The 144179-nt window shown below is 42.8% G+C and overlaps 5 protein-coding genes and 1 long non-coding RNA gene across 11 annotated transcripts; 4 read left to right on the plus strand and 2 right to left on the minus strand.

Annotated features, from left to right (window-relative positions):
- The first annotated feature begins 14714 nt into the window (after positions 1-14714).
- Positions 14715-32096, plus strand: LOC129853185 (unconventional myosin-Ih-like). Its single transcript, XM_055918940.1, has 31 exons — positions 14715-14876; positions 15096-15211; positions 15527-15725; positions 17276-17356; positions 17623-17802; positions 17890-17988; positions 18197-18310; positions 18420-18491; positions 18677-18796; positions 18896-18963; positions 20931-21036; positions 21260-21340; positions 21494-21585; positions 22799-22893; positions 23044-23090; positions 23321-23401; positions 23735-23840; positions 24032-24149; positions 24431-24544; positions 24626-24702; positions 24784-24852; positions 27463-27547; positions 27762-27924; positions 28036-28119; positions 28993-29086; positions 29193-29248; positions 29407-29542; positions 29784-29854; positions 30054-30151; positions 30335-30434; positions 31427-32096. Exons 1-31 carry the CDS (start codon positions 14751-14753, stop codon positions 31451-31453), a joined length of 3075 nt encoding a protein of 1024 aa, XP_055774915.1. The 5' UTR covers positions 14715-14750; the 3' UTR covers positions 31454-32096.
- On the minus strand, positions 32092-38830 carry kctd10 (potassium channel tetramerization domain containing 10). Its single transcript, XM_055918939.1, has 7 exons — positions 38743-38830; positions 36763-36976; positions 34737-34906; positions 34263-34349; positions 34095-34147; positions 33590-33785; positions 32092-33298 (listed from the first exon to the last, which is right to left on the minus strand). Exons 1-7 carry the CDS (start codon positions 38743-38745, stop codon positions 33086-33088), a joined length of 936 nt encoding a protein of 311 aa, XP_055774914.1. The 5' UTR covers positions 38746-38830; the 3' UTR covers positions 32092-33085.
- Positions 38814-56416, plus strand: LOC129853182 (ubiquitin-protein ligase E3B-like). Of its 3 annotated transcripts, none has more exons than XM_055918937.1 (28): positions 38814-38837; positions 42724-42881; positions 43116-43285; positions 43380-43491; positions 43757-43816; positions 43908-44012; positions 44122-44218; positions 44342-44427; positions 44731-44813; positions 45104-45209; positions 45394-45514; positions 45915-46092; positions 46312-46475; positions 46707-46874; positions 46954-47125; positions 47487-47605; positions 47765-47879; positions 48217-48316; positions 48444-48563; positions 48748-48924; positions 49050-49160; positions 49375-49512; positions 49856-49921; positions 50002-50060; positions 51821-52003; positions 52280-52391; positions 52528-52620; positions 53090-56416. In XM_055918937.1, exons 3-28 carry the CDS (start codon positions 43125-43127, stop codon positions 53279-53281), a joined length of 3198 nt encoding a protein of 1065 aa, XP_055774912.1. In that variant the 5' UTR covers positions 38814-38837; positions 42724-42881; positions 43116-43124; the 3' UTR covers positions 53282-56416. The 3 variants fall into 3 exon arrangements, with proteins under 3 accessions (XP_055774912.1, XP_055774910.1, XP_055774911.1); XM_055918935.1 differs by lacking the exon at positions 38814-38837 and adding an exon at positions 41948-42284; XM_055918936.1 differs by lacking the exon at positions 38814-38837 and adding an exon at positions 41948-42238.
- A 91-nt stretch (positions 56417-56507) lies between these two features.
- aldh3b2 (aldehyde dehydrogenase 3 family, member B2) lies at positions 56508-68200 on the plus strand. Its single transcript, XM_055918938.1, has 10 exons — positions 56508-56840; positions 60185-60380; positions 64594-64704; positions 65184-65304; positions 65438-65523; positions 65622-65703; positions 65821-66213; positions 66466-66632; positions 66719-66818; positions 67300-68200. The coding sequence occupies exons 1-10, from the start codon at positions 56767-56769 to the stop codon at positions 67497-67499; spliced, it is 1530 nt and encodes a 509-aa protein (XP_055774913.1). The 5' UTR covers positions 56508-56766; the 3' UTR covers positions 67500-68200.
- On the minus strand, positions 61534-74485 carry LOC129853186 (uncharacterized). Of its 4 annotated transcripts, none has more exons than XR_008759094.1 (5): positions 74190-74485; positions 74021-74107; positions 73755-73823; positions 71556-73649; positions 61534-68312 (listed from the first exon to the last, which is right to left on the minus strand). It is a non-coding gene; the product is annotated as an uncharacterized LOC129853186 (long non-coding RNA). The 4 variants fall into 4 exon arrangements; XR_008759096.1 differs by having other exon boundaries at positions 71556-71615; positions 73553-73823; XR_008759095.1 differs by having other exon boundaries at positions 71556-73823; positions 74344-74485.
- Positions 74486-74637: 152 nt separating this feature from the next.
- Positions 74638-89896, plus strand: LOC129853188 (mevalonate kinase-like). Its single transcript, XM_055918941.1, has 11 exons — positions 74638-74781; positions 74885-74981; positions 77175-77322; positions 79131-79278; positions 80409-80564; positions 81217-81320; positions 81638-81683; positions 82130-82220; positions 82724-82843; positions 83302-83455; positions 84906-89896. Exons 2-11 carry the CDS (start codon positions 74904-74906, stop codon positions 85055-85057), a joined length of 1197 nt encoding a protein of 398 aa, XP_055774916.1. The 5' UTR covers positions 74638-74781; positions 74885-74903; the 3' UTR covers positions 85058-89896.
- The last annotated feature ends 54283 nt before the right edge of the window (positions 89897-144179 follow it).

Below are 144179 nucleotides of genomic sequence, written 5' to 3' on the forward strand. Positions count from 1 at the left end.
ATTACATGCATGAACGTAACTGACAAAATAAGACCTTCCCCAAAGATCCAGAAAATATAAGTCCTAGAGCCCGTGGGGTTACACTGTATTATTCACATGGCTCTACTTAGATAATTTGCCGAGGGACCACAACTCCCTTCACTGCGCCATAAATATTTAGTAAAAGAAGGTCTGACCATCCTATTGTCTTCCCATGGCTCTTGCATAAATATGAAACAAGGTTAACGGCTTATTATGTTAACTGCATATTACTACGTTCAGAGAGAGGAAAAAATATGTGGAGGGAAATAATTGAGAAAATGGGGGGAAAAGTACTCAAATGTACTGTAGTGTCACAGTGGTAAATGTACAAAACATTTAGAGTTCTGATTGTGTGTTTACAGGCTGATGTCATTTTGACTGACAGGGCTCTCTCAACAGATTTCAGAAGTGGTTACATTAGTTACATTATACTGATAAATGATTGGAGTGTGTGACATAAAGTACAGCCAAGGCAATCAACCTCCTTCCAGTTCTCTGCTGCCAATGACTGGAACAAACTGCAAAAATCAGACTCATACTTCCCTCACTAGCTTTAAGCACCAGCTGTCAGAGCAGCTCACAGATCACTGCACCTGTACATAGCCATCTGTAAATAGCCCATCCAATCTACCTCATCCCCATACTGTATTTATTTATCTTGCTCCTTTGCACCCCAGTATCTCTACTTGCACATTAATCTTCTGCACATTCTACCATTCCAGTGTTTAATTGCTATATTGTAATTACTTCACCACCCTGGCCTATTTATTGCCTTACCTCTCTTATCCTACCTCATTTGCACATGGTGTATATAGATTTTTCTACTCTATTATTGATTGTATGTTTGTTTATTCCATGTGTAACTCTGTGTTGTTGTATGTGTCAAACTGCTTTGCTTTATCTTGGCCAGGTCGCAGTTGCAAATGAGAACTTGTTCTCAACTAGCCTACCTGGTTAAATAAAGGTGAAATAAATAAAATAAAAACCAGGGCCCATATTCATAAAGTGTCTCAGAGCAGGAGTGCATAGACTGGGGGGACTTTATCCTAGATCAGCACTCCTAGTCTGAGATGCTTTAATAATATGGATCCAGATCACTAGTTCCCCCTACACATGTAAAGTCACCACTGTCTGCATCAGAAAAGGATGTCCCAGTAAACAACTCCCTGTTCAGAGAACACAGTGATGACATTCCCTCTCGTGCCTTTGTCCAGGAATAATGGGGAAACAGTGGGATTTGACCATTGAACCACGGTTCCATCAACACATATTGATGTTTACACATTTGTTGTAATGGAAATGTTTGTGGAGTATCTACAAATCCTGGACTCTCCAGTAGGTAGACATCAGTGTCTGCTCTGACCATTGAAGATGAAAAAAAAGGTGAGTGACCAGACATCTCTAGACTATCAGTACACCCAATTAGACATTACAAGATGCTATCATGACATTATACTCATATTCATTCTCAATTATGAAAAAGACAAAAACACCAAAAAGAGTTATCATAAGTGACAGCCACTAGTCCATCCATTCTACTGTTCTACAATGGTCCAGAGAGAACAAAGATGGATTACTTCAGGACTGGCAATGAAGTTGTAACGGTTTATGGTAAGGAGGACACGAAACAAGCACTATTATGTATTGACTTTGAACCAGTCTGCTCTCAAGATGCTCCAACACAGGCAGCTAGCTGTTTAGCATCAGACAGAGAGGGAGCAGTGAAGAGGTTGAACTGCAGGGGCGACTCAGACAGGCTTGATCTAAATTCTCTCCTGCCGATTCAATCCCTCTTCTATTTGACATGGCAGATGATGACGATTCTCTGAGAGGCTGCTGCATGGACCTAACATCTGAAAGTTGCTTCAGTTCCTCTGTCACAGTGCTATTGTATTGGGAGATCACACACCCTCCATCTTTCAGGTTTAGAGAAATCAATGGGGTTGATCTTTGTGTGACCCGGGTCAAGACCAATTGGGTGTGTTCTTTGGGGAGGATGGCTCTTTTCATAGGCTCAGAGCAGTGTTTCTTCCTCCTGGTCCTGGGGACCCAAAGGGTTGCACATTGTAGTTTTTGCCATGATTTGTATTAGGTGTGTAGTGCTCGGGCAAAAACATACATGTGCACTCTTTTGGGTCCCCAGAACCTGGATTAACAAACACTGGTTTAGCAGTGTTTCTTAAACCTCAGGGACCCCAAGACGTTTCACAATTTTGTTGTAGCCATGAACTAGCTCACCTGATTGACCTCGTCAAAGGCTTGATGATTAGTTGACAAGTTGAATCAGGTGTGCTTGCTCTGGAATACATGGAACAGTTGGGGTCCCTGAGGAGAGGTTTGAAAACAACTGGCTTAGAGGGTAAATGGATAAAAAGTCTCCATCTCATTCACCGGTGATGCCAGAGTTGTGGGTTCGATTCCCACTGGGTCCAGTACGAAAATGTATGCACTCACGACTGTCAGTCGCTCTTTAAAAGAGCATCTGCTAAATAGCCTCCAGAGTGGCGCAGCGGTTTAAGGCATTGCAGTGCTAGCTGTGTCACTACAGATCCTGGTTCGATTCCAGGCTGTGTCGCAGGCTAGTAGAAAATAGGAGCATTGTACTGTGATTGGCTCAGCATTGCACCGTGATTGGCTAAGTGTTCTGTCACTGCCTTTAGAAGGGTAACATCAAGAATGTGAGCTCTTTGGGTCCTGCCATAGACTTACATCAGAAGTGCCCTTCCAAGAAGGCTCAAGGTCATTGGCCACAGATAAAATGACGTCGAATCACGTTATATCTACAGCAGCTTTGATTGGATTTATCATGTCAACATCATACTTTCACAATCTTAGCTAGCAGTCATCATCAATAAAGTCGACAATCTACTGGCAAATCCTTTTTAATCCTTGTCATATAAAGATAAATAATGAAGATAAATTATAGACAAAATGTATCGTTGCTCATCGGCCATTGGACATACACATTACACAACAAGTTGTAAATTTCAAATTCAACAATGAGTTGTTTGGAAAGAATCAGTGACAGTGGCTAACTGCAAGCATTGCAATGTCGGAATAAACGCGCTCAGACTGGGAAAATACGTTTTGAGCGGTCATCCAATTCAGAACTGTAAATCTTTCTCTTTCTTTGATGGCAAAATTTGCCAACGAAGGGCCGCCGCGCACAACTAGGTGAGTCTAAAAATGTCTTCTATTCTGCTGCATAAATGATGGAATATGCCAGGGAGATATGGTCAGCCATATCAGCTATGTTTTAAAAAAAGATAGTAAACGAGCCTGAATGAATTGTTTTGCTGCCAGACAAGGCTCCGCTGATAGCCAGGTGTAGCAGTGGTAAGGATTCACTCCATTGTGCTGGAAAGAAAGCTCTGCTGTTGGGACAGCTTTATGTAGGCCCTAACAGTTTGTGGGCACCACTCATTGGAGTGGAATAAATATATTGTTTAGTGTTGTGTTGTGTAGTGGCTTTGCTGCTGGCATGCATCTAAAAAAAAATGGCTGTCTTTGCCCCACCAAGTTGTACATGCTAAAATCACCACTGATTGTGTCAAAGAAGCAGTGCGGCTTGGTGGGGTCATGTTTCGGAGGACACATGGCTCTTGACCTTCGCCTCTCCAGAGTCCGTACAGGTGTTGCAGCGATGGGGCAAGAATGTAACTACCAAATGCATATCACAAAAATTGGGGAGAAAAAGGGGTTACATTTTTTTTTTTTTTTAAATACACAAAATGAAAAAAGAGCATCTGCTAAATTACTGAAATGTATTTTTGACCAGGGCCCATAGGGCATAAGGGCATAGTGCAATGGCTATAATGCAAGGTTGACCAAGTTGGAGATAACTTTTGGTCTGTTTTTCACTCTTATTCTTGTGCATTCCTGTTTCTCTGCACTGTGGATCTTTAAGTGGTGTAAAGGATATCGTCACAGCTGAGCTGAATTCAGTGCTGTATAGTCAGGTTGTTCATACTAGCAACTCGCATGCCCCTGTATTTTTCAGCCATCTATCTCCTGTGCTTGATGGGTGAAAAATCCACTTGTCAATTGGTGTGTATTCATAGATGCCAAGGAAAGCCAGACCCCCCCCCCCCAAAATGATTTTTTTACATAAAATAATGTATCTTTCATCTGTCTGTGTTTTATAATTTTCCTTTAACTAGCTAACGTTGCCCATGAATGGAAGTTAGGCTAGCGAGCAAGCATTTTAGCCAGGTAGCCTAGGACAACAAAAAATAAGTGTGTACTGTTTGACAGAGTGATTGACCATTTTATCAACATGAAAGAGAGGTGGATGGCGTTGGCGTTTCTCTACAAGTAGGGTGAGTCAACATGTTTTTCTACTTGCATGCACACACACCCACACACACAGAAATCCGAACATTGGACAGCCACATCATATTTAGCTTACGTTTGTTGGACCACATTTTTTTTGTTATCTTTTAGTTGTCACTGTATTAGACTAAGCAGAAGTGATTTGATGATGTTGAAGTTGAAATGGTGCTGGAATAGTTGAGGCAGCTCCTGTTTTCTTTGCGACTTGCGGTAACTATGGTTCTAAATCAACTTCACTGGACAGAGGTTGCTATTCGGTTTTGTGATTAAAAACAAAGGTGTGGTTGAATTTATTCTGCTACTGTGTCTTCTTATTGTCTCTGCCTTTAGGCCTATATATCATGGTGGCACTCGCAAGGCATATGCATTAACAGGTTGTAGAGGGGGCGGGGAGGCTTGGCTTCCCCAGGGATTTTACCCACGCATCACTACTGCTTGTCACTTAAATCTCACTGGATTGATTTTCATTTTACTCCTGCGACTCTTTCATACCCTTGCTTCTGCCAGTCTTTTTCCCCCCATGAACGTCATGCCCGCGGAAGTGTATGTAAGGTCCTATCAAACACACCCCAGTAATGGCGGAAATGGGCTCATGGAATGCATTATTTTCGTTGCATAAGAACAGTAAAGCTTCGTCTGGGATTTAAGACATCTCGACCCTTACATCACAAGAAAGAGAAGAATAAGACCGTTATTTTGATGGGTGTTTATTTTCTGTGGAATTGAAGAAAGTTCTAATTTAATACAGCTGTGTTTACAAATTAGACTGTCTGAAATGAAAGCAACCTCTGAAAATTAACACTCGGATTGTAGTGATATTATGTCTGATCTTGTAAACTGTGTAAAGTATATATATACAGTTGAAGTCGGAAGTTTACATACACCTTAGCCAAATACATTTAAACTCAGTTTGTCACAATTTCTGACATTTAATCCTCGTAAAAATCCCTGTCTTAGGTCAGTTAGGATCACCACTTTATTTTAAGAATGTTGAATGTCAGAATAATAGTAGAGAGAGATTTATTTCAGCTTTTATTTATTTTATCACATTCCCAGTGAGTCAGAAGTTTACATACACTCAATTAGTATTTGGTAGCATTGCCTTTAAATTGTTTAACTTGGGTCAAATGTTTCGGGTAGCCTTCCACAAGCTTCCCACAATAAGTTGGGTGAATTTTGGCCCATTCCTCCTGACAGAGCTGGTGTAACTGAGTCAGGTTTGTAGGGTTCCTTGCTTGCACACGCTTTTTCAGTTCTGCCCACAAATTGTCTAGAGGATTGAGGTCAGGGCTTTGTGATGGCCACTCCAATACCTTGACTTTGTTGTCCTTAAGCCATTTTGCCACAACTTTGGAAGTATGTTTGGGGTCATTGTCCGTTTGGAAGTATGTTTGGGGTCATTGTCCGTTTGGAAGACCCATTTGCGACCAAGTTTTAACTTCCTGATTGATGTCTTGAGATGTTGCTTCAATATATCCACATAATTTTCCTCCTCGTGATGCCATCTATTTTGTGAAGTGCACCAGTCCCTCCTGCAGCAAAGCACCCCCACAACATGATGCTGCCACCCCCGTGCTTCACAGTTGGGATGGTGTTCTTTGGCTTGCAAGCCTCCCCATTTTTCCTCCAAACATAACGATGGTCATTATGGCCAAACAGTTCTATTTTTGTTTCATCAGACATTTCTCCAAAAAGTATGATCTTTGTCCCCATGTGCAGTTGCAAACCGTAGTCTGGCTTTTTAATGGCGGTTTTGGAGCAGTGGCTTCTTCCTTGCTGAGCGGCCTTTCAGGTTATGTCGATATAGGACTCGTTTACTGTAAATATAGATACTTTTATACCTGTTTCCTCCAGGATCTTCACAAGGTCCTTTGCTGTTGTTCTGGGATTGATTTGCACTTTTCGCACCAAAGTACGTTCATCTCTAGGAGACAGAATGCGTCTCCTTCCTGAGCGTTATGACGGCTGTGTGATCCCATGGTGTTTATACTTGCGTACTATTGTTTGTATAGATGAACGTGTATAGATGAACGTCCACAAGTCTGGATGAACCAGACTTGTGGAGGTCTTCAATTGTTTTTCTGAGGTCTTGGCTGATTTCTTTTCATTTTCCCATGATGTCAAGCAGAGAGGCACTGAGTTTGAAGGTGGGCCTTGAAATACATCCACAGGTACACCTTCAATTGACTTAAATAATGTCAATTAGACTATCAGAAGCTTCTAAAGCCATGACATAATTTTCTGGAATTTTCCAAGCTGTTTAAAGGCACAGTCAACTTAGTGTATGTAAAATTCTGACCCACTGGAATTGTGATACAGTGAATTATAAGTGAAATAATCTGTCTGTAAACAATTGTTGGAAAAATTACTTGTGTCATGCACAAAGTAGATGTCCTAACCGACTTGCCAAAACTATAGTTTGTTAACAAAAAATTTGTGGAGTGGTTGAAAAACGAGTTTTAATGACTCCAGCATAAGTGTATGTAAACTTCCGACTTCAACTGTAGATAGATGTAATCTACAGCAAAGCATGTTGATGTTTTATCCGAGGGTGTCCTGCTGTTGGCACACTTGTTGAATTATACACCAGAACGTGACAACAACAGTAATTCATGAGGCAGTCTCTAGACAGTGCAGGTGAGTGCAAGTAGTCCCAGCCAAGACAGAACAAGTTTTTGGTGATTGCAGCCATGTTCCACCCATTTATTTTAATCTATTCATATATGTATCACGTTTCAGGTAAGACCCAGATGCAGACAGCGTCGAATTAACAGTTTATTAATCCAACAGGGGCAGGCAAAAGACAGGTCAAGGGCATGCAGGGGTCAGTAATCCAGATAGGTGGGGCAAAGGTACAGGATGGCAGGCAGGCAGGCTCAGGGTCAGAGCAGGCAGAAAAGGTCAAAACCGGGAAAACTAGAAAACAGGAACAGAGGGAAAACTGCTGGTAAGCTTGACGAAACAAACAAACTGGCAACAGACAAAGATCACAGGTATAAATACACATGGGATAATGGGGAAGATGGGTGACACTTGGAGGGGGGTGTAGACAATCACAAAGACAAGTGAAACAGATCAGGATGTGACAATATGAAAATACACCCAGTGTATTTATGCAAATGAGGCACATACAATTTTCTTAATTTTAACACAAAATATTTTTTAAATACCTGATACCATTAGAAAATATGCTTTTCAGAAAGTATTCACACCTCTTTACTTTTCCAGATGTTGATGTGTTACAGCCTGAATTTAAAATGGATCAAATTTAGGTTTTTTTTTTTTCACTGGCCTAAGCACAATATCCCGATATGTCAAAGTGGAATTACGTTTTTCAAAGTTTTTACTAATTAATAAAAAAAGAAAAACTGAAATTTCTTGAGTCAATAAGTATTAAACCCCTTGTTATGGCAAGCCTAATTAACTTCAGGAGTAAAAATATGCTTAACAAGTCACATAATAAATTGTATGGACTCACTCTGTGTGCAATAATAGTGTTAATAATAGTGTTTAACATGACTGCCTCATCTTTGTACCCCACACCTACAATTAAGGTCCCTCAGTAGAGCAGGTCATTTCAAACACAGATTCAATCACAAAGAAGGGCACCTATTGGTAGATGGGAGAGAACAAATATAGCAGACACTGAATATCCCTTTGAGCATGGTAAAGTTATTAATTACACTTTGGATGGTGTACCAGTCACTACAAAGATACAGGCGTCCTTCCTAACTAGTTTGCCAGAGAGGATGGTATGGTAGCCAATGGTGACTTTAAAACAGTTACAGAGTTTAATGGCTGTTATAGGAGAAAACAGACAATGGACCAACAACATTGGAGTTATTCCACAATACTAACTTAATTGAGATTGAAAGTAAGGAAGCCTGCACAGAATAAAAATATTACAAAACATGCATCCTGTTTGCAACAAGGCACTAAAGTAATAATGCAAAAAAATGTGGCAAAACAATTCACTTTTTGTCCTTAAGTGTTATGTGTGGGGCAAATACAATCCAATACAGTACCACTCTCCATATTTTCAAGCATAGTGGTGGCTGCAACATGTTATGGGTATGGTTGTAATCATTAAGGACTGGGGAGTTTTTCAGGATAAAAAAGTAATGGAATAGAGTTAAGCACAGGCAAAATCCAAGGGGAAAACCTGGTTCAGCTTGCATTCCACCATACACTGGGAGATGAAGTCACCTTTCAGCAGGACAATAACCTAAAACACAAGGCCAAATCTGCACTGTTGTTGCTTACCAAGAACAGTGGCTGAGTTTCAGTTTTGACTTAAATCTGCTTGAAAATCTATGGCAAGACCTGAAAAGGGTTGTCTAACAATGATTAGTTCCTCTCTAGGTTTCTTCCTAGGTTTTGGCCTTTCTAGGGAGTTTTTCCTAGCCACCGTGCTTCTACACCTGCATTGCTTGCTGTTTGGGGTTTTAGGCTGGGTTTCTGTACAGCACTTTGAGATATCAGCTGATGTACAAAGGGCTATATAAATGAATTTGATTTGAAAATACATTTGATTTGATTAACAACAGATTTGACAGAGCTTGAAGAATTTTTTAAATAATAATGGGCAAATGTTGCACAATCCATGTGTGGAAAGCTCATAGTGACTTACCCAGAAAGACTCACAGCTGTAATCGCTGCCAAAGGTGCTTCTACAAGTATTGACTCGGGGGTCTGAATGCTTATTTAAATGAAATATTTCAATTTTCAATACATTTTGTTATTATGGGGTATTGCATGAAGATGGGAGAGAGAAAAAATGTGTCATCCATTTTGAATTCAGGCTGTAACAATAAAATGTGGGCTTTGAATACTTTCTGAAGACACTGTATACGTGTGCATTCTATGGAAAAAAAAGTTACATTTGACAATAAATGGAATACCTGAACTCATTATTTGTCAGTGCCAGTGAAAGGTTTTATGTGCTATAATTCAGTCAATATCTGATGGATTTAAAAAAATCCATTGTCCAACTGATGCATTTATTAGAATCGTTTTTAAAACCGTTTAACTATTTTGATGACCTGTTGCTATTCATACAGAATAGGGAAAAATGCTGTTCACATACATATGAAATCATACTGTAAATTGAAAGAGATACATACAGGTGGTTCTTATGTCACATACTGTAGCTTCAGAGAAAGACACGAAATGTTGTGAAAGTAAAGAACTGCCTTCAATGTATACAGGGAGTAATTAACCTTGCTGACCGTGTACTCCACGGCTGGAACATGAACTGAAGAAGGGAGCTCGGCCCTCGTTCCGCTGCTCTGAAAAAATTACTTTGATGGACTATGAAAGAAAGAAAAAGAGAGAAAAAGGAAGAGAGAGAGGGATAGAGGAAAAGGGGGAATGGTGGAGAGAGAGAGATAGAGGGGGGAGGGACTTGGCTGTAATGTTCTGATGATGTGAGTGTTATCATCCAGCCTTCATTCTCAGCATGGAATCTCTAATGGGAAAATCAACCTCTTTGACTCCTGTGTAATTGGATTTAACCGGGTCTCGTGCTGAATCAGAGCCCAGTGGGTAGCGCAAAGCTTGTTAAGATTGGACAAGCATTGCTGGGCTGCCAGATTGGGGAGAGAGAGGCGGGGTGCTCGGGCAGAAGTACCCCCCTGACAACTTTTTGGAGTGGAGGGTGGATAATTGAAATGGGCAACATCTGAACATCCATTATGTCTAACTTTACTCCAATGGTGGGAAGCAGCTTGAACTGCCACAAATAGAGAGACATTTGATATTTTCTCTCGTTTAGGTCATCGGGCCAGTGGAAACGGACACCTGTGCTTCTCCTTCCCCCTGTCTGTGTGTGTGTGTGCATGCGTACTTGCGTTGCATTCATGCATGCGTGTTTGCTGCTACAGGTTACCATGTTACTGAGGTAACCAGGTTAATGCTCCCTTGTGGTCTTTCCCTGTGAATACCCAATGCAAGGGAACACCACAAACAATCTTATCCTGATTCGACCCAACAGTCTCTTGCTGAAATTTTTATTTTATATGTTGTCTCTTCTTTTTTCTTACAACTGTGTGTTTATAGTGTAAAGATGTAAATATACTGATTATTATAAACTGAGTGGTTTGAGCACTGAATGCTGATTGGCTGACAGCCGTGGTATCAGACCTTATACCATGGGCATGACAAAACATTTATTTTTACTGCGTATGTAACCAGTTTATAATAGCAATAAGGCACCTCAGGGTTTTGTGGTATATGGCCGAGGGCTGTATCCATGCACTCTTCGTTGCGTTGTGCATAAGAACAGCCCTTAGCCGAGGTATATTGGCCATATACCACACCCCCTTGTGCCTTATTGCTTAAATATTTGATGGGAGAGTATAAAGGGTCATTTTGTTCGTATTCCCAGGCCTTTTGGAGGTTATCTCGTAAACCTTGGGACATTTCTTGTCAAGTGTGTGTAGTTTTCTATGGTGCAAAGCAAAGTTCCTTGAATCCACAATCAATGACATCTGATCAGAGAGCTCTAAGATTTAATATCAGGGTCGTACTCATTAGTCACTAAACGGACTGAGACAGAGTGATTACCTAAACTTGTCCAATAAGAAACACTTGTTATTGTATTCTGTTGCAAAATGTTTTGCTACATTTTTCTATGGTGTGCAAGAATTAATATGACCCAGCTTGGCATTATGAGAACAGCATTATGTCGAGCAGGGCACTTGTAGCAGCAGTCAGAGACCCTTCTGAAATAGCGGTGGCCCAGTGGAACTATACTCTGAGTAGTTTGTAATTAGCCTGCGATGTAATCAAAGATCAGTAACCAGTCCTATGCTATGCCAGCGGGGGCTGCTGTGCTGCTGGTTCGATCTCACACACACACACACACACACACACACACACACACACACACACACACACACACACACACACACACACACACACACACACACACACACACACACACACACACACACACACACACACACGACGAGACTCGGAGGAAGATTGGATTGTGTTTCTGCATCTTTGTGTTACACCCCGTCGAGCTGGTAGACACTCAAGTAAGCACTGAATAAGATCTCCCTGTCCCTCCACCTCCATCCCCCATGGCATGAATGATAGATTAAGCAGCCGGGCCGCAGTGCCCTGAGCCTGGGTCAGTATGACCAAGGTGTGGAGGCGCAGAGCACACAGGTAGATAGGACCACCAACCCCTGTGGTAGATCCTCAGTGATGGGTCTGTAGTGGCTGCAGAGGAGAAAGGACTGTACTGTAAATACAGGATTTCTTCAGAATTAGATTTTTGCCAACTAATTGTCAGTGATTCATCCACAGTGACTGACTAGGGCATGGGAGGACATGGAGAAGCAGCACACGTGTGATATAGCTCCGGTCCAGCGAGGGTGAATGAAGAATTTGGAGCCAACCTGAATGTCCGCATCCCATTCCTGAGTTTGGCTGAGAACTGACCAATACAGATTTGGAGAATGCAGGTATGATTGAATGTTCCAATGTACTGTTGGTGTGCCATTTTGTATTTTTAAAGGTAGGATGTTAGCGTTAACTAGTTAAAAATCTTTACAAGTAAAAAATATAAAATAACCAATATCATCCCATTGGGGGCTCACTGTCTGACAGTGTTTTTCAGAAGGGGGGCATAGAGGCCCAGCCATTTCAGTGTAGATAGAGTGCTTAAGAAAGGGATGGAGGCCCACTCTGTTAGTGGGGTGTAACAAGATCTTGCTGATCAAGTGAAGAGATTGGCCGCCATGCTGCGGGGCAGAATAGAAGAATGGATGGAGGCAGACTCATTCCATCCTTAGGAGACAGGTTTTCTTGTTTCCTGGCTGAGGAGCGGACTGCCACGGAGTTGAGTGTCTCGTGATGGTCCTGTTTATTAGAGCACGCAATGGAATCAAAACTAAAAAATGTTTTGCAACAGAAAACCAACATGCATGTTTCTTATAGGTAGTCCATCCCTGTTTCAGTCCATTTTCTTCCTTTTGGTGCCTAATGAATGTGACCCATGTTTCACTGGGTCTTCCTAGTTAGTTTCCCCCTTCCACATCCATCTCTCACAGGGATGAGATGAAGTCACCACTGTTTCAGGGGATGCTGGTTGACACTCTAGACCAAGATGAAGGGGCATCTCTTAAGACAATTGGTCATTTGATCTGACAATGAATGGCTGATTGGGTTCCCTACGTAACCATTGTTTCCACTGTTCTTCATGGGCTTTGTATCTCTGAGTGTTTTAGGTACACAATATTTCAGTCACTTTTATCTGTTATTCAATATAGCCTAGATGGATAAAAGGCTTTTGTCCATGGAATTCTGCCGTGTTCAGTAATATGAGCATGTCACCAGTCCACACAGCTCTTGTACACAGTTATTGCTTTACTGTGGCCATTCTCCGAGTACAGAAATTCTGCCTCATCAGGTACAGTAGCTGTATTAACAGTTATATTAATTACTTAATACATATGATCTGTTATGGAGCTGTACAGTATCCCGTCCCGTTCGTCCCCGTCCGTCCGTCCCTGAGCTTTGCACATCGTCTGCTTGCACGGCCTTGAGAGATGTTTGTTCCCATGAAGGAGGGCAGTGTAAAAAAAATACACCACTACCATCAAGTTGCCAGATTGATTTTGACGTCTCAAATGGTGTGCCTTCAATGATATTGTTCACCTGTCTCAATGGCTTAAAGTGGGGGAAGACTGCGGGGAGGTGGTCGGTGAGGGTTATTGGTGGGGACACGGAGTGAGGGGTATTGTTAAGGAGAGGGGGTGAGATTTGGGGGGTGGGGGTAGAGGGGGGGTTGGCTGACAGGTGGAAAAAAAACTCTCATCTGACCAGCCCCCCCTCTTTCCATCCATGGTGCCCGGTGTGAGAAGAGTAATGAAGTCCAAATTACAGCACAGGATTGCTTGGAACAAGCCCCTATTGTTCACTCCCAGGGCACACTAAATGAGTGTCATAGCAAACAGCGGGACATAGACCGTTACTGCACTATTTAGTCTGCCCCGTTGTCTCAAGACGGCCCCGTTTCAGAGGGTTCTCAGATCAGACAAATACTGCCCCCTCCCTCCTTCCCTCCCTCATTCCCTCCCTCCTTTGCCCTCACCCTTCCTCTGTCCAACCACCCCCCGCCCCCCTCCCCTTCTCACCCCAAAATAGGGCAAATCTCCTCTATTGTGTTTCAACTGGCCAGTGTGAAATTGACTGTGACGTTAAATGTTTTCTAATGAATAATTACTGAATGGATATGCTGGGGGAATATATGTAATGGATTGTAGACTGCATTTTAAAAACCTCCTTTTTGTCTCTGCTCCGTGGTATTTACAGGACAAAAACACTTGGCCTTTCTCAGAAGTAACAAGGGCTATGGAATGGGAGGGGAGTGTGTGTGTGTGTGTGTGTGTGTGTGTGTGTGTGTGTGTGTGTGGGGGGGGGGGGTACTAAGGGCTTTGTGTCAATTAGATCCAATGGATTATCTTTTTGAAATGTTTTTTTTACAGACAGAGTTGAGAATCAAAGGAGTTCTGCCTTCTAAAGAAGGAGAAAAAAAGAAAACCTACAAAAGCTGTGAAGAAACCTTTGGTCCAAGTGTTGGTGTTGAGAATGCAAAACAGATTACTGAACATTTTCCCACTCTGCTTTTCTCAAATGTGCCGTTGTTTTCGGGTTACCCTGTTCCATTTGCACAGGGTGAGGTTGGTGTGTTTGGTTGGTGTGAGCTGTGGTGGCCTATGGGCTGCTGGCCAACACCTCCGTACTATGTGCTCTGTAGCCAACATTAGCTTCTGTCTGTAGACTACCTCGACACAATCAGAGGGCTCTGCTCCAAAGCCCCATGAGAGCCACCCAGCCCTTGTTTCAGTAGAACTAACAGGGACTCCGCTTGTGCTTTTTTTCTGTTCAACCAAAGAGCCTTTTGTAACTTGACTTATACACGATGGAGGAGTTGCTAGTTGTTTACGTCAAATGTTGGCTTGAATGTTGGCTGTATGGTTCATATACAAATGGCATACATATGATATAATATTAATACATTTCTTATCTCATGAAACTACACAAATCCTTAGTTTTAGGCAAACAACCAAAACAAAATTCTCATGAGGTGGAGTGGTGTGCTCAGGTCCAATGAATGTCTAGTTAGTGGACCCCCAAAGCCAAAAGTTCTGTGCCTCTTTAAGTCCTCTTATTTATCCATATACTTTTGTTTGGATGCATGTCTGTAAATCTGGAACTATATAAGGACTTCGTAAAACATTCATAAGCAGCTCATAATACCTTTATGAAATGCTCATTTTCTTCTTCAAGCCCTTATGTACAGTAGGTATCCTTCATATCAAGCATTTCTGCTGTGTGATTGGCTGTAGGGGCATAAGGCACAGGGTGCCCAGGGTCAGCTGGACATGGAGGGGGCTCTGACCGCCCGAGACCGCGTGGGGATCCAGGACTTTGTCCTGTTGGACACCCATACCAGCGAGAATGCTTTCCTAGGCAACCTGAAAAAACGCTTCAGTGAGGACCTAATTTATGTGAGTTTGGAAGTGGCTAACTTAGTACCATCATTATGATATACAGTATGTAGTATCATGTATAATGACGCCATCATTTTAGACTCACTTGCAGACCCTTTTTTGGTGCAATAGTTGAAGGAAAAATATATTATGAGCAACTTTCTGGGATTTTTAGCGAATGTTTTAGAACTATCAACTTACAGATATACTGTAAACCTGTTGTTTCTTCCTGTGCAGACCTATATAGGCACTCTGCTAGTGTCTGTGAACCCCTACAAGGAGTTGGATATCTACAGTAAAAAACAGATGGATATATACATGGGCGTCAACTTTTTTGAGCTTCCACCACATATGTGAGTGTGTTACATCATTTTTTGTGCATGTCTATCTGCATGTTGAAATTGTATTGTTTGTCACTCATGAGATCAGATGCCAATCCACAGTATAAGCCCACACACGGTACAACGTTTATACAATGTTTATACAACATCGCTGTCTGACGTCTGTCTGGGTGCAGGAATAAAGCACAGGAGCAGCATTTACCATATATATGATTTTCTTTCATTATTCTCATTCCTTATTGGCCCAGCATCTGTGTAGAAATGATTCATTGTGGAATGCAAAATGTGCATATCACTTGACACAATCCGTTTTTTTGATTTTTGAAGTTATGCCCTGGCGGACAACGCCTACCACACCATGATGACTGAGGCCAACAACCACTTCATCCTCATCTCTGGGGAGAGTGGTGCCGGCAAGACCGAGGCTTCCAAGAAGATCCTACAGTACTATGCTGTGAGCTGCCCCAGTACCACCCTACTGGACAGCGTCAGGGACCGGATGCTGGTGTCCAACCCTGTGCTAGAGGTCTGATCAGACTGTTCTTAGCGCTCACTATTATCACACATCTGTTCAGATCTGCTCTCTCACTATTTGTGCTGTGCTATGTTTATTGTCATCATAGCTGTTTAGTACAAATAGATCTGGGACCAGGCTATCACACATCCTGGATCACATAGTAGGGTTGTTCCACGAAATGAGTCATTTTGATATTTTAAGTAGGAATTGTGCCCCAATATTGGATTTTAAAATCCTGTTATATTAAATGAAGTGCACTTTAAATAGACCACATGGAAAATGAATTATAAAAAATATCCTATATATGAATAAAGACTTGCTAAAGTACCAAAATTCAGTATTCTCTGTGACTTACAACCAACATTTCTCCAAGTTTTCACCATCACTGTAAAGCCGTAGTTATTTTGTTGCTTTTACAAAGTAATTTCTGAGGATAATTATGTATTTAATGTGATTATTGATACATTTTAAGGTAAAACAAAACCTTTCCCTCATTTTAAGGTCAACCCTGTTATGTTAAGTGAACTCTCGTTTTAATATGGTGAAACTGTTCCTTTTAAAAAACTTTTTTCCAAAAGACACATTGAACACGTAATAGTTAAATCATAGTGTAGAAGCAGGCGAGCTGGTTCTACTCTTTACGTAAAAGCAGGCGAGCTGGTTCTACTCTTTACATAAAAGCAGGCGAGCTGGTTCTACTCTTTACGTAAAAGCAGGCGAGCTGGTTCTACTCTTTACGTAAAAGCAGGCGAGCTGGTTCTACTCTTTACGTAAAAGCAGGCGAGCTAGTTCTACTCTATGTTAAAGCAGGTGAGCTGGTTCTACTCTTTACGTAAAAGCAGGTGAGCTGGTTCTACTCTTTATGTAAAAGCAGGTGAGCTGGTTCTACTCTTTACGTAAAAGCAGGCGAGCTGGTTCTACTCTTTATGTAAAAGCAGGTGAGCTGGTTCTACTCTTTACGTAAAAGCAGGCGAGCTGGTTCTACTCTTTATGTAAAAGCAGGTGAGCTGGTTCTACTCTTTATGTAAAAGCAGGTGAGCTGGTTCTACTCTTTATGTTAAAGCAGGTGAGCTGGTTCTACTCTTTACGTAAAAGCAGGTGAGCTGGTTCTACTCTTTATGTTAAAGCAGGTGAGCTGGTTCTACTCTTTTTGGACATATTGGGGTGTGGGCCTAGCATAACACGTTAACCGTGTTACCTATACATAGACAGGCTAGAATGTTATTTTAAAAATTATAATTTTTAGAAGCTTGCATTCAATTGCCCCTCCGTGTTGCATACAACAAGCTTCCATTCCCCCTGTCACGAGGGGATTTATGACTGATTTAAGATGAAATCATCAACCCTGTTACTTTATTTGGCACTTAATAGGTACTTACTATAGTCTTTTTTTATAACCTCTTGAGATAATAAAATATAAAAAACTTAAGTTGAACATCAATGTTAGATGAAATGAAAAGTGTTTTTTCAACAAGTTACACTACCCAAAAGGGACTCATTTCTTGGAACAACCCAGTAGTAAATATCTCAGTGATTGATGCCTCAGTGTTTCCCAACAGGCTTTCGGCAACGCCAAAACACTGAAGAATGACAACTCTAGTCGCTTTGGAAAGTACATGGATATCCAGTTTGACATCCAGGTAAGGAATGATGGAGACTATGGGCTTATGTTCTTATAGTGAGCAGACGACATGAGTATTGGTTTTTCCTTGAAACACTTTTGCTCCACTTGATTTTAATGGAACAAAGCAATTCTATTTAACCCAGGACCCATATTCACAAAGCTTGTCAGTGTAGGAGTTTCCCAGGTCACCACTCCTACTCTGAGACGATTTGTCAATTCAGGTCCAGGTCTGGTAAGCAGTTCATTGAGGCTAATTGATAATTGATCACGTTTACCCTCCAGGGGGATGCCGTGGGGGGCCATATCCTGAGCTACCTGCTGGAGAAGTCCCGAGTGGTCCACCAGAACCACGGAGAGAGGAACTTCCACATCTTCTACCAGCTGGTGGAGGGAGGGGAGGAAGACCTGCTGCATCAACTAGGCCTCGAGAGCAACTGCCAGTACTACAGTTACTTGGTGCAAGTATGGGCAACCACTGTGGTCCATTGATTGGCTAGCTAGGGCTAGGCTAACTGCCACTATATAATGGCAACTCCTTCTCTCAAACAGGACGAGTGTGCCAATGTGACCTCAATCAATGACAAGAACGACTGGAAGACGGTGAGAAACGCCCTGTCCGTCATCGACTTTGACGAGAGTGATATACAAGTAAGTTGCTGTCACACTGTTTGTGGAAACAGCTTTTGTGATGACATTCATTCAAATGAGCTGTATATCTTATTGAAATATACTGTGCAGTACTAGGCTGCACATACTTTTGCTTTGTGTATATGTGTGTGTGAGGGGAGCTGCTTACACACAGCCGGCCACCATCCTAACCCTATTCCTAACCCTCACATGTCTGCATTCTCTGCAGCACCTATTTGGGATCATAGCAAGCGTCCTTCACTTAGGGAATGTGCAGTTTGAAGCTGACAGCAAAGGCTACGCCACGTTGAACAAGAACACAGAACTCCGCTGGGTGTCAACAGTAAGCCTTGTTATTCCTTGGACACTCCGCAACGACACCATGCCAAAGCCCTGGAGACCACAGTCTACCTACACTTTGCTGACTTTGTGTTGCGTGTGATCATCTGTAGTTGCTGGGGATTAATGTTCAAGTACTACAGGAGGGGCTGACATACAGGAAGATTGAGGCCAAAACAGATGAGGTGAGAGAGTGAGGAGGGGTAATGACTAACTGAATTAACTAATTATTAATGAACTGCACTTACTAGTGGTAAACCCAGTACTCTTTCTCATTCATGATTTCAGCTGTTTCAATCAGATGTGAATTTGCATGCTCTTGTCAGGTTTGGAATTATGTAATGTTTTCCTTTTTTAAATCACCATCCAGGTGCTCAGCCCGTTCACAGTGGACCATGCCATCTATGCCAGAAATGCCCTGGCCAAAGCCATCTATGGACGCACCTTTACCTGGCTGGTCAATAAGATCAATGATTCCATGGAGAATAAGGTTAGCAGATACTGTAAGTGATAAGCTCATGTCAAGATGGAACAGGAGCCCTGGTGATCTGTGTGACTGACCACTGTTTCCTAAAACCTTTTTCGACAGGAACCGTCAAGGAAGACAGTCATTGGTCTCCTTGACATATATGGCTTTGAGGTTTTCTATGTCAACAGGTAGGTGGAACCAGAGCCATATATTTAGAGTTAGGACATTGATGTTTCCACATTTTTATGCATTTACATGACACAGTACAATCAAATAATTCCATATGGCAGCCATGTTAGCTCCCCATGGGCAATAGCAGTTTATGGAATTTTCTTAATTTTGAACAAAGCTATGTAACTGAACCTCTAGAATTAAAAGTAGAATCCAAATACTTGTCATGAATGGATCAATTGAAAGCTCAATGGCATCAACATTCCGTCCGTTTTAAAAGTTGTCCGAACTCTATATATACAGTGCATTCGGTAAGTATTCAGACCGCTTGACTTTTTCCACATTTTGTTACTTTACAGCCTTATTCTAAAATTAATTATATATTTTTTTAATTACATTTTAAAAATTAATATTTTTTTTCCCTCATCAATCTACACACAATGCCCTGTAATGACAAAGCAAAAACAGGTTTTTAGACAATTTTGCAATTAATTAAAAATGAAAAAATGAAATATCACATTTACATAAGTATTCAGACCCTTTACTCAGTACTTTGTTGAAGAACCTTTGGCAGCGATTACAGCCTTGACTCTTCTTGGGTATGACGCTATAAGCTTGGCACACCTGTATTTGGGGAGTTTCTCCCACTCTTCTCTGCAGATACTCTCAAGCTCTGTCAGGTTGGATGGGGAGTGTCACTGCACAGCTATTTTCAGGTCTCTCCAGAGATGTTCGGTCGGGTTCAAGTCCCAGCTCTGGCTGGGCCACTCAAGGACCTTACGAAACTTGTCCCGAAGCCACTCCTGCATTGTCTTGGCTGTGTGCTTAGGGTCGTTGAACCGTCGCCCCAGTCTGAGGTCCTGAGCGCTCTGGAGCAGGTTTTTATCAAGGATCTCTCTGTACTTTGCTCTGTTCATCTTTCCCTAGATCCTGACTAGTCTCCCAGTCCCTACCGCTGAAAAACATCCCCACAGCGTGATTCTGCCACCACCATGCTTCACCGTAGGATGGTGCCAGGTTTCCTCCAGACGTGACGCTTGGCATTCAGGCCAAAGAGTTCAATCTTGGTTTCATTAGACAAGACAATCTTGTTTCTCATGTCATATGCCTTTTACTGAGAAGTGGCTTCGGTCTGGCAACTCTACCATAAAGGCCTGATTGGTGGAGTGCTGCAGAGATGGTTGTCTTTCTGGAAGGTTCTCCCATCTCCACAGAGGAAATCTAGAGCTCTATCAGAGTGACCATCGGGTTCTTGGTCACCTCCCTGACCAAGGCCCTTCTCCCCGGATTGCTTAGTTTGGCCGGGCGGCCAGCTCTAGGAAGAGTCTTGGTGGTTCCAAACTTCTTCCATTTAAGAATGATGAAGGCCACTGTGTTCTTGGGGACCTTCAATGATGCAGAAATGTTTTGGTACTCTTCCACAGATCTGTGCCTCGACACAATCCTGTCTCGGAGCTCTACGGACAATTCCTTCGACCTCACTGCTTGGTTTTTGCTCTGATATGCACTGTCAACTGTGAGATCTTATATAGACAGGTGTGTGCCTTTCCAAATCATGTCCAATCAATTGAATTTACCACATGTGGACTCCAATCAAGTTGTAGAAACATCTCAAGGATGATCAATGGAAACAGGATGCACCTGAGCTCAATTTTGAGTCTCTTATCAAAGCGTCTGAATAATTAAGTTAATAAGGTATTTAAAAAAAAAAAATATTATACATTTGCAAAAATCTCTAAAAACCTGGTTTTGCTTTGTCATTATGGGGTATTTTGTGTAGATTGATGAGAACATTTTGTTCTTTAATCCATTTTTGAATAAGTCTGTTACATAACAAAATGTGGAAAAAGGGAATGGGTCTGAACACTTCCCGGATGCACTGTGTAGCTCTGGGTGGAACTAGGCTGTGCAGTAAATTGTAGAAAACTGGTGGGCTACATTTTAAGGTACACATCAATTGTTATTTGTTGTATGTCCATTCCAGTTTTGAGCAGTTCTGTATAAACTACTGCAACGAGAAACTGCAGCAGCTTTTTATCCAGCTGACCTTGAAGTCGGAGCAGGAGGAATACGAGGCAGAGGGCATTGGGGTACACGTAATCTTTCCACACACGGATATTTATCTATCCTATTCTATCCGGTTCTATTTAGTCAACATGTGTAATATGGCATTTGTACCTTGTCATTGTATTACTTTGTTGTTATAGTTACTGTTGCATCCTGCAATGCCTTGTGTGTTTATGCTGAGTTTAGCTTAGGTAGTATTCCCGTAACTCACACGTCTTCCCATCACCTATTTCCTTTCATCTTCAGTGGGAGCCTGTCCAGTTCTTCAACAATAAGATTATCTGTGACTTAGTGGAGGAGAAACACAGGGGCATCATTTCAGTACTGGTGAGGACACACAAATGGCACCCTATTCCCTATCTAGTGCACTACTTTTGATCAGGACTCAACCCATAGAGTAAATTAGTAACATGATGCATCCTATTGCTCTTGGGAAGGACATAGGCTGAAATGAAAGGGATGATCTTGTTGCTTTCTCAGGATGAAGAATGCCTGAGACCTGGAGAGGCCACTGACTTCACATTTCTGGAGAAGCTTGAGGAGAAAATGGGCAGTCACCCTCATTTCATCACGTGAGTTCAGCTATCTCCCTCGCTCCCCGAACCACAGTCCTGCATATGTACATGTTGACCACACACAACCTTTCTCACGGATATACAACAGCGTTAATTCAACCTCTCTTATCACTTAAGTTCAAATCCCTAACCCCCCCCCCCCCCCCCCCACCTCACGGGCAAAACATTTTGGTGGCTCCCTTCTTGACGGCAGAGAGAAAACATTTAATTTTCAAGTTAATTTCCTGCAATTCCACACATGTACATCATTTGAGTCAATTGGAGGTGTACCTGTGGATGTATTTCAAGGCCTACCTTCAAACCCAGTGCCTCTTTGCTTGACATCATGGGAAAATCAAAAGAAATCAGCCAAGACCTCAGAAAAAAAATTGGTTCATCCTTGGAAGCAATTTCCAAATGCCTGAAGGTACCACGTTCATCTGTACAAACAATAGTACGCAAGTATAAACACCATGGAACCACGCAGCCGTCATACCGCTCAGGAAGGAGACACATTCTGTCTCCTTTGGTGCGAAAAGTGCAAATCAATCCCAGAACAACAGCAAAGGACCTTGTGAAGATGCTGGAGGAAACAGGTACAAAATTATCTATATCCACAGTAAAACGAGTCCTATATCGATATAACCTGAAAGGCTGGGAGGCTTGTAAGCTGAAGAACACCATCCCTACCGTGAAGCAAATTTCACCCAACTTATTGTGGGAAGCTTGTGGAAGGCTACCCGAAACGTTTGACCCAAGTTAAACAATTGAACTGAAATACTAATTGAGTGTATGTAAACTTCTGACCTACTGGGAATGTGATGAAAGAAAGAAAAGCTGCAATAAATCATTCTCTCTAATATTATTCTGACATTTCACATTTTTAAAATAAAGTGGTGATTCTCACTGGTCTAAGACAGGGCATTTTTACTAGGATTGAATATCAGGAATTGTGAAAAGCTGAGTTTAAATGTATTTGGCTAAGGTGTATGTAAACTTCAGACTTCAACTGTATATGCAGTATATTATTTTTGGTGGTCTGGGGCCCCGTAACGTCCTGGGGCCCTAAGCAACCGTTTGTCACTTATGCCTGAAGCCGGCCCTGGATGGACCTCTTGTCCTATTCTGAACCTGTGAGTCGACACAGTAAGAAGGCTTAGGCTCTATCTTTAATTGCCTCTCACTCTTCATCCCCCCCCCCCCCCCTCTCTCTCTGTCCCATTGACTGCAGGCACAAGTTGTCTGACAAGAAGATACGTAAGACGCTGGATAGGGGCGACTTTCGCCTTTTGCATTACGCTGGGGAGGTCACCTATGGCGTTGTGGGTAAGGGATCCCATGGTCTCAGGCCCAGTGGTGGCATTACCCTCCTCTTCAATGTCCCTACATGTCCTACTTGTAGATTTCACTGCCACTCTCACGTGTCCCTTCTCACTCACCACTCTTTCTCGCATGTTGTTGTTTGTGTCATCCCAGGGTTCATCGACAAAAACAATGACATGTTATACAGAAACATCAAAGATGTAAGTCTGCAGGTTTCTACTGATGGATTATGTGAGACAGGGGAGGAAGGAAGGAGGGGAGGAAGGGGGGGGGGGGGGGAGAATGGGACTCTTTTCAATTGGTTCCTTAATTATTTACTCTCCTGTAGAAGTTTTGTAAATAATACAAGAGGAGGGGAATGCAGTGAATTTGCCCAATTGGTTTTGAGTATCCACTTTGATGCGTGGTGTGTGTGCATGTGTGTACACAGGTGATGCGGCAGTCTAAAAATGCCATAGTCAGAGAGTGCTTTGCTTCCACAGAGTCGGATAGCAGGCGGCGACCAGAGACGGTGAGAGCTCACCAAGTTTTCCCCACCACTTTCTTGTCTGTCCCCCTGAAGTCACAATGACATTGTTTTTTCCCCCTTGTACACTGCCTCAATAGTATAACATATTGTACAGTATAGCTGGATAGGAACACACAGTTTTCAGAATGACGGACAACTGAGAAAAGTAAAAGATGTCTCTGTGTTTATATTGGATTATTTATTGTCCACTTATGCAGCATTTGAACGTCATTTACCTCTGTAACTGGCAGCCTGTTGTGGTCCATCATCCATGTGTATTTGACAGATAAACTGTTGGGGGACTCTACAACTGATCCCAGGCCTGTTTCTCTGTAGGTTGCTAGCCAGTTTAAGAGCAGTCTGCTGGGACTGACAGACATCCTCATGTCTAAGGAGCCCTGGTATGTGCGCTGCCTCAAATCCAATGAGTCCAAACAGCCAGGTGAGAGACCCTCTGACCTCCACCACGTGCACAATATCATCACCAGCTGGTGGTACTTCCAAACTTCAATCTACTTCAATCTGTCAACTGTGTTTATGAAGCAATTTCTCCTTCATTCTCTCTCTTTTTCCCTTTGTGTCTATTTCTCCCTCTCTCTTTTTTTGGCACACACACAAACACACACGCTACAGGCCGTTTTGACGACGTGCTGGTTCGGCACCAAGTGAAGTACCTGGGGCTGATGGAACACCTTAGGGTCAGACGGGCAGGTTTTGCATACCGACGCCGCTACGAGTTGTTTCTGCAGAGGTAGGCCAACAGAACTTGTTGCTTTAGTAGACCACATTGATTACTTTGTAGAAACAATATTTTCCTTATAACATTAGGTTTCACCGGCAAATGATTCGACCAGAATCTTTGAAAGATTTTGCCTTTACTTGAGCTGTTGATATCAAATAATGAATGAATTTCTTTATTCTGTCCCCTTGGGTAATGTTGTGTTGCATTTTAACACAAACAAGCACAGGCATTACAGGCATTCCAAATACTGTACATCTAGGACAATGAGGTGATGTGTGATCCACCTCCAGATACAAGCCCCTATGCCCAGCCACCTGGCCCCATTGGAGAGGAGTGGCTGCAGAAGGAGTGGAAGTGCTGGTGCAGCACCTGGGATACCTACCAGATGAGTACAAAATGGGCAGGTGAGAGCAGTTTGGGCAACTCATTTCTCCTCCACTAGATTGGTTCTTACAAATCTCTGTTACTTTTCCATTTCACTCTAGAACCAAGATATTTATCCGCCACCCCAGGACACTTTTTGCCACAGAAGATGCCTTCGAGGTCTGCAAACATAAACTTGGTAAGGGCATGAAAAATAAGAGAAATCAAGAGATTTTCTTTACTTGCATAGAGATTTCAATATTATTAATGGATATTACAGCATCAAGGATTCAGGCCCAGTACAAGGGATACCGGCAAAAAGGAGAATTCAGAAGACAGAAAGAAGCTGGTAAGTGACAGCAAAGCTACATGGATGTGGTCCTCTGTAGCTCAGTTGGAAGAGCATGGCACTTGCAACACCAGGATAGTGGGTTCGATTTCCAGGACCACTGATACAGTGCCTTCAGAAAGTATTCATACTCCTTGACCTTTTCACACATTTTGTTACGTTACAGCCTTATTCTAAAATGTATTAAATACATGAAAATCCTCAGTAATCTACAGACAATGGCCCATAATGACAAAGCGAAAACAGGTTTTTAGAATTTTCTGTAAATGTATAAAAAATAATTACCCTTTTCTATGAGACTCGAAATTGAACTCAGGTGCATCCTGTTTCCATTGATCATCCTTGAGATGTTTCTACAACTTGGAGTCCACCTGTGGTAAATTCAATTGATTGGACATGATTTGGAAAGGCACACACCTGTCAATATAATGTCCCGCAGGTGACAGTGCATGTCAGAGCAAAAACCAAGCAGTGAGGTCCAAGGAATTGTCCGTAGAGCTCCGAGACAGGATTGTGTCGAGGCACAGATCTGTGGAAGAGTACCAAAAAATGTCTACAGCATTGAAGGTCCCCCAAGAACACAGTGGCCTCCATCATTTTTAAATGGAAGAAGTTTGGAACCACCAAGACTCTTCCTAGAGCTGGCTTCCCGGCCAAACTGAACAATCGGGGGAGAAGAGCCTTGGTCAGGGAGGTGACCAAGAACCCGATGGTCACTGATAGAGCTCTAGATTTCCTCTGTGGAGATGGGAGAACCTTCCAGAAGGACAACCATCTCTGCAGCACTCCACCAATCAGGCCTTTATGGTAAAGTGGCCAGACGGAAGCCACTCCTCAGTAAAAAGCACCACAGCCTGCTTGGAGTTTTCCAAAAGGCACCAAAAGACTCTCAGACCATGAGAAGCAAGATTGTCTGGTCTGATGTAACCAAGATTGAACTCTTTGGCCTGAATGCTAAGCGTCACATCTGGAGGAAACCTGGCACCATCCCTACGGTGAAGCATGGTGGTGGCAGCATCTCGCTGTAGGGATGTTTTTCAGCGGCAGGGACTGGGAGACTAGTCAGGATCTAGGGAAAGATGAACGGAGCAAAGTATAATCAAGTCAAATCAAATTTTATTGGTCACATACACATGGTTAGCAGTGAATGCTTGTGCTTCTAGTTCTGACAGTGCAGTAATATCTAGCATGTAATCTAACAAATTCACAATAACTACCTTATACACACAATTGTAAAGGGATGAATAAGAATATATACATATACATTTATGGATGAGCGATGGCCGTGAAGCATAGGCAAGATGCAGTAGATGGTATAGAATAAAGTATATACAGTACATATGAGATGAGAAATGTAGGATATTTCGACATTATTAAAGTGCCGTTATTTAAAGTGACCAGTGATACCTTTATTAAATCCATTTATTAAATGTATTAAAGTGGCCAGAGATTTGAGTCTGTATGTTGGCCGCAGCCACTCTATGTTAGTGATGGCTGTTTAACAGTCTGATGGCCTTGAGATAGAAGCTGTTTTTCAGTCTCTCGGTCACAGCTTTGATGCACCTGTACTGACCTCGCCTTCTGGATGATAGCGGGGTGAACAGGCAGTGGCTCGTTGTTGTCCTTGATGATCTTTTTGGCCTTCCTGTGACATCAGGTGCTGTAGGTGTCCTGGATGGCAGGTAGTTTGCCCCCGGTGATGCATTGTGCAGACCTCACTACCCTCTGGAGAGCCTTACGGTTGTGGACAGAACAGTTGCCGTGCCAGGCGGTGATACAGCCCGACAGGATGCTCTCGATTGTGCATCTGTAAAAGTTTGTGAGTGTTTTAGGTGACAAGCCAAATTTCTTCAGCCTCCTGAAGTTCAAGAGGCGCTGTCGCACCTTCTTCACCACGCTGTCTGTGTGGGTGGACCATTTCAGTTTGTCAGTGATGTGTACGCCAAGGAACTTAACTTTCCACCTTCTCCACTCCACTAAAGAGGTATTTTGATGAAAACCTGCTCCAGAGCACTCGGGACCTCAGACTGGGGTGAAGGTTCCCCTTCCAACATGACAATGAAGAATGGGAGAAACTCCCCAAATATAGGTGTGCCAAGTTTGTAGCGTCATACCCAAGAAGACTCGATGCTGTAATCACAGCCAAAGGTGCTTCAACAAAGTACTGAGTAAAGGGTCTGAATACTTATGTAAATGTCATCTTTCATTTAAACTATATGTTTCATGTTTCATGTTTTTGCTTTGTCATTATGGGTTATTGTGTGTAGATTGAGGAAAACAACTGTTTAGTAGAATAAAGCTGTAACGTAAGAAAATGTGGAAAAAGTCAAGGGGTCTGAATACTTTCCAAAGGTATCGTGTAGACAATGTTTGGATGCATGTCTAAGTCGCTTTGGATAAAATCATCTGCTAAACGGCATAGATATATTATATATCATAATGTGTGTAACATGACAGGATAAACAGTGTGTCTTTTTGGAGAGCAGAAACACTGTAGGCAAGATACAGTATATATTCATATCACTGGCCATGCAAACATCTACAGACATTCAATAAATTCACATTTTTCTCCATCTTGATTTGATACCTGTTGTGTAATGTGTTCTTTAGCCACCAAGATTGAGACTTGCTGGAGAGGAGTACAAGCCAGGAAAGAGAAAGAGAGGAGACAATGGGCTGTCAAGGTCATCAAGAAGTAAGAGGAGGGAGGACAAGATCACATCTTTAGGCTCTAGCACTGCAATGTTGATCCATCAACCAAAATAACATATCATAAATTTATACTCTGAAGTTTATGCCACAAACTACAGATCCATAGTGGATTAAAGCCTATAATGTTCAGCACATTCCCAGAGGGCAGTGTTATTATTAATACTGTAGATGACCAATTATGTACTTCTTTATTCCAGGTTTATTAAAGGATACATGACCAGAGGGGAGGCAAAGACTACTGATAACTCTGAATACCTGGCCTTTGTCAGACAGAACTACCTAAACAGGCTGAAAGACAATCTCCCAAAAACGGTTCTGGATAAAATCAGCTGGCTAACCCCTCCACCTGTATTGACTGAGGTATTTATTCACATTGGAATTCAATTACATTGAATTGAGGACAGCTATTTTGGTGTTAATGGGGAAGCTCAGTGAAATGTCTATTGGACTGTGCTTGCTCTTCTTCTACAGGCCTCAGCGATCCTGCGTCAGCTCCACATGTGTGTAATGGTGACGAGGTACGTCAGAGGGATCACTGCACAACAGAAAGCACAGGTAAGGCTAGGATTACTCCAGAATTGTCCCTTTTAAATTATGATTTTATCAGGTTTGAAGGTAAGATCCAGGTGCAGACAGTGTCGAAGTAACAAAAGTTTATTAAATCGAACACGGGCAGGCAAAGGTACAGGACGGCATGCAGGCTCAGGGTCAGGTCAGGCTGAGGTCGGTAAACCAGAGTAGTGGGGCAAAGGTACCCGGCGGCATGCAGGCTTAGGGTCAGGTCAGGCAGAGGTCGGTAAGCCAGAGTAGTGGGGCAAAGGTACAGGACGGCATGGAGGCTCAGGGTCAGGTCAGGCTGAGGTCGGTAAACCAGAGAAGTGGGGCAAAGGTACCGGGCGGCATGCAGGCTTAGGGTCAGGTCAGGCAGAGGTCGGAAAGCCAGAGTAGTGGGGGCAAAGGTACCGGACGGCAGACAGGGTCAGGGCAGGCAGAGGTCGGTAATCCAGAGTAGTGGGGCAAAGGTACAGGACGGCAGGCAGGCTCAGGGCAGGCAGAAAGGTCAAAACTAGAAAACAGGAACTATAGACAATACAGGAGCAAGGGGAAAACCGCTGGTAGGTTTGATGAACAAAACTAACTGGCAACAGACAGAGAAAACAGGTATAAATACACAGGGGATAATGGAGAAGATGGGTGACACCTGGAGAGGGGTGGAGACAATCACAAAGACAGGTGAGACAGATCAGGGTGTGACAGACTTACATCATGGACATAGTAGACAACGTACTGTTGTTGTATCCCTTACCTTTTTAGTGCCCTGTATAGCCTATGCTGTGTAACCAATTTGTGATCACAAAGATCCTATAAATCATAATTCTTTAGTTAGTTCTATGTTGATTATGTTCATTCCTTGTCTCACCCTCCCAGCTTCAACTCAAGGGGATCACCAGTGTTATCTTCAAGGGCAAGAAGGACAGCTACCCTCAGAGTGTCTCCCAACCCTTTGTGGACACCAGGATCAGTCAGTATATAGTAGCAGATATCTGCTAATTACATGTGTCATCTTACTCACACTCGTATTTTAGGATCAAGTGCAAAAGGTGGCATTTGATATGTTATATTTTCAGGTGAACAGGACATCAACATGAAGGTCCTGCAGATAATTCGCCATGAACGCATCAAGGTAATTAAGACATTTGCATTGCAGTATGTCCTTAACCCTTAAACTCTTATTTTTGAAATTCTCACTTTCTCTATCATTTTAAAACCCTTAACACTATCACTTTCTCTCCCGCTCCCTCCCTCTCTCCCAATCTCTGTTCTCTCTCTCTCTCTCTGCAGTATAGCGTACCAGTGGTGAAGTATGACAGGAATGGGTTTAAACCCCGACCTCGGCAGCTCATCCTCACGCAGACGGCTGCCTATGTGGTGGACGAGGCCAAGATCAAACAGAAAGTGCAGTACACTACTCTGAAAGGTGAGCCTACAACATGGTATGGATGTGATGCATGGGGTTTGAGCTTGTCTGGTCTCACTTGCAAAATAGATTTGATTTCAGTGGGGCGAATCCTGATTTCCATCTGCATCAAATTTTCACAATGGATTATTAGTTTAAAATTCAACTGAAGTGTAAGTTAGGAAAATACTGGTAATATATATAATATACAGTTTGTTTAAAAGTGTACTGATCTGTGTGAGTGCTGCTTACTCCATTGCAGGTGTGTCTGTCAGTACCTTGAGTGACGGCATCATAATTTTCCATATTGCAAGTGAAGACGTTAAACAGAAGGTAGGAGGACACTGTCGTCACACAGCATAGTATAATAGCTCGGTAAAGTGAGTGTAGTGCCTCTGTTTTTCAAGTGATTCTAACCAGGATATGTTTAGAAGGAAATCCATCCTATTACAGTGCACTACAGGCCTTGGAACATGGTGCCCTTTCAGACACACCCCTAATGCTACCCAATGTGTCCTGACCTCATGTTCAGGGGGACCTGGTCATCCAGTGTGACCACCTGTTTGAAGTGTTGACCAAACTCAGTGTGGTTGCCAACAAGCAGAGCGCTATCAACGTGGTCCAGGGCAGGTGAGGCTGTGGCTGACAACAGGAGGGATTCTGGGAGTTCTAGTCCGGTGGATCAAGTAGCCAGATGAGCTAACTTATGTTTATTTCATCTTTATTTATTTAGCCAGGATAGTCCTCTCCGTAACACGTGCCACTGTTTTCCATGGAGTCCTGGATGAATATGATTATGCTGTTGTTTTTCAGCATCTCGTTTCAGATACAGGCGGGGAAAGAGGGCATTGTGGACTTCAGCAGTGGCCAGGAGTCCATGGTGTACAAGGACAAGAATGGACACCTCATGGTGGTGAGTAATGCTATTGCTGCTGCTGAGAGGAGCCTGGTCCCAGACCTGCTTGTGCTGTCTTGCCAACTCCTATGGCCATTGCCCACCATCCTTTGCCTCAGATCTGGGATCAGTCTTGTGCACAGTTGGCTAGTATCACATGCTTTCTGCTGACTTTAGCTGCTAGAAGAATAACAAGTCCTGTATTGTCCACACAAAGTGGAACGTTTCCTTTGGCTTCCTCGTGGCATTATACACAGAACAGACAAACAAATATTGAAACCACTGTGATCACGTTGAAATTATATCATATATACTGTATAAAATGTTAAAGGTCCAATGGAGCTGTTTTTATCTCAATATCAACTCATTTCTGGGTAACAATTAAGTACCTTACTGTGATTGTTTTCAAAGAAAATTGTTAAAAAAAAAAATGCTACTTAGCAACAAGCAATTTCTCAAGCAAGACATTTGCTAGGACTGTCTGCGAGTGGTCTGAGTGGGGAGGGGAAAACTGAAAGCTAGATGTTATTGGCAGAGAGCTTTGGAACTCTTATTGGTCTAACTAATTTACTGCCTGGTGATTACACCAGCTAGGCCAAAACTCCATCCCACCCAAACAGGCTGAAATTTCAGACAGTCTTCTCAAACAGCTTTTGCACTAAAAGGCCAATATCAACATTTCCACAGTATTATTCCAATTTCATAGTGTGGAAGTACATATAAAACACAGGAATATCACATTTTTGACTGCACTGGGCCTTTAACAAATGTTTGGAGTAAGATACAGTGATTGTATGGTGGTCTGAAAGGCATGCACTATCTTGTTATGGACACAGTCAACCATTTAAAAAAAAGAAATGCAGAGTCTGAAACAGAGGGACTACATGGGTGTCCAATACAAATATCTAATTTAATTGCAAATGGTTTTTAAATGTTTTCTGTTCCCTAATGAACTTGACGCAGGTGATCAACACATGCAGGCTGAACAAATAACATATTTGTCACTCTAGGTATCCACTCGGACCAAGGCTCGGTGACCTGCTCAGTGCCCAGCAGATACACACTAAGGAGAGAACGAATAAGGTCTCAGGAGACTGACCAGGCACATTAGAACCTGTGGACAACATCTGGATTAGACCTAGAATTCTGCTCCTGTATAGCCTGATTCCAGATCTGTTTGTGTTGTGCATATATTTAACTCAATAGCCAGTTGGCAAGACACCACAAACAGATATGGAATCAGGCTGAGTTTTATAGAGATGAACCCCAAAACAGAACTACAACGGTTGTTTTCATGAAAGCTACAAACCATTGAACATTCTCTAGGCAGAGCTCATAAGAAAATAAATCCCCCTTCTTATGCGCCCATCCTGTCTAAGATAATTGACTGGAGACAAGTGTTCATTTAAGGGACCAAAACAGCACAAACCTATAAGGATCTTTCTTTGTGAATTCAAGGCTAAGGCTAAGCATGTGTATACTGGTTTAGTTTTTCAGTTGTAAACAATACATTACTACACTGTTGAATGAGAGCAGAATGCATTGCTCTCTAAAATAGTCAACTACATTTCTTTGCACTATATCAAACCATCAGGCTACTCTTGTATAGGAATCATTGATCGATTTTGCAACATGTACCATCATTTTACACTTCAAATAAGAGTAAACGCAAACATTCTTGTAGAAATGTTTTATTTGTTATAAGGTATGTATAAATATGTAAAACATTTTGTGGTACAATTGTACAGATGAATCTACAAGTACTGTGTTTGTTAAAAGGGGACACAGTGTGTAGATGTACGGTTAACAGGTCTAATTCTCTGCCTGTTAAAAGCCCTCCTTGGGTTGAGCTCTGGTTTCAGACATTCATTTCAGCCTTGGAGCTCTTTCAGCCCAGATAACACTTCACACCACAGCTCAAGTTGTCTCCTTTTAAACAATCACTTACATGGCATGAAGGGACATTGCATTAAATGGAAAATCCTATTCATTAAAAAAAAGAGGTTGTGGAAGAGTGGAGGTACTCGATTGTATGATATTTTGATTCAACCGATATTCACAGAATGGGGCAAAAGGAAAATACAACGATTTAATTGGAAATTGATAGCGGCCTGTCTCAGATTGTTTCAATAATGCCCCCTGGTGGACTGTTTTTGTAGAACACCTGATTGACTGCCATTATAGTGTCTCCATACACATCAAATATCCAGAAACTCAGCAACAGGCGTAATGATTCTTGTTCTTCTTGCTGCAACAAAGCAAGGACCAAAGACAAATGCATGATGCTGACATTTTAATTCCCTCCAGTATAACCACTGACAATTCCATTCCACACAATTGACGTCCCATTCATAATCCAATTCACATTCACACATAGTAGAAAATCCAACCACCTCCTAACTCGGCCTCCACCAGCCTCTGAGACACTAAACACCCCAAAATGTTGGATGACTCAGACATTCTTCCTCAGAGTACTACATGAAACAACTTCACCACTACACACAAAGTCTCTCCTCAGCAGTGGGCTCCCGCTGTGGGGGACTGGTGAGAGAAGAAGAGAGAGCGAGGCGCTGGAAGTAAGGCACACACATGGTCCACTGAGAGTCCAGGATCAGACATCCAGGGATGGGCTGGGCTTTGGATGGTCAAGGGGGGTGGTCAGTCAGGGGTTACTGGTGGTGGTGTGTGCGATCGTCGGGCCGCTTGACGTGGATCCTGCGGACCCTGTCAATGCGCTCCTCGTCCTCGTCCAGGTGGTGCGAGCGGCCAGCGGCACCCCCTGTAGCCTCCAGCAGAGCGTTGTCAGGACCCCTCCCATCCTGGGACTCATACAGCAGGATGTTGAGGGTCTCCTCGTAGATTCGTGCCTCAGGGAATTCCACCTGGAGAGGAAGGGGTTTATGTATTTAGGTCTGCCGGGTCATTATGGTATCTGAATGCCAAGAATGCCTGTACTTTGTAGCAAAGAAAATGTCCCAATGGCATATTAAAGTATACTTTTCTACAGTAATCTAACAGCAGGCTAGCGACAACAAACTCCCAAATTTGGGTAGTTTACTAGAGGTGTTCTACCTTCAGAGCCTTGAAGCCAGAGACATGTAGGTGCTGAGTCTGTGTTCAATAAAATATCTTAAGATTATATGCCATTGCAGAGCGATTTTTTTTTGCATTACCTTGGTCTGCTTCTTCTCTGTGGCGTAGACGATGGAGGTGCAGCACACCTCAGCGATCTTGCGTCCCTGACCGTAGAAGGACCAGCAGCAGATCTCGTCGCCGATCACATCCTTGATGAAGAGCACACGGTTGTTGAAGCGCAGCGACAGCTTGTCAAACAGCTCAATGTTCTTCAGCATGTTGTCGTCAGAGTTACTGCATGGAGGGAAGGATGGGGAAGCCTGGTTAGTGATAAGAGGTCGCGTTCCACGCCAACTAGACTGCAGCCACGTAATTGCTGTCGCACAGTAACCACCTATTGTGTGCCATGTCATCGACTATGCAGTCGGACATCAGATTGCTATATCATATGTGGTTAGGTGATGTTAAACACTTATCCAGGCGTTGTGAGATCTGGCAGCTGGCTACAATGTAGTCAGCCTGGGATGTGGACTGCACTTAAACCATACATTTCACATTACATTCATCATTTACACGTCTTTAATAGATGTAAGAATCTCTCACCTGGTGTAGGAGTATTTGTTGTTGCTTCTGTTGTATAAGAGTTTGACAGTGGGCTATGTAGACCCAAAACAGGAAAAAGTCAGTCAGAATTGAATACGTGAGACTAGATCTTCTCAAGTAAATACTGGGCGTGTCCTTCACTCTGATGCGTGACTTGGTCAACAATACCTTATTAGAGGTGGCGATGAGTCTCTGTTCTTCCTTCAATGATGTCACCAGAGGAACTTTACAGAACGGCTCGTATGACTCTTTGTTCTAGAACACCAATAAAAATACTTGAATGGTAAAGACAGATTTGAGCTAGAATGGATGATTTTTAACATAAGTCCTCTAACAGATAGATGCAGATTGAGTGAGTTGGCTGGGCCCGTAACGGTGTATGTGTAGAATGTAGTGGCAGTGGGAGGTAGAGCTAGTTGAAGAGTGGGGGTGGAGGGATGAGACTGACCATTTCACACCATTGTGCCAACCCAAACAGTATTGGCTCTGATATTTTCCTTTTGACATGTCCTTTCCAGCACGGTTCAAGCAACTATGGTCGATGCATAACCAAGCCTGTGCAGTGCAGTTTGGCTCAGCTCAGTACTGTGAAAAGGGGTAAAGAGTGAGAGGAGAAACGAGCAGTCCCGAGGGTGACGTTACCTGCAGGGCAGCCTGACACTCATCAGCCAGGCCCTGGACCAGATAGTATTTGGCCTCAGCCATCAGCTCCTCAGTCTCCCGACGACTCTCTGGGAGCGGCACAGCCCCGTCTCTAAGGTAGTTCAGAATCGTCCCAAAGTGTTTCCCACACCGGTCAATCAGGATCCAGCCTGGACAGGGACAACCACCAGCTCAACTTAGTGGCCATTTTCATTTTTTAAACTGCTAACAAAATACTAGGCTGATCCCAGTTCTGTTTATACTGTGTGTAACTCCTAAGCTCGATGTCATGCTCGTGACTAGGGCTGTGGCCGTCACAAAATCGTCAGCCGGTGATTGTCAAGCAAATAACTGTCGGTCTCACGGTAATTCACAGTTAATTAACAAACACATTTAGCATCTCCTTGCTTCCACACATAGCCTATAAGCCATTGATGCAGACCTTTGAAACATCTACGTTTTAAAAAGTCTAATAAATCCATGTAATATAGCCTACACCTTCACAATGAATCCATTATTTGTTTTAGACAGGTCTAAAGAAGCATGATATGTAGAAAATGTAGTCCATTTCAGAAGAACAGAATAGCATATTATGAGTTGTTCTCATGTTAGGTCCTGATATGGCTGTGGGCTACACTAGTTCATTTAGCAGACAAGATTTGCCTAGAATTCCATGGCATTATTTTACAGTATGAAAAATACAATTGAACAAAGCTGAATAAAATAAAACATTTATCCAAACGATTTGAGGGAGTGCGCATATGCGGCTATTCTGTGTTGAGCGGTTAACAAAGAAACAGGTACTCCTATATGGTTAATTTAACTTTAGTTATGATACAAATGTTTGGCAATATGTTTTGATTTCTAATATATTGTAAGGCTGCATGATGCGACGAATGATGACTTAAAAAAGTCTCTTGAAAAGCATGAGCTCGCCTTTGTTTTTTGTGCAAGTTGTACACACTTCATTAGTCTCTCATTCACAATTTGACAAGCACTTGATAATGCCTCGAATTTCATGGTGGCATCCCCTTTGTGACTAATGCACCCTGCGATTTTGCGTGTAATGCTTTTATTATAAAGATGCATTTTTATGGTGAAAATGATCTTCCCCAAACTTAAAACTCATGTGCTGCTTATGTATGCCAGTTAGCCTCTACACTCCTTGTAAAGCAGATTAATCTGCTTAATTTTAAGAAGTTATTTGGCCACTTTAGATGTGATACTAACCTTATCAAAACATATAGGCCTATGGGCTAGACTACATGAGGTGTGGGACTATGATTCGAAAAAGTCGCAAAAAAAGGCAGTTTCTTATTCTGTGATATATAACTCAAGTGATAGGCTAATATTGTCACCCATCAGTCTATTCTTGATTTACATATACTAAATAATATGTAAGAAATTTGTTTTGATTTAGAATGGACCATTATCATGCACCTGTCTCAAAACAGGGGCAACGGGAAAAAATACATGTCATCTATGCACATAAATAGCGAATTGAGGACGCTTTTCCCTTGGTTCATTTTCGTGCCAGCCAGGTAGGCTATACTCCTGTTGTAAAGATAAACAATGTGCTTAATATTAGGAAAGTTGAGAAATAAATATAGTAGTCCTAGTCTATAGAAAGCTGATCGGATCCTCCTCCTTTCAGTAGAGGCTATCACTGTGTTTTGTTGTACAATTGCATAGCCTACAGAAATGTTGCGCAATATGAGCTCATGGGTTCTCATGAAGTGTTTAATTAGATTTTCGAATACATTTGCATTGATGTCAAAGTGATTAGAGGGACAATAGAGTGCCAGGCAGTTAGCAAGTTTGGTAGGCTACTAAGGACCATCAGCGGCATCAGAGCTTGGAGAAGCCTAATTACCGTGACTAACCGATCACGTGGAATTGGACTGCCTTCATGACTCATGACCACTGGTGTGGCGGTAATAATACAGGTGTTAAAGACTCCTCACTCTCACTACCGCCAAATGTATCTGAAATGAGTGGTGCCATGGAGGTCTGACAGATACAGTACCTTCACTGTCTGTGAGGACTTCCATCCTGCCGCTGAACATGGCCTTGAGCATGGTGTCCTGCTTGGTGAGGGTCTGCATGGTGGTGTAGTAGAGCGCCCCGCCCACGTTTAGCTTCACATACTTGGAGCTGGGACTGGAGCCCTTGAAGGAGGTGGTCCGGGTTGTAGCCGCCGGCACTGCCGAGCTCACCACGCTCTCTCCTGACATCTCTTCCTGTGACGGGGGCACAAAACACCCCAAAGTCAGGTGTCAAGATGGCAAACAGGACAATGAGCCGCATGGACAGGTCAGCTTTGGAAAACTAGTCCATTCAATCGCACATTGACACCAAGCCTTTAACTCTAAATTGCCCTTATGGATTTGGGATCGGAAAGGATTAGCTAGCTAGATAGGTAGGACCAATATGATTATCAATTCTTACAACTATGACTTGTCCAGTTAGTTGCCCTGCCACTTACACACCCCGAATGGCAGTTAACTTTTGTTCTGGTGAGTTCAGACAGACAAAGACTGACAAAACCAGCACTTTATATTCTACAAAACGCCCATGATATCCTTTACAGTGATCTAACTAAAGCATAACTAGGCGTACCCCATTCATAGATGCTAATGACCTTTAGCGTTTATTGATTAAGGTATTTTCTACCCGGGGGACTGTTAAGTGCCCAACTGCTCGGTCTTAACTAGCCCAAAGGCCGGCTGATGGCGATATTGAGTCGTTTAATCTTACCGTCCAAAGGGAATCTATGCAGCCGGCTATACACTCGTACCCCCGTGGACCGGTTCAGACATAAAACATTTTCCCTTCGGGCTGCAAAGGCGTCTATTTTCTGCTTAACTCGATTTAAGACTTCTCTGTTTTCATCTACGCGGGCCGGGCGCCATGGCTTCGGCAGACCCGCTCTCACTTGCGGCCAAAGCCAGGCCACTGGTACTTTTCAGTTGGAATTTACATAACAATGGCTTACTGTGAACTGTAACTCCTCACCACCAACCACAGGTGGCCTCATGAGCCCACTCTGGTAATCAGATGGGAGGAGGAGAGGAGGCTCGTGTGGGTAAGTAGGGGTCCCCTTCTTGGTTGGGTAACTGATTCTGGGCCAGCCCTAGCATCTTGGGGGCCCTAAGCAAGATTTGGTTGGGCACCCCACCTTGTGGGCAAAACACTTTATTCGCCCCCCCTCTTGACAGCAGAGAGAAAGTTAATGTCCTATATTATAAACATTTTGCTATGGGGCGGAGAGTAATTTTTGCAGTTTTAAAGCTAATTATCTGCTATTATTCACATTTGCCATTGCTTATGCCATGTTAATGATCTGAGTGAGAGTGACTAACAAAATCAATGGGGACCCCATGGAGGTCAGGGCCCCTGAGCACGGGCAGTATTCTGCCATTACTACTACACGTTTGGTAAATTAGTCTAGCCAGCTATCCAATCTAAAAATTGTTAGTTGACATGGCTAATTGAGTGAGTGACATAAGATAATGTGCTGATGCACAAAAAAAATCGTAATTGCACCTTGTGTACCCTACTATTTTGAGAGTAAGTTGAAACCCTGACAGAGTCGTCGTCATCGGCATAAAAAAACAAAAACAAAGCCCCGAGGTTTATGATAAGTTAATACAGGCCCTGTTCAAAAATCCTCCTGTCAGCCCGAGTTATGGAAACACAGTTTCCCTAGTATCACATAAGAGTGCATACTAGTGGTACAGTCCAAAATTAGTAATAAGGTCTTTGGAGTAACGGTAAGCTCGCCTACATTATTGCGCTAAAGTAAACGTAACGTTTGCTAAGAGTTCCGGTTAGCTAGCTAACGTTAGCTAGCTAGGAGACCTGAACCAAAGACGGCTAAACGTTAGCTAGCTAACTTAGGCAAAACGGACAAATACGTCGACATTTCACCAATTAGTGATGATTTATTCAATTGTTTTCTATTCCGAAAGTGTCTTTTAAAACAACATTGTTCAGTCATATTTACCATAGAACCCCCCAACAGACTTCGGAATTCGACGAGCACCAGCCCCAAGAATCACCTGCTTCCGGACCAGCAAACAATTGATTACGTCATTATAGGTAGGGACTGTGCGCACCAACAAATTAATAATTTTCCCTTTTAATTTACCCTGCATTTTGTCTCATCATTCATTACTAAATTAGTTGACGGAATTGGTTAAAATGGTGCAATGGCCCATTTTGCTTATTTTCTCTAAAGTTTATAAAATGTATTGTTCTTAATAATACACTGAAACACTTCTTCAACACAAAGTAGAATATTCACCAGGTCATTGGCCATGTTCGAGAGGATCAAAACCGTAATCTATCATGGTAAATTCAAATCAAATTGTTTTTGTCAAATGCGCCGAATACAACAGGTCTGTAGACCTTACAGTGAAATGCTTACTTACAAACCCTTAACCAACAATTTAGTTGTAAGAAAAATAAATGTTGAGTAAAAAATAGATAACTAAAAATAAGAAATAAAAGTAACAAATAACAGCAGTAAAATAACTAGTGAGGCTATATACAGGGGGTACTGGTACAGAGTCAATCAATGTGCTGGGGCTCTGGTTAGTCAAGGTAATTGAGGTAATATGTACTGTACATGTAGGCAGAGTTAAAGTGACGATGCATAGATAATAAACAGAGAGTAGCAGCTGCGTAAAATAGGGGGGATTTGCAGATAGTCTGGGTAGTCATTTGATTATTGATTAGCTGTTCAGGAATCTTATGGCTTGGGGATAGAAGCTGTTAAGGGTAGAAGCCTTTTGGACCTAGACTTGGTGCTCTGGTACCACTTGCCGTGCGGTAGCAGAGAGCTCAGTCTATGAATAGGGTGGCTGGAGTCTTTGACAATTTTTAGGGCCTTCCTCTGACACTGCCTGGTATAGAGGTCCTGAATGGCAGGAAGCTTGGCCCCAGTGATGTACTGGGCTGTACTCACTACCCTCTGTAATGCCTTGCAGTCGGAGGCCGAGCAGTTGCCATACCAGGCAGTGATGCAACCAGCCAGGATGCTCTCGATGATGCAGCTGTAGATCTTTTTGAGGATCTGAGGACCCATGCCAAATATTTTCAGTCTCCTGAGGGGGAATAGGCTTTGTCGTGCCCTCTTCGCGATTGTCTTGGTGTGTTTGGACCATGATATTTTGTTGGTGATTTGAACACCAAGGAACTTGAAGCTCTCAACCTGCTCCACTACAGCCCTGTCGATGAGAATGGGGGCGTGCTCGGTCATCCTTTTCCTGTAGTCCACAATCATCTCCATTGTCTTGATCACGTTGAGGGAGAGGTTGTTATCCTGGCACCACACGGCCAGGTCTCTGACTTCCTCCCTATAGGCTGTCTCATCGTTGTCGGTGATCAGGCCTACCACTGTTGTTTCATCGGCAAACTTAATGATGGTGTTGAAGTCGTGCCTGGCCATGCAGTCATGAGTGAACAGGGAGTACAGGTCAGCTGAGCACGCACCCCTGAGGGTCCCCCGTGTTGAGGATCAGCGTGGCGGATGTGTTGTTACCTACCCTTACCACCTGGGGGCGGCCCGTCAGGAAGTCCAGGATCCAGTTGCAGAGGGAGGTGTTTAGTCCCAGGGTTCTTAGCTTAGTGATGAGCTTTGAGGGAACTATGGTGTTGAACGCTGAGCTGTAGTCAATGAATAGCATTCTCACATAGGTGTTCCTTTTGTCCAGGTGGGAACAGGCAGTGTGGAGTGCAATAGAGATTGCATCATCTGTGGATCTGTTGGGGTGGTATGCAAATTGGTCTAGGGTTTCTGGGATAATGGTGTTGTGAGCCATGACCAGCCTTTCAAAGCACTTCATGGCTACAGACGTGAGTGCTTGGGGTTGGTAATCATTTAGGCAGGTCACCTTAGTGTTCTTGGGCACAGGGACTATGGTGGTCTGCTTGAAACATGTTGGTGTTACAATGTCAGTGAAGACACTTGCCAGTTGGTCAGCGCATGCTCGGAGTACACGTCCTGGTAATCCATCTGGCACTGTGGCCTTGTGAATGCTGACCTGTTTAAAGGTCTTACTCACATCGGCTGCGGAGAGCGTGATCACACAGTCGTCCGGAACAGCTGATTCTCTCATGCATGTTTCAGTGTTACTTGCCTTGAAGCGAGCATAGAAGTAATTTAGCTTGTCTGGTAGGCTCGTGTCACTGGGCAGCTCGCGGCTGTGCTTCCCTTTGTAGTCTGTAATAGTTTGCAAGCCCTGCCACATCTGACGAGTGTCGGAGCCGGTGTAGTAATATTCGATCTTAGTCCTGTATTGACGCTTTGCCTGTTTGATGGTTTGTTGGAGGGCATAGCGGGATTTCTTATAAGCTTCCAGGTTAGAGTCCCGCTCCTTGAAAGCGGCAGCTCTACCCTTTAGCTCAGTGCGGATGTTGCCTGTAATCCATGGCTTCTGGTTGGAGTATGTAAATTGTGACCGACTGACTAGTTATAATGAGTAGTTATTTTTTATCTTTGTAGATCAGTCAGACTGCAATGTCGAACAAGTTCATTCTTTATAGGGCGTTAATCAAGAAAAGAGCATGTTGGACAGTCAACGGTCCAATCCCAAATGGACTCCTGGACCCTATGCACTTGTGGAGAGCTGACAGATTTTTTTGTTGTATTTTATTTATTTGTATTTAACCTTTATTTAATTAGGCAAGTCAGTTAAGAACACATTCTTATTTACGTTGATGGCCTACCAAAAAGTCTCCTGCAGGGACAGGGGCTGGGATTAAAAAATAAATAAAATATAAATATAGGACAAAACACACATCACAACAAGGGAGACAACACTATCTAAAGCGAGACCTAAGATAGCAAGGCAGCAATACATGACAACACAGCATAGTGTATCAGAGGATAAGGTTGAGGTATTACCATATTGGGTGCACCTGTCAAATCTCAGATCGCCACAAGTGGGTGCAGGGTGTATGGATCCATTTGGAATTGGGCCATGCCAATGCGATTGGCCGTGTTCAAGAGCACCAAACCGTGATTTATCAGGGGTAATCTGCGACAGACTGACTGATCTACAAATAATACTGACTCGTTATTTAAGATGCAAGGTGATTTTTAGATCAGTCAGTCGGCAGTCGCCTGCACTGTCGGCTGTAAATATCGAACAAGCCCATTCATAACTATCTGTGGCCATACGTCATTAATTAGCTTCCACCCCGGAAATGAGTAACCAATAATAGCTCCCCCATTTTCTTTAGATTTAAATTCATATCCATAGTTCTATGAATTGGATCAAACGCTTCAATTGAATAGATCCAGTTTAGACAAAATAATAATTCTTACAAACATAATTTCAGTGTACATACAGTGTATCAATATGGAAAAGATCATGTAAATTGTTTACTCTCAGAAAAATACACCCCACTTGGAATGTTTTCAGTGCGAAAGTGCAAGGATTAATGGCTGCAATCACGGATCTCTTGTTATTGTTTACATTTTGAAACAGCCTAAGGTCTCTACTTTATGGGGGTGTCATTGACAGTGAACGGCAAGTTCTTGTTGAGTAGTGTTTTACCTAGCTTTTCACGTTCGTAAAAAGCGTTGACAAGTAGCTAAGTCAATTGGTGGTGACGAAGTAGCTAGCTAACGTTAGCCTGCTATGCTAATCAGCGGCTAGCTAACGTAAACCATAATACAGTAGATTGTTGGCTACAACAAGCTAGCGAGTTATTTGTCGGGTCTAGTCGTTATCTAGCTAGTATAGCTAACTGTTACTCTTGATTTGTACCACAATGTTAGTTTGTCATGGATTAAAATGTTTATGTTGTTAGCTTGCTAGCTTTCTACTGTAACTAAATTAGGAACGTGTCATTGTTTGAGACCAGACAGACCATCCACAATTTGGCTAACGTTGGCTGGCTAGCTAGCTTAAATGGTCTCAAAGGTGTAATGATGGGTTAATTCGTTACATATGTTCTTTATGTGTTATTTTCATAGAGATGACAAATTGATCCGCTTTTGCTGGGCTAACCAAAGCGCAGCTATAGCTCTCGAAGGGTTTCTGGAAACTTGGATTTCGAGGATGTTCAAATGACTGCAGAAACATAGCGCATAGTTGCAAAGGTCAAGCCAAGATCACCAGAGAAAATACACAGGTATAACACACCATGTCCTGTTTTTGTGCTATTGTTTTCTGTGTGTGATGTCATTACATTCATTTGAATGTATTCTTATTCTATTGCAGTGTACGGCTAGATCTAAGTCATGTTATTGTTTTCCCCCCCTTCCCCTTTTCCCACAGAGAATACTGATAAGTGAATTTGTCCTTGAATATTCATCACTATTGTGTTTCTGCAGCAACTAAATCTGTCAATTTTGCCTGATCTTAGGGGTGCACAATGTTTAGTGCAACTCAGAGTTCCAAGTCTGAGTTCCTGGACAAAGCCAGGCAGGCACGTGAGGAGAGGAAGGGGTACAAAGAGAGGGAGAGAGCAGCCACTCTGATTCAAGCGCTGGTCAGGAGATTCCTCTGTCGCTGCAAACTCCAGAAGCAAATAAGGTTAGCTTTACAAGCAATACTTGCCATTATGCTTTAGGAGGACATATAATCTTTCGTGAGACTCAATGTGTGAATTCTCTCTCTTTCTGACCAGGAAAGAGGTTGATGACTTCTTTCAAGATGTCGGAACAACAAAAAGAAATGCACTATCAATTTTTAAAATTGCTCGGAAGTTGTTATTCATTTTTTGTCAAGAGGATAAGCTGGTGAGTTTCTTTAACCCCTACACTTTACCCTCACTGATAATATATAAAAATATGTTTTGTACATTGTTAACTGATTTGGAATAATGTTTTGTACATTGTTATAACTGATTTGAATGTTTTAATTGTCTCTTACTGGAGGATGTCTTTTATTTACTTACGAACTGAAAGGCATTTCAATGATTATGTATCAATATAGTACTTGAGATTACTGAAGATTGCTTAGTCTACATTTAACTAACGAACTATGATGTTTTTTTCTACGCAGAGGTTTGAGAAGCTTTGTCGCTCCATTCTTGGTAGCATGGAGGTTGAAAATGAGCCCAAAGTGAGGATGATTATTATTGATCATCAGTGATTACAGATTTTTTATGAACCCAGAGTGTGATTTACTCTGTGACTGTGTTCTTGGTTATCAGGTTTGGTATGTGTCACTGGCCCTTTTCAAAGACCTCACCATCCCATGGATAAAGCAGATCAAAGATGTTCTGTGGGTCTCCTGTAATTTTCTGAAAAAATTAAAGGTAAATATTAATACTTAGGATAATAACCTTCTATAAAATAACAGGTGTATAATTTTAAATATTGAAATGTCAAAATTGTAACTTTACCTCTCCCTTCCTTCTCCTGTAGCCTGACATCCTGCAGGACAATAAGCTGGTGACTTTGTACCTTACCATGCTGGTGACCTTCACAGACACGTCAACCTGGAAGATAGTGAGAGGGAAAGGTCAGTCTCAGGTCAAACCACTGCTGCAGTGCACACACATCCTCTATTATCACAAGTGTCTTGATATTGAAAGAAAAAAAGACACAAAGTGGAATCCACATTTTTTCCCCTCCTCTGTTCTAGGAGAGGCCCTCAGACCAGCGTTGACCCGGATCTGTGAGAACATCATGGGGCATCTCAATCAAAAGGGATTTTATTCAATACTGCAGGTACAGTTACACACGTGGCATCTTCCATCTTTTCCCCAGGCCTTTTAGAACGATTATTATGATGTTAACAGGGTTGTGGTCAATTCAATTTAAATTCCAGTCAATTAAGGAAGTACACATTCTAATTCATATTCTCTTTAATGCTTTTCAATTAGGAAGAATTAGAATTTTGTCTTACTTTTTGAATTGACTGGAACTGAAATGGAATTGACCCCAACCCTGGTTGTTGACGTGTATTGGTTGTTTATGCAATATAAATAAAAAATAAAATGTGTGACCTGTCACCTTTGGATTCCCTGGTAGATACTACTCACCAACGGATTGGCACGCTCCAGACCCTCTCTTACCAAGGGCACACTCACAGCAGTATTCACGTTGGCATTAAGGTGAGTGGTTGTTGGGAGTGCTCTAATCCCCATTTAACCACAATGGATCAATTGTCTCTGCATCACTAGAGCCTGGAGCAGACCTATTGCAGTAGATTCCCAGGGTTCAGCTAGCTCTCAGTAACAGGGTTTGTAGTAAGAAAATATTCCTGTTTTAGCTTCATGGAGAATTAAGTCCTATCTTATCATAGTGTATGATCTGCTTGGTTACCGTTTTAGAATGCTCGGAGCCAAAGAAGCTTTGTGTTTAGTGTTAGTGTAAGTTAGTGTAACTTGTCTTTATTTTATAGACCTGTCATTGCTGCTCACTTCTCTGACAACCTGCTGAGGTCTCTTCTCATCCACATCATGTCTGTCCCAGCTGTCGTCTCCCACATCAACACCATCACCCCAGAGGTAGACACTCACATGAAGAAATGGCACCCTATTCTCTACCTAGTGCACTGTATGTAGGGAATAGGGTGCTCGAAAGTAGTGCATTACATACGGTATAGGGTGCCATTTCAGACGCACCCTTTATTGTGTAGACATCATAACTTGTACATTGAGAGAGCCTCTGAGTGTGCGCTTGTCTGTGCAGTGCATGGCCACCATACAGACCCACGACCTGCTGAGGAAGTTCACCCTGTTCCTGAGCCGCGAGGAGCAGTGTGTTGACATCTGTGTCTGCCTGGAGGGGAGCCACACACTGTGCTTGCTGGGTACGGTCCTTTACGCTGCCTCACATAGCTATTCTATGGCAATAGTTTTTAATTCTCTTCTATAGGGAAGGGTTTCCCAAACTCGGTCCTGGGGCCCTCCCTGGTGCACGTTTTGTTTTTTGTCCTAGCACTACACAGCTGACTCAAATAATCAAAGCTTCATGATGAGTTGGTTATTTGAATCAGCTGTGTAGTGCAAGGGGAAAAACAAAACCTGCGCCCAGAGGGGGGGGGGGGGGGGGGGCAGGACCGATTTTGGGAAATGTGCTATGGGCTACTGTTTGTGTGAGTGTACAAGTTTGAGTTTTTTTGCATCACTCTTGTTTTTCTCTGTGAAACTGAATCAGCTCTTTGTGGTTGCTGCTCTGTGGGGCCTCTGTTTCATCCTGTTGTACTGTAGGTAACCTGATTCACCTGGGCTACCTCAACGAGAAAGTCCTGGAGGAGGAGGCCAACCACTTTGTTAAAGACCTGACGGACATGCTGTCCTACTGCCAGAGATACGTGTCCCAGAAGAAATCCAACCTCACTCACTGGCACCCGGTCCTAGGCTGGTTTTCCCAAACTGTAGACTACGGGTCAGTGGGACATCCTCAGAACCTGAAAGGTGTACCCTGATCCCAGATATGTTTCTGCTCTCTTGTCGACTCCTATTGTCATGCCAAACTCATGACAATGACCATAGGAGCAAAACGGCACAAAAAGATATGGGACCGGGCTATGAAATGGGATCTCAACCATTGAATGTCATGGATTTAAAGTGGATCTTAACTCCCTCACCCTGTCCCCCTCTTCAGTCTGAATGAGTCGATGCCACTGGTCACCAAGCAGCTGCAGTACCTGTGGGGCATGCCTGTGATCCGGACTCTCTTCAGTGACGTCCTCAGCAAAAAGCTTGAGACCCAAGAGCCCACGCCTCCACCACAGCCTACCACGTCGCAGAACAACCTGCCAGTCAAGAGTAAGTCGAATTTGGTTTCAGTTTGTTGTTTTCCTCCCAGTCACTTAATCAATCAATTTCAAGGGTTAATTATTTTGACACTATTATCAGTTTTTTCCACCACTTACCTGGGGTTTTGTCGATCAATCCAGACACTGTATTAAAGGTTGTGTTTTAAAACAATGAACTAAACCTTATCAATGAAGTAACCTTGTCAGAGTGGTTTCTGATTGACATGTGGGTTTCTCTTAGGCCTCTTTAAGCGGGCGTTTCAGAAGTCTGCCTCGGTGCGCAACATCTTGAAGCCGGTCGGCGGGAGACGAGTGGACTCTGCTGAGGTGCAGAAGGTGTGCAGTATCTGTGTGCTGTACCAGACAGCCCTCACCACGCTCACTCAGATACGACTGCAAATCCTCACTGGTGAGTCCCTGCGATTTGAGGCACACACACACACACAATGTATGTTCTCTCATGTTGTGTCCGGCGGTGTCGCCCTCAGGCCTAACCTACCTGGATGACCTTCTGCCTAAGCTGTGGGCCTTCATCTGCGAGCTAGGCCCCCAGGGAGGCCTCAAGCTGTTCATGGAGTGCCTGAACAACGACACAGAGGAGTCTAAGCAGCTGCTGGCCATGCTCATGTTGTTCTGTGACTGCTCCAGACACCTCATCACGTGAGCTCCATGAATTGCTACCATATAACAGACACGTGATAGACACATCCAGTATGGGAGGGTTTCCTACATATAGATTACATCTAGTCCTGGACTAAGAAGCACTTTCAATACTAATCTGTGTCTGGAAAACTGTACATAAATGCAGTATCCCAGACCCACTGGATGTCTGTAGTTACTGACACGTTATACTGTATGTCTTCCACAGGATCCTGGATGTCTGTAGTTACTGACACGTTATACTGTATGTCTTCCACAGGATCCTGGATGTCTGTAGTTACTGACACGTTATACTGTATGTCTTCCACAGGATCCTGGATGTCTGTAGTTACTGATACGTTATACTGTATGTCTTCCACAGGATCCTGGATGACATCGAGGTTTACGAGGAGCAGATCTCATTTAAGACGGAGGAGCTCGTCACCATCTCCTCGTTTCTCAACACGTTTGTGTACAAGATGGTCTGGGACGGCATCTTAGGTGAGTCGCCTCTTACCCCTGTTGGAACTCTTGTCAAACTCAAAGGTCAAGCTGATTGACAGTGACAGAATTGCCAATGCCTGGTTCCGGCACCATGAGAAATAGTTTGGGGATAGGGTTAGTGAGTGGGTGCATTAATTTAGTGTGTTGTTGTGACAGAGAATGCCAAGGGGGAGAAGCTGGACCTGTTCCACAGTGTTCACGGCTGGCTGATGGTGCTCTATGAGCGGGACTGCAGGAGGAGGTTCTCCCCTGATGACAACTGGCTGCGCAAGTAAGTGCCCCTCCGGAAACATACTGATCCTAATCCCCAATACTTCCCATATTTGTTGTTCTGCACTTCCCAAATCCTTATAAGGTGATCCTAGTGATCAGTAGCAGTCAAATACTCTCAAAGCTTGAGGTGCGCTTGATGAAGCTTGCCCACCATAATGGAACCAATGGAATGTTAGTGCCAAAAGCGCCAACTTTGTCCACCCTGTACACCGGGGAAATATTGGGCCCATCTAAAAGTATTTGACTTATGTATTTGTTCCAGATGTGATCTGTAGGAGACAATTGTGATGTTGGAAAAAGGCACACACACACACTCTTTCACTCCTTATGTCCAGGGATCTGAAGCCGAGCCTTTTGTTCCAAGAGCTGGAGAAGGGCAAGAGGAGAGCTCAGCTGTTACTGCAGTACATACCACACGTCATTCCCCACAAAAACGTGAGTCTGCACAGAAAGAACATTGTCCCTCTGGGGCATCTGTAGTTGTAGTTTCACTGTACCGTGTCCTTATCAATATGTACATGGTGTCTCACCCCCATTTGTAATCTTGTCCTACCCACTTTAGAGGGTCCTGCTGTTCCGGAACATTATTACCAAGGAGAAGGAAACCTTGGGATTGGTGGAGACAAGCTCCGCGTCTCCGCATGTCACCCATATCACCATTCGCCGCTCACGGATGTTAGAGGTATGAAATTGATGTACCGATCTGTTGCATGTTTTCCCCCACACTCGAATACCACTTAGGATGAATTCTGTATTCAAGTGTACAGATTGAGACAGAGTCTAGTTGTCAGGTATGGTCAGGTATGGTGGCTGTGACTTCAGCCCAAACTGATCACCCAAACTCTTTGTGCCTGAACACTCTTCAGGATGGTTATGACCAACTCCGCCGGTTGCCTGTCAACTCCATCAAAGGTGTGATCCGTGTGAAGTTTGTCAACGACCTTGGTGTGGACGAGGCCGGAATCGACCAGGACGGCGTCTTCAAGGAGTTCCTGGAAGAGATCATCAAGAAAGTCTTCAACCCGGCACTCAACCTCTTTAAGGTTTGCTCTCCAGACCTCGTTTCAAATACTTTTGAATAATTTTGAAAGATTCACTCTCACAAGGTGCTTTTAGCCATTTTCTGTCGACCATGCTGCTGCTGATGATGATGTATTTTCCCCCATAGACCACCAGTGGCAACGAGAGGTTGTACCCCTCCCCTACATCCTACATCCATGAGAACCACCTGCAGCTTTTTGAGTTTGTGGGGAAGATGCTTGGCAAAGCAATGTATGAGGTGTGTCTGCACTCACAGAGGATGTTAGTCATGTGAAATTGACATATATTTACAAGAATGACTCCTTTTAAAGCCACAAGCCCTGCCCACCACTTTCCCCCCTATAAAACTGAGGGATGGGTCTGGAGAAATGTAACCACGGTTCATAGCTGGAGCTATGGATGCAATGCCTGATAGTCCATGAGATCAACGTGTGTGTGTGTGTGTTTTTCAGGGCATCGTGGTGGACGTACCCTTCGCCTCCTTCTTCCTCAGCCAGGTGATGGGTCACCACCACAGCACCTTCTACAGCTCCATCGACGAGCTGCCCTCCCTGGATTCTGAGTTCTACAAGAACCTCACCTCCATCAAGGTCAGAAAGGTCCCCGACCCAACTACCATAGTCATACATTCCCTGGTATCATGTGTATTACAGCATAAACCGTGTTTATTATGAAAGCGTTGTTAAAAAAAAAAAAATTGCAGCTGAAAATTAGCGTTTCTGATTGGATAAGTCCAGGTGGTCCCTCCCTGTTTCAGTCCGTTTTCTCCCGCTTGGTGCCTGTTGAACACGACCCCGGTTTATGGTTATAATTGCGCTCTTTTGATTTGAGACGTTTGTTTTGTTTTGTCGCTACTTTTTGTGATCAATTTGACTTCAAGTTGTGGAAGTTGACTCAAAATAGGTGTTTGATCTTGGTTTTGTTCTTTTCCAGCGCTATGACGGGGATGTTGGTGATTTGGGACTGACACTATCGTATGACGAGGACGTTATGGGACAGGTAGAAACTATATTTTTTCTCTGCAGGAAAACAGAACTGCTCTTTTAATCTCTTAATACTCTCTTCATGTTTCCTGGCAGCTGGTCTGTCACGAGCTGATTCCTGGAGGAAAGACAATGCAAGTCACCAACGAAAACAAGTGAGTAAGATGCAGATCCAGCATCTAGTGGTTCTCAAACCTCTCGGGGACCCCCACCCTTTCCATGTATTTGATCTATTCCACAGCTAGCACACCTGATTTCAGCTTGTCAACTAATCATCAAACCCTTGACTAGGTGAATCAGGTGAGCTGGTTCAGAGCTACAATGAAATTGTGAAACATCTAGCGGTCCCAGAGGAGAGGTTTGAGAACCACTGATATACTGTAGAACCAAACTTACAGATGTTAGTTGTTAATGCCACTTGATGTTCACACCATTGTTTGTCTAATACAATATGTATTTATTGTCCCCCTCCCCCCAGACACTTGTGGAGATCTAAAAGGATCTGATAGGTATAAGCAATAAGGTGAATGTCCTACCAAGCCAGGGCATAATAGATGTACATGCATTGCTCATTATACCTATCAAATCCATTCATATCTTCACTTTCTTTTTTATTATTACTTCTTATTTTAGTCTACTTGGTAAATATTTTCTCAACTCTTCTTGAACTGCATTGTTGGTTAAGGGCTTGTAAGTAAGCATTTCACGGTAAAGTCTACACTTGTTGTATTCGGCGCATGTGACAAATAGTTTGAGTTGATTTCACAAGTGCTCAGGAGGGAAGGGCTAGGGGTTTGTTTCTAGACAGGCCCATGGTCAAAGACGGTACAGTAAGAAGATGGAAACTGCTTCTGCAATAGAAATCCTGATCACGCTTGTAGCTGATGTCATGGCGACGTTGGCTAGCAAGGCTCATGCATAGAAACACGTCATCGGGTCTAACAGTCCTCTCTCACTGAACTGCGCATGTGCAGGTCGTCAAATCAAAGGCACTCCTTTGCTATAAAGTTGTTTTTGACAAATGAAAACGTGTCAGTGTCACTTTCACAAGGTTGGAGTAATAACATGTTCAGCTACTTAAGACATCGGCTCAAATCTAGGTTGTGCCTTTAGAGTTTCAGAAAATTAACAACCAAGGAAGAATTTTTCCCTTTTCTCATTGACTTCTTAAACCCTGGTCTGCTTCACAAGCGTTCCCGGAAGTCTTGAGATCAAATCAAATGGTTAGCAGATGTTATTGCGAGTGTAGTGAAATGCGTGTGCTTCTAGTTCAGACAGTGCAGCAATTCTAACAAGTAATCTAACAATTCCACAACAACCACCTAATACCCACAAATTTAAGTAAAGGAATGGAATAAGAATATATAAATATACGGATAAGCAATGACAGAGTGGCAAAGGGAAGATTCAATGGATGGTATAAAATACAGTACATATGAGATGAGTAATGCAAGACATGTAAACATTATTAAAGTGACTAGTGATCCATTTATTAAAGTGGCCAATGATTTCAAGTCTGTATGTAGGCAGCAGCCTCTTTGTGCTAGTGATGGCTGTTTAACAGTCTGATGGCCTTGAGATAGAAGCTGTTTTTCAGTCTCTGTCCCAGCTTTGATGCACCTGTACTGACCTCGCCTTCTGGATGTTAGCGGGATGAACAGGCAGTGGCTTGGGAGGTTGTTGTCTTTGATCATTTTTTTGGCATTGTGTTGTGCACATGATGCGTTGTGCAGACCGCACTACCCTCTGGAGAGCCCTGCGGTTGTGGGCGGTGCAGTTGCCGTACCAGGCGGTGATACAGCCCGACAGGATGCGCTTAATTGTGCACCTGATGTTTGCTCCTCTGGGTTTAGAAACTCTGCCATGGTGTTCTGAGTCTGATGTAACCTCACCTTTGACCTTCTCTGTGCTGCAGGATCAGCTACATCCACCTGATGGCGCACTTCCGCATGCACACGCAGATCAAGGAGCAGACGGCAGCTTTTATCCGAGGATACCGCAGCATCATCAACCCCGAGTGGCTGCACATGTTCTCCACCCCCGAGGTCCAGCGCCTCGTCTCCGGGGACAACGCCGAGATCGACCTGGACGACCTCAAGTGCGTAACCTTCGACCCCTTTCACCCCAACCAGCCCCTCCACATGTCACTACTGTTGTCACTCGACAGCTCTTCAACGTGGCAATTCTCAAACATTTTAGGGAAATCCTGAAATCCACGGTGTTCAAATGGTGTGAATCTCTCATTTGATTGTTTCGCTGACTTTGTAAGAAGGTGATGAAGCCAAGGTGAAGGTGCTCGCTGACATGGTCTCTCTCTCTATATCTCTTTCCATCACTCTGTCTCTCTTTCTGTCTGTCTCTCTCCTGTTGTCAGGAAACACACAGTTTACTATGGAGGTTTCCACAGCAGCCATCGGGTCATCATCTGGCTGTGGGACATCCTGTCCAGTGACTTCTCCTCTGAGGAAAGAGCCATGTTCCTCAAGGTAATAACCAGCCCCAAATGTTACAAAAATGCTATTTTACCATTCATTCATTTAGCTGCATTAAATCGACTTGCGGGGCGCCAGTTTGAGACTTGTAACTGTTATGTGATCATCCATTGTTGTTCTTGATTTACAGTTTGTCACCAGTTGTTCAAGACCCCCCCTCCTAGGTTTTGCCTACCTCAAGCCCCCTTTCTCCATCCGCTGTGTGGAGGTGTCTGACGATCAGGTGAGAACACTGATAAGTCAAAAGTCAGATGTTTATACATGGAGCTCAGTGATATGGGAAAAAATCCATACCATGATAATTTGCCTGATTTGATGCGATAACTGTAAGTTTATAACAATGTGCACCACAGTTTAACATTTAAAAAGTTGTAGCCATCAATTGTAACAGTAAACCATATTAGCGAACTTATTTAATTTCAAACTTTACATTTCTGTAGCATAGGCTACTAATCGTGATGAACGATATCCGCAAAATGCCTGCTATAAGTGATCAGTATGGTCGGTGTCAATCATTTTTGGTTTATGGTCCCAGCTCTACGACAGCACACCGACACCAGCACCCCTGCTACTCTCCATTGAACTTTTACCTTTTTGTTGAAGAAGAAAATAGCTCTGGGAAGTCAGTCCCTTGGGAGTACTTTGGGGTCACTGTGTGTTTATGTGTGCTCCTGTCGCCTGTCTCTCTCTAGGACACTGGGGACACCCTAGGCAGCGTCCTCCGGGGTTTCTTCACCATCCGGAAGAAGGAACCAGGCGGTCGCCTCCCCACCTCGTCCACCTGCTTCAACCTGCTCAAGCTGCCTAACTACAGCAAGAAGAGCATCCTGCGTGACAAGCTCCGCTACGCCATCAGTATGAACACAGGTTTTGAGCTCTCATAAAATAAACTCCCCCCTGCTCGTGGCCTGCTGACAGCAAAACTAAAGGGAGAACGGCTGAAGAGGGTCCTCCTTACCCAGGCTAGAGGTGGGAGTCCGTTAAGTCAGTGGAGCTTTACCAAAGCGGAAGGCAAAACACATAAGATACCCCCCCCCTTACCTTTATCGTAGCCTAGGAAACCAGAAGAGCTCCACCCTCTCTTATCCCAATCAGTCTGGATTCTGGAAGCTACCCACCCCAAGGGCTCTCAAGCCCATTTGCTGCCTGTGTAACCACGGTAACCAATTTTCTGACCAGTTGTAGTCATTGACTACGTTAGATTTTTTTTCTTCAAACAGACAAGTAGCTAAAGAAACAAGTGCTGTGGGAGCAACACATTTGGAACAGTCACTTTCTACTCTCTTAACTTTAACCCCATGCTAATAATCATAACAAGGAGGAGAAGAATGTGTTACCTAACACATTGCCAAACTAAAATGGCTCCATATCTTACCATTTCTTCTCAGGCTTAATAGAACGATACTTGGATCTAGCACTCCCACGTCAATTTTACTGGAAAGCAATATAGATGCAATGCAAGCCATTAGACACGTGATAGACTTCTCACTGGAGCAAAACCATAGAACAAAGTTTCCTATCTATTGGAATACAATATTACCCATGCAACTTTCAGCTGTCATTCGATGAGTCTTAATAGCCTTGTTGAACATGACGAAAGCACCTTTTTATAAAGAGACAACAAATCACTGCCTCATGTTCAACAACAAGTTCTAACCACGGAGAGGTGGTCACCTGTGTCATATTTATATTGGCTCTCATGGATTAATTAAGGAATTAAATCCTGACGATCTGTCTCTTTCTCTCCCCATATACAGTCACCTGACAAAAGCATTAGACCTTGTATCTCTGTTCTCTAATGTATTGAAATTAGAACTCATGTTACACAGCAATGCATTTGTAACCCAAAGTGATGCCTGTCTGTCATGTCAATACTTTCACTGATCATGAGGTTGTTTGATACAGACAAACGATGCCGTGGTTATGTCGTGGTTCCGGAGTCTTTTTTTGTTTGTTGGTTGCTTTTGATAATGAATTAGTGGCTCTTGAATGTTTTATATGATTTGCTGTGAAATATCTGGGTCCTATAACTACAGCAGACAACTGTTGTTTTTTCTGCATTGCATGTCGATGATTGTGACCTTCCCAAACAAATCTGTTACAGTGAAGTCAATCACAAACATTTCTCTATACACTAGGATTTCACTGAATAACTCTCACTACACCTCTGAAAAATGCTGAGTGCCTCGTATGTCCCCACCTCATATGTCTAAGTGTGGCGTTTGATCGCGTTTGTGACTGACCATGTCTCTTCGAAATGGAATCAAGCCATAAACACACAGGACAAGGTATTTATAAGGACTTGAGCCTGCTTAGAGACAATTCAATTTCAATGCTCCCTCTACCGTATCCGCCACTGAACAAACCAACCAACCAACCAAACCAGGAAAGTTTGGTGTCATTTGTCACTGGCTGTGCATGCCAACCCTGTAAGGATGCTCCCTTGTCTGTAGACCTTACAGCCACATGGAAAGGGGTTACACAGGGAGCAAACCATACTACAACATGATGTCATGGGTTGGTTGATCACCTGAAACTGAAAGCATTTCTTTTGTATCCATCTACCCTCCTTCAGACCCTCTCTTGCACAGAAAACCCTGCAAAATATCATGCAAAATGTTGCATTAACAGGGTCAAATAAAAATAGACTATGTGGGGCAGTTGTTAGTGACTTGGTGGTGGGAGACGAGGCAGTTTAGGGTCTTGATTTTAATGAAGTGAAAGATAAACAGGCTGATAAAAAGCAATAGCCTGTTTGTTGATTCTGTATTTTATGCAGAACTTTTTCATGAGGGGTGTACATGTGCACTGCGTGGTTGTTGTCAGCCATAGATACGGCTCTGGTTGTGGTCAGCCAGAGATGCGGCTCTGGTTGTGGTCAGCCAGAGATGCGGCTCTGGTTGTGGTCAGCCAGAGATGCGGCTCTGGTTGTGGTCAGCCAGAGATGCGGCTCTGGTTGTGGTCAGCCAGAGATGCGGCTCTGGTTGTGGTCAGCCAGAGATGCGGCTCTGGTTGTGGTCAGCCAGAGATGCGGCTCTGGTTGTGGTCAGCCAGAGATGCGGCTCTGGTTGTGGTCAGCCAGAGATGCGGCTCTGGTTGTGGTCAGCCAGAGATGCGGCTCTGGTTGTGGTCAGCCAGAGATGCGGCTCTGGTTGTGGTCAGCCAGAGATGCGGCTCTGGTTGTGGTAATTTCTAGTTGAAGGTATAATGCATCCCAACACCTCACGGCATTAATCACTAGTTAACAGAAAAACACCTTTCTGATGATGTTATGGGGATTATATGGGCCACTAAACAAGGTTCTGTATGGTTTTATATTGCTTCGCTATCTTATATCGACCAATGAACCGAAATCTGTGATCTATTTGTTTGTGTATAGTAATATTAAGGGGCACAACCTACATGTACAGGCATTTCCCCCAGTTATGAATGCCATCAATTTCATTGACAAATTGAAATAACTATTAGACTATAGTATGGGAAGATCTTACCTCAATTTTGTCTGTTGTGACTGCAATATATTTAATTCTCAAGAGCCTCTGACTGTGGCTCCTCTGACAAATCAGTGGTCAATGTCCTCAGTGGTGTCTGACTAAATGTTACCCATAAATTCTTTCAATCAATTGTTTCAACAGCCTGATGCAGATTAGAAATGAGGTTTGGAAATGGAGCTGTAGTGAGACAAATGTTCAGTGTCCAAGAGAGAATGGACGATATCTCACACACTCTGTTGTGTTTGATGAGGTCATTCCTCACTTTTAAATGATGTCATGAGATCTTGCTATCTTTTTATTCGAAGAAAAGGAAATCCAGGAAATGTGCAACATACTCCTATGAAAGTACTGTCCTCGCCCTCCTTTTAAAAAGTGTTTTTGAAACTGGTTGCACTATGTGAAATACAGGTTGTTGAAAAGGTTATTTCAATGTAAAACATGTCTGTGTAAGATATTTCTGCTGTAAAACATTAACAATTGTTGAGTCATGTTAACCATATTTATTCTAAACTTTACTTCACTAAAGTGAGTGTCTTTCTTCAGGAATCAAGCCATGCTTTTCTTCAGGAGAAGTTGTATAGTGCAGATAGGTATTTATATATTAAATAATGAAATAGCAGCTGTGTAGAACAGGTTATGTCATGGATTCGTGTGTCAGTTCTCTATTTATTAAATTTCTATCTGCAAAGTCCAGATCGTTTCCTTGCTATCTGGGATCCTTGGGACGTCCCTACCCCGTTGAAATTTAAAATAGTTAACCTGGTTGGAGGATTCCAGATTTCCTGCTTATTCCCTCCGGATTCCGGGAATACTCCAGGTACTATATTGAAATTAGCGGAATTTTGTAACTATGGTTTAGGGTGGGGGACATCCCAATGATTCCAGATAGCACTAACCCTCCCTTACTAGGCTATAGCGACGTATGTCAGTCGACTCAAGTTTGGGTCAGGTGAGCATGAATTTCAATGCGTCCTCTTTATACACTTTTAAAAAAGTAGTTTTTAACGTTCATTGCATATCTAAAACCATGAGTACTCCAACGCGCTGGTTCAAAGCATTGCGGAGGTAAATTGGCTACATTAAAACTAGTCAGACTCATCCCAGATCGCTGTCTAAATTCACTTGAATCACTTTGGTAGTAACACGCATTGTTTTATTGATTTACTTTTGTTGCTCGAACTTAATGTATATTGTTAAACTTTGTTCATCTTTGAGATCAATATTACTTATCTTTCAGAAAGTTTATGTGACAGGTTTGAACAACTTCATTTCTTCATCGCTTTTCTTTGATTATCTTTTGCCTTGTCTGATTGGTTGCCTGGAAACCCGACGGCAGAAATTAGTGTTTGAATCAGGAACTGTTCATCTCGCCCCCTTTACAAGCCAGCATGTTATAAAAGTACTTTACCGGTTATGTGAGACAATATATCCACAGGGAAGTATAATTACATGTTGGTAGTGCATTCAGATTTCGATCACCTGAAGCATGCACATAACCATGTGCGTCAGTTTGGCAAATTTGCACGGTTCTGCACATGTATTTGTATCGCATGCTTCAGGTGATATAAATCTAAACGCTCTACCAGCGCTTTGAAAAAAGAATAATTATACTTTCCTGTGGATATATTGTCTCACATTCCTACCGCCCAAAGGACCAAACTCCCTGAATGGTCCTTGGGACGTCCCTACCCCGTTGAAATTTAAAATGGTTAACCTGGTTGAAGAATTCCAGATTTCGTGTTTATTTCGGGAAATTCAGGGAATATATTGAAATTAGCGGAATTTTGTAACCATGGTTATGGTTTAGGGTGGGGGACATCCCAATGAATCCAGATAGCACTAACCCTCCGTTATAGGCTACTGCGCACGCCCGAAGACGTATGTCAGACGACTCAAGTTTGGGTCAGGTGAGCCTGAATTTCAATGCGTCCTCTTTATACACTTCAAAAAGTAGTTTAATGATCATTGCATCTCAAACCTCCAACGCGCGTACTCCAACGTTCTGGTTCAAAGCATTGCGGAGGTAAATTGCCTACATTGTTATTATTAATCTTATTATTATTGTATTTTTATTTAACTAGGCAAGCCAGTTAAGAACACATTCTTATTTACAATGAAGGCATACCCGGGCCTAACCCAGACGACACTGGGCCAATTGTACGCCGCCCTATGGGACTCCCAATCACGGTCGGTTGTGATACATCCTGGAATCGAACCAGGGTCTGTAGTGACGCCTCTAGCACTGAGATGCAGTGCCTTACACCGCTGTGCCACTCCGGAGCCGATTAAAACTAGTCAGACGCATCCCAAATCGCTGTCTAAATTCACTTGAATCACTTTGGTAGTAATACGCATTAATGTTTTATTAATTTACGTTTGTTGCTCAAACTTAATGTATATTGTTAAACTTTGTTCATATTTGAGATCAATATTACTTATCTTCATGTGACAGGTTTGAACAACTTCATTACTCATTTCTTTGATTGATTCTCTTTTGCGTTGTCTGATTGGTTGCCTGGAAACCCGACGTCTATGTGGGCAGAAATGAGTGTTTGAGTCAGGAAATGTTTCTCTCACCACCTATACAAGCCAGAATGTTATAAAAGTATATTTAAATGTACTTTACTGGTTGTCTATGTGGTTGGTCCTTTTGGTGGCAGAAAAGTATAGTTACATGCTGATGGTGCATTTGGATTTCTATCACCTGAAGCACAGAAGCATGTAAACATGAACATGTGCACCAGCTTGGCAAGTATGCATGCCTCTCCAGTAAGTATCCATCCTTCTCCAGCATGTATTTGTATCGCATGCTTCAGGTGATCGAAACGCTCTACAAGCGCTTTGAAAACCTTCCTGTGGATATATTGTCTCACATTCCTACCGCCCAAAGGACCAACTGCAAGGACAACCGGTAAAGTACATTTTAAAATATGATTTTATTCACCATTCTGACTTGTTGCGGTCATGAGAGGAAACATTCCTGATTCAAAAACTAATTTCTGCCCGATGTAGAGTTAAATGCAATTCAACAGGTTTCCAGGCAACTGGGGTTTTAAAAATATGGATACTGCCCATGAGGGGCTGTAATCTGTTTGGCACACACTTTTCACCAGGCTTATACACTACATGGCCAAACGTATGTGGACACCCCTTCAAATTAGTCACTGACAGGTAATTTTTATTTTTTATTTTTTTAAACTTTATTTAACTAGACAAGTCAGTTAAGAACAAATTCTTATTTTCAATGACTGCCTAGGAACAGTGGGTTAACTGCCTTGTTCAGGGGCAGAACAACATATTTTTACCTTGTCACCTCGGGGATACGATCTTGCAACCTTTCGGTTACTAGTCTAACACTCTAACCACTAGGCTACCTGCCGCCCCGTATGAAACCGAGCACAAAGCCATGCAATCTCAATAGACAAATATTGGAAGTAGAATGGCCTTACTGTAGAGCTCAGTGACTTTCAACGTGGCACTGTCATCGGATGCCACCTGTTCAACAAGTCAGTTGGTGAAATTTCTGTCCTGCAAGAGCTGCCCTGGTCAACTGTAAGTGCTGTTATTGTGAAGTGGAAATGTCTAGGAGGAACAATGGCTCAGCCGCGAAGTGGTAGACCACACAAGCTCAAAGTATGGAACCGCCGAGTGCCGAATCGCATAGCGCATACAAATCATCTGTCCTCGGTTGCAACACTCACTACCGAGTTCCAAACTGCTGCTCGAAGCAACATCGGCACAAGAACTGTTCGTTGGGAGCTTCATGAACTGGGTTTCCGTGGCCGAGCAGCTGCACACAAGCCTAAGATCACCTTGCGCACTGCCAAGCAAAGCTCCCCGCTATTGGACTCTGGAGCAGTGGAAACGCGTTCTCTGGAGTGAATCACGCTTCACCATCTGGCAGTCCAACGGACAAATCTGTGTTTGGATGCCAGGAGAACATTACCTGCCCCAATGCAAAGTGCCAATTGTAAAGATTGGTGGAGGAATAATAGTCTTGTCGAGATCTGTGTGGAAGAACTTGACTGGCCTGCACAGAGCCCTGGCCTCAACTCCATGTAACACCTTTGGGAGGAATTGGAACGGCGACTGCGAGCCAGGCCTTATCGCCCAACATCAGTGCCCAATCTCACTAATGCTCTTGTGGCTGAATGGAAGCAATGTTCCAACATCTCGTGGAAAGCCTTCCCTGCAGAAGGTGTACTGAATATGATTTGATCTAGAATACTAACTACAATACTTGTTTCCTTTACACATAGGAATACACTGGCTTTTGTCTGACATGTGTTTCAGGAACAGGCTGGAGGAGCCCTGCATGAAGACCCGTCTTTTAGAGTGTATGGAGCTGCTGAAAAGGGCCAGAGCTGCCTTCCAAGCTGGCCGCGCATTTGACGAGAGCTTCAGACAGGTCCAACTGGAAGCCCTAGTGCGCATGTTGGTGGAACACGAGTGTGACTTTGTGGATGCACTTGGGAGGGACCTCCATAAGGTGGGTGTACAGAGGTTATACTCCAGATGGAGAATAATAATAATTTAATTTAATCTAATAATTTCTCCATAGTTTAGTAGGAGCTGAAGAGGTTGACAAGATGCAGACCAGTACATAATAACAATATACAGCGTATTCGGAAAGTATTCATACCTCTTCACTTTTTCCACATTTTGTTACGTTACAGCCTTATTCTAAAATTAACTAAATCGTTTTTCTCTCTCAATCTACACACAATACCCCATAATGACAAAGTAAAAACAGGTTTATATACACTGAACAAAAATATAAATGCAACATGAAACATGGGACCAACACTTTACATGAGCTGAAATAAAAGGTCCCAGAAAAGCTTCTTTCTCTCAAATGTTTTCAAACATTTGTTTACATCTCTGTTAGTGAGCATTTCTTCTTTCCACGACAATCCATCCACTTGACAGGTGTGGCATATCAAGGATCTGATTAGACAGCATGATCATTACACAGGGGCACCTTGTGCTGGGGACAGTAAAAGGTCACTCTAAAATGTCCAGTTTTGCCACACAACACAATGCTACAGATGTTTTTGAGGGAGCGTGCAATTGGCATGTTGACTGCAGGAATTTCCACCAGAGCTGTTGCCAGATAATTTTATGTTTATTTCATTACCATAAGTCGCCTCCAACATCGTTTTAGAGAATTTGGCAGTACGTCCAACCGGCCTCACAACTGCAGACCACATGTATGGTGTCATGTGGGCGAGCGGTTATCTGATGTCACGGTTGTGAACGTAGTGCCCCATGGTGGCGATGGGGTTATGGTATGGGCAGGCATAAGCTACAGACAAAGGACACAATAGCATTTCATCGATGGCAATTTGAATGCACAGAAATAACATGACTAGATCCTGAGGCCCCCTGTGAGACCATTTCTTCTAAGGCAGTGGTTCCTACTTTTTATAGTCCCGTACCCCTTCAAACATTCAACCTCCAGCTTCGTACCCCCTCTAGCACCAGGGTCAGCGCACTGTCAAATATAGTTTTTTTGCCATCATTGTAAGCCTGCCACACACACTATACTATACATTTATTAAACATAAGAATGAGTGTGAGTTTGTCACAACCCTGCTCGTGGGAAGTGACAAAGAGCTCTTATAGGACGAGGACACACATAATAATACATTTTGCTCTTTTATTTAACCATCTTACATATAAAACCTTTATTTGTTCATCAAATTGTGAATAGCTCACCACAGGTTAATGAGAAGGGTGTGCTTGAAAGGATGCACATAACTCTGCAATGTTGGGTTGTATTGGAGAGAGTCTCAGTCTTAAATAATTTCCCACACACAGTCTGTGCCTGTATTTAGTTTTCATGCTAGTGAGGGCCGAGAATCCACTATCACATAGGTACTTGGTTGTAAAGGGCATCAGTGTCTTAACAGTGTGACTTGCCAAGGCAGGATACTCTGACCGCAGTCCAATCCAGAAATCTGGCAGTGGCTTCTGATTAAATTACATTTTCACAGAACCGCTTGATGCAATTTCGATGAGGCTCTCTTGTTCAGATATCGGTAAGTGGGCTGGAGGCAGGGCATGAAAGGGATAACGATTCCAGTTGTTTGTGTCATCTGTTTTGGGAAAGTACCTGCGTAATTGCGCATCAAACTCACTCGTTTGCACACACAAAATCATACAATGATGGAAAGACCTGTGTGTTGTCCTTGTTAATGCAGACAGAGAAGAACTCAAACTTCTTAATCATAGCCTCAATTTAGTCCCGCACATTGAATATAGTTGCGGAGAGTCCCTGTAATCCTAGATTCAGATCATTCAGGCGAGAAAAAACATCACCCAGAGACCAGTCGTGTGAGAAACTCGTCATCATGCAAGTGGTCAGACGAGAAAATAATGATTAGTAAAAAGAACTTTAAGCTCATTTAAATAAAAAAAAAACATGTCAATACTTTGCCCCTTGATAACCAGCACACTACTGTATGTTGTAAAAGTGTTACATGGTCGCTGCCCATATCATTGCATAGTGCAGAAAATACACACGCGTTCAGGGGCCTTGCCTTTAACAAGTTAACTATTTTCACTGTAGTGTCCAAAACGTCTTTCAAGCGGTCAGGCATTCCCTTGGCAGCAAGAGCCTCTTGGTGGATGCTGCAGTGTACCCATTTTTTTTTTGTCTTTTCCCCCAGCATTGTCCCTGCCATATTTGCGGCAGAAGGAAGAATTAAGCACTCCACAATAGTATGGGGCTTGCCTGTCCTAGCCACTCGGTAGCTCACCACCATATAAGACCCTTCTAGCCCCTTCTTATTAATTAGTTGCATTTATGCACGTCTTACTACTCAAAAGTTGTCTTAATTCTCTTTGGCTGCATCAGATTCCCAACTGTCAGTGTCCATGCTAGCTGGGCTACCTGTATTTTACATTGTTGTTATTTCGCTGATCACTAGATGGTTTAATTTTATTTTTGGCAGTGAAACTAGGCTAATCAGGTGAGGGGGGGGGAGAAACTCACCCAAATGTATAGCCCGTTGGAAAATATAAATGGACTGTGAAAATGTGAAGAAAAATACATTTTTATTTGGCGTACCCCCGACGGCATTGCGCATACCCCTGGGAATACCTGTTTTAAGGTATCTGTGACTAACAAATACATGTCTGTATTCCGAGTCATGTGAAATCCATAGATTAGGGTGTAATGAATTTATTTCAATTGTCTGATTTCCCTCATATGAACTGTAACTCAGTAAAATCTTTGAAATTGTTGCATTTTGTTCTATATAATGTATATGTGTGTGTATATACACTACCGGTCAAAAGTTTTAGAACACCTACTCGTTCAAGGGTTTTTATTTTTACGATTAGAATAATAGTGAAGACATCAAAACTATGAAATAACACACATGGAATCTTGTAGTAACCAAAAAAATGTCAAACAAATCTAAATATATTTTATATTTGAGTTTCTTCAAATAGCCTTTTCCTTGATGACAGCTTTGCACACTTGGCATTCTCTCAACCAGCTTAACCTGGAATGCTTTTCCAACAGTCTTGAAGGACTTCCCACATATGCTGAGTGCTTGTTGGCTGCTTTTCCTTCACTCTGCCTGTCCGACTCATCCCAAACCATCTCAATTGGGTTGCGGTCGGGGGATTGTGGAGGCCAGGTCATCTGATGCAGCACTCCATCACTCTCCTTCTTGTTAAAATAGCCCTTACACAGCCTGGAGGTGTGTTGGGTCATTGTCCTGTTGAAAAACCAACGATAGTCCCACTAAGCCCAACCCAGATGGGATGGCGTACCGCTGCAGAATGCTGTGGTAGCCATGCTGGTTAAGTGGGCCTTGAATTCTAAATATATCACTGACTGTGTCACCAGCAAAGCATCCCCACACCATCACACCTTTTCCTCCATGCTTCACGGTGGGAACCACACACGCAGAGATAATCCATTCACCTACTCTGCGTCTCACAAAGACACGGCGGGTGGAACCAAAAATCTCCAATTTGGACTCATCAGACCAAAGGACCGATTTCCACCGGTCTAATGTCCATTGCTTGTGTTTCTTGGCCCAAGCAAGTCTCTTCTTCTTATTGGTGTCCTTTAGTAGTGGATTCTTTGCAGCAATTTGACCATGAAGGCCTGATTCTGAACAGTTGAATTTGAGATGTGGCTGTTACTTGAACTCTGAAGCATTTATTTGGGCTGAAATGTCTGAGGCTGGTAACTCTAATGAACTCTGGGTCTTCCATTCCTGTGGCAGTCATCATGAGAGCCAGTTTCATAACGCTTGATGGTTTTTGTGACTGAAAATTCTTCAAATTTTTCGTATTTACTGACTTAAAGTAATGATGGACTGTCGTTTTTGTCTTTGCTTATTTGAGCTGTTCTTTTTTAGTTACTACATGATTCCATGCGTTATTTCATAGTTTTGATGTCTTCACTATTATTCTACAATGTAGAAAAGAGTAAAAATAAAAACCCCTGAGTAGGTGTTCTAAAGCTGTTGACACGTGTGTGTATATCACCTTTATTACTCCCAGTGATTTTATTAGGGAATCCACATTCCTGAAGGCACACATTGGTTCCCCAATAAATCAGTCTGGCATTTTATAATGTTTATCTTCAAGGTAATCAGTAGTGTAAACAAACCGGCTACCATCAAGGCCTTATTTCAAATGTTCTGTCCGAGACTTGAGCGTTTGTGGTGTTTTGCCAGCCGCGGTTTGAGACGGTAGTTTCTGAACTGATACTGGTGAAGAACGAGGCTCTTCATGCCATCAACAACCTCAAGAAGTGGATGGAGCCGCAACAGGTGGAGAGGAACCTGGTAAGACTGTTGCAGGGTGCCCTGTGTGTGTTTTCTGAATACTGGGTCGTGTTCAGTTGGGAGAAACATTTTGAAATGGAGTGAAACGGGGAGGTACTACTACCTGAATTTGTCCAGTAACAACACAGTTTTTTGTTTTCTGTTGCATAACCTTTTGCTATGTATGAGGGTGGGTTAGTTGGACTTTGTAGGAATACACAAGTTTTAAAGCCACTTAAAATATGATTGTTGGATCATCAATTAGTTAAATTGTCTTTGAGAGAACGGGCTGTCTCTCAGCTACAAAGCAATATATTGTGCTGAACTTGTCAAAACAGCTTAGAATAGTCTGGGTGCCAGTCTGTTTTTGCTCTATTTCCAACTTCTTATGGAATTGTCATGCCAAACAGTGACTATGCATGTAGTATCTGTGACTCATGAGTTTTCCATTGGCTGGGTAATGTGAGCTCCTCCCCTCTGCCTTCTTCTGATTGGTGCAGACCACCACATTGGATGAGTGCCTGGTGGTGTTTGAGCCACTGGGGGTGGTGCTGATTGTGGGGGCCTGGTGTAGCCCTGTTCAGCTCTGTCTGGTACCCCTGGTTGGGGCCATTGCCGCAGGTAACAATACACTGTCACTATAGGCTTTAGGGCATTTAAGTGTCACACACTCAAACACAATGCTCATCCATTTGCATTCAATACTGAAAGTTGCTTGCCAATTGTTGTACTGTTGTATCTGTTTGTTCTTTAGGGAACTGTGTGATCCTCAACCCCTCAGAATGTAGTTCTCACACATCGGAGCTGCTACACCATCTCATACCGTCATACCTGGACAATGTGAGTTGAATTCAATGTTACACAGGTGGCTGTTTTGGTGACTTGTCATATAAGTGAGTATACCTTTTAACCTACAAACATTCCTGCTCTTTTCAAAGGAGTGTTACCATGTGACCCTTGCAGGGGTGAATGACCTGACTGAAATAGTGGACCTCAAATTTGATCATGTCTTCTTCACAGGTAAAAAAGGTTCTGATTTAAAATGTCACCATTGCCTTATCTGAATTTTGCGCCCTAATCTTTGTTGTATCAGAAGTCATGTGTGCTCTGTGTATGAGGTAATAATGGTTCCCCTAGGAAACCGTGGGGATGGGGGCAGAGTGGCACAGGCAGCAGCCCGCACCCTCACACCCGTCACCCTGGTCTTGAGCGGTGGTAAGAACCCCTGCTACGTGGACCAGCAGTGTGACATCACCACCACGGCACGACGCATCACCTGGGCGCGCTTCCATAATGCTGGGCAGAGTATGGTAGCACCCGACTACGTCCTGTGCCATGCCGAGGTCAAAACACAGCTGCTCCAGGCCTTGCGCTGCTGCCTCCTGCAGTTCTATGGTTCAGACCCCCAGGAGTCAAGGAGCTTTGGCCGCATTGTGAACCTGGAGAACTTACACCGCACCACGGACCCGCTGCGGAAGTCTGGCAAGGTGGCTGTAGGAGGCCAAGTGAATGAAGCAGATAAATACATTGGTAAATGAATGAGGAAGGAAGTTTTGAAGAGATTCTAAGGCCTGGTTTCCTTGACGAAGATTAAGCCTAGTCCTGCGCAAATAGCATGCTCAACAGAGAATCTCCATTGAAAGTGCTCTTCAGTTCGGGATTAGGCTTAATTGGTGTCCAGGAAACTATTCCTACATGTATATGCACCTGATTTACAGTCTGTGTACTACACCACAGTATTTGTATATAATGACTTTTGTTTATATATTTGTTTGTGTGAAGCACCAACCATTCTGTGCGATGTGATCGACTCGGACCCTATCATGCAGCAGGAGGTTTTCGGCCCCGTTCTGCCCATTCTGACCGTCAACAGCATAGATGAGGCAATCTCCTTCATCAGTCGTCGAGAGAAGCCTCTCTGTGTGTACGCTTACTCTAGCAACAGCAAGGTGACTGGCACAAGCTTACACACACAATTAATGTGTACACATACAATATATGCTGGCTGTCATGCCTCTTTCTGCTTCCCGTGCAGGTAATCTCAAGGCTAATGAGTGAGACCTCAAGTGGGAGCTTCTGCTCCAATGACAGTGTCCTGCAGAGCCTAATGGTGGTCCTGCCTTTTGGGGGAGTAGGTAGGTTTGAGAACGGTCTGCCTGGGTCAGATTACTGCCTCAGGTCTTCAACCCTTCTCAGTACAGAGACCTGGGTCATGTTCAGTAGGACATGCTGTAATAAAATGTTTTGCAGTAGAAATCTGTTCTTATTGAACAAAGTATTAAAAACAAACATGCTATTGACAGGTGAAAGCTAAGATCCGTTATTGATGTCACTTGTTAAATTCACTTAAATCAGTGTGGATGGAGGGGACAGGTTAAAGAAGGATTTTTAAGCCTTGGTAATAGGATTGTGTGCAATTCAGAGGGTGAAGGGGCAAGACAAAAAATGTAACGGTATGGTGGTACAGTAGTTGCCTGGCGCACCGGTTTGTGTCGAACAGCATCTCCCTTAAAAAAAAAAAAAGATTCCATAATAAGGTCTGAAAAGGCAGCACCATAGTGAATGAATAAATATATTATATTAACCCTCCCATATTTGGTTAACTCTACTTGACAGGTGCCAGTGGGATGGGTTCCTACCATGGGCGCTACAGCTTTGACACCTTCTCACACCGGAAATCATGCCTGCTCAGAAACACTTGCATCGAGTGTGTCACCTACCTGCGCTACCCACCATATGAGGAACGCAATCTGTCACTTATGACCTGGGCAAGTAGCCTTTCCCAGAAGAGCCAGGGCTGGTGCCAGATACTGTGACTGTGTGCGAGTTGGAAGATGGAGACCTTTTTACAACACTGAGCCGGGCTGAGCTCTACTGTACTGGCTTGATTACACATCCACCAAAGCTGTTGAAACCATGCTGTAAAGCCCAGTGTGAAAAGAGGATATCTGGACCTACAGTACATTCTGAGGACCGGTTGTGATAGTTCTCCAATATGACAATATATTCAGCACTTTACATTTGATGTAGAACATGATGCTAATGCAGTGACTATGATCAGCAAGTTTATTTACTGCAGCATGGCATGATAGCCCATCAGTATAAATATTGTATCTATGGGACATTTTAAGCTATTCATCCAGTGCTCTCTGAAATACTTTATAAAGAAGCTTCTTGTGACCCAACCTGTGACATTTAAATACAACAATGTACATTGTGTGCTTCCAACACAGGATTATAACTTGCTCACTTCATTACAAAATTCGAATTCTTTATTCGGTATTATCCTACTGTCACAGGTTATTGTTGTAGCAGTTTCCACATTTCATTAAAAGCAACGTGCCACTCAGTATGTTAAGGTTTAGCCTCCAGCAAAGTCGAACTTGGATTCTAGTCTTTATTTGAAATTTAGGGGCAGTTCCATTACGAGATATTCAAGCTTAGACCATCAATCTGTCTTTTACATATGCCAATGATGAATTCAACCCTTAAACAGAATAAATGTTGTTTCAAAGTTCCCCAGTCTGTTCATTCATGTGTAGATTTGTCACTCAGGTCTTTTGTAGAGTTTCTCCTCACCTTATTTCATGGCTGTGTACCTGGCCACTGTAAACAGGTAGTCATTCAATCTGTGGGAAAACGTGAGGTGAATGTTCCTCAGCTAGAGCGCACCACATTCTAAAATGTGCATACCAGGAACATAGTGGCTTGCGAAAGTATTCAACCCCTTGGCATTTTTCCTATTTTGTTGCCTTACAACCTGGAATTAAATAAATTTTTGGGAGGGGGTTTATCATTTGATTTACACAACATGCCTACCACTTTGAATATGTTTTATTGTGAAACAAACATGACAAATTAAACTTGAGCGTGCATAACTATTCACCGCCTCAAAGTCAACACTTTGTAGAGCCACCTTTTGCAGTAATTACAGCTGCAAGTCTCTTGGTGTAGGTCTCTATAAGCTTGGCACATCTAGCCACTGGGATTTTTGCCCATTCTTCAAGGCAAAACTGCTCCAGCTCCTTCAAGTTGGATGGGTTCTGCTGGTGTACAGCAATCTTTAAGTCATACCACAGATTCTCAACTCGTTTGAGGTCTGGGCTTTGACTAGGCCATTCCAACACATTTAAATGTTTCCCCTTAAACCACTCGAGTGTTGCTTTAGCAGTATGCTTAGGATCATTGTCCTGCTGGAAAGTGAACCTTCATCCCAGTCTCAAATCTCTAGAAGACAAACAGGTTTCCCTCAATACTTTCCCTTTATTTAGCACCATCCTTCATTCCTTCAATTCTGACCAGTTTTCCAGTTCCTGCTGATGGAAAAACATCCCCACAGCATGATACTGCCACCACAATGGGGATGGTGTTCTCGGGGTGACGGGTTAGTGCCACACATAGCATTTTCCTTGATGGCCAAAAGCAACATTTTAGTTTCATCTGACCAGAGTGCCTTCTTCCATATGTTTGGGGAGTCTCCAACATGCCTTTTGGCGAACACCAAACGTGTTTGCTTAATTATTTTTATTGGGCAATGGCTTTTATCTGGCCACTCTTCCGTAAAGCTCAGCTCTGTGGAGTGTACGGCTTAAAGTGGCCCTATGGACAGATACTCCAATTCCAAGACATATGCAGCTCCTTCAGGGTTATCTTTGATCTCTGTTGCCTCTGATTAATGTCCCCCTTGCCTGGTCCATGAGTTTTGGTGGGTGGCCCTTTTGGCAGGTTTGTTGTGGTGCCATATTATTTCCATTTTTTAATAATGGATTTAATGGTGCTCTGTGGGATGTTCAAAGTTTGGGATATTTTTTTATAACCCAACCCTGATCTGTACTTCTCCACAACTTTGTCCCTGACCTGTTTGGAGAGCTCCTTGGTCTTCATGGTGCCCCTTGCTTAGTGGTGTTGCAGACTCTGGGGCCTTTCAGAACAGGTAAAGTTGAAGTCGAAAGTTTACATAAACTAGTTTTAATTACTCCAACCTAAGTGTTTCAACCACTCCACAAATTTATTGTAAACAAACTAGTTTTGGCAAGTCGGTTAGGACATCTACTTTGTGCATGACACAAGTAATATTTCCAACAATTGTATACAGACAGATTATTTCACTGTATCACAATTCCAGTGGGTTAGAAGTTTACATACGCTAAGTTGACTGTGCCTTTAAACAGCTTGGAAAATTCCAGAAAATGTCATGGCTTTAGAAGCTTCTGATTGACATAATTTGAGTCAGTTGGAGGTGTACCTGTGGATGTATTTCAAGGCCTACCTTCAAACTCAGTGCCTCTTTGCTTGACATCATGGGGAAATCAGCCAAGACCTCAGAAAAAAATGGTAGATCTCCACAAGTCTGGTTCATACTTGGGAGCAATTTCCAAACGCCTGAAGGTACCACGTTCATCTGTACAAACAATAGTACGCAAGTATAAACACCATGGGACCACGCAGCTGTCATACCGCTCAGGAAGGAGTGGTGTTCTGTCTCCTAGAGATTAATGTACTTTGGTGCGAAAAGTGCAAATCAATCCCAGAACGACAGCAAAGGACCTTGTGAAGATGCTGGGGGAAACCGGTACTAAAGTATCTATATCCACAGTAAAACGAGTCCTATATCGACATAACCTGAAAGGCTGCTCAGCAAGGAAGAAGCCACTGCTCCAAAACCACCATAAAAAAAGCCAGACTACGGTTTGCAACTGCACATGGGGACAAAGATCGTACTTTTTTGAGAAATCTCCTCTGGTCTGATGAAACAAAAATAGACTTGTTTGGCCATAACGACCATCGTTATGTTTGGAGGAAAAATGGGGACGCTTGCAAGCCGAAGAACACCATCCCAACCGTGAAGCACGGGGGTGGCAGCACCCGTTGGGGTGCTTTGCTGAAGGAGGGTCTGGTGCACTTCACAAAATAGATGGATGGCATCATGAGTCAGGAAAATTATGTGGATATATTGAAGCAACATCTCAAGACATCAGTCAGGAAGTTAAAGCTTGGTCGCAAATTAGTCTTCCAAATGGACAATGACCCCAAGCATACTTCCAAAGTTGTGGCAACATGGCTTAAGGACAACAAAGTCAAGGTATTGGAGTGGCCATCACAAAGCCCTGACCTTAATCCAACAGAACATTTGTGGGCAGAACTGAAAAAGCATGTGCGGGAAAGGAGGCCTACAAACCTGACTCAGTTACACCAGCTCTGTCAGGAGGAATGGGCCAAAATTCACCCAACTTATTGTGGGAAGCTTGTGGAAGGATGCCTGAAACGTTTGACCCAAGTTAAACAATTTAAAGGAAATGCTACCAAATACTAATTGAGTGTATGTAAACTTCTGACCCATTGGGAATGTGATGAAAGAAAAGCTGAAAGAAATAATTCTCTCTAGTATTATTCTGACATTTCACATAATTAAAATAAAGTGGTGATCCTAACTGAATTTTCACTTGGATTAAATGTCAGGAATTGTGAAAAACTGAATTTAAATGTATTTGGCTAAGGTGTATGTAAACTTCCGACTTCAACTGTATATATATATATATTTGTACACTCAGATCATGTGACACAGATTGTACACAGCTGGACTTTATTTAACTAATTATGTGGAGGTAATTGAAGGTAATTGGTTGCACCAGATCTTATTTAGGGGCTTCATAGCAAAGGGGGTGAATACATATTCACACACCACTTTTCCATTTTTATTTTGTAGAATTTTTTTAACAAATTCTTTTTTAAATTTTACTTAACCAATTTTGACTATTTTGTGTATGTCCATTACATGAAATCCAAATAAAAATAATTTTAAATTACAGGTTGTAATGCAACAAAATAGGAAAAATGCCAAGGGGGATGAATACTTTTGCAAGGCACTGTACCTGTTCAAAACTGTGGCAACATCAGGATCGGCCTCACCTGACCGCACTATAGGGGAAACACTGAACAAATAAGACAGTGTTATAGTTAATATGGCTGTTTCTGGGACAATGTTCAGGATGACTGTTTTACAGTGGTTGGTCTGAACAACCATATGATTAGCTCAAATTGACCTGCATTCTGCTCGGCGACACACTGTCCGTGCTATGTGGAGGGCTGCACTGCTCTTTCCTACAGACTATGTAACCGGACAGACAAGTTAAGAGACCACATTAAACCAATATGCATAGATGTATTCACCAACAAAGGGACCTAATAAATAATGCATCATTGGATAGTAAATGTCAATATACATGTATTGAGGTGCTTTAAACATGGATTAACATATCAAAACCTCATCTGATGTAGGTCCCGTGTGGCTCAGTCGGTAGAGCATGGCGCTTGCAACGCCAGGGTTGTGGGTTCAATTCCCACGGGGGACCAGGGTTCAATTCCCATGGGGGGACCAGGATGAATATGTATGAACTTTCCAATTTGTAAGTCGCTCTGGATAAGAGCGTCTGCTAAATGACTTAAATGTTAAATGTAAATGTGTTACCTGGAAGTACGCTAAGACTATTTGGAATTTGAACCTGTAAACCGATCATCAATACTTCCACATCACCTTATAAATGTTCAATTCTCGGGCCAACTCTTTTCTCTGTATATATCAATGATGTCGCTCTTGCTGCTGTTGAATCTCTGATCCACCTCTACGCAGACGACACCATTCTGTATACATCTGGCCCATCTTAGGATACTGCTAACAGACCTCCAAACGAGCTTCAACGCCATACAACACTCCTTCGTGGCCTCCAACTGCTTTTAAATGCTAGTAAAACTAAGTGCATGCTCTTCAACCGATTGCTGCACGCACCCTCCTGCCCGACTAGCATCACTACTCTGGACGGTTCTGACCTAGAATAAGTGGACAACTACAAATACCTAGGTGTCTGGTTAGACTGTAAACTCTCCTTCCAGACTCACATTAAGCATCTCTAATCCAAAATTAAATCTAGAATCGGCTTCCTATTTCGCAACAAAGCCTCCTTCACTCATGCCGCCAAACATACCCTCGTAAAACTGACTATCCTACCGATCCTTGACTTCGGCGATGTCATTTACAAAATAGCCCCCAACACTCTACTCAGCAAATTGGATGCAGTCTATCACAGTGCCATCTGTTTTGTCACCAAAGCCCAATATACTACCCACCACTGCGACCTGTATGCTCTCGTTGGCTGGCCCTCACTACATATCCGTCTCCAAACCCACTGGCTCCAGGTCATCTATGAGTCTTCGCTAGGTAAAGCCCCGCCTTATCTCAGCTCACTGGTCACCATAGCAACACCCAGTAGCACGCGCTCCAGCATATATATTGCATGGTCATCCCCAAAGCCAACACTTCCTTTGGCTGCCTTTCCTTCCAGTTCTCTGCTGCCAATGACTGGAACGAATTGCAAAAATCTCTGAAGCTGGAGTCTTATATCTCCCTCTCTAATTTTAAGCATCAGCTGTCAGAGCAGCTTACCGATCACTGTACCTGTACACAGACAATCTGTAAATAGTACACCCAACTACCTCCTCCCCATATTATTACTTACCCTCTTGCACCAGTATCTCTACTTGCACATCATCATCTGCACATCTATCACTCCAGTATTAATGCTAAATTGTAATTATTTTCACCTCTATGGCCTATTTATTGCCTACCTCCCTACTCGTCTACATTTGCACACACTGTACATAGATTTTTCAATTTTTCTTTTTTGTGTTATTGACTGTATGTTTGTTTATGTGCAACTCTGTGTTGTTTTTGTCGCACTGCTTTGCTTTATCTTTGCCAGGTCGCAGTTGTAAATGAGAACTTGTTCTCAACTGGCCTACCTGGTAAAATAAAGGTGAAATAAAAAATTAAAATAAAGAAATGAAAGAAGTTTCATCCAGAGTGGGTGCTTACAGGTAATATAAAGTTTGTCAGTGGTGGCAGCTCCTCTGTGAATGGTCGAGACAGCTTTCCAGGTCTGCCACTGGCTGGGAACTGAACTTGCTTTTCTCTGTTGGATAGAGTGAGATAAGAGTATGAATAGAATGAGAATGCCACTGGCTGGGCTGAGCTGTGTGTAATGATTCTACAAAAGGATTTGCAGAAATATATTTACTTATCTTTCTCTTGCAGGTGACAGAGGTGTGGCAATGTTGGATCCCACATCTTGTAAGACACACTGAATCTGTAGGGTTAGGCAGGTAAGCACTGAGTAAAATATAACATATGTTCATCATTACTCTCCAAAAATTAACTGAATAAGTTCAAACTCAGACCTTGTCCAGCTGATCTGTGAAGTATGACCTTTGTCGATGCAAAACACAAGACCTTGAATATGTCACAAAGCATAATACCCAATAGAAGGAAAGGACATCACATTACCCTATTGCTGATGACAGCTCATCTGTTGTTCCCAATGCTTCAAACACATGATCTTCCTTGGGCCTTCTCTCTCCAGTGTAGAGAAACCTTTGGCAATGACAAGATGATGAGCAAAGCTTTCTTTGATGAAATGACCATATGATGTGCAATGACTTGCTTGAATATTCACCTTCATCGCCCGTTTTTGTGTATATTTTGGGTATGCTGCTGTCTAGCTTTGTGCTGACAGTGGTGTTAAATGTGTGTCAAATCTAGCTAACTTGTTACCAAACAAGATACAATATTGTAGCATTAAAAGCGAGTTATACTATACAGCTAACTACCTTATTTTTGATCCAAATGATGTCTGTCCAATTCACAGTTAGACATGTTACTGTTGTTTGGATACACCGTAGGTAAGATGTCTTTGTAATCATTGTAATCATGTTTAAATAAAATAAAAACGCTCCTTGTGCCTCTTGTCTATCGGTGGCATCCGTATGTTAGTGGGCTGAACTAATCTGATCACACGACCAATGGCACGAGGGTGAAAGTAGAATTTTGATTGGCTATCAAAATATCTGTACATCTCACCTCTAGCGCTGATTGGACATGAAGCCAGAGGCATGTCCCGCTGCTGTGTGTTGTGTTGACTGTCGCTTGATGTTTTCAAGATTGTGGTATTTAACAGTGCGGACAGCTTCATAAGGACGCTTTATCCCTTCTAAAAATACAACGGGAGTTTGTAAAGACTATCCCTCATCGTACGGAGTGGTTTGGAGGTATTACTATATATATAGCTACAGGACGTTTTCCTGATGAATTAACTGGAAAAAGCTATCTAACGATAGCTATTTTACTAACAATTCAACATTTACTTGGCAGGCTACATTTTGCTATCAGAATGCAAATCAAGGAATGTATCGTGTCTGCACCAGGGAAAGCTATCCTCCACGGAGAACACGCTGTCGTGCATGGCAAGGTAAGTATGTTTTATTATTTTTATTTCACCTTTATTTAACCAGGTAAGCTAGTTGAGAACAAGTTCTCATTTACAACTGTGACCTGGCCAAGATGAAGCAAAGCAGTGCGATACAAACAATAACACAGTTACACATGGAATAAACAAACATACCGTATATAATACAATAGAGAAAGTCTATATACATTGTGTGCAAATGAGGTAGGATAAGGGGGGTGAGGCAATAAATAGGCCATAGTGGCAAAATTATTACAGTATGGCAAATTAAACACTGGGGTGATAGATGTGCAGAAGATGAGTGTGCAAGTAGCGATACTGGAGCAAAATAAATAACAATATGGTGATGAGGTAGTTGGATGGGCTATTTACAGATTGGCTATGTACAGGTGCAGTGATCTGTGAGCTGCTCTGACAGCTGGTGCTTAAAGCTAGTGAGGGAGATATGAGTCTCCAGCTACAGTGATTTTTTTGCAGTTCGTTCCAGTCATTGGCATCAGAGAACTGGAAGGAAAGGCAGCCAAATGAGGAATTGGCTTTGGGGATGACCAGTGAAATATACCTGCTGGAGCCCGTGCTGCGGGTTGGTGCTGCTATGGTGACCAGTGAGCTGAGATAAGGCGGGGCTTTACCTAGCAACGACTTGTAGATGATCTGGATCCAGTGGGTTTGGTGATGAATATGTAGTGAGGGCCAGCCAACGAGAGCACACAGGTCACAGTGGTGGGTAGTATATGGGGCTTTGGTGACAAAACGGATGGCACTGTGATAGACTGCATCCAATTTGCTGAGTAGAGTGTTGGAGGCTATTTTGTAAATGACATCGCCGAAGTCAAGGATCGGTAGGATAATCAGTTTTACTAAGGTATGTTTTGCAGCATGAGTGAAGGATGCTTTGTTTGCGAAATAGGAAGCCACTCGCTACTATTGCCTATTGCCCTACCTCCTCATGCCATTTGCACACACTGTATATAGACTTTATTTTTTTCTATTGTGTTACTGACTGCACGCTTGTTTACTCCATGTGTAACTCTATGTTGTTGTTTGCGTCGCACTGCTTTGCTTCATCTTGGCCAGGTCGCAGTTGTAAATGAGAACTTATTCTCAACTAGCTTACCTGGTTAAATAAAGGTGAAAATAAAAAATAAAAAACAGACATGTACTGAACAACACTATAAATGCAACAATGAATGATTTGACTAATTTACAGTTCATAAGGAAATCAGTCAATTGAAATAAATTTAATTAGGCCCTAATCAATGGATTTCACATGACTGGGCAGGGGCGCAGCCATGGGTGGGCCTGGGAGGGCATAGGCCTACACGCTGGGGAGCGAGGCCCACCTACTCAAGACCCAGGCCGAGCCAATCACAATGAGTTTTTCCCCACAAAGGGGCGGTATTACAGACAGAGATACTCATCAGTTTCATCAGCTGTCTGGGTGGCTGGTCTCAGACAATCCCACCGGTGAAGAAACTGGATGTGGAGATCCTGGACAGGCGTGGTTACATGTGGTCTACGGTTGTGAGGCCGGTTGGACTGCCAAATTCTCTTATACGACATTAGGAGGTGGCTTATAGTAGAGAAATGAACATTAAATTATATGGGATTATCTCTGGTGGACATTGCTGCAGTCAGCATTCCAAATGCACACTCCCTCTCAACTTGAGACATATATGGCATTGTTGTGTGACACAACTGCACATTTTATTTGCCTTTTATTGTCCCCAGCACAAAGTGCACCTGTGTAATGATCATGCTGTTTAATCAGCTTCTTGATACGCCACACCTGTGGATGGATTATCTTGGCAAAGGAGACATGTTAACTAACTGGGATTTAAACAAATTTGTGCACAACATTTGAGAGAAATAAGCATTTTCTTTTGTGTATGGAAAAATTCTGGGATCATTTATTTAAGCTCATGAACTATGGGACCAACACTTTACATGTTCCGTTTTATACTTTTAAGTATATTTTGAGCCTGATTTACTTTATTGTATGAATATCTTACTGAAGATAGTTGTCCATGCCAGTCCATCATCTTTATGTATTCATGAGATTTGTTCGTCATATGACCCCCAGGACAAGCAGTGTTATGGTTTTCTGTTCACCGAAAGATTGGTTGTTGAAATGAAATTGATTTGATATTAACCACAAAAATAATTCAGAGGTATTTTTGCTCCAACCTGTGCTAGGTGGCTCTGGCTGTAAGTTTGAACCTGCGCACATACCTACGGTTGCAGGCCACATCCACCAGTAAAGTCTGCATCAATCTCCCCAACATCAACACTTTCCTCAGCTGGGATGTGACCGCGTTGAAGCAGCTTCTCCCTGACTCTGGAGGTGAGATCTATTCCACTTCTGATAGTGCTGAGCTATTAGTGCTTTTTGTGGTCGTTTCGGTGAAATTATTTTAATGAAAAATTATCATGGATTTTGGTTTTAATTATTTGGATAAGGTTAAATGCTGTAACCACACAGAATAAAACAATGAATAAAAGTCCCATGATGGTACTGACTGCCCATTACTGCTTATCACCTATTAACCATTTATGCACATTACTTAAAAAAAATATTTCAGTTATTGTGTGTATTACATTTGTTTTATTTAACAACTTTATTATTTAATTCCAAGTAATCTAATCTCTATAGAGCTGCTGCCTATGCTGCTGCAAAAAAGCACTGTTTTGTAGTTCTTCAAAGTAAATAAAGCATACTTTTATGACTGCTGAATACCAACTATCAACCACTTAGATCATGTTCTTTCAGGTGGTGATACCTCTCGAAGCAACAGCTGGTCTCTATATCACATCACAATCGTGCATTCTTCTGCTTCTGTAGCAGGCGTAAAAGAAGAACAGACCAAACACCTACTGTGCTGGAGTGTGTGATCAATTATGGCCTGCCGATTTCTGCGCTACTAAGAAAAAAATGCATCTATCCATACTAATTTCTATCACCCCCCCCCCCCAATCAAGTCCCCCTACCCTATTACACTTGCTATCATGCTGAAACAATCCACTCATAGGATTATTCAGCATATTCGACAGTAACATCTGCTTTCCATTTCTTGCATTGAAAAAAGGAATCCTATCTGTACTCAGCAGCACTGATAAGCTTTCACTTCTTTGACCTTCTTTCCTACTGATCAATCCTTTGGTCTCAATCACTCTGCCTCTCTTCACATTTTCTATAATATCATCTATGGCCATAGATAATGGGACCCCAGTGATGACTCCCCTCAATCTATCATAAACACCAGGGACATGGCTTTTAATCTTCTTCCCATTAAGCTTTTACATTAGCAGAATATTCCCTTGCTGAGCCTGGCTACCACAAAGTATTAGCAGTCTACCATTTCCAATGAACCGGGCTAGTTTGAATTCACCTATCTTTTTCTCTACGGCATTGGTTAATCGGATAGGGTATAAACGAGGCCCTGTGGTCTCAAAACACCATCAGAACTTTCCAATCCGACACATTATTAGTCTTGCTTCCTACCTTGACCCTCTTTTTGCCTTCTTTACTAGATGTTCCACTGCTTTCTGTTTCATAATCTCTCTTCTTCCTATGTCTTTCCACTACAGACCATTCAGATCCTTGACCCTCATCCTCCTGATCCATATCATCAGAACTGTCACCCATATTGATCACATTCCAGCACAGCTGTTGCTTCTCCAACCGTTTCTCCATTTTCTCGACTTGGTCCGCACTACTCTCCATGTCCAACCATCCGCCATACGTTCCTACAAATCGTCCCGCTTCCTCTTCTGTCTCTCCATTATGGTCATTGTAGTTAATTACCATGTTTTATGCACTACAATATGTAGATTCAAACAGGCCAATATTCTACAACTCCCCCTACTACATCGCATAGTTCAGGCATGATCTGATTTATCACTAGAAAAACTGTGCAATGTATGTGTGCATTGAGCTCACTCCAAAAAAAACGTCACAAATTAATAAAAAAATATATATATTTCTTTACAGTTAATCAATCAGCACAAGACACCAATGTAGCACATTTTGTAGATGAACTGGACTTAAACCCAAAACTATTGGCAAAGTTGTAAAATAACAGCTGAATTATCGTTGTGGTTGTTTTATTCTCCTATTGTAATGTTGTCTATTTGTGTCATTCTGTCTCACAGCTGAGCTGGGGAATGTGAATGAGCTTAATGCAGAGCTTGTCAGGATGCTGCGAAACTTTGTTGGTGTATCAAATGGAACCTTGGATACTCGCAGCATGGCCATCCTAGCCTTCCTCTACATCTACCTCTGTGTCTTTGCCAAGTCAGGGTAAGAGTGTCAACGGACAGAGCTAATTGATTTATATAGGCCTGTTAACATAGGGTAGTGCTAATCTTGGTACCCAAGAACCAAACCTCTAATGCCCTAATGAACACCACAGACCCCATCCTAGTGAGAAAGGCTTTGGCAGCTAGGAGCTGGGTAGATGCTAAGGAGTAGGCCTAATCGTGAGTTGACGCTTGCAGCGCTATGCTAGCATGTCTGAGATAGTGGCTGTCCGTCCTGTCAGAGCCCGTCCACCACTAATGAGAGGCTGGCACTGGGCTCACGCTGCAGCCTTAACAAGTCTGGACGCGCTTGTCCCTAGGGAAAGCAGCTCCTTAATTAGTTTTGAGCATACTCCTGTCCTGTCTGCCCGGAAAGAGCCTGGCTGTCATGGGCATTGACAGTGCCTGTCTTGTCTGCCCAGAAAGAGCCTGGCTGTCATGGGCATTGACAGTGCCTGTCCTGTCTGCCCAGAAAGAGCCTGGCTGTCATGGGCATTGATAGTGCCTGTCTTGTCTGCCCAGAAAGAGCCTGGCTGTCATGGGCATTGACAGTGCCTGTCTTGTCTGCCCAGAAAGAGCCTGGCTGTCATGGGCATTGACAGTGCCTGTCTTGTCTGCCCAGAAAGAGCCTGGCTGTCATGGGCATTGACAGTGCCTGTCTTGTCTGCCCAGAAAGAGCCTGGCTGTCATGGGCATTGACAGTGCCTGTCCTGTCTGCCCAGAAAGGGCCTGGTAGTCATGGGCAAGTCTGCTGCAGTCACACCCATGCACATATGTACGCCACGCTAGTCGTTCACAATAAAAAGGACTGCTGTGTCTAGACCCTTTGGTCAGTTGGATTAAGATCAAAGGAAATGTGCTTTTTTGGGATGTTTTTGCTGTAAGAGCTTTTGCAAAGTGTGGTGTTTTTGTGTGAGATTGAGTGCCCTAAAACCTATTACAAACACTAGTAGGTAAAAACAATAGTGCTGTTTTTAGCTTTTTCATCCACATTTAATAGTTTTTCACTCAGCCATACCCAACTAGGCTGAAGAAATCCTACTACAGTCACATTCCTAGATGTAAGCAAGCCATGCTGAAAATGTTTGCAGTAATTGATTGAATGTGGTTAATAATTCTCGTCCATCTCAGGGAGTTGCCCAGCCTGACGGTGTCTGTGTGGTCAGAGTTGCCAACTGGAGCGGGTCTGGGGTCCAGCGCTGCCTACTCTGTGTGCCTGGCTGCAGCCATGCTTTCTGCCAGTGGGACCATCCCTTCTCCACTGAGTGACCAGGAAAACACAGCCAGGTAATGACTTAACACCAAATACCCTACTGGATCTATTAAAATTGAATTATTTAAAGAAATCTCTCAGTAGCTGTTTTTTTTATTGAACAAACAAACAAATAAAACATTGTAACCCATATGTCTTAATTTATAGTTTTTTAAATTTATTTTTACCTTTTATTTAACTACGCAAGTCAGTTAAGAACAAATTCTTATTTTCAATGACGGTCTAGGAACAGTGTAGTTACTCAAGTTAATTTAGAGTAGCTGCTGCAGCACCACTAGCTGAGTCCTGGGATATGCTATTCCACCCTCCAGACAGTCAGTCAGTACAAATATATTCTGCCCACAGTGTGAACTATTTGCTTCCGTTTGGCTGCAGTTTCTCCAGCAACCTACATATTGTTTTTCAGTCATCTGTAGAGATTTTGATAGTTTTCAGATCCCCATTTTTCTTAAATCTATTTCCACAACTGGAGGATGCTAGTTCGTTATAAATTCTGGAAGTCAGATCGGACTTTGTTTCTGATGTCCTCACATGTCAGTATGGGTGGGGCTGGACTCATCACAAGCGCAGAGTGAGTGACAAGAGGGCTATGTTAGATAGGGGTTGAAGGCCCAGTGTAAATCCTCATTGTAATCATCTCTTCTTTATTTCATTGTGTTTCAACAGGTGGGGTGAGGTGGAGATGGAGCTAATTAACAGGTGGGCGTTTCAGGGAGAGAGGATCATCCATGGGAACCCCTCAGGGGTGGACAATGCTGTGGGGACATGGGGTAAGACCCGGATCCCTCTGCCTTGTGCACAGACCCCACGGTACCACACAGCTTTGTGGTGTGTGTGGTACAATCTGCCAGCATGTTCTGTCTGCAGAACGGCACTGAACAGTATTGTAGCGGGAGTTACTTTTCCTGTGTGTGTTCTCTGTGAGCAGGCTGATGTTAGTTAACAGTGGGGAAATGTGCTGCAGTATTTCTTTGTGTGGTGCGAGGGCTGTTTTGCGGCCAGAAAATACTATTTTGCTCAAATTACTCTACTCTATTATGGTATCTGATTGATGGCCGATTCTATCACTTTGCTTTGACTCTTGAAGGTGGCATATTGAGATACCGTTCTGGGAAGATAACAGCCTTAAGCAGGTACTGTACACTAAACCAAACCCTTTCCATGTCACTGCAGTGAATATGGTCAATGGGCCTAATTTACATTGCCAGTTTTATAGAGTGTGATAGCATGCCTTATTTTAAAGTAGTCGACTGTGTTTTAGAGGGATTAATGAATGTCATCCAGGTCAGTGGGTTAATGGGTTATACTCTTGAACAATTATGGCAGGTGGCATTAAATCCCCAATGCAGTTACAATGGACTACTTTAGAATAAGGACGTACCTCCGTGACACTGCCCATGCTATCACAAACAATGAATGGAAAAGATAGTCTGTGCTCCTTCTCTTTGGATTCTATGGACTCCACTCTGCTATTGCCAATCATGAGGAGAAACATTGACAATAGCAACACCTGAAGGAATACAGGTACATAATGTGGTATGATATTGCTAACTTTCCTTTAATGTTTTCCCGCTTGTAGGGTCCCAATGTTAAGGATCCTACTCACGAACACCAAGGTCCCTCGCAGCACCAAGGTACTTGTTGCTGGAGTGAAGGACAAATTGAACAAGGTACTAAATGGCTGTGGTCTCGTCTCCACTCTGTTCTCCTCCCCAGCCCTGTAATTAGTGTAATCACCAGTGCTTTAATTTGCATGGGAAAGACACTCTGGGGCCTGGCATTGACTGCCTTCATAAAACATGGAGAAGAAGCGCTAAGCTAGCACCCCTGTGTGCCGTTGCCTAGGTGACATCCACAGGTGTGAGCACTTCTGTTCTGTTAGCTTGTCATAGGTGGTGTTACTGGCAGTGTTGTGATTGGGGGAAAGAGCTACATTATTTTCACTCAGCACTGAGTGACTGGCTTTTTGTGCTGCTATGCAATATGTACTGACTGTTTTAATTATTGATATGACCACTAGATGAGATGATATTATGTACATTTGCTGCTTTAGTCTGCACTGTTGACTTCTTTTAAGTATATTTAGTGTTGTTAAATTCCTTTACATTGAATTCCCAATTATTTGTAAAAAGCATTCATTATATATTTTATTTGCTGTTCTCCCCCCCTCCAGTTTCCCTCTATTATAAACCCTGTACTGGAGTCTGTGGATGCAGTCTCCTGCACCTGTGAGCAGACCTTAACAGAGATGGCCAGCGACACCCCCACACCAGAGCACTACAATGTCCTGGAGGTACAGTATTGAAACACATGTTGCCTATGGACGGTGTGTTCTGGTGTGGCAGACACTACCAGTCTGACACAGCGTAGAAATGATTGACTTCCTCTTACACATGGTAAAAGCCAGGGGTGCAACTTTCACTAGGCACGGGGGACATGTCCCCTTAACATTTTGAAATTGCATTGTTGTCCCCCCCAGTTTATCATTGGAATGTGATACAAAATCAGGCAACGGTGTGCTTTAGGACCATGTGGATGCCTGCGAGCGGTCGGGTAGGCTGTTTGGAGTGTTTATCTTAATTTATAAAAATAATTATACCCCCCCCTCACTTCTAAAACCAAAGTTGCACCCCTGGTAAAAAACTACAGCTGCATGAAAAGCCAAAATACAGAACAAAATTGTGTTTTCATACAAAACAGATTGAAAATTAAATTATGTCAAACCCACAGCTGCTATTATGTCTCCCATAGGAGCTTATTGACATCAACCAGCACCACCTGAATGTGATTGGTGTCGGACACACGACCCTGGACACCCTGTGCCAGGTCACCCTGGCCAGAGGGCTACACAGCAAGCTGACTGGTGCCGGAGGAGGGGGCTGTGGCATCACCTTGCTTAGACCAGGTACTATAGCTGTCTGCTAGTAATGCCTCCCTACACTTTCATCTGGCTCGCAGTAATCAAGTGGGGGCGTCCCTATGTTATGTGTTCTTACGCTGCATTGGTATTGCCACCATCTATGGCCCTCGCCTTATTTTTGGGGCAGAGAGTTGCTGAGAGCCTTGTTGTCTTGTCTATATTTCTATGAATAGCGTGACCTCTTAACAGTGAGCGAGATCTGTGAAATGACATCTGCATGCTGATTGTATGTCGACACATCAGTAGATTTGGCTCCATTATATTGATTTGACGGTGAGCCAAGATATGGGGTGTGTGACAAAGTGTCACCCTCAGTCATCCCCTTTTGAGGTAAAAGTTCTGTAGTTTCAAACGGACGGCATAGAGAAGGAGAGCTGGTTGAGTTAGCCAGGATGATCCTGTGTTTCACGCTTATTTCCACAAAAATCCACTGCCACCTTTGCTTATGCCTGCAGCCCGTAACACATAGAATATATAGCCCCAAATGAAGTTGATTTGTTTTGTTGTACTAGCAAACAAGTGTTGCACATTTTGTGGTTTGCAGCAATTTTCCAAAAGGTTTAGTCAAGTGTTTTCCCCTCAGTGCTCTCAGATCAGCTTTGACCTGAGAAGTTTTGATTTGAGCAAGAGCAGAGACGAAACATGCAGTGAAGTAACCTGCTATCCTGCAGCCTTGTTAAAACCCACCACTGTCTGATGACGTGCTACGTATTTATCATTTCTTTGTAATGAGCATTGAAATGATTTTTCTCCACATAGAGATGTACTTTAGCTTACTGTTTGTTCTTCAGCTGAATAAGTACTACTACTACTAATACAGTATAGTAGCCATTTCACACACTTTTATCCAAAGCAACTTACTGTACAGAGAGTGGGAGCATACCTTTTTTAAATATATTTGACCCCAGTGGGAATTGAACCCATGACCCTGGCATTGCTAGTGCCATGTTCTTCCCAGCTGAGCCACACAGAAGCGGTTCGGGTTAAATGCCCCCTTCAAGGTCAGTCTGAAATCCAAATCCCACGCAAACGTTTCCTTTGCTGCATGGTGGGAGGCTTTCTACTTTTACTTTCAGAAATTGCTCCCCTATTTGACACATTTTCACCCCAGGCATTTTAGCCCTAGCCTATGTTTACACATTATTATCCAGTTATTGGGCACCCTGGTGTTTGCTAGAGAGGGCTTTGTGGGTTCAGCTCTCACAGCGGCCGTCAGACTCCACCTCCTAGTGGGAGTCTCGCATCACAGAACCCTAGGGTGCGGACTCCGAGGGGTGCCATTTCAGAAGCAAACCTAGTCCTTCTCCCAAGCTCTGCAGATGTAAATGAATCCTCCGGTGCAGTAAGCAGGAACGGAGGGTCAAAAACAAGTTGGGTGTTAAATGTAGTTCACTGTGTGTGATGGTTTGTTTTTCTTTGTGATTTCCTCTCGTAGAAACGGAGTGCTCGGTGGTCCAGAACACGATCCAGGACTTGAGAGACTGTGGCTATGACTGCTGGGAGACCCGTATCGGTGCAGCAGGCGTGCAGCAGCACTCTCCCCTCGCTGTGAAAGAGGAGGTCCTGGAGGTTTTGGCGCGCTACTGAGACTCACTGGCCATGGGTGTGCCCAATGCCCTTCCTATAGGGTAGCTGGGAGCTTTGCTGCATGACTCTGGCCTACCAAGTATTCTATTGTTAAGGAATGACAGCGAACAATAGAGTTGCCTCCAGTATGGGTTGACGTGTGAATGTTAATAGCACTTGTCTATTAGACTACCAACAGTCAAGACAGACTCTTTGTGTCAGGGGAGGACAATAGCTCATCACACACTCATCACTTATTTTTCTAACTCTGAAATCATGCCATTTCATGAGGTCATGAAACTAATATTGTAGGGGAACTAGGCAGGTGATCACACGTCACTTTGAAATGTTGTTTTCAGTATTGGAGTATGAGCCTGGCCTGAAATGAATGTTAACAGATGTGGTTTTGAACTATGTCTAGCATGAGCTTTTCATTAGATTTCTAAAGCGGATGCAGAAAAGCAAGAAACACTGTGCTCAGCAGTGTGTCTAGCTGCTGGTTTTGGCAGGGACAACTGCTATTCAAAAACGAACCCACTGGGATTTTTTTATTTTTTTAAAAGATAGATGACCAACCTTGACTTTAGTGCTCATTTGTTTTCAACTCAAGATTGGTCCATCTGTCCTTTTTCAGTGTGCGGTTTTTAGTCTTATTTTTGAATATCTCTACCTTCATTGACGTCGTTTTAATTTTGAAAGAGGGTGCAGTGATCTGTTTTTCCAATAGATGGCAGCAAAATATAAGAATTCACTAACCTCAACAGGGACTGAGTGAGTCAGAGTGATAGATTGTCATTCAGTGTTTGCTTCAGGTGTCAATACAATGCCATGGCTGATGCACTATTTGTTAAACTAACCTTTTAAAACTGAAAACCTTCTAGTTCTATGTGTCACATAAATGGTGTGTGGATGTCTTTTTAAAGGAGCTATTGCACACTTGGACACCATCCAAGACTAATTATGGTGAATTCATTGACTAAAAATAGAAAATGGATTTTTAAGATAAACCACTTCCTCAAGAAGCATAGCAGGGTAATTGTTTTCTCAAGGTCCAAAGCACAATTTGTAGTTCTCCATACTTTTTTTGTGGTGAGACCATGTTTTTTTTTGAAGACAGCCCCTCAAGCTCTTCTTTCCAAGAGCTGAGTATGAAATTGAAAATGACAGCCATTATCTGATTTCTTTGGTCATCAAATATGTCTGACGCATCATGCCGCAGACCAAGAAATGCAAGGCCTTTAAAAATAACTATTGGTAGGTAGGCTAGGCTACATCTCTGCCTTTCACATTGGTTTTCATGTTTGTTATTTAATTAACCATGATATGCTACAGCATGTATAAGGGGGAAAAAATCAAATCTTGAATCAATGTATTTCAGTACATATCAGAGGAGGCTGGTTGGAGGATCTAAAGGAGGATAGGCTCATTGTAATGGATGGAATGGAGTCAAACGTGGTTTCCATGTGTTTGATGCTGTTCCATTAATTCCATTCCAGCCATTACAATGATCCTGTCCTCCTATAGCTCCTTCCACCAGCCTCCTCTGGTACATATGCATCCCATATTTCTATTGATTTATTTTCAAAATTAGGAAAGCGTTTGTTTTTGATCAGTGTTAATGTTGTGTGAGAAAGGTGGTGTAGCACATGAGGAATGGGAGGCTGGCTCTCCAAGGCTTATCAGTGAGCCTGGATTAATGTCCTCTAATGTGGATCAACAGCTCGTGGCGTGCAGTGACTCACGCTTACTTTTGTGCTGACACACACACACACACACACACACACACACACACACACACACGGGCATCTTCAAATTATGTTTTACTTAACTGCTCATCCTCTAAGCATAACAGAAATTTCTGCCTATGCTGCATTCATATAAGATGTGGATTAGCCTAATTTAGAAAACTTCTCATTTCGGAAAAGGTCAGTTGGGGATATCTTAGTCTTAAATCTCAATTTTTATTTAATTTGAAATGTCATGAAGATTGAGTAGTGTGGACCTGGCAGTGTGTATGAATGAATGGCATTTGTCACATGCCCACCCCCCTCCTTTCCGCCTGTCGCCCCTCTCGTCCCCCTGAATTGTGTCATCTTTATGTCAGTGTCACTGCTCTGCACAGTCGCCCCTAACCCCCGCTGCAATTTAATTACCACTGCACTTTTCAATTGAAATGGCATTGACGAGGGGGGACAAGAGGGAGACAGCAGCCCAGCCGTGCCCGTTTCATTTTAAGCTCCTCTTTCTTCTCTACTTTCTCTCTTCTCTACTCTCTCTCCTAATACCCCTGCGAGGCACAGATGTTTTTTTTTAAATCAATGTCAGTGCCAGCTTCTTTTTTGCTCTGATGAATAGATTCTAAGAAGGCCCTGACATTATTTCAGATAACAGAAGGAGCAATGAAAGGGGGTCAAGGATAGAGGGAGAATGACAGCACTGGAGATGACATGAAAACACTAGAAAAGCCTTAAAAGAGAGAATATGTGTAAATTATATATTTTTGTTGTGGTTTTGTTTTCACAAAGTGTGCAGTGTTTGAATCATTATGGGAGAATAATAAGGGATGCAGAAGTCGTACTGCTCAAGCAAGAGTAACGCAATGGTTAATTTTGCTATGGAAATGTTGTGATCATGATCCCTATGGCACCACCATCCCTCTGGTCTCAATGAGCTGGTGAAATGTTGGCATGACCCATTCACTTTCAACACACAATTGGAACTGGCTGACAATATATCACTTTGTACTTGGCCATGACTGTTTGCCTATGCATGTTTTTCCTTGCAGGTCATTATATCGGTATCCATGTCCGTTGGAGATTTTGAGTACAGTATGTGGTCATTAACATTTAGTAGTTTCTTAGGATCCCCATTAGCTGTTGCCAAGGCAGCAGTGTGTGCGCGTGCGTGCGTGCGTGCGTGCGTGCATGTCCATCCTCTCCCAGCCTCCAGGCACAGACAGACGGCTGACAGACATCAGCCACTGAAAGCCCTCGTGGGTCGAGCCTCTGAGCCCCCACCACCATTCATTAGGGCTCTGTGACCCTCCTGTGGGGAGGTTGCCCTTTTGGGGAAGTGACGGGGTGGAGGGGGCCAGGGGCAACTGGCTCTGGTGAAAGCAGGGATCTGCTGACCCTATTAAAGCCAGCGGGGGTGTGGTGGAATCTGTGACAGAATTCCCCAGAGTCCCCACGCTTCATTTGAAGAGGACTGAAACATTGGTGCCACTTTGGAAAAACAGTGGGTCACTTGTGACTCATGTGAGCACTAACATAACTAGACAGAGTTACCAGAACTACATCAACATAGAGAGCGTTGACCACCACAGCGTATGACTAGTGTCCACTGCACATACCATATTCATGTCATTACATCGATCAGGTAACTGGTTGTGTGAAGTAGTGGAAGAAACCTGCACAGTAGTATGTCATCCCCTTAGTGCCGGCAGCTCTTGTTTTAATTGCAGGCTAAGGTTTCGCTTTTTCTTGTTGCCTTTGAAGAGCCTTATTGATTTTTATACCACCCCTCATCTCTGCTCTGCTCGGTTTAAGAGCAAATCCCTTATGGCAAAGTTACTGGGAATGTAAAAGCATAAAATTGTCAGCAATTTTTTTTAAAATTATTTTTCACAAGACTGATGTGTAATCGAGACGTTTTAACATTGAAGTTTTTAAAAATTGGGCTCCTCTGCTTTTTAAAAAGAGTGAGAGGAAGTATTGAGGCTGTATTTTATTCCTGCGGTCTGTCTCGTATACGGGTCAGCTCAAGGGCTTGCTCATCGCCAACTATGTAAAAAAATATGTATATTTTCTACTGAATGAGTCAAGTGCACCCCAACTCTAAAGCAGCTATTCTCCTGTTATGGTTAAATGAACTGACCCTGTCAAAAATCCCCACCAAAACTATGGCAATAATGATTTCTCAGGTTGGGTAGTTGTCTTCTGTGGAATTAATGCTATCTACTGTGGCATTTGGGTGAATATGCTAGTATATAATATTGAAGTGGTTTCTCTTGATGTCTCTCGGTTATGAAGCTTCAATCAGAAATATGTACAATTCATTGCATCTATTGTAAATCTAGCGACGCAAACATTGATGCCAAATCTTTAATCATGCTACCACCCGCGTTAAGAACCTGGCATAGAACTCAATGCAATTACACTTGGCTTTCTAAAGAACCCAAATATTCAAGAAGAAATTTGATAAGCTGGCTATTATTAAATGAATGCTAATCTAACTTGCATACTTTGAACTGCCTTTTGAATAGAAAATACACATCATTGTCCTTGGGATGCCTGCCAATTTAATCCTGCTGTGTGTCGTTGAGGTTTTGAAAGGATAAGGATCTTCCTATTTAATCACGTGTCATCACAGTGTGATTGACGGCCTGTTAAAACTGTCAACCGCTCATCCTTAAAGATTCAGCATTAAAGTGAATAAATCAAGGTGAACAACTGGATTCATAGAATGGAGGGAAACACATTCATCCCTATTAGGAGTTCTGTGATTATATCCCGTTGGTGTGTTCCCCACTGGGGGACATACCCCCCTCCCCCAAACCCTTTCTGGGGTATCTGTACTTTACTATTTATATTTTTGCCAACTTTTGCTTCACTACATTCCTAAAGACAATAATGTACTTTTTACTCCATGCATTTTCCCTGACACCCAAAAGTATGTGTTACATTTTGACAGGAAAATGGTCCAATTCACAGTTATCAAGAAAAAATCCCTATTGAACCCTACTGCCTCTGTTCTGGCGGTCTCACTAAACACAAATGCGTCGTTTGTAAATTATGTCCGAGTGTTGGAGTGTGCCCCCTGACTATCTGTCAATTAAAAAAATAAAATAATAATTGTGCAGTCTGGTTTGCTTAATATACAGAATTTGAAATGGTTTTTACTTTTGATGCTTAAATACATTTTAGCAGTTCCATTTTAGCAGTTCCATTTTACTTTTTATACTTAAGTACATTTAAAACCAAATACTTTTACTCAAGTAGTATTTTACTGGTTTACTTACCTTACTTTTACTTGAGTCATTTTCTAGTATCTTTACTTGTATGACAATTGAGTACTTTTTCCACCACTGCTGTTTAGACCACTCCACTCATGTAATTACTATGGGACAGGTAGGAGTGTTCATATTTCATCCGCTGCATTCACGATAATATCTAATAATCTGAAAGCGTTGCAAAATTGGTATCTCCTCTTGCTCATGCATTATGAATGAGTCACTGTTTTGCATAGATTAGCAATCACAGAAACCTTTCATATCAAAATGTGCCAGGAGGGTTCTATCTCTCTCTCTTTTTGAAGACGTTAGGTGACACATCCCTGCGCTTTTTAAGATATGACAGATCAGGTGATACTGTCTCTCCCCCATTTCTCTTCTATGCTCCCTCTTGCTCTCTGATTTATTTCTCCATGCATATCATCATCAGGGGGAATATATGTGATTTTCAACCTGCTTTTAAATTGATTGCTCACTTGCTGAATATCTTTGCATCTGTAGTGTTGTGTCTGGGGCAGCGTGGCTAAGCTCAGCAGGGATGTTCTATTATCAAATTAAATATTTGCCACAACCTAGGAAGAGGAAGATGGCACCCAGACCATCCTTTAAAACCTCTACAGCTGACAGGCAAAAATGTGAATTTCCACCTAAAATGTTATACCCAAACTATAAAGTGTATAACTTAGGAATTATTTGCTGCACATGCATATGGATGGTATCGTTTGAAAGGAAACGCATTGTAGTTTGTATAGAAATGCTCACATCATAGATAGGAATTACACAAGATAAGGTGCAGAAATAATACATTTTCTTTTTTTTCACATCACATGAAGTAGTGAGCATTGTTTTGGAGTTGTGGCCCAAAATGTACCCAAAGTATGACATACAGTTAGTTATACAATTGCAAACATTTCTTCACAGAAAAACTGAAATGGTCGAACCGTTTTCAAAACTGAGGGCTAAAACATCCAAAATATCAGAGGTGCAGGGCAATGTTTTCAACAATACACAATAAATCAGTGTCCTGGGGACATATTGAAATGTATTTGATTTGGGCCAAGCTTAGGTGCACTCACACAAAACAATCAATAATGCTGGCAGCAATCAAGCTGGAGATGTTGGCCAAGGGGGTGGGGGGTGATAGGGGTGGCAGTAGGGAAGGACAGCTGACTGGGCCCCCAGCCGGGTTATTGGCTCCCATTCATCATCAGTGTCCTGACGGGGTGGTGAGGAGAAATTATCATATTGGAAGCTACATTACATTACAGTGGAAACTGGTGCAAAATACAAAGCCTGAAATATGTATTTGATTTGAGCCACACAGAGGTGCACTCACAAAAAAATATATAAATATGTACAAAAGCACAGAAGCATTGGGCAGTAATGCCCAGTGGTACACTCACACATGTTTTAAACTAAGGTAAAAACAGCCTACTATGAAAAGATAAAGATTGCTAGTTATCTAAACCAAAACAAAAGTAATGCTTTGAGCCTGGACCTTTTAGTCCCAAATGGTACTATGTAGTGCACTCCTTTTGACCAGGGCACATAGTATCATGGACAAAAGTAGTGCACTGTATAGGGGGAATAGAATAAAATTCGAGACTTGTTCTAAAAAAATACAAATACAAAAACAAGCAATGACACATGTTCTACATGCAGAACAAATCAAAATCAAATGTACTTACAATCATCCAAAAGAGGATGCAGCGAGCCCTTAAAAAAATGTAATCGCTGCAAAATTTCAGCTGTCCAAGTTGCCGCTATTATCCTCCATATGTTACGTGTCCGTTGCCCTATCCTCCAGAATCATAAATCAAATCAAAGTTTATTAGTCACGTGCACAGATTTGCAGATGTTATCGCAGGTGCAAAAACAAACGACACAATACACACAATATATACTAACGTTCAAAAGTTTAGGGTCACTTAGAAATGTCCTTGTTTTTGAAAGAAAAGCAGTTTTTTTTTTCCCCATCAAAATAACATCAAATTCATCAGAAATATCAGAATAATAGTAGAGAGAATTAATTATTTCAGCTTTAATTTCGTTCATCACATTCCCAGTGGGTCAGAAGTTTACATACACTCAATTAGTAATTGATAGCATTGCTTTTAAATGGTTTAACTTGGGTCAAATGTTTCGGGTAGCCTTTAACAAGCTTCCGAATATAAGTTGGGTGAATTTTGGCCCATTCCTCCTGACAGAGCTGGTGTAACTGAGTCAGGTTTGTAGGCCTCCTTGTCGCACATTCTTTTTACGTTCTGCCCACAAACTTTCTATAGGATTGAGGTCAGGGCTTTGTGATGGCCACTCCAATACCTTGACTTTGTTGTCCTTAAGCCATGTTGTCACAACTTTGGAAGTATGCTTGGGGTCAATGTCCATTTGGAAGACCCATTTGCAACCAAGCTTTAACTTCCTGACTGATGTCTTGAGATGTTGCTTCAATATATCCACATAATTTTCCTGCCTCATGATGCCATCTATTTTGTGACGTGCACCATTCCTTCCTGCAGCAAAGCACCCACACAATGATGCTGCCACCCCCGTGCTTCACGGTTGGGATGGTGTACTTCGTCTTGCAAGCATCCCCCTTTTTCCTCCAAACATAACGATGGTCATTATGGCCTAACAGTTCTGTTTCGGTTTCATCAGACCAGAGGAGATTTCTCCAAAAAGTACGATATTTGTCCCCATGGGCAGTTGCAAACTGTAGTCTGGCATTTTAATGGCGGTTTTGGAGCAGTAGCTTCTTCCTTGCTGAGCAGCCTTTCAGGTTATGTCAATATAGGACTTGTTTTACTGTGAATATAGATACTTTTGTACCTGCTTCCTCCAGCATCTTCACAAGGTCCTTTGCTGTTGTTCTGGGATTGATTTGCACTTTTTGCACCAAAGTACGTTCATCTCTAGGAGACAGAACACGTCTCCTTCCTGAGCGGTGTGACGGCTGTGTGATCCCATGGTGTTTATACTTGCGTACTATTGTTTGTACAGATGAACGTGGTACCTTCAGGCATTTGGAAATTGCTCCCAAGGATGAACCAGACTTGTGGAGGTCTTCAATTGTTTTTCTGAGGTCTTGGCTGATTTCTTTTGATTTTCCCATGATATCAAGCAAAGAGGTACTGAGTTTGAAGGTAGGCCTTGAAATACATCCACAGGTACACCTCCAATTTACTCAAATGATGTAAATTAGACTATCAGAAACTTATAAAGCCATGACATCATATTCTGGAATTTTCCAAGCTGTTTAAAGTCAGTCAACTTAGTGTATGTAAACTTCTGTCCCACTGGAATTGTGATACCGTGAATTATATGTGAAATAAATTGTCTGTAAACAATTGTTGGGAAAATGATTTGTGTCATGCACCAAGTACATGTCCTAACCGACTTGCAAAAACTATAGTTTGTTAATGGTGGTTGGAAAACATGTTTTAATGACTCCAACCTAAGTGTAGGTAAACTTCCGACTTCAACTGTATATATATCAGAATGAGCAATGTCAGAGACCGGAGTATAAATACACTGCTCAAAAAAATAAAGGGAACACTTAAACAACACAATGTAACTCCAAGTCAATCACACTTCTGTGAAATCAAACTGTCCACTTAGGAAGCAACACTGATTGACAATAAATTTCACATGCTGTTGTGCAAATGGAATAGACAAAAGGTGGAAATTATAGGCAATTAGCAAGACACCCCCAAAAAAGGAGTGATTCTGCAGGTGGTGACCACAGACCACTTCTCAGTTCCTATGCTTCCTGGCTGATGTTTTGGTCACTTTTGAATGCTGGTGGTGCTCTCACTCTAGTGGTAGCATAAGACGGAGTCTACAACCCACACAAGTGGCTCAGGTAGTGCAGTTCATCCAGGATGGCGCATCAATGCGAGCTGTGGCAAAAAGGTTTGCTCTGTCTGTCAGCGTAGTGTCCAGAGCATGGAGGCGCTACCAGGAGACAGGCCAGTACACCAGGAGACGTGGAGGAGGCCGTAGGAGGGCAACAACCCAGCAGCAGGACCGCTACCTCCGCCTTTGTGCAAGGAGGTGCACTGCCAGAGCCCTGCAAAATGACCTCCAGCAGGCCACAAATGTGCATGTGTCAGCATATGGTCTCACAAGGGGTCTGAGGATCTCATCTCGGTACCTAATGGCAGTCAGGCTACCTCTCTAATCTGAGGATTATAGGAGCATTGCGCCGTGATTGGCTCAGTGTTCTGTCACTCATGGGGACATTACGTCATCGCCAAGTTTAAGTCCTTAGTAAGGGTAGACATCCAAAATTTGAGTCCTGCCATAGTTATATTACAAGTGCCCTTCCAAGAAGGCTCAAGGTCATTGGCCACAGATAAAATGACGTCAAATCACGTTATATCTAGTAGCTTTGATTGGACTGATCATGTCAACATCTTACTTTCAGTCTTAGCTAGCAGTCATCATCATGAATCAAGTCGACAATCTACTGGCAAATCCTTTTCATCCTTGTCATACGAAGAGAAATATTGGAGAGAAATTATAGAAAAAATGTATCGGTGCTCATCGGCCATTGGACATAAAGATTACACAACAAGTTGGAAATTGCAAATTCAACTATGAGTCATTTGGAAGGAATCAGTGGCTAACTGCAAGCATTGCAAAGCAACCAGTAGCCAGCTATTAAATGTTATTTTATCTTTATTTAACTAGGTAAGTCGGTTAACTTCTTCTTAATAGGGGGCGCCATTTCCACTTTGGGAAAAAATAGTGCCCAAATTAAACGGCCTCGTACTCTGTTCTAGATCATATGAAATGCATATTATTATTACTATTGGATAGAAAACACTCTGACGTTTCTAAAACTGTTTGAATTATATCTGTGAGTAAAACAGGACTCATTTGGCAGGCAAACTTCAAAACAGGAAGTGAAAATTCTGAAATAGGTCTCTGTGAAAGGCTTCGCCTATTCAATTGCCTTGTATTTATGGATATGTATGCACTTCATACGCCTTCCACTAGATGTCAACAGGCAGTAGAACGTTGAATGAGGTGTCTAGCCTGATGTGGGACTGAATGAGAGCTTTTGGAGTGACAGGTCAGCCATATTGGCAGTACCTGGCTACGCACAAGGGTTTGTCACATCGTTTTCTGCAATGCGTTAGGTAGACACGAAGAAATGCTCCGTCTGGGACGTTATTAGATTGATTTCTGAAAAACATCCTAAAGATGGATTATCAACTGAGTTTGACCAGTTTATTCGACTATTATTATGACTTTTTGAATTTTTCGTTCATGCGTAAAATCTTCATGGACACGTGAGCTCCACTATGCTAGCCAAAGTTGCTCATTCGACAGAAGAAATGGACATTCTAAAACGAAACAACGATTTATTGTGGAACTAGGACTCCTTGCACTGCATTCTGATGAAAGATCATCAAAGGTAAGAGAATATTTATGATGTTATTTCGTATTTTTGTTGAATATGTTGACTCCAACATGGTGGAGAATGACTGATTGCTGTCTCAGATTATTGTATGCTGTGCTTTTTACTAAAGTTATTTTTTTTATTCTAACACAGCGGTTGCATTAAGCACCAGTGTATCTAATTATATGTCCAACATGTATTTTTCAGCAAAGTTTATGATGAGTTTTTCTGTTAGATTATGTGACTCTCTAAAATTTCTCCGGACAATTTGGAGCATTTTGGCGCCATGTTCACAATGTAAAACCAGGATTTGTAGCTATAAATATGCACATTTTCGAACAAAACATAAATGTATTGATGTATGATGTTATAATGTTATATGTTATATAACATATATGTTATATGATGTTATAAGACTGTCATCTGATGAAGTTGTTCAAAGGTTAGTGATTATTTTTATCTCTATTTGTGGGTTTTGTGAAAGCTATCTGCGGTGAAAAAATGGCGTTGTGTTTTGGGCTATTGTGGTGAACTAACATAAATGACATAAATAACATAGCTAACATAAATATGTGTTGTGTTTTTGCTGTAAAACATTAAAAAAATCGGACATGTTGGCTGGATTCACAAGATGTTTATCTTTAATTATGTGTACAACATGTATTTTTCATAAATGTTTTATGATGAGTATTTCTGTATTTCACGTTGATCTCTGTAATTATTCCGGCTGTTTTGGAGCCATTTATGATCATGGCACCAATGTAAAACCAGGATTTGTAGCTATAAATATGCACATTTTCGAACAAAACATAAATGTATTGTATAACATGATGTTATAAGACTGTCATCTGACTGTCATCTGATGAAGTTGTTCAAAGGTTAGTGATTATTTTTATCTCTAATTGTGGGTTTTGTGAAAGCTATCTTTGCTGTGAAAAAATGGCTGTTTTTTTGGATATGGTGGTGAGCTAACATAAATATATGTTGTGTTTTCGCTGTAAAACAAAAAAAATCTGACATGTTGGCTGGATTCACAAGATGTTTATCTTTCATTTGCTGTATTGGACTTGTGATTTCATGAAATTATATTATATGATATTCCCTGTGGCGCTAGGCTAGGCTATGCTAGTCAGCGTTTCTGATGAGGAGGATCCCGGATCCGGGGTCGGTAGAGGCTTTAAGAACAAATTCTTGTTTTCATTGACGGCCTAGGTACAGTGGGTTAACTGCCTTGTTCAGGGGCAGAATGACAGATTTTTACCTTGTCAGCTCGGGGATTCGATCTTGCAACCTTCCGGTTACTAGTCCAACGCTCTAAGCACTAGGCTACCTGCCGCCCCACAATGCAGTGGATATGTGGTTTTTTCCCGAGTTCCCACCATAAATCCAGAAAATGCCAGACTGATGACAAAATTTGCCCTCAAAGGACCGCTGTGCCACCTTCATGTTTAAGTGAGCACATCACAAGCCAAGGTGAGTCCAAAAATGTCTTGTATGCTGCTGCATACTTGATGTAATATGCAAGGGAGATATATATACTGAAGCTAAGTAAGTAATACTAAGTGTACATTGTGTAGTAAGCTGTTAGTAACCCATGTGCCTCACCACAAAAATGTGGTCTATTTTCACCTCTTAATTTCTCCTAACTGACTTGGTGGTGCTGCACATGTAGCTTATAACCTGTTTTTGAGAAATGTAATCATCTAATATTGTAAGAGGTTTCATTGTCTGCTTTATTTATCCTACGGTTCTGACTTGGTATACAGGGAAAATACTGTAAGAGCAGTCCATGTTCTGCATTCTGTCGCTGTACATTTCAAAAGTGCTGAAAACATAGTTATATTGACTACGTCCGTTGTCGCTCGCTCATTAATATCTTAATCGAAATTACGGAATGTCTCTTATCCGCTTATCGTTCCCTTATGCTATAGTTTGTACATCTCAATTGTCAGTGGAAACCACATTTGTTTAAGCAAGTCGGCCATATCAGCTATGTTTTTAAAAAAGGCAGTAAATGAGGCTAAATTAATTGTTTCGCTGTCAAATAAGGCTTCGCTGATAGCCAGGTGTACCTTGTTGTCAAGAGACTGGACATTGGCAAGTAGCATACTCGGGAGCGATGGGCGATGTGCACGTCTACAGAGCCTGACCAGGAGGCCTCTCCGTCTGTCCCTTCTGCATGCGCCATTGTTTTGGGTCGGCTTCTGGGATTAGGTCCATTGTCCTGAGTGGTGGTCCAAACAGAGGATCCGCTTCGGGAAAGTCGTATTCCTGGTCTTAAATTTGGTAAGTTGACGTCGTTCTTATATCCGATAGTTCTTCCCAGCTGTATGTAATACGACTTAAGATTTCCTGGGGTAACAATGTAAGAAATAATACATAAAAAAACAAAATACTACATAGTTTCCTAAGGACTCAAAGCGAGGGGGCAATCTCTGTCGGCACCATCTTGTTTTGAATAGATATTAGCTGGGAGCTGGCTGTGTCTGATACTTGTGAGATTTGTTTATGACAGTTTGTGTTGGAACACATGGGGAAAAAATTCTCGAGCTACTCATAGGTTGACCTGTTGGAGACCCCTGTTATAGACTTTTCAGTTCCATTTAACCCATCTTAACAGTAGGCCTAGGCTACAGTTCCCTTGAACTTCCCCATTTGAAGTCACTGTCTTGTGACTGTCGAATTTGTATAGCGCCTCACAATCATCACATAACATAGATAGCTGTCCTCCTCTTTTACCACTTCACCAAACATTACTTTTCTGGCCCTCCCTTCTCTTTATTTTCAACTCTCCATTTCACAGCTTTTCTCTTTTTGAATTGAACTTCAACAATGTACTTTCTGTCTCCGTGGATTGACGTTAACTTTTTCTGTTTGTTCCCAAAAGTATTTGGCGATTGGTGTGTAGGTTATTTGGCACACGTACAGTTAGGCCCTGAAGCTTACATGCTGACTAAACTGGCTCAGCGCGTGTGCCATCATGCACATGTTGATTTTATCTATTCCCACCAGACGCTTTCATGACACGCAGTTTAAAATACCAAAACCAACTGTGAACCAACTATATTAATTTGGGGACAGGTCGAAACACACGTGAATCATTGATGGACATTTAGCTTGCTTGCTGTTGCTAGCTAATTTGTCTTGGGAGATCAACATTGGGTTGTTATTTTACCTGAAATGCATATAGTCCTTTTTTTTATGGATTTTTGTGTAATGTTGACCCATTTTTAGTCACAGAAAATCATGTGTTCTCTACTCTGACAATTAATCCACAGATAAAAATGAGAAACCTAGTTAGTTTTTAGTTAGTTTTCTTTGGTTAAGGTCTCCGCTTCATTTGTCTTCTTCTATGGATATTATATGACAGTTGGCAACCAACTTTAATGTGCATTACCGCCACCTACTGGATTGTGGACCTTGTTCATCTTTCAATCGCACATGTGGATTAGTTTGCTCCTAAAAACCAATGACTAGATGGGAGAGGTGGGACTTGCAGCACGTCCAAATAATAGAACCAAGTTCTATTTTAGAGCCTGCAGACGCGCGCAAACAGTTTTGATGAAATGATTGAATAACATGTATGTGTAAATTTATTTTGCAACGCCTGCGCACGCAAAGCGGCTGGTTTGTTCAGCAAATCGTCTGGTTATGTTTGGAACAACCTAACAATTAATTTAATACCCCATTTGTAGCTTTTCATCAAACACAGACAAGTGCACAACTCATATGATAAAATACTTTCTTGGGGGTGAAATCTAAATCAGTAGACTATCAGCTTTCAGAATATGACAAGTTTGTGATGTTTTCTGTTCTCTGCCACGAACGAAGTGTAACTCGTCACCATTTCAGGAGGTTCTTATTCTTCTTCTTATTTGGTTTTATGGCGTTCACACATTTTGTTTGTGCGTGCCGCCACCTACCGTGTGGTAGTGTTTGGTCAATCACGTTACATTTTGTGATACAAAAATGAAAAAAAATAATAATAATTGCCCAACCAACTAACCCTTCACCTATATAGGCCTACCACTATTTCAAACAAATAAAAATCACCACCCCATTCCACTACATTGACCCTAACTGATCCTAAACCAGGCCGACCATGGCAAGCCAGCCTAAGAAGCCAGCCTTGCTGAAACAAAAATTTGTATCAATCTGTATTGGCCTAAGCCTACTACTCACCATCGACCCATCATCCTCTACTCTCTTCACTGCCTTAACATACGACATCTTCTGTTCTACGCCAACCCTGGCAACCTCAACCTGTCTCTCTCGCAACGGGCACTTCTTATCCCCAGCAACATGGGCACCCCCACAATTCACACACGGTTTTTGTCCACCGATACTACACATTCCTTTGTCCCATGCCCTCCTGTACACTTCACACATCTCGGAATCTCCCTCCTACACACTGATGCAACATGACCATAAGCTTGGCATCTGAAACACCTTAGTGCAAAATGTCACTCCCACTGGGCCCGAATTATCCTTTGCTCAGGTCATATGAATATCTTCACCACACATGCCACCACAGGTAATTCATCCTCACTCTCATGAGGTTCAATTTCTGAGCCATCAGTGACAGCAGAATATGGTTTGTACTTGGCACTATTCTTCCTCAACACACATCTTCCCACTGCACTCGGCTCTTCTCCTTCTTCCTCGCTGTCCATTACCACGTCTATCCGTGCAGAGCACGCACTGATGGCGTCTCTCCAAAACCCAACTTCTGTTCCTTAGCCCAATTTACCAGTCTGGCTATCTTTGGCCTCTCCATGCGTCTCTTCTATCGTTGTAACTTTTTCCCTCTGGGCTACATGTCTCAGAGGACTCTATCCCCATGTTCTTATCTAGCTTTCATCTTTTTCAGCCTCAGAAGGAGGTTGTGGGTGGGCAGGCACTGGCCTTATATGGAAGATCCCCATCTTTCAAACGGTTGCGTATGCAACTTACTGTGTGAAAATGTATTAATATCTTAATGTCTTATAAATATTATGCCAATTAGTGCCAGAAATCGCTGGTGGTTAGGAAAATGGACTAGTGGTTAGATTGCTATCTTTGTACACACTCACAAGAATGCCCTCACATGAACCCAGAACCCAGTTGTTGTACTTTCATTTTATTAGTGACTGGTGTGTGTGTGTGTGTGTGTGTACTTTGTGTCTCCAAATCTTGACCCCTGACCTTTGCCCCTCTCCCCCGGCTGGCAGGTCCTCAGCCAGAGCCCTGTGGAGGTTGGTGCCCGCTGTCTGACAGCCCGTCACTGTGCCAAGGTGGCAGCATTTTCATAACCCCTACACCCTTATTTCTGCAGGAGATGCTGTCTGATTGGGAGCAGTGTGTGAATAGCCCTGTCACACTCGATAAGCCAGCAGGACAACCTGTGATGGGGACATATGGCATGTTTGACAGGGAGAGAGGGTGCGAATGGCACTGAATGATAAAATTGTGTTTTTCCCCCTTCAGCAATGTCATGATTTCAGGCAAGCGTGTGGACCATCGCTCGGTCAAGTGGCAGACTTACTCCGGCCTCCTCATGACATCTCCTTCAAGGTCCTGGGGTTTCTCAGCCTGCCTCGTGCCTGGCCAATTCTGACACTCCAGGCCCACACTGCCGCGCTGCAGAGCTATGGTGCGGCTCTCCACCACTCGGTTAGCCTGTCAATGTGGGGAACATAATTGGATATCAGTTCAGTTTAGTAATGCAGAGTGGGAAATTCATCTTAAGAGCCTGTTCGTCTCGGTTTCCTCGTGAAGCGCTCTCTGTCAGACTGCAGCACATCAGCTCCCCTCCTCTGAGCCAGTCACACTTCACAGGCACTCTTCAGACATCCTATGGCTGTGGGCTTGAACCCAGCAGGACCCTGACATATTTTAAAGGAGAGAAGTAGAGCAGGCGAGAGAGAGACAGAAGGAGAGAGAGAGAGGCTGGGATTCCAGTGGTCGAGGGAGGGATGTTATGGAGTTTAGCTGCATGCACCTCATCCACACTGTCACCCGGGTCTTGACTTCTAGTGCTGCAGCTTCAACTGCTGTCCTGTCATGTGTCACATAAGTCTGTGTTTGTAGCCCTGTGACAGACAGCGCAGGTGCACACTCAGGCTTCAGCGCGCCGTCGGTCGCCTCCAATCCCCAGTGGCTCACGTCAGACAGCACAGCTCCTTCGCTCCCTTACCCGCTCTCTCCGTCCTCCCAGTGGAACCCTGAGGAGACCTGAGGTGGGTGACAACGAGGGGGCACACTTGGGAGCACTACAGTCAATACCATTTTAATACATGCTGGAAAGTCTACCCTGATATATAAGCTATATAGACCTGCACAACATACTAATAAACTATGGGTTCTGACCATTTTAGAAAGTAACTAACTGTTTTCTGTCTTGGTGAGGGAGAAGGTAGCCCTTTCCTGCAGTTAAAATGACCAAAAGTGTCTTTTTTGGCATCATGGTTGGAATGTTATTAATATTTTTCATAATTTCAAAATACATTTTAAAAAATTATTAAAAAATTTACCACAAAAATAGTTTCTATGTCAAACAGTTTTGTTATATTTCAGTCTTCTGTATTTATATAAAGTGTAATATTGGGATGCAATCTCAAAATTGAATAAATGTCAACTCTATATCTGACATGACTTCTTTTTAAGCCCATAGCCATGTGTGCTAAGTGTATCATTTTGTTTCAAAGTAGATTTGTCTTAGATAACCAAGAATCACTCTGTGAGACCCTGATTTAGCCCACTGCAGTAAAAGGTTAAATAGCAGGGCCTACATTCACAAAGGGGCTCCGAGTAAGAGTGCTGATTTAGGATCAGGTCCATATCTTTTTTTATTTAAGGAATTGAGAAGACGCTCTTATCCAGAGTGCATACATTTTCCTAGTTTTTTTCTTACTAGTCCCCCATTGGAATCGAACCCACATCTTTTGTCAAATATACGTCACAATTATTTTATTTCTTTAGTATTTTAGCTAACCCCTTTCCTAACCTTAACCTAATTCTCCTAACCTGCCACATGTATTCTCCTAACCTGCTGCGTAAGTTTTCCTAAACCTGCTACGACAAATCTATTCTGACAAAAGCTGGATCCCTTCTAGCCATGACCCTCTGAAACCTTTTTTGAAAATGGACCCAGATCTATAATTGTTATCAAATTGGTCATCCTATACCTTTTAATATGCTTAGTGTATAATGTCCTTACACCAGGGGCCTCCTAGTCCCAATTCTCTCTGTGACTGCAGCTGCTCCATTGGCACTCCATTGTGATCATAACACCAGAGGCACCGTTGACCCTTATTGACACATTGCTCCCACTTCTGTCCACTAGTATACATCCAGTCAATAATGCTTTGACTGACAGGCTCTCTTGTCAAGCGAGCTGTCTGATGAATCCCAAGGCAGACTATGGGTGTTTCCCAAATGAAACCCTATTTCCTATATAGTGCACTACGTAGGGAATGGGGTGCCATGTGAGATGCAGACTGTAGGTTTTACAGGCGGTAATGACCTCTGTGATGTGACACATCCTACTGCAGTGCAGCTAGTGGACAAAGGAAGGGCCAGTGTCATCCACTGCCTGTTGAAAGGAATCAGACGCTCTTTTTGGAATGAAAGTGAGGATAGTGTTTTTCTGATGCAGAGCGATGAAGGACATTTGGGAGAGATTGGAGGGAGTTTTTGTAGGTGTTAGTGATTTAGAAAAAACACTATTATGTCACTCAGAGATTCTGAGATTCATCATTGCCCTAGCTCTCCCCCCATGAATTTAAAAGTACTCTCCACTTTCTGGAATAGTAATGTTTTGCCATGTCCATTATTCAGTGTGTCCTGTTGCTACAGCAACATACTATGTATTCCACATGAGCCTAGAAGACACACACACACACACGCACATGCACACGCACGCGTTCATCCTCATCACTAGTAATGAGTGCATTAGCATTGATGTGCACATACAGTCAGGGTCACAGCACTTACACTAAACATGGAGGGCCAGTACTTGTAATCACATATATGATAATCTCATTCACTAGTGGAGCTGCCATTCAACATATGCTAATGTATTTAATGGACCATGCATTTGTGAGGTTCATTTTGCGTTCTATATGTCTGAGTATGGAGTGTGTGAGCGTTGAGTGTGTGTTCAGTTGGTCTGATGTTTGTGTGTTCTGCATGGATTTGGAAAGCAGAATATATCCAGGGGTGTGTCATACACATAAGAGCTCCAGCCCTTTCCTTACTAACAGGGCTGCCTAACCCCCAGCCCTGTAATTAAGAACAACATTTGGTGTTAGAGTATATGGGGACCCAGTATGCCATTGTGCTGGCCTGCCTGATTAATAAAAGACAACTAATTTTGGTGGTGGAAGGCAGCACTCCAAAATGGCTCCTAATTACACATTAGGATTGTGAAAGGCTCCCCCCAACCCCCTACCTTCCTTATGGCATGCCCACTGGCACATTAGCGCCGGCTCCCAGGAGTGGCTAATTCCAGCCAGCCCTAACAGCACAATCAGCGGCAGATGTCAGGAATGGAAGATGAATTATGAATATCTTGGAGATGTGGGTAGAATAGCAGCGCCATGGGAGAAAAAGGTTCCCTTTTCTCCGATGCCATTTCGGTCAGCCAAACAAGCAGAATTAGAAAAAAACAACTGATTGATTTAAATTTAAATTTCCAAATGGGGTCTGACTGTAAATGGGATGTTTTAGTGAAGTTGTCAAGGACTACGAGTTGAAGCGGCTGCCTTGCGGCATACAGAGTGCACCATCCTGGGCTGTGATAGCGCTGATGACTTCCCCTTCTCCCCTCCCCTGGGTGGTCAAGTCAAGGGCTCTGACAGCTGGGAATAATGTCCCGGAGAGGGGAGCACGAACCTCTCACCGCACAGCATTTGCATGGTTACATGATTACAGTTGAAATGGAAGGGGCTGGCGGTGACAGCAACAGCTGCAGAGACCAGGGACCCACAAGAAATTAGAGAGCAGTTGTTTTGGTTGCCGCTGAGCCTCGTCTACTACAGGCAAGTTGAGAGGGGAAGGAGAGAGTGGAGTTGTGCAACTTTCTACAGTCTAGAATAGATAATCATCTGGACTGTATTAAGCTACAGTTTCTATTCTTTGTACTTCCTTAAAGACATACATTGTGGTTTCATATAACTTATCTTTAGGTGGGATGAAATACAGCCAATATAAGATCATGTGCATTTCTTTCAGCTTGAGGTAGGTGCAGGATACTTTGTGTTAGGTCATCTTACCCCTCAAAGAAAATCACCTCTTGGATATGGACACAAGAGCAATAGACACTAGACTGACAATATCCACTGTGTCCAAGCAAGGATCTTGAGACGTGATGATCGAATTGGACACCTTGTCAAAACAGATGCCGGGCTGATGATGTAGGTAGGCTGGCTGGCTACAGGTGTGTGGAGTAGATGTGCACCTGGAAGCCCCACAGGGGATCACTGCCTGGACCAGTGGCATGGGAGGATGAAGAGGTGAGGTGGGAGACGGGCAGTCTGCCCGGCCAGACTTCACCTTGCCACCCTAACTGATCCCAGCACCTATTTACATCGTCTTTCCTACCATTCATCACCAGGTGGCCATGACAAAAGTATTTGAGCAGGAAGAGAGAGGTGGCTAGGCTAACTAATCCTCTCTTCAGACAGTGATAGACAGGGCTCTCTAGAGGACGGGTGCAGCAGGAAAGAAATTAAGCTAAAACTGCTGGTGATGTGTGGGGGGTGACTACAGAAAAGTGTCTGTGTCAGTCAAGATGAGTGACGTGCAGTAGCACCAGTCTCACATTAATGGCAATTTTAGACGCATCAGGCAAAATCTGACTTTTTGAAAGTTTTTTACATTTTAAACCCAGTTTCATTGCTGTTTGTCAGCTAGTCGACTCCATCCCAGAGCAGAGGGAAAAACATCTGGCTGTGTATATTTTTTTAACATTTTATTTACCTTATTTTACCAGGTAAGTTGACTGAGAACACATTGTCATTTACAGCAACAACCTGGGGGATAGTTACAGAGGAGGGGATGAATGAGCCAATTGTAAGGTGGGGATGATTAGGTGACCGTGATGGTATGAGGGCTAGATTGGGAATTTAGCCAGGACACCGGGGTTACCACCCCTACTCTTACAATAAGTGCCATGGGATCTTTATTGACCACTGAGAGTCAGGACACCTGTTTAACATCCCGTCCGAAAGATGGCACCCTACACAGGGAAATGTCCCCAATCACTGCCCTGGGGCATTGGGATTTTTTATTTAGACCAGAGGAAAGGGTGCCTCCTACTGGCCCTCCAACACCACTTCCTGCAGCATCTGGTCTCTCCATCCTGGACCAACCCTGCTTAGTTTCAGAAGAAAGCCAGCAGTGCGATGCAGGGTGGTATGCTGCTAGGTAGAGTTATCTTCTCTGATCATTTGGGTTTCTTTAACGTGGCATCTTCACCCATCGAAGAGGATAACGTTAGTGTTGTTTCAGGGTCATGTTACTCTCTCTGTAGGGCTGTATATTGATGTAATTTCCTCCCATTTGTGCCTCGCTTCTGACGCCCACTCGGCTCCTCATATTCACAGCGGTCAGCATATAAGTGGGCTCTCCACCAGCAACTCGGCTACATTGCGAAAAAATCTATTCATCAACATGTTTTTTGTTAACCACATCTGAATGCCGAGTGGAATCCACAGTTTAGTCGAGTCATTACTATCTGTAAAATAACCCCATTATAATCCCTGTGAATACAAAACTGTCCCCCCTCAAAGGTCCTGTGCTTTGCTTCAAGCCTGCTGTCTCTCCAGACGTCTGACTTTAGACGTGTGAGGAGCCCAGGGGGGATCATTTCTGTACATTTTTCTCCTTCCCTTGAGTGACTCGTGAAATACAATCTGGGTGCCCATTTGTCTGAGGAAAAGCGAGCAGCCCGAGTTGCAAGAACGAGAAGGAGGAGGAGGTGGAGGAGCAGGAGGAGGAGGAGGAGCAGGAGGAGGAGCAGAAGGAGTAGCAGGAGGAGGCCCAGAGGAGTCTAATGAGAGACCACAGAGGCTCGGCTCCGTCGGTCTCTTTGCCTCATTTTTCTTGATTCCAGCCTCTCCGCCGTGTAGGCATGGATGCTCCTCGGTACGGGCTTCCTGCTGGTCAGGTGATGGCGGTGCCAGCTGGTGCGTCCAGCGCTGACGGCCGGCGATTAATTTTCCTAGGCTGGTGATTTATGGGCCAGCAAAAAGCACCGGGAGAATCCGGTGCGCATGGCACCGGGCAGACTGAGTTAGTGCACTCTCCGGCCCCCGTCATGCTTTACCACACAGCGGGCTGTACTGCCTAATTTACGCTGGCAGACAGTCACATATATCACCTCCCGTCTGGCCGATGAAGATTGGTGGTGTTTGAAAGGTCTGTGTACACAGTGGGTTTTACCCATGCTGAACTGCCTGCTGCACTGGACTGCTGCACTGAACTGCTGCACTGACTGCTGCACTGGACTGCTGCACTGGACTGCTGGTGCTGCTTTTCTTTCTTTGGTATTTCTGTATGTTCTGGATGTCTGTCCTCTCTCTCTACCTATAACTCTTCTCCCCATGCCTCTTCTCTCTTTCTCCCCCCCTCTCATCCTCTCCCTCCCTCCCTCCCTCCCTCTATCTCACTCTCTCAGTGTGGATGTAATATAAAGTGACTGGTGGAGGTAGGCCCTCTCAGGGCTGACTCCGGCTCCTGAGGACCGTGCCCTTCTGCTCGGGGAGGTCACAGTAGGTAGCTCCCCCGAGCCGCGGCGTATTATTGCCTGCATTGACCGCGGCGATAAGAGGGGAGGCTTCAGGCACATGTTTGATTTATGAGCCCATCCTCAGTGGGCCCTGGGGGGCTTTTTTCCACTGGCTGTCCTCTTACTGGCAGCGAGAGAGAGGAGTGCTGCAGGGGAGGCACAGGGCACAGGGCTGCCTGTGAGAGGGGCAGGGGTTGGGACCACAGAGTAGCCCCTGTGTGGGACACATGTGATGACTTAATGCCGGGTGGTGATGTGACAGCGGTGGAGTGTTGAGAATTATTGTAATGGATGTCAGCGACAGGGCTCCCCCCCCCCCTCCATGAGCGTCTCTCCTTCCCTCCTGCCTGCCTACATCAATGGAGGAGGCAGTGCATGGGTGTGGGGTGGGAGGGAGACTGCGAGAGACGGATGAGAGAGTAGGTTAAAGGGCAGTTGATAGTGCCATTTCTGACATGTCTTTTTCAATGTTTACATTTTCTTATCACTTCAAGAAATCAGACACCGGCTCTATGCACACTCACCGGACTCTACCCACACTAACATACTACACACACACACACACTCACACTCACACTCACACTCACTACATATGCTCAAAAAAAAAACTAAACACACACAAAACACACACATGCATATTGACACCACACACTCACACATACAGTTGAAGTTGGAAGTTTACATACACCTTAGCCAAATACATTTCAACTCAGCTTTTCACAATTTCTGACATTTAATCCTAGTATAAACTCCCTGTCTTAGGTCAGTTAGGATCACCACTTTATTTTAAGAATGTGAAATGTCAGAATAATAGTAGAGAGAATGATTTATAAAAGCTTTTATTTCTTTCATCACATTCCCAACGTGTCAGAAGTTACATACACTCAATTAGTATTTGGTAGCATTGCCCTTAAATTTTTTAACTTGGGTCAAAGGTTTCGGGTAGCCTTCCACAAGCTTCCCACAATAAGTTGGGTGAATGAATTTTGACCCATTCCTCCTGACAGAGTTGGTGTAACTGAGTCAGGTTGGTAGGCCTCCTTGCTCGCACACGCTTTTTCAGTTCTGCCCACACATTTTCTATAGGATTGATGTCAGGGCTTTGTGATGGCCACTCCAATACCGTGACTTTGTTGTCCTTAATCCATTTTGCCACAACTTTGGAAGGATGCTTGGGGTCATTGTCTATTTGGAAGACCCATTCGCGACCAAGCTTTAACTTCCTGACTGATGTCTTGAGATGTTGCTTCAATATATCCACATAATTGTCCTGCCTCATGATGCCATCTATTTTGTGAAGTGCACCAGTCCCTCCTGCAGCAAAGCACCCCCACAACATGATGCTGCCACCCCCATAATTCACGGTTGGGATGGTGTTCTTCGGCTTGCAAGCCTCCCCCCTTTTCCTCCAAACATAACGATGGTCATTATGGCCAATCAGTTCTATTTTTGTTTCATCAGACCAGAGGACATTTCTCCAAAAAGTACAATCTTTGTCCCCATGTGCAGTTGCAAACCGTAGTCTGGCTTTTTTATGGTGGTGGTCTTCCTTGTTGAGCGGCCTTTCAGGTTATGTCGATATAGGACTCGTTTTACTATGGATATAGATACTTTTGTACCTCTTTCCTCCAACATCTTCACAAGGTCCTTTGCTGTTGTTCTGGGATTAATTTGCACTTTTCGCACCAAAGTACGTTCATCTCTAGGAGTCAAAACGCGTCTCCTTCCTGAGCGGTATGACGGCTGCGTGGTCCCATGGTGTTTATACTTGCGTACGATTGTTTGTACAGATGAACATGCTACCTTCAGGCATTACATAAATTATGGACGTTATCGAACAAAACAAAAAATTATTATGGAACTGGGATTCCTGGGAGTGCATTCTGATGAAGATCATCAAAGGTAAGTGAATATTTATAATACTATTTCTGACTTCTGTTGACTCCAGAACATGGCAGATATCTGTATGGCTTGTTTGGGCTCTGAGCGCTGTACTCAGATTATAGCATGGTGTGCTTTTTCCGGAAAGTTTTTGGGAAATCTGACACAGCGGTTGCATTAAGGAGAGGTTTATCTGAAGTTCCATGTATATTACTTGTATCTTTTACCAGTGTTTATTATGAGTATTTCTGTAAATTGATGTGGCTCTCTGCAAAATCACCGGATGTTTTGGAGGCAAAACATTACTGAACATAACACGCCAATGTAAACTAAGATTTTTGGATATAAATATGAACTTTATCGAACAAAACATACATGTATTGTGAAACATGAAGTACTATGAGTGTCATCTGATGAAGATCATCAAAGGTTATTGATTCAAGTTCTGCTTTTCTGATGTATCAAATACTTATGTCATGCAGTAAAATGCAAATGACTTACTTAAAAATCATACAATGTGATTTTCTGGATTTTTGTTTTAGATTCCGTCTCTCACAGTTGAAGTGTACCTATGATAAAAATTACAGACCTCTACATGCTTTGTAAGTAGGAAAACCTGCAAAATCGGCAGTGTTTCAAATACTTGTTTTCCCCACTGTTTCTATCTTACTTTTTAACTCTGCATTGTTGGGAAAGGACTCGTAAGTAGGCATTTCACTGTAAAGTTTACACCTGTTGTATTTGACGCATGTGACAAATACGATTTGATTTGACATGTTTTAAGATCTGGCAAGGGGTACGTATCTAGACTGAGATGGGATGGAAGATGGGGTTTTGGGGGGGTAAGCCGACACAGTTTCGGTGCCAGCGCACGTCTCCAAATGACATCCTCTAGAGTTTGGTTGGGGATTACCCCTGTCTAATCCTGACAAATGCTGCCGAGTGAGACGTCTCTCTGACTACAGAGAAAACTGCAGAGACTGTGATGACCATGGTGATCGGTTTAAACAAGTGCAGGGCACAGGACGTACACTCGCCCACGCAAATCTCTGGATGCTTCGGCTTCGCACGCTAGGCTGAAAAAAAAGAAAGTATTTTGAATTTTTTGGTGTAAAAAATCCTATATTGTAATGACAGAGTCATGAAATAGACTTAATTAATGATTCATTTTAGATTCTGAGTTTTTTGGGGTTCACTATATAGTCAGTCAGTGGGACATTAGTTAAAAACAAAAGCAAAAAGTTTATAGGGGTGGCAGGTAGACTAGCGGTTAAAGTATCCGAAAGCTTGCTACTTCAAATCCCAGAGCCGAGTAGGCAAAAAAATATGTCAATCTGCCCTTGAGCAAGGCACTTAACCCTAATTGCTTTCGGGTTGCCATCAATAATGGCTGATGCCGTGACCCCACTCTCCGAGGGTATCTGAGTGGGATATGCAAAAAACACTTCCATTTCACCACGCTTTTACATGTGTGAAACAGGACAAATATAAGCACCCCCTATTTGACCTTTGCTTTAAGCAAGGTGGTATTTTCCAAAGGCACAGATCTCAGTAATTACATAGTCATAGAGACATCCATTCTTGAAGTTCTTGCCAAAATATACATCAGCTCCCAATGCCAGCTGTTTGAGTTGCAGTGTGCAATTCATAATCCCGATTTGTGTTCTATTCAGTCACCAAAAGATGAATACACGCCTCAAAGAAACTTGCCAAGGCTTTTCTGCATGCGTTGCATACTTTCACTCAAGTTGATGCTTGTCAAACCTACTGCTATCAAAAACATCCACACAGAAGGGAGTGACAATCCACATTTCACATATCCCACTGCTGTCACCGCAGTCTGCCCGTCACTAATCTTTCAAAGCTATTTGCAGTTTTAATATAGATCTCAAATCCCCCTTTCCTCTACCTCTCTCTCTTCTCTCTCCCTATCTCTCTTTGTTCTTCTTTTGTAGTTTTATGGAGAGCTGGCTTCGGTGGATAGAGTATGCAGTCTCATTCCTCAGTGTTCCCATGATCGTGCTTTTGTTTTTGCTAAACTGGTGCCCCCGGATTAAAAGGAAAATAATCTTTCTTTCATTGTTGGTTTTGTTTTGAAGCTCTCTGAAAAGCGATCTGTTGATTTTTCTCTCCTATTTCACAGATTAAGTTTAAATTGAACGATGAAAGGAGAATTTGAGGCTAATGTCTGTTTATGTTTGTGGATGCTTAGGCAGGGGTAATGTTGACATTGTTTTACCTTGCGGGTTTTAGGTTTTGCATTTCTTTTGCAAATCTCCTTTTTGGCTCAGACTAGTCGATTTAGTTTTTGGATGGATTTCTTTTTGAACACCGTGCTGCATCAGAAGAAGTGGATATCAGCCCAACTGCCATTCCAAATCTTATGTGCATAAATCTTTACAATGTAAAATATCTGTTGGATTTTCTTATGTCCAATAACGTCTTTGAGTCTACTCAACTGTGTTATTGTCTGCATGCTCCTCCTCCCAGCCATCAGCGTCAGATGGCAGACTAATGCTGATATTAATGAAGCCATTGCTTTAGTCAGAAAATCAATAGTCACTCGAAACAGTCAACACATTCTGGTGGGCTTGGATAGGGACCTAGTTCCCATGCAAAGACCTATCCTAACCGACTGAGTATTGTCTGACGCTCACAACATCTGCTACACCATACATTTTCTATTTACTGTATGTTGCAAAAACGCTAGCAAATACATTACACAGCAGAACAGAGACTAGATGAGAGGGAATTGGGGAAGCTGTAACTTTGAGGGGGTTTGTGAGTGGAAACAAGTACACCATAGAGAATCACCAGGTGTACTTATGCTTTACACAGATAGGAATTCTACATCATTCCAATGGCCACTAAAGATAAGGAGGCAGGTTGGACTGAGCGGTTAACCTGGCTTTGGGATGAAACCGCCTGACTTATTGCTGGATCTCGTTAGTTAGTGAATGACCCAGCCGTGTCTACGTTGGAGTGGGGCCACTGAGAGGTCAGCTGTCCTGGGAGGTCGAAGCATGCAGACTCACACGCACACAGACACAGATACCCACAGACTCACGCACAATCGACCATGGAGTCTGGATCTGCCCCTCAAAGCACAGCCCAAAGCGCTGTACCTTTCAGTCAGAACTTATGAACAACAGAATACTGTCGGCTTTGGAGTGCATGTGAATTATTTTCCAGCTTGAGCAGCTGAGCAAGCCAATGTGGACTGTGGGGGAACTGAAAGAGTCCTCACTTAGGATCCCCACATCCGTAAAAAAACACCTTTTCACCACATACACTACATGACCAAAAGTATGTTGACACCTGCTCGTCAAAAATCTAATTTCAAAATCATGGGCGTTAATATGGAGTTGGTCCCCACTTTACTGCTATAACAACCTCCAATTTTCTGGGAAGGCGTTACACTCCGCTGCAGGGAATTCCATTCAGCCACAAGAGTATTAGTGAGGTCGGACACTGATGTTGGGCTATTAGGCCTGGCTCACAGTCGGCGTTCCAATTCATCCCAAAGGTGTTAGATGGGGTTGAGGTCAGGGCTCTGTGCAGGCCAGTCAAGTTCTTCCACACCAATCTCGACAAACCATTTCTGTATGGACCTCGCTTTGTGCAGAGGGGCATTGCCATGCTGAAACAGGAAAGGGTCTTCCCCAAAGTTGGAAGCAGAGAATTGTCTAGAATGTCATTGTATGCCGTAGCGTTAAGATTTCCCTTCACTGGAACTAAGGGGCCTAACCCGAACCATGAAAAACAGCCCCAGACCATTATTCATCCTCCACCAAACTTTACAGTTGGCACTATGCATTGAGGCAGGTAGTGTTCTCCTGGTATCCACCAAACCCAGATTTGTCCTTCAGACTGCCAGATGGTGAAGCATGATTCATCACTCCAGAGAACGTGTTTCCACTGCTCCAGAGTCCAATGGCGGCGAGCTTTACACCACTCCAGCCAACACTTGAAATTGTGCATGGGGGCGGGATATGTTAAGTGTGGAGTGAATGCAAAATGAGCTATTAAGGAGTGGGGGAAAGCGTCTTTAAAAAATTACTGCACATGATGCATTTTGATCACTTACAAAGCTACATGGTCAACCAAAAGGGTTATTCCACAAAAGGCTTTCCCTCTTCCGAGGGGTCCTGTTGAGACCGAGGGTTTGTTGACGAGCGCGTGTGTGATGTTAAAACTGTTCAAGATGTTCAAACGTTCATAGATGACCTGCAGGGTACAGTAGTAATCACAGTGGTTATAGAGTGTCAACCTCACCCCAGGTCCTTGGACCATCTTCTCCTGGTATGGTGGCCAAAGAACTTAAGGAAGGGCCACAGGGCAGCCAGGCAGGAAGAGCCACAGGGCAGGCAGCAGGAAGGGCCACAGGGAAGCCATGCAGGAAGGGCCACAGGGCAGCCAGGAAGGGCCACAGGGAAGGCAGGCATGAAGAGCCACAGGGCAGCCAGGCAGGAAGAGCCACAGTGCAGGCAGGCTGGCAGCAAGGGCTGGCAGGCAGGAAGGGCCACAGGACCGGCATGTAGGAAGGGCCACCGGGCAGGCAGGCATTGCTCTGGCACTCTGGAGGAGGACGCCACCATGCATCCCAGGGAGAAGGCTGCAATATGAGAGAGAGAGAGAGACACACCATGGAGTTCACAGCAGATTAGCCCAGTCCCGGTGTGTCTGAAATATCCCCTAAGCGGGCCCTTGTTAAAAGCAGTGCACAATATAGGGAATATGATGCCATTTCAGACACAGCCTGACTCTGCCCTTCCCCAGCTTGGTGTTTCAGGTGTTTTCGCTTTTTAGCAGCTCCCCCCGGGGACCATCAATGGGCTGAAATGGATGATTGCCCGCATCCGCCGCATTAGGGTCATTAATACCGGCTCTTATCATGCAGGAAATGATGAATTGGTAGCGTCAGCTCTAGGCTCACCTTTGTTGTCATTTAAACAGAATCAAAGGTTTAAATCACAGGCACTGCACCTGGTAATGGGAGGGGGTTGGCATTGTAATACGGCATGTGACAGAGCTGCACTGGGAGGGGTGGGGGGGATAAATTAACATTTGAGCACAAATTTTGGAAAACTATAATTTTGGCTGAGTTTTGGCTGTCACTCAATCAATGCCAGGCCCATTTTTATCAAACCTGGTCTAGTGATGCCTCTACTGTAGTGGTTCCCAAACTGTGGGGTGTGCCCCCTTTTTTAAGGAACTCAGTCCAGCTTTCAATTTACTTTTGAATGTTGTAATACTAGAATGTACAAGGTGCAATTTTCGAGATGTTCCCCAATGATGGAAGGAGAGACCTGAGTATACTAGGGTTGCAAAATTCTGTGAACTTTCAATAAATTCCCTGGTTTTCCCAAAATCCCAGATGGATTTTTTATTGAAAGTTCACAGATTTTGCAACCCTAGTTGTTAATGCTGGGAGCAAAGGGAATTCAGGTCCTCTTTGAGGGATAAGGGGAAAAAAAGACTAAACAATTCCCTTACGGTGATTACTTTTCAAATCCAATCAGTTTTCCAAATTGATTGGAGCTGTCTGTGCCAGCCGCTCCAGAATTTCCCATAAGTGGGTTGAGATCTGGTGACTGAGACAGCCATGGCATATGGTTTACATAGTTTTCATGCTCATCAAACCATTCAGTGAGCACTAGTGCCCTGTGGATGGGCAACAACTGGTTGAATCTACGCCATTTAAACAAAAAGATTCAAACGTATTAACATTATTTGAAAAAACGTATTAACATAAAGGATTTTTTTTCTTTTTTTCACCTGACCCAAATCCAAAGACATGGTGAATTTTTTTGTTAAATTCACGGTAGTTGACAACTAAACCAAACGTAAATAGTATGGATTAAATAGTTATTATTCCTCAACAATCAGCACACAATACCCCATAATGACAAAGCGAGACATTTTTGCAAAAAATACTGTTTTCGCTTTGTCATTATGGGGTATTTTGTGTAGATTGATGAGGAAAAAAAGTTATGTAATCCATTTTAAAATAAGGCTGTAACGTAAGAACATTTTGAAAAAGTAAAGGGATCTGAATACTTTCTGAATGCACTGTATGTGCCTAGCAGCCATGGTAGACAAAATAATGGCCAAACTAATGGCCTGTCCAGGACCCTAAGCATGATGGGATGTTAATTGCTTAATTAATTTAGGAACCACACCTGTGTGGAAACACCTGCATTCAACACACTTTGTATCCCTCATTTACTCAAGTGTTTCCATTATTTTGCCAGTTACCAGTATAATCAATGGTGACCTGTCATTCAGAGCAGGTGGGCTGAGCCCCACCTGTTTTGAGCCTCACATTTTTTTAAGAAAAAAAAATTCATAAAAAAAAACATTGTGGGGGGCTTGCCTGTTTTGCTGTTATTTTGGCATTAATACGTGTCACATATCAGTTTTCAAACAATGTAAAAAAAAAAATATGTCATTGAGTTAATAAAGCAGAATACACACGTCTCTTTTTTGTTTTCTTGAGTAAGGCAGCTCCAAAATGCAGGTGCTTCAGCCTAGCTCAGTGCTTTCTGTGGTGGTGGGGCAAGCCAACAGAAAATAAGGAGCATTGCGCCGTGATTGGCTTAGTGTTCTGTCACTCATGGGGACACTAAGTCACCGCCAAGTCTAAGGGTAGACAGAAAATTCTATCCTCTTCGGTGCTGCCATAGAGTTACATTAGAAGTGCCCATCCAAGAAGGCTCAAGGTCATTGGCCACAGATAAAATGACGTCAAATCACGTTATATCTACAGTAGCTTTGATTGGACTGTCTGTCACCATCGTCGAAATAACATTCGGACCAAGGCGCAGCGTGATATGGGTTCCACATCTTTTTATTCGTGAAACGCACAAAACAATTTAAATAAAGCAAACGATACGTGGAGCTATGGAGTGCTCACAGGCAACTACACATAAACAAGATCCCACAAAAAAACAGTGGGGAAATGGCTGCCTAAATATGATCCCCAATCAGAGACAACGCTAAACAGCTTCCTCTGATTGGGAACCATACCAGGCCAACATAGAAATAAAACAACCTAGATTACCCACCCTAGTCACTTCACTGTCAACATCTTACTTTCAAAATCTTAGCTAGCAGTCATCATCATGAATCAAGTCGACAATCTACTGGCAAATCCTTTTTAATCCTTGTCATATGAAGATAAATAATGAAGAGAAGTTATAGATAGAAAGTATCGGTGCTCATCGGCCATCGGAGACAAACATTACACAAGTTGTAAATCGCAAATTCAACAATGAGTGGTTTGCATTGCAAAGAAGAAAGAAAGTAAATATCAAAGCTTTCCTTAAGTCTCTCTCTCTCTCTCTCTCTCTCTCTCTCCTCTCTCACTCTCTCTCTCTCTCTCTCTCTCATCACTCTCTCTCTCACCTCTCCTCTCTCCTCTCTCACCTCTCTCTCTCCTCTCTCCTCTCCTCCTCTCTCCTCTCTCTCTCTCTCTCTCTCTCTCTCTCTCTCTCCTCTCTCTCTCTCTCTCTCCTCTCTCTCTCTCCTCTCTCCCTCTCTCTCTCTCTCTCTCTCTCTCTCTCTCTTATCTCTCTCTCTCTCTCTCTCTTCTCTCTCTCTCTCACTCTCTCTCTCTCTCTCTCTCTCTCTCTCCTCTCTCTCTCTCTCTCTCTCTCTCCTCTCTCTCTCTCTCTCTCTCCTCTACTCTCTCTCTCTCTCTCTCTCTCTCTCTCTCTCTCTCACTCTCTCATCATCTTTTCTCTTTTCTGAAACAGAANGCAGAGTGAAGGAAAAGCAGCCAACAAGTGCTCAGCATATGTGGGAACTCCTTCAAGACTGTTGGAAAAGCATTCCTCATGAAGTGGATTGAAAGAATACCAAGAGTGTGCAAAGCTGTGGGTGGCTACTTTGAAGACTCTAAAATACACAATATATTTAGATTTGTTGAACACTTTTTTTGGTTACTACATGATTCCCTATGTGTTATTTCATAGTTTTGATGTCTTCACTATTATTCTACAATGTAGAGAATAGTAAAAATCAAGAAAAACCCTTGTATGAGTAAGTGTGTCCAAACTTTTGACTGGTACTGTACTTAGATGAAAGGTGAAATAATCAAAGAATAATGTCAGAGCAAAACAGATCACTCTTTGTGCATTTATTTGTTTTGAGGAGGAGGAAATATATTGCAACGGCATGTATTAATATAAATAAAATGTTTTTGTATTAGAATATATAGCCTATTTCCTTTCCATATATTCCCAGATTAAAATAGCCTATTAAATGGAACTAATTACACTTCGAGGTCACACTTTATTTGGATAGTCCGGATTTTCCATCTGTAGATTCTTTACAGATCGTCCTACTATCAACAAACTATCTGTTGATAAGCAACTGCTTGCTAAGGTTATGGTTAGGGTTAGGTTTAGAATAAGGCTTAGGGTAAGGGTTAAGTTTGGGGCTAGGGTTAGGGTTGGGGTTAAATTTAGGGTTAGGTTAAGGTTAAGTTAGGTTTAGAGCTAGGGTTAGGGTTAGTAGATAGCTAATTGAAATATTACTGATAGTCTGTAGATAGTCTATGGAGCATCTACAGTGTTACCGACTTCGATAAAATGTGAACGTTACTTAAAAAATGTAAACAATCAGTGAATCGAGTTTTTTGAATAATTTGCCTTGACATTTCACTCAGCTCAAGGTGAATTTCCATTTTTATATGTTTGTTCCATTATCATCATCCTCCTCCGCCACCTCCTTTCCCCATCCCTTCGAACACACCGCAGTGACCACAGAGGTCTATAGGTCACTCTCCCGGTTCAATTCAATTCAAATCTAATTTTAACCTTACAGTGAAATGCTTACAGTTTTAAGAAAAATAAGTGTTAAGAAAGTATTTGCTAAAATAAACTGAAGTACAAAATAAAAAAAAAGAAAAATAATTAAAGAGCAACAATAAAATAACAGTAACGTGGCTATATACAACCGGTACAGAGTCAATTCATACCCTTCATGTGGAATGCAAAACTCTCCTTACAGTCTCTTATAACAGCAAATGAATATAGGACAGTTACTATATGTTGCAGGAAAATATGGCTCTGTGATACGGTGTACATTTTAGGATATCCTCAGCCTCAAGCCTTGCACGATTGACTCAAGGAGGGTTGAGGCTTGAAGCTGAGGATATCCTAAAATGTGCACTGTGCTGAGGAGTGCATGCTCTTTGCTAAGTATAAGGGTTGGGTTGACACGTAGCCAAAGACATCCTTTAAATCTGGGGAGGTCACAAGAAACATTAACAAATTATCTACCCAATGTGTTCTAAGATCTCCTAACCGATAATGAAAAAAGCCAATCTATTCTGCTGATCTATATCTTATCGGAATAGGCTGAGAAATGCTCAGAGTAATTTCACTTGATATGATAGGAGATTTCTTCTCACTTTCAGATTGGGTTACTGGACTTGTATGCCTCAGGGATCTACCATAATTGTAGGCATCTAACAAGGTGAACATTGGTAGAATTTACAGCAACCTTTTACAGTGAATATTCAAAGCATAAGTGCACACAGTATTGACATGATTAGTTCATGATTAACACTCATTACTATTTTGTAATGTTGATAAACATCATTTAATCAACTGAGCGTGACTATAGATGAATATGGATCCAGTAGGTAGCAGATACCAGCTTCCCTTGTCGATTTCCAAATCTTCTTGAGTTAGAGATGTTTTCTTCCACTTAGCTGACTAGTTTTTGGAAGTTGCTCATTTTACTGGTGAAAGTGAGGAGTGTTTTAGCTAGTTGTTTCTTCATGTACTGCATGGGGGAATGAGAACACACCCTGTTATCCTTCTGATTAATGTTCTTCCTGTGAGCAGTCCCCCAAACCCTGTTCATTGCCCAATTGATCTCCTGCTGACCTACAGTAGAATAAATGTGTTCTCACTGTTTCCATAGCTAGTGGCAATCAATGAAGAGCCTGTGTAAACAGATGACCAAGTTATTCACCGGGTCAATTCAAAACACCATGACAACGTTCAAGGTGAATTGTGAAATGCTCTACCTTATCCTGACGTATCTATAGTGGTCATGTGTGTGTGGTGTTCTCACTGTCTTTTGGTCAAAACGTTGTCTTTGTCTGATCTTAAAGAAATTCAAAAACCCTCCATCATTGAACCAGGAGCCATCTGTCTCTCGTCTGCAGGAGAGACAGGAACGTCGGAAACGTCATCGACTTCCAGGGTGTCATGCCCTGGCCTTAGTTAGCTTTGTTTTCTTTATTGTTTTAGTTAGGTCAGGGTGTGACATGGGGGATGTTTGTGTGTTTTTGTCTAGTCTAGGGTGTTTGTATTGTCTAGGGGGTGTTTGTAGAGTTCATGGGGTTGTGTTCATTGTAGGTGTTTATGTAAGTCTATGGTTGCCTAGATTGGTTCTCAATTAGAGACAGCTGTCTATCGTTGTCTCTGATTGGGAGCCATATTTAGGCAGCCATAGTCATTAGGTAGGTTCTGGATGATTGTCTATGTGTAAGTTGCCAGTGTCTGCACTTATTGTTTGTATAGCCCCACGTTCGTCGGTTTGTTAGTTTGTTTTAGTGTTCTTCGTCTTTCTTAAATAAATACATAATGTATTTATATCACGCTGCGCCTTGGTCCTCTCTTTCACCCGAAGACGATCGTGACACAGGGAGAGAACGAGGGAACGTTATCTAGCTAGTCAGCATGATTCCATTAGACTGGTTCGTTCCCAATATTCCTACTGCACTCCCAGCTTTTGTTTTAGTTAAGCACTAAAACAAACTGCTCCTCCAACTGCTTTTAAATGCAAGCTAAACTAAATGCATGCTCTTCAACCGATCGTTGCCTGCACCCGCCCGCCCGTCTAGCATCACTACTCTGGACGGTTCTGACCTAGAATATGTGGACAACTACAAATACCTAGGTGTCTGGTTAGACTGTAAACTCTCCTTCCAGACTCACATTAAGCATCTCCAATCCAAAATTAAATCTAGAATCGGCTTCCTATTTCGCAACAAAGCATCCTTCACTCATGCTGCCAAACATACCCTCGTAAAACTGACTATCCTACCGATCCTTGACTTTGGCGATGTCATTTACAAAATAGCCTCCAACACTCTACTCAGCAAATTGGATGTAGTCTATCACAGTGCCATCCGTTTTGGCGCCAAAGCCCCATATACTATCCACCACTGCGACCTGTATGCTCTCGTTGGCTGGCCATTGCTTCATATTCGTCACCAAACCCACTGGCTCCAGGTCATCTATAGTTCTATGCTAGGTAAAGCCCCGCCTTATCTCAGCTCACTGGTCACCATAGCAGCACCCACCTGTAGCATGCGCTCCAGCAGGTATATTGGTCACCCCCAAAGCCAACCTCTCCTTTGGCCGCCTTTCCTTCTAGTTCTCTGCTGCCAATGACTGGAACGAATTGCAAAATCACTGAAGCTGGAGACTTATATCTCCTTCACTAACTTTAAGCATCAGCTGTCAGAGCAGCTTACCGATCATTGCACCTGTACATAGCCCATCTTTAAATAGCCCACCCAACTACCTCATCCCCATATTGTTATTGATTTTTTGCTCTTTTGCACCCCAGTATCTCTACTTGCACATTCATCTTCTGCACATCTATCACTCCAGTGTTTAATTGCTAAATTGAAAATATTTCACCACTATGGCCTATTTATTGCCTTACCTCCCTAATCTTACTACATTTGCACACACTGCATATAGACTTTTCTATTGTGTTATTGACTGTACGTTTGTTTATCCCATGTGTAACTCTGTGTTGTTTGTGTCGCACTGCTTTGCTCTATCTTGGCCAGGTCACATTTGTAAATGAGAACTTGTTCTCAACTAGCCTATCTGGTTAAATAAAGGTGAAATATATATATTTTTTTTAAAGCACGAGCAAGCCACGCTCAGACGCAAAGGTCTGGGATTGATCAAAATTGGGTCTGACAGCTGCGGCTATAAAGTGGAAATAGATCCATGGCATGCTATAGAATTGCCATTGGAATTCCAGTGCTCTCTGAGGGGAATCAGCTGTCCATTAGACTGGATCGATTGGATTCCATTGATTCCTCAGCCTATTTAATTTGGTTTCTGATGTCTGATTAGTAATGATTTACAGAGCCCTTTGTGCCACGGCGGAATCCCTCAAATATATGGGGGAAAGTCATGCTGCCTTTGATGGGCTGTCTGGATTTGAGTTTCTGTCAAAGCAAGCATGAAATCTTTGGTTTCTGACCCTAAAGACAGATGAGGGCTATCACATTCTACACCCTGTGGCTTCTGCATAGAAGTCGGCTCTCTCCAAAACAATGGGAATGTTTTGATACGGCTGGGTGGAGCAGTTCAGTTGAGGCCTTCTGTTTGGTATCAATCCAGCCTTGCCGGTTGAGACTGAGGCTATAGCCAGGGCGGTGTGAGCAGAGACCACCGTCATCGAGACTCCCCTCCCTCTAACCTCTTTCACACCCTGTAGAGCGGGCAGTGTTCTGAGTTCACAGCTGTAGGATGTGGTGGTTGTGGTGGAGGGGGCAGTTGGGGAAGGTGAGCCGGGACAAAGGCCCTATCTTCTGATCTCTCATAGGGAGGGAGGCCGGTTTTGGGGTAGGGTGAGGGGGGGAGTCAAGGGAGAAGGTTTGGGAGACTCTCTACCCTGCTGTCAGAGTGGCGAGGAGGAAGAGGAGCTCCTGCTCGAAAAGTGACGTTTCAGTCCCCCCACCCCGCTTATTCCTTATTGGCCCCTGCATCAGGTTACTGTCGTGCTTACAGCCCAGTGATGAAACACGGAGACAACACGTGCTGAGGAGACAGCACCAGCCTCATAGAAGGAAAATATCAAAATAAACTATAAACTCAGCCAGATATAGAAGTATTTCATAAACAATGATAGCGATGTGGTCCTTTTCTCATCACACAAGTCTGTTTGTAAGCTCTTCCTCCATGATGCTGCAGCGGTTAAGTTATTCACTGTTGGGTTCTGTGTGCTCCTTGATCACTCAACGCTGACGAAGCCCCCATATAGATTTTTTGCAACGCAAACAGTGAGCCGCAGACTGTGACGTATTTACAACACACTTTTAATGCCTCTACCGTTTATCTCTGTGGTAGTTACTGAAGACATTTTTACATAGAACTTTGTCTTTCTACATCCATTTTATTTGATGTGAGAGCTGCAAGATTTAAGCTAGTCGGTAGACTTCAATCCCCCTCAGTGGTGGCGTCTGAACCACTAATCTTGTACTTCTAACCCAGGCCGTTCGTAGATGTTATGTATTCTCTGGGCTTTGTAGTTTGGCCATCAGTTTGACTAATAAATTATTCGGAAGGTACCTCTTCCAATATATTGAAAATAGATCAAAATGCTGATATTATCTCAATCTTCATCTCACAGAGGTAATTTCAATTATGTACTGGATACCACGTCCACTAGATATAAGCCAAGGCTAGAGTTCCTCTTGGACTCAAAGAGAGAAACATTTCCATGTGAAGCCCTTCTGATTAGAGAGAGCGAGAGAGAGAACTGTTCTCATGCTCCACATGAAGGGGTGGAAATGACACGCAGCCTCCGGCGTAGAGGCTGATCGTGTGCCCGAGTCATTTGACTGCCAACAGGCATGAAGACAGAGGAAATGAGGCGTACCACACTGGTTCTCACACGCCAACCAGGTGACATGGCAGTTGCTGGGTTTCTGAGTTCAGTGCCTGTATTCATAACTTTCAAGTTTTAATGTCATGTGCACAAGTACAGTGAAATGCCTTTCTTGCAAGCTTTAAACCCTACAATACAGTAATCAGTAATAAAGCACTGGAGTGCCGATCTAAGATCAGTTTATGATCTATGATCATAATTAATATGATTAAATGGACACAGGGGACCTGATCCTAGATCAGCACTCCTCTGAGATTCTTTGTGATTGCAGGCCCAGGTTTCTACAGGCTTAATGATCTCTAGTTAACCCTACGTTGACAGTCAATATTGGAATGTTGTTCCGTACCACAGAAAAAAGGAGGAACAGTGTTTTTCTTGTCCATTTGTTTCTCAAAGCTTTTGGTTGAATATCATCCTCCTCTTGGCAAGTGTTTATTTGTAGATTCTATATGGGGGCAATTTGATTTTACCAATAGGTATTTGTGAGAATTGTATTGCATCTGAAACAGTCTCATGAGCCCCATTTCCGACAGTATGCCATTATACTCAAATCAAATCAAATTTCAAATCAAATCAAATGTTATTGGTCACATACACATATTTAGCCGATGTTATTGCAGGTGTAGCAAAATGCTTGTGTTCCTAGCTCCAACAGTGCAGTAGTATCTAACAATTCACAACAATACACACAAATCTAAAAGTAAAACAATGTAATTAAGAAATATATAAATATTAGGACAAGGAATGTCGGAGTGGCATTGACTAAAATGCATTAGAATAGACTACACTATATACATATGAGATGAGTAAAGCAGTAGGTAAACATTATTAAAGTGTCTAGTGTTCCATTATTAAAGTGGCCAGTGATCTCATGTCCATGTATATAGGGTGCAGGGTTGAGTAACTGGGTAGTAGCCGACTAGTAATGGCTGTTTAACAGTCTGATGGCCTTCAGATAGAAGCTGTTTTTCAGTTTCTCGGTCCCAGCTTTGATGCACCTGTACGGACCTTGCCTTCTGGATGGTAGCGGGGTGAACAGGCCTTGGCTCAGGTGGTTGATGTCCTTGATGATCTTTTTGGTCTTCCTGTGACATCGGGCGCTGTAGGTGTCCTGGAGGGCAGGTAGCTTGCCCTCGGTGATGTGTTGGGCAGACCGCACCACCCACTGGAGAGCCCTGCGGTTGCGGGCGGTGGAGTTGCCATACCAGGCGGTGATACAGCCCGACAGGATGCTCTCAATTGTGCATCTGTAAAAGTTTGGAAGGGTCTTAGAGGCCAAGCCAAATTTCTTCAGCCTCCTGAGGTTGAAGAGGCTCTGTTCTTCACCACACTGTTTGTGTGGGTGGACCATTTCAGATTGTCAGTGAAAAATACACAAAGGAACTTGAAGCTTTCCACCTTCTCCACTGCGGTCTCGTCGATGTGGATAGGGGCGAGCTCCCTCTGCTGATTCCTGAAGTCCACGATGAATTCCTTTGTTTTTCTGACGTTGAGGGAGAGGTTATTTTCCTGGCACCACTCTGCCAGGGCCCTCACCTCCTCCCTGTAGGCTGTCTCGTCATTGTTGGTAATCAGGCCTATTACTGTTCTAACGTCTGCAAACTTGATGATTGAGTTGGAGGCATGCGTGGCCACGCAGTCATGGGTGAACAAGGAGTACAGCAGGGGGCTGAGCACGCACCCTTGTGGGGCCCCTGTGTTGAGGATCAACGAAGTGGAGGTGTTGTTTCCTACCTTCACCACCTGGGGGGCGGCCCGTCAGAAAGTCCAGGACCCAGTTGCACAGGCTGGGGTTCAGACCCTGGACCCCCGAGCTTAATGATGAGCTTGGAGGGTACTATGGTGTTGAATGTTGAGCTATAGTCAATGAACAGCATTCGTACATAGGTATTCCTCTTGTCCTGATGGGATAGGGCAGTGTGCAGTACGTTGCCGATTATATCGTCTGTGGATCTATTGGGACGGTATGCAAATTGAAGTGGGTCTAGGGTGTCAGGTAAGGTAGTGGTTAGAGCGTTGGGCCAGTAACCGAAAGGTTGTTAGATCAAATCTCTGAGCTGACAAGGTAAAAATCTGTCGTTCTGTCGTTCTGCCCCTGAACAAAGCAGTTAACCCACTGTTTCTAGGCTGTCATTGTAAATAAGAATGTGTTCTTAACTGACTTGCCTAGTTAAATAAAGGTAAAATAAAAAAATTAAAGGTAGAGGTGATATGATCCTTAACTAGCCTCTCAAAGCACTTCATGATGACAGAAGTGAGTGCTACGGGGCGATAGTCATTTAGTTCAGTTACCTTTGCTTTCTTGGGTACAGGAACAATGGTGGCCATCTTGAAGCAAGTGGGGACAGCAGACTGGGATAGGGAGAGATTAAATATGTCTGTAAACACTCCAGCCAGCTGGTCTGCGCATGCTCTGAGGACGCTGGTTTTCCATTTGTAATCTGTGATTGTCTGTAGACCCTGCCACATACGTCTCGTGAATTGCGACTCCACTTTTTCTCTGTACTGACTTTTTGCCTGTTCGATTGCCTTATGGAGGGAATAACTACACCATTTGTATTCAACCATTTTCCAAGTCACCTTGCCATGGTTAAATATGGTGGTTCACGCTTTCAGTTTGGCGGGAATGTTGCCATCTATCTACGGTTTCTTGTTTGGGTAGGTTTTAATAGTCACAGTGAATCAACATCCCCTATACACTTCCTGATGTACTCAGTCACCGTGTCCGTGTATACAATTAATGTTATTCTCAGGGGTTTCTCGTTACATATCCCAGTCCACGTGATGAGAACAATCTTGAAGCATGGATTCCGATTGGTCAGACCAGCGTTGTATATTGTTATGAATTTTATGAATAAATTACTAAACTATGTATACATTTAGCTACAACTATAACTAATTGAATTAATGTTTTTCTATATGGATGAATAATGTTAGTTCTTATGGAACATGTATGAGGGTAGAAAGGAATGTATGTGTGTTTCTAAAGAAAACGAAATGGATAGTTAACCTATGTTTGAACCGACTCAGCTATAACTCTGTGGAGATAAGGGAGAATAGTTCAAGACCTCTGGGTTTTCCGTATCTGGGGGGGGACTGGAACTGGCAGTTAAGTGGTAATAAACTGAGGAGAGATTTCAGGAGATAATGCAGACATGTATAGGGTATGTGCTTGAGTGTGTTGAAATGAACTATTTGATCATCTTTATCCTCGTCGGAGGGGGAGGGATTCTATGATGCTGTTTGTGATATATAAACTGAAATACGTGTTTTTTGGGGAGAGTACTCTCGAGAATAAACACTATTGATTAAATTTGGACACTGGTCTATGTCTACTTTATGCAAATAAGGATCTTACAAATTTTTATAAACGGACAGAGTGTTTGCTTTGTATAATTAAATTGGTTAATGAACATATAGGAAACGAATTCCTTTAACAATTGGTCCTTCGAGCCGGATTTCAAAACCTACCTCTGTCGTACCAGGAAACTGCTGAAAACCGTGCACGGACGGATCTAAGATCCATAAGACAAAGACCTGACCTCTGAGTTGAGGGTAAATTTCAGGCCAGGGGCGAACTGGTACATGACAGAGGTGGTGACGAGATCCAAAATACATTGCTTTTCCCAGTCTAAAGAAAAGGTTGGTAGTCTTTATTCTCGTATTTGGGGGGAATGTTTTAAGATATCTTTGATTTGGTATTCTAAAAATGCTTAGAATTGTACAATGATAAGAGCTTGGGTATTCCAAACAGATACACTAGGAGGGTTTGCTTTGTGATCAAACAAAAATCGATAGGAGGCAGGTCCGCAATGACCTGAGGTACATGTGCACTACCAAAAATAAAACTAAGCTTAATTGCTAGAGGAGGAAGGGATCTAGTCGGTGTTGTTCGATAGGAAGGTTGTTTTGTACAAAAAAGGACAGCCCAAAATAAAGTTCTAAGACCTAAATAGTCTATCGGTATATGGGACGTAGTCCGGGACTATGATCAGTAGCAATAGATATATTAAAACAGGTTAAACTAGGCTTGGTGAGAAATGAAGGTAATTCTAGACGAACCAAATAACTTAACCTATTCAATACTAAAATAAATTAATATCCAAAATAGGAGGAGAGGAAAGCCTAAATATAGCGGTGTGAGATACGAGGAATTAACCTTTTCTCAATAGGGGGTGCTGTTTGCACTTTGTAATAATTTCGTTCCCAAATTAAACTGCCTCGTACTCAATTCTTGCTCGTACAATATGCATATTATTGTTACTATTGGATAGAAAACACTCTCTAGTTTCTAAAACCGTTTGAATTATATCTGTGAGTAAAACAGAACTCGAGTTGGAGCAATTTTCCTATGAGGAAGTGAGAAATCTGACATCTGCAGGCTGTTCTGAGGTCGGTTCATTAATTTGCATGTCTTCTATTGGTTGAGATGCACTGCATACGCCTTCCCCTGGATGTCAGCGAATAGTGAGAATTGAAATGGAGTTGTTAGGCAGATCTGAGGCCTTATAAATGGGCTGGCAACGTGGGGTCCAGTCTTTCTTCCCTTCGCCATGACGCAAGACAGACCTCAGGATGGCGTTCTAGAAAGCTCCCGTTATAGCCCTCAGATATATCCGGCTCTGATTTTATTCGATATAGGTGTTAAAGACATCATAATGTTGTTATTTTAAACCGAGTTATATCAGTTTATATCAGTATATTGCGATTTTCGGGTATTTATTTGTGCTGCGTTCTAGGGAGTTGGGCACGTCTGGTCCACATGGCTAATGTTTACTGCTAATTCCAACGTTGAAGGCGACAATCTACAACCGAGCAACGATTCTTTTGGAAAAAGGACAACTTGCCCAAGATTCTGATGGGAGCTCATCAAGAAGGAAGAACTATTTATGATGTTAATTCGTTGTTCTGTTGAAAAATGTAAAACTCATATTCCGCCATTAATTTCGGTGCGGTCTCGCTTTAACGCACGCTGTATGTCGTAGTAACGTTAATTTTAAAAATCTAACACAGCGATTGCATTAACCTGTTTGGGCTGCAGGGGCAGTATTGAGTAGCCAGATAAAAGGTGCCCATTTCAAACGGCCTCGTACTCAATTCTTGCTCGTACAATATGCATATTATTATTACTATTGGATAGAAAACACTCTCTAGTTCTAAAACCGTTTGAATTATATCTGTGAGTAAAACAGAACTCATTTGGCACAAACTTCCTGACCAGGAAGTGGAAAGTCTGAAATCGAGGCTCTGTTCTAGGTCCTGCCTATAAATGGGCATGATACGTATTAGTATACATGCACGTCATACACCTTCCCCTAGATGTCAAGAGGCAGTGAGAGAAGAAATGGAGTGTTTATCTTGGTCTGAAGTGGAATAAATCCTCTTGGAATGACGTGTCACCCATTTCCTGTTTTCAGGAAGGCGCAAGAAGGAACCGGGGATTGCCTTCTGATAAGCTGCCGTTATGGACGACTAATATCTCCGGCTTTGATTTTATTTGATATATGTGACAATATCATCGTAAAGTATGTTTTTTCAATATAGTTTAATCAGATTATTTACATTTTTTCGGGAGTTTTGCCGTGTTCCGTTCTCTTCCGTTTGTTGACATGGAGAGATTCGTGCCACTTGGCAAGTGTGCTTGCTAAATCGAGAGGGAAAAAGGCCGTTCTAAATCCAAACAACGATTGTTCTCGACAAAGGACCCCTTGTACAACATTCTGATGAAAGATCAGCAAAAGTAGGACCCATGTTATGATGCTATTTCATATATCTGTCGTACATGTGAACTAGTCGTTGGCGCCCAGCTTTTGGGTACTCTCTAGCTATACCTAAGCTGTATGTCGTAATGAAGTTATTTTTAGAATTCTAACACAGCGATTGCATTAAGAACTAGTGTATCTATCATTTCCTATACAACATGTATTTTTTAGTTATGTTTATGAATAATGAATAGCTATTTGGTCAGAATATGTGTGTCAGAAAAAGTGTCAGAAAAATATCCGGACGTTGTGGGAAAAAGTAGCTACGTTAGCACAATGTATAACCACTGATTTCAGCTCTAAATATGCACATTTTCGAACAAAACATAAGTGTATGTATAACCTGATGTTATAGGACTGTCATCTGATGAAGCATATCAAGGTTAGTCAAAAATTATATATCTTTTGCTGGTTTGTTACGATCGCTAACCTTTGCTACTGGGTAATGGCTTGTGTTTCTGGCTATTGTGGTAAGCTAATATAACGCTATATTGTGTTTTCGCTGTAAAACACTTAATAAATTGGAAATATTGGCTGGAATCACAAGATGCCTGTCTTTCATTTGCTGTACACTATGTATTTTTCAGAAATGTTTTATGATGAGTATTTAGGTATTTGACGTTGGTGTCTGTAATTATTCTGTCTGCTTTCGGTGCAATTTCTGATTGTAGCTGCAATGTAAACTATGATTTATACCTGAAATATGCACATTTTCGAACAAAACATAGATTTATTGAATAACATGTTATAAGACTGTCATCTGATGAAGTTGTTTGTTGGTTAGTTTGGTTGATTCTTGGTTAGTTAGGTTGGCTTTGTGCATGCTACCTGTGCTGTGAAAAATGTCTGTCCTTTTTTGTGTTTGGTGGTGAGCTAACATAAATATACGTGCTGTCTTCCCTGTAAAACATTTTAAAAATCGGACATGTTGGCTGGATTCACAAGATGTGTATCTTTCATCTGGTGTCTTGGACTTGTGATTTAATGATATTTAGATGCTAGTATTTACTTGTGACGCTGTGCTAGGCTATGCTAGTCAGCTTTTTTACTGATGGGGGTGCTCCCGGATCCGGGATTGTGACGAAGTAGAAGTTAACGTCAAAGGGTTCCAAAAAACAACAGAGAAATAGGCTGTTAACCAGGGCTTTACGACCCCTGTAAAATAGCTTATAGTTGTATACTGGTGAGATCTAATGTCCAATCGAAATTCAGCCCTATAGATAAAGTTTCCAGAAAGGAGAAATACACACACCATAGAGTGTGAGAAAAAAATCAGAGTTTAAAAAACACACACATAGAATAGGAAGATAATGATTTGCGTATTAGATATATTAATCATAATAGAGACACACGCACATAGGGAGTAGTGACATACACATTAATTAAGAGATAGATAAAATTTTACAAAATGGGCAGTATATTCTCAAAGGAGGTCCCGGAATTAACGGGAGATGAGCGCTTAATGAAGGTTAGAGAAACGGAGAGGGAGCAGGAACAGATTATGGCAGAATTAAATAGAGCTGGTTTAGAAGGGGCATGGGCCGAGAAACAGACAGTGAAGGAGAAAGACAAGTTGGACAGGGGGAAATATCAGACACATTTACCGAATCAGGACTAGGACAGACAGAAAGGGGAGATCAGAGGAAGAGAGAAAATGTTATAATTGTAACCAGAGCGGGCACTTAGCCAGGGATTGTGAGGCACCGTGTAAATATGGTAACAAAATAGGACTATTCAGGAACACCTCCGATGTAGGAGAGAAGAATAGACATAAGACTAGGAAAGATTCACATTAGTATTATGGTGAAAAAGAAAGTGCAGAGAGAGAGGTAAGTGAAGATCCCCTAATTGCCTTACCGAACACAGAGGTAGGGGAAGGAGGAAAGGATTTAGCAACCTTATTGAGAAATTGGATGGAGGTAGAGAAAGGGAAAGAGTCGAGAAAAATGGTAAGAGACAGTCAAAAGAAAGGGGGAGATAGACGTTTTAACGATTACAAACCGGGTAATTTTGCTAGAGATTGTGAGGCACCGTGTTAACACTGTGCTAGAGTAGGGTATAACTACCTAAATTGTAATTCAACTAAGGAAAAGGTAAGGTGAAACAATCGGGATAGAGAGAGGAAGACAGGTGAAAAGAAAAAGAAGGACATCAAATGTTTTAATTGTAATAAAACTGGACATTTCGCCAGAGAGTGCAAGGCACCTTGTAAACATTGTGATGAAAAGGGCCATAATAACCGCGATTGTAAACAGAAACCACAGGGAAAGTGGGGTAAAAAAGAAAAGAGAGCAAAACCTGACTCAGGCAGTGACGATGGTGAATCCTGCCTAGAAACTGATAATTCTAAAATAGTCAGGAAGGAGTTAGTCGACTGGTACGACGAATATGACTGTGACAGTATTGAGGACAAATTACACCTTGATATGTTGGATAAGTTGGACTCTGAGACCGAGGTGTTTGAATTAGCAACAGTAGACTTTGCTCTCGCTCAAGAAGAGAAACCTTTCTTGACACTGACGGTCTTGGGGAAAATAATTAAAAGTCTGTGTGATACGGGGGTATGCAGGACAGCAAAATGCAGCGAGGATGCACCGAAACGGACTCAATCCTCGCTGGGGAAAAGCTTGGACCTTTACATTAGGGCTATTTTCTGGGAAATTGTCTTGGTGCCAGAGTTACGACTACAGACAATTATAATAATTGAGTTGTTGATAAATGACGTTGTGAAATCATTGAGTGATAACGTAAAACTGTGTCATTACGTAGAAAACAATAACGGTTCTCAAATTGATTTGAAAATTGTTCAGGGAAAGACTCCCACTATTTTCTGTACTTGTTGCAGTACAATTGTGATTGGGAGACGTTGATTGATGTTAAAAGTTCTGTTCAAAATAAAACATTAATGACCAACGATATTAATTGTGTTTGGCTTGTCGAACCCGTAGAACTGCTGCTGCAGTCAGCTAATAATGATTTGCAAATCGCTGAAATTGCTGCTGCCTGGGCACGGACTGAACGCCTGCTGCTGACGTCACTCCCAATGCACTGGTGCAGCCAGGCAATGATGTTGTGACTGGGGGGTGATAGAGAAAATTGTTTGTGTCATTTAGAGGACAAATGCGTGCATTGTAGCTTTGAGACACTTTTCAAAAGTTGCTAAAAGTTCCAAATACATTTTTTTTAAGTAGCTGAATTTGTCAGGAATTTGAATTTGTCAGTTAAAAGTTCTGTTCAAAATAAAACATTAATGACCAACGATATTAATTGTGTTTGGCTTGTCGAACCCGTAGAACTGCTGCTGCAGTCAGCTAATAATGATTTGCAAATCGCTGAAATTGCTGCTGCCTGGGCACGGACTGAGCGCCTGCTGCTGACGTCACTCCCAATGCACTGGTGCAGCCAGGCAATGATGTTGTGACTGGGGGGTGATAGAGAAAATTGTCTGTGTCATATAGAGGACAAATGCGTGCATTGTAGCTTTGAGACACTTTTCAAAAGTTGCTAAAAGTTCCAAATACATTTTTTTTAAGTAGCTGAATTTGTCAGGATAGTCTGAAAGATGCTAAATATAGGAAAAACAAAATTGCTAGAAGGGCATCACTGGTTGGTTGTGAGAGCTGGGTTATATTTGGCTGTAAGCGATTCAGGTCGGAATAGTTGAATCGTAAAAGTTTTGTAATAATTTCTGGTTAATGATTTTTGGTTTGATTGTTTAGGTAACACCAGTGAATTGGAAGAGGAAGTTAACGTATTCTAAACATTATAATCTGTTTCCATTAAGTGGAACCAGGTCCGGTCGGTAAAAGGAATTGAAGGTTAGTTAATATTATTTTAAAGGATAGGTGCATGTTAATCACAGTTGTGGGTATCTAATGGCAGGATATTCCTATTAAGAATTTTGGGAGACTGCAAACGGAATGAATGGGTTTCACATATAACCATTGAGGAAATGTAAAACTAATGATTTGAGGAAGTAGCTAGAATTATCATAATTATTAGGTGTTGTTTGTAGTAAACGTTTGGGTTTGAGGGGATCTCCATGTTTCCCAGAGACTAGTGATCTTAAAGGGGTACAATCACATATGGAATATTAAGAGTTTTATTTTCTGAGTTTTAATTAAAAACGTGAATCCTTTAGATGGGTTCTTTAATATGTCTAATTTGTATGGAAAACGACTGTAAAAGGGTGGTATGATTCTTGACCTCCCATGGCTTTCTCTTGTGGTCTGATCAGCCTCATGGGAGGGCCATTTGTATCGAGATTGAGAGGTCATTTCTGATACTTATTTTAAGGTAAATTGAGTAAATGATAATTATGAATGAGTTTATAGTTCTTTTACATAGTGGTAATTTGAACCAATGAGAAGAAAGAAATGGCATAGCCTTGGATTAATTGTAGACTTAGGTTAAGTATTTAGAACATAATCCAGGCCAACAGGATAGGGATAAATTACATTTGTGTTGATTCCGAATTATGGGGAACACAGAGATAACCTTAACCAACCTATGTAATTACTTTGGAGATGGCCATCATGGATAGGTCATTTTTCTAAAATCTATGAGATCAGACAGTAAGACACTTGGTCAAGATTTGGCAACCACTCATATAATTGACAGACAGATAGGAGGAAGGAGGAGCCCTCCCCGCACTGCTAAAACCTTAAAGGTTTGGGAGCAGAGAGGAAGGTGGGGAAGGGGGGGCAGAAAATCAGCAAGATAGGGTTGACACAGACTGGGTCACGGTTACTGAGGGGAGACAAAGAGGGAATGTAAACTTAGTTGGTTTCAGGAACTAAGGGGCAGCACAGATAACTTTTAAAGTAGATAAGACACTTGACAGAGAATTGATACAGGATGGACATGTGAAGAATGAAAGGGGCGATCCTACATGATAAGGTCAGAACATGAGGATAATTTACTAATCTTACCTAAGTCATTGTTTAGAAGATGCGGCAAGGTTGTTACCTGGGTAGAGCCAGGTATCAAAGGGGGGATGGGTATGGTGAATGCACCAATTTGTAAGTCGCTCTGGATAAGAGCGTCTGCTAAATGACTTAAATGTAAATGTAAATGGTAAGTTGTGGCCTAGGATAGGACGGGGCCTAGGGGGACCTAGGATAGGACACTTTGTGGCCTATTGGATAATAAACTAATAAAACATTTTTTTCTAGCTAACAAGTTTGCATAGAAGTTTATAATCAGATAGAACACAGTAAAATGTTTGTTAACCAAACCCGTATGTCCAAGATTTTGTGTCCAACAGGTGAATGACAGGAGAAGGTGATTAAGTCAATCGAACCAGGAGACGGGGGGGGGGGGGGGGGGGGGGGGGATCCAGTCCCTGAGGAGAATAGATGGGAAGCAGGTCATTGAGAAGGCCCCATACCAGGTTATGTTAAACCACCGCCTTTGCCATTAGAATAGCTGAGAGAGTCACTTGGTTCCACGTTACCCACTGCAAGAAGTTATGTACCCATATAAGCACTGCTGATCACACATAGAGTTAGGAGAAGAACCGAGAACCAATAAACTCCGGGGGTTACCTCCTTAAACGAAGATTTCCTACCCCGACAGTTCCATACTATGTGTGCTCCTAGAAGTTTGAGTATGGGATGGTACCTAGCAGACCGACTAAGGGCAGGAGAGGGTTGGCGGGTTTTGGGGAAGAGTAGGGGCTCTGAGCTGCATCCTAGTCTTTGAAACCTTTCTGATTATACAAATCAACACCCTGGAGGTACTAGTTATATCACGCCATTGTCATTGATAAAAAATTTAAAGATAAACTATATAGTTCACCTATAAGTGTCTAACAAAATAAGGAGTCAAAGAAGATCATGATGTAGGATTTAAGGTAAACATTACACAATTGCCTAGGAAAGCAAATAACTGTACAGGGATTGGGATGGCCAGATTGAAGCACTCGGCCAACCCACCTTGGTTCACTTTAACTTCTGATGAGTGCCAGTGTTAAAGATACAAGGATGGCACCGAGAAATTAGATGATTTGAATGGCTGAAAGGTAATCGGTAATGTGACGGAGTTAGGTTTGGAAGGACAGGAGACAATTCTTAACCTCACAGCACCTATAACTGATGTAGGGTGGGCTCATACCAGCAAAGGACGCATCCGACAGAAACTACCAGAAAGGGTGGTTAGGCACTTGCGCCCCGGGGTTATTGGTCCAACCAGTTCAAGTTAGTCATCAGAGGCCAGTTATAGGAGGCTAAAGTAGGCACAGGAGGAGTTTTGACCAGGATGGGAGTTTAGATGGATGCTATTGGCATCCTCAGGGAAGTTACAGATGAATACATGGAAATATGGATCAAATAGGTGAAGACTTAACCACTACATTATATTGATGGTTGACAATAAAAATAAATATGGATTGGATTAATGACATCTATTATAAGCAACAGAGATTCGTTAATGAAAATGATGCAGTAAAGAGTTCTCTGACCAATTATCCGCCACCTCCCTCATGGCCTGGTAAAATAGATTGACTCTCGATATGTAAATTGTAGAATGATTGGGATTCATTACTGTATGTTTATTTTTTTAATAACACAGCTCCAGACTGATCAGTGACCAAGGTTCTGGCAGAGAACTAGGGGGTGGATAATTCTCTTACAAATTGATTTGATAGTATTTTTGGGAAATGGAAAATTGTCATAATCACTGTGTTGTGGGCCACTTTCACCTGTATGAGTGTTTTGGTTCTGTGTGAATGCTGTTTGATTCTGGGTGTAAAAGGTCTCATTTCCAGGACTCTGGAGAAATCGATGACAATACAGATGATAAGATACGGACCGATTCTAAGTTCTGACCAGTGGAAGGATTGAATACTGGTTCCCAGACAGAGGATGGATCCGGCTACTTTGAGACATTTTTAAATGTTTAGGTCTCTTCTTGTTTTTATGTTTAGATTGTTTCTTTGCTGAAGATTGTAACGAAAATCCTGATAAGAAGAGTTATGATTCTGAAGTAGACCTAGAACAGTCGGGAAAAATACAGATGTTAGTATCTGATAGGTTGATGTTGTATAACCATAGATATTGTTATCTAATAAAAATAGATGTGTACTTATGAGTATAATATTTAGTCAAAGTGTGGATTGTTATGAATTTTATGAATAAATGACTAAACTATGTATACATTTAGCTATAACTATAACTAATTGAATTAATGTTTTTCTATATGGATGACTAATGTTAGTTCTTATGGAACATGTGTGAGGGTAGAAAGGAATGTATGTGTGTCTCTAAAGAAAACGAAATGGATAGTTAACCTATGTTTGAACCGACTCAGCTATAACTCTGTGGAGATAAGGGAGAATAGTTCAAGACCTCTGGGTTTTCCGTATCTGGAGGGGACTGGAACTGTCAGTTAAGTGGTAATAAACTGAGGAGAGATTTCAGGAGATAATGCAGACATATTGTGTAGGGTATGTGCTTGAGTGTGTTGAAATGAACTATTTGATCATCTTTATCCTCGTCGGAGGGGGAGGGATTCTATGATGCTGTTTGTGATATATAAACTGAAATACATGGTTTTTGGGGAGAGTACTCTCGAGAATAAACACTATTGATTCAATTTGGACACTGGTCTATGTCTATTTTATGCAAATAAGGATCTTACAAATTCTTATAAATGGACAGAGTGTTTGCTTTGTATAATTCAATTGGTTAATGAACATATAGGAAACAAATTCCTTTAACATATAGACCTTAGCATGGGTACTTCCTGTTTGAGTTTCTGCCTATAGGAGGAGGGAGGAGGGGAATGTAGTTTAATCTGATTTGCTGAAAGGAGGTCGTGGGAGGGCCTTGTTGTAACGGCGGTCCTCCTCCTCTTCGCCCGAAAAGGAGGAGTATTGATCGAACCAAGGCGCAGTGGAGTTTGAACACATAATTTATTAAAGAAAACACGAACTTAACTAAACTAACAAAACAACAAACGGTGTAGACAGACCTAGACAACGAACTCACATAAAACAAGAAGAACTCACGAATAGGGAACAGACTACATAAACCGAACAAACCGTAAACAGTCCCATATGGTGCAAACATATACACAAACACGGAAGACAATCACCCACAACGAACACTGTGACAACGCCTACCTAAATATGACTCTTAATTAGAGGAACGCCAAACACCTGCCTCTAATTAAGAGCCATACCAGGCAACCCAAAAACCAACACAGAAACAGAAAACATAGAATGCCCACCCAAACTCACGTCCTGACCAACTAACACATACAACAAACTAACAGACATAGGTCAGGAACGTGACACTTGTAGGCATTGCGAAAGGGGGAGCAGCAGTGGTCGGGTATTTTACCAGAGTGAGTACTGCAGTCAATGTGTTGATTGAACTTTGGTAGCATTTCCTCAAATTTGCTTTGTTAAAATCCACAGCAACAATAAATGCAGCCTCAGGATATGTGGTTTCTAGTTTGCATAAAGTCCAGTGTAGTTCCTTGAGAGCCGTTGTGGTATTGGCTTGAGTGGGAATATACACGGCTGTGACTATAACCAAAGATAATTATCTTGGGAGGTAATACAGTTGCATTTAATTGTTAGGTATTCTAGGTCGGGTGAACAAAAGGACTTGAGTATCTCAAATCAAATCAAATGTCATTTGTCACATGCGCCAAATACCACAAGTATTGTATTCGGCACATGTGACAAATACAATTTGTTTTACAAGCCCTTAACCAACAAGCCCTTAAACAACAATGCAGTTATAAGAAAAATAAGTGTTAAAACCTCTTAAGGATCGACCCCTTTTTTCAATTTTTGCCGAAAATGACATACTCAAATCAACCTGCCTGCAGCTCAGGACCTGAAGCAAGGATATGCATTTTCTTGATACCATTTAGAAGGAAACACTGAAGTTTGTTGAAATGTGAAGATAATAGAAAGAAAAAAACATGTGTTTTTTGGTATTTTTTTGTACCATCATCTTTGAAATACAAGAGAAAGGCCATAATGTAAACTCAGCAAAAAAATAAACGTCCCTTTTTCAGGACCCTGTCTTTCAAAGATAATTTGTAAAAATCCAAATAACTTCACAGATCTTCATTGTAAAGGGTTTAAACACTGTTTCCCATGCTTGTTCAATGAACCATAAACAATTAATGAACATGCACATGTGGAACGGTCATTAAGAAACCAACAGCTTACAGACGGTAGGCAATTAGGGTCACAGATATGAAAACTTAGGACACTAAAGAGGCCTTTCTACTGACTCTGAAAAACACCAAAAGAAAGATGCCCAGGGTCCCTGCTCATCTGCGTGAACATGCCTTAGGCATGCTGCAAGGAGGCATGCAGACTGCAGATGTGGCCAGGGCAATAAATTGCAATGTCTGTACTGTGAGACGCCTAAGACAACGCTACAGGGAGACAGTATGGACAGCTGATCGTCCTCGCAGTGGCAGACCATGTGTAACAACACCTGCACAGGATCGGTACATCCGAACATCACACCTGTGGGACAGGTATAGGATGGCAACACCTGCCCGAGTTACACCAGGAACGCACAATCCCTCCATCAGTGCTCAGACTGTCCGCAATAGGCTGAGAGAGGCTGGACTGAGGGCTTGTAGGCCTGTTGTAAGGCAGGTCCTCACCAGACATCACCGGCAACAACGTCGCCTATGGGCACAACCCGCCGTCGCTAGACCAGACAGGACTGGCAAAAAGTGCTCTTCACTGACGAGCCGGTGATGACCGGATTCGCATTTATCGTTGAAGGAATGAGCGTTACACCGAGGCCTGTACTCTGGAGCGGGATCGATTTGGAGGTGGAGGGTCCATCATGGTCTGGGGCGGTGTGTCACAGCATCATCGAACTGAGCTTGTTGTCATTGCAGGCAATCTCAACGCTGTGCATTACGGGGAAGACATCCTCCTCCCTCATGTGGTACCCTTCCTGCTGGCTCATCCTGACATGACCCTCCAGCATGACAATGCCACCAGCCATACTGCTCGTTCTGTGTGTGATTTCCTGCAAGACAGGAATGTCAGTGTTCTGCCATGGCCAGCGAAGAGCCCTGATCTCAATCCCATTGAGCACGTCTGGAACCTGTTGGGTTGGAGGGTGAGGGCTAGGGCCATCCCCCCCAGAAATGTCTGGGAACTTGCAGGTGCTTTGGTGGAAGAGTGGGTTAACATCTCACAGCAAGAACTGGCAAATCTGGTACAGTCCATGAGGAGGAGATGCACTGCAGTACTTAATGCAGCTGGTGTTACTTTTGATTTTGACCCCCCCTTTGTTCAGGGACACATTATTCAATTTCTGTTAGTCACATGTCTGTGGAACTTTATTCAGTTCCACAGTTTATGTCTCAGTTGTTGAATCTTGTTGTTCATACAAATATTTACACATGTTAAGTTTGCTGAAAATAAACGCAGTTGACAGGATGTTTCTTTTTTTCTTAGTGTATTACTCCAGCACAGTCACAATTTAGATTTTGGCCACTAGGTGGCAGCAGTATATGTGCAAAGTTTTAGACTGATCCAATAAACCATTGTATTTCTGTTCAAAATGTTGTATCAAGACTCCCCAATGTGCCTAATTGGTTTGTAAATACATTTTCAAGTTCAGAATTGTGTACTCACCTCAAACAATAGCATGGTATTATTTCACTGTAATGGCTACTGTAAATTGGACAGTGCAGTTAGATTAACAAGAATTTAAGCTTTCTGCCCATATCAGATATGTCTATTGTCACATTCACATGAAGAGATTCGAGAGACAGGCGCAGGAATGCGTAATAGGGTTTTTATTCAGCCCAAATTATGGCGTGCCGTGTAAAGGCACAGGGACAAAGACCAAACAAATGTGTACACAAAACACAGGGTTGAAACTCAAACAAAAGAGCGAGGAGTACCTCGAATAAATACACACACGCACAATGATTAACACACGGGACAAGACCCATAATCATCTGCACAATCCACAAGGGCACGAAAGCCCAAAACACACAGCACAGGTACTCACACGCACCAACGGACATTGTAACAATAATCGACAGCACCATGGTGAACAAAGGGCACATATATACAAATACAATCAGTGGGAATAGGGGCCAGGTGTGCGCAATGAAAGTTCCAAAGGGATCCGTGACATCTATGTTCAGGGAAATGTTCATGTTACTTACAACCTCATGCTAATCACATTAGCCTACGTTAGCTTTACCATCCCATGGGGGGACACAGATCCTGTAGAGGTTTAAGTAAAATCAAAAGGTCAAAAAAATAGATAAGTAAAAAATGTAAAATAAAAGTAACAAATAATTAAACAGCAGCAGTGATGCTATATACAGGGGGTACCGGTACAGAGTCAATGTGGGGCACCAGTTAGTCGAGGTAATTGAGGTAATATGTACATGTAGGTAGAGTTAAAGTGACTATGCAATAAACAGAGAGTAGCAGCAGCGTAGAAGAGGGGTCTGGGTAGCCCTTTGATTAGCTGTTTAGGAGTATTATGGCTTGGGGGTACAAGCTGTTAAGAAACATTTTGGACCTAGACTTGGCGCTCCGGTACCGCTTGCCGTGAGGTAGCAGAAAGAACAGACTAAGACAGGGGTAGCTGGGGGCTGACAATTTTTAGGGCCTTCCTCTGACATCGCCTGGTATAGAGGTCCTGGATGGCAGGAAGCTTGGCCCCAGCGATGTACTGGGCCGTACGCACTACCCTCTGTAGTGCCTTGCGGTCGAAGGCCGAGCAGTTGCCCTACCAGGCAGTGATGCAACCAGTCAGGATGCTCTCCATGCTGCAGCTGTAGAACCTTTTGAGGATCTGAGGACCCATGACAAATCTATTTAGTCTCCTGAGGGGGAATAGGCTTTGTAGTGCCCTCTTTACGACTGTCTTGGTGTGTTTGGACCATGATAGTTTGTTGGGAATGTGGACACCAAGGAACTTGAAGCTCTCAACCTATAGCACTTCATGGCTACAGACGTGAGTGCTACAGGTCGGTAGTAATTTAGGCAGGTCACCTTAGTGTTCTTGGGCACAGGGACTATGATGGTCTGCTTGAAACATGTTGGTATTACAGACCCACTCAGGGACAGGTTGAAAATGTCAGTGAAGACACTTGCCAGTTGGTCATCGTATGCTCAGAGACCCCATCCTGGTAATCTGTGCTATCTGTATGTTATCACAATCACACCATGAGTAGTTAATCATGAAATATACACCACCGCCCTTCTTCTTTATTCCTGAGAGTTCTTTATTCCCTACTGCGCAATGTACTGAGAACCCAGCTGGCTGTATGGACGGGGTCAGTATATCCTGAGAGAGCCATGATTCCGTGAAACAGAGTATGTTACAGTCCCTGATGTCTCTCTGGAAGGAGATTCTCGCCTTGAGCTCGTCTGCTTTATTGACCAGAGACTGAACATTAGTGAGTAATATACTCGGAAGCGGTGGGTGGTGTGCATGCCTCTTGAGTCGGACCTGAAGTCCACTCCGAATACCTCTTCTCCACCGGTGGTGTGTTGGAGCAGCCTCTGAGATAAGTTCTATTGCCCTGGGGGTACGAACAAAGGATACAATTCGGGAAAGTCGTATTATTGGTCGTAATGCTGTTGAGTTACCGCCGCTCTGATGTCCAAAAGTTATTTCCGGCTGTATGTAATAACACAAAAAACATTCTGGGCTAATAATGTAAGAAATAACATACACAAAAAAACAGAATACTGCAAAGTTCCTTAGGAGTTAGAAGCCTGAGCTACCATATCTGTCGGCGCCATCTACTCCAATAAACTTTTCCTTATTTTTTTATTTTCTTGTCAATCAAATGCAATCCTCGACATAACAGTTTATACATCATTCTTTAAGTCATTAATGATGTTCAGTACAAATCCAATCAACTTTCAATAGCCTCTACGACTTTGGTCTGAAGTTGAGATATAAAACACGGAGGAGTATTGAGATCAGCCAGCTCGACCCAGATCAAGGCAACACAGTTGGGGAAAAACAAACTTGTCTCAAGATGAAAAGAGTCAGAGTGTGTTGATGCAACCCCAAAATCAAAAGGCCTCACCTACACTCTGTTCTTCCATCCATAGGATCATGTGATGTGATGACACCCGGGTAATGAAACTAATTTGTTTCCAATCAGAGAAACAAGACTGATGTTGAGCTCTCGTCAAAGCTTCAATAGCACTGCCTCACCTGGAGAGGTGAAAAGTACAAGGCCTCAGCACACACACATTGTCACATGATCTATTCCTGTCAAATCATCCCTTCCTTCCATGTTCCGCTTTGTTCACAGTAAAAGACACCAAGCAGCGCCTCGTGTTTGGTTTTTAGTGCTACCCACGATGCATGTTTGCTTATGGAGCGTGTGTGTGTGGAGTTTCTGTCTGCTTATAGGCAAAAGTAGGGTGGATGAAGCTAGAGGACTCTCCATCTTAGTAGTTGCTTGATCTGTGTGTCTTGATTGAGAGAGGGTGCGTGTGTGTGTGTGTGCGTGTGTGTGTGTGTGTGTGTGTGTGTGTGTGTGTGTGTGTGTGTGTGTGTGTGTGTGTGTGTGTGTGTGTGTGTGTGTGTGTGTGTGTGTGTGTGTGTGTGTGTGTGTGTGTGTTTGTGTCCAAATGCCGCTCTTTAGGCTTGAGGCAGCAGGTGAAGAGGTCTGTTTGTGGGACCTAGTCAGTAGGAGCCATCTGCTACAGACTAATAGCTAGAACCTATGCTCTGTGAGTTTTTGTGTGTGTGTTGTGTGCGTGTGTGTGTGTGTGTGTGTGTGTGTGTGTGTGTGTGTGTGTGTGTGTGTGTGTGTGTGTGTGTGTGTGTGTGTGTGTGTGTGTGTGTGTCTATATGGTTGTTCAGACTCTAATGTTGACTTGGATTCCAAGCCCTGGAGCATATTGCACTGGGGCTTCATGTAGGACACCTCTCTCCTCTGTCTGACGCAGTTCCCTCTCAATGCTCTGTTGGATCCTTGCTTTGGCTCGGCCACTGAGGAGCTGCTTCCGGCCTCTCCTCTCCCCAGTGCCTGTGGGAGGGACATGCTGGCCTCCTCTCACCTCTCTTTCCTCCAGAGGGCCCTCAGTATCACTCTCCCTCTCTCCCTCTCTCAGTTCCCCCTCATCTGCCACATCAAAGGACCTCATTACGAGCTGTCATACCAGCCCCGCTCGAAGCCAACCTGCCTCTGCCGTGATATTTAAATAGCGACACATTGTATTTATAATAGGCAATGTCACGGCAACGTGCTCTCTGATGTCTCCCCCCAGCTCTCCCTTGCTTTCTCCCCCACCCGTCCCCCCACCTCCCAATTCCCCCCAAACCTCCACCCGGCCCCATGCACGCCGACAGACGCCCCTCTATAAAATTCTCTTTTATTTATCACTTGTTTGCTTTTTTATTAGGCGGCTGTGTAGAAGCCAAAGTCGCTCGTCTAGTTTGATGCTCGCTGTGTCGTCTCTCTTCTGTGATTACGAATTTCGTCTTTAAAAAAAAGACAGGCCATTAAAAGAAACGACTGGAGTGGCGGTGCTTCCTGGGCTGTACATGATACTGGTGGTCGATTGGCCCTACCCCCTTCATATTCCTTATTGGCTCTCTTGCCCTGCTGTCTATATAAGACCCCATGCAGGCATCTCACCTGTCCACCGTAGCCTACAGGGGGAGGGGCCTGCTTTGGCTTGACAAGGCCACCTGGAACCATTAGTTACCCTGGGCCCGCCTGTTAGTATGCCAGAGTCCCGGCCGCTGCAGCCAAGAGCATCATTAACGGGAGTGGGGTTTCTGCTCCTGCTGCTCTTGGCCCTCATTTACCCACTTAATTTATTTACTAAAAGAACAGAGCAGTGCCACCGGCTCGGCTCAGCTCTGCTCAGGTTCCCGGCAGCACTCTCTATCCACACTGCAGCGGTGGCGGGGCCATTAAAGGAAAGGGCAGGGCCTTCCAATGCGCCGTAAATTATCTCAATGGCGCACTTTGGCCGAAGCCAATGAGCACCGCCAATGATAAATATTAGGGTGATGACAGTGGGCTTTGGCGTAGAGGCCTTTTATCACGATCAATGTCACTTGTTTAAAGACTTTGGGTCTACAGTGGTTCCTGCTATGTAGTAGTGCAACTCTGTGTGATGCATCTAAGATTGTCAAGGTCTTTGTTGTTCCTCTCCTACTCTGAGGTAAAGTTACTCTGAGGTAACTTTAAGGACACTCCCTTATAAATACCTGCTATGCTGATGAGATAGGAAACAATGTGAATTATTATTTTTATTTGATGTAACCTCTCCTACTCCTTCGTGGCTCCATGGCTCATACAACCCTTCTAATGTATCTATCTCGCTGGCTGGACTGACATCACTCTCCCCATGCACAGACTGCCAATTAAATCAGCATGGTAGTGAAACCTGAAAGGCCAAGAGTTCGCTTGACTGACCCGGTCGCCTATGGAGGTATATGTGCCAGAGGAGTGTGTGATTGTGGGGGCAGAAACCACAACCACAAGGACAACTTCTCCATCTCTCTCCAGACATGTATCTAAAAGTACATTAATAGATGGAGCAGTGTTTTTGGAAGGCGATGACTTTTATTTCAGAGGGATATTTAGTTTTTCCTTGGAGGGCTTCTTTTAGCAGGGCTATTACTCAGAGGCAGTAGTCTTTCTTCTCTTTTTCC

Source organism: Salvelinus fontinalis, chromosome 4 (genome assembly GCF_029448725.1).
Source record: "Salvelinus fontinalis isolate EN_2023a chromosome 4, ASM2944872v1, whole genome shotgun sequence".
In the NCBI taxonomy this organism is placed as follows: Eukaryota; Metazoa; Chordata; class Actinopteri; order Salmoniformes; family Salmonidae; genus Salvelinus; species Salvelinus fontinalis.

Coding starts and splice junctions, on each gene's coding strand:
- LOC129853185 (XM_055918940.1), top strand. CDS start 14,751: ATGGAGGGGGCTCTGACCGCCCGAGACCGCGTGGGGATCCAGGACTTT. Junction 15,726..17,275: donor TGTCCAACCCTGTGCTAGAG/GTCTGATCAGAC, acceptor GTTTCCCAACAG/GCTTTCGGCAACGCCAAAAC. Junction 24,545..24,625: donor GATGAGTACAAAATGGGCAG/GTGAGAGCAGTT, acceptor ATTTCACTCTAG/AACCAAGATATTTATCCGCC.
- kctd10 (XM_055918939.1), bottom strand. Junction 33,786..34,094: donor AACAAATACTCCTACACCAG/GTGAGAGATTCT, acceptor CCCTCCATGCAG/TAACTCTGACGACAACATGC. Junction 33,299..33,589: donor CAGAGAAGAAGCAGACCAAG/GTAATGCAAAAA, acceptor CTTCCTCTCCAG/GTGGAATTCCCTGAGGCACG.
- LOC129853182 (XM_055918937.1), top strand. CDS start 43,125: ATGTTTAGTGCAACTCAGAGTTCCAAGTCTGAGTTCCTGGACAAAGCC. Junction 44,013..44,121: donor ATTTTCTGAAAAAATTAAAG/GTAAATATTAAT, acceptor CTTCTCCTGTAG/CCTGACATCCTGCAGGACAA. Junction 45,210..45,393: donor TCAACACCATCACCCCAGAG/GTAGACACTCAC, acceptor TTGTCTGTGCAG/TGCATGGCCACCATACAGAC.
- aldh3b2 (XM_055918938.1), top strand. CDS start 56,767: ATGATTCCAGATAGCACTAACCCTCCCTTACTAGGCTATAGCGACGTA. Junction 65,524..65,621: donor TACCGTCATACCTGGACAAT/GTGAGTTGAATT, acceptor CTCTTTTCAAAG/GAGTGTTACCATGTGACCCT. Junction 66,633..66,718: donor CTTACTCTAGCAACAGCAAG/GTGACTGGCACA, acceptor CTTCCCGTGCAG/GTAATCTCAAGGCTAATGAG.
- LOC129853188 (XM_055918941.1), top strand. CDS start 74,904: ATGCAAATCAAGGAATGTATCGTGTCTGCACCAGGGAAAGCTATCCTC. Junction 81,321..81,637: donor CAATGCTGTGGGGACATGGG/GTAAGACCCGGA, acceptor TGACTCTTGAAG/GTGGCATATTGAGATACCGT. Junction 82,844..83,301: donor AGCACTACAATGTCCTGGAG/GTACAGTATTGA, acceptor TGTCTCCCATAG/GAGCTTATTGACATCAACCA.